This window comes from Puntigrus tetrazona, chromosome 16, assembly GCF_018831695.1.
Source record: "Puntigrus tetrazona isolate hp1 chromosome 16, ASM1883169v1, whole genome shotgun sequence".
Lineage (NCBI taxonomy): Eukaryota > Metazoa > Chordata > Actinopteri > Cypriniformes > Cyprinidae > Puntigrus > Puntigrus tetrazona.
In genome coordinates this window covers 23,742,914-23,886,122 of record NC_056714.1, presented here as the reverse complement: position 1 = coordinate 23,886,122, position 143,209 = coordinate 23,742,914, and the positions used below count along the sequence as shown (strand labels likewise).

Below are 143,209 nucleotides of genomic sequence, written 5' to 3'. Positions count from 1 at the left end.
CCACAGCGTGCGAATTAACTTTGTGGAAAATCAGCCAGCCTACTTCTGTCATTTTTTTTTCTACGCCAAATCGTCAACTATCCTATCATAAATACGTTTTAAAATATTAAAAAGTTTTTGTGATATATTTGTGACTTGTAAATGAAGCGATAAACAGAGAGCTAGCTGTTGCTATGGTAACATCTGTGAACGAAATTCGCTAGCGTAGCCTACAAATATCGCGAATTCTTTATCATCATCATTATTACTATTATTATTATTATTATTATTATTATTATTATTATTATTATTATTATTATTATCATATTATTATTACAGAAACATTGTATAAAACCCTGTTGTAAACTGTGCTTTGGAAAGTAAATACGATACACCAACCTTTTGTTTTGATTTCTTTTAGGGAATTGAGCTTTAATTAGAAGTTCTTTCAAACTCCCCGTAACTCAGACCGGAAATGAAAACAAAATTGTATTGAATTCAATGCTATAGAACACGTGCCGGTTGGTTTTACAAATGACATTTGTAACAATTATTTATATTTTATACTAACTATCAACACAATATTAACGCTTCATTTTACGCACATACACGTAATAAAACCGCAGGTTTTCCAAATAGCTGGAGTCTATTGTATTGCTCTTTTTATTTAAATGTGTACGACTGATTACAGATCGTGAATTAAGCAGCAGTGTCATTCTGCCTCCTTCTGCTCCAGATCAGCTCTCCTACCGTCTCGCTTGCCTAAAGTGATTTTCTCAATAATGTATTAAAGTGCTTGTTTATTATTTACTGTTTACACAAGCTGTGGTGGAGTGACAAGCTCAGGCTGTATGAGCGCGGAGAGGCTACACGCTCCAGCGAAGCCAAAGCTGCTGGACTGCAACATGAAAGACATCTCGCTTCATACGAGCTGTTCTACACGCACCCCTAGGTTGTCAAAGGGAATAAAATGGGGGTAAACATGGGGGGGTTGAATATTGGTATTAATATTAATGGATAGGATAAAAAGTGACCATTGAGTCTCTTATTGTATTCTTTTGATGTCCTTTTAAGTTATAGGCTGTACTGTATTGCAAACGTTTAAGAAGAAAGTTTCCTAGATGCACTGCATCAGGACTCCCTTGACAGATATTGAGATGTTGTTTCAAACAGAGCAACAGTTCAAATTTTGGAGCGGACTATTTCTATTGATACAGGATGACATTGTAGGGCAGTAACTACAAGGACAATAACGATTTGCATATTAATTTCCCTGGATTTAGGCTACGGGCTGTTTAATGCTGCATTTATAACATGAACGCTTTAAAAACAAATGAAGGAAAATGTGAAATTCTAAATATGTTGTTATACGAATGCGTAAAATAAAGTTTAAGGTTGCTCTGATGATGCATCGACGCTGAATCATACAGGCATCAGAGCGACCTTGTATGCTAAGCTGTTGTATTTTAGTTTGCATTTCGTGCAGAGTTGTGTCTTCGGAGTCTTGCGCTAATGATTGAAAAAGTGTGTTTCATTGGCGTATCAAAGATAAATCAGTCATTCTTAATAATAACATGCAATCCTCTTTTGTTACCTATCATGTTTCTACAAATGTGATTAAGAAAAGAAAAACGCACTCTATAGCTCAGTGCATAAGAGTATGAGAAATTATCTCAATGTATGTTTTAAAAGCTCGTTATTATCTTGTGTGTTGCTCTAGTTTCATAGAAACTCCAAATGAACACGCAAACAACGAAACACTAAATAAAACACACACACACACACACACACACACACACTCACAAACAAACATGCAATTTTCCAAACTATAAAACGAGGGACATCAAATGCAGCTATTTGTTTGAGGCCTGTTGTCGGGGGAATAGGCTACACGACTGCCTGGCTTCATTAGAATTCCTTTCAAGTTGTGGAGTGCGGCCTCCCTGTGTTCATCTCTCTATATCCCCTGACCCTGACGATGCATCTCCATGGGGCTAAAGAAAGGGCGGGGCACACACAAACACACACACGCGCACACACACACACACACACACATTTTCCTCCTTCCAAACACTGTCGCCCCATCGCATCACCCTCCCAGGGAACGAGAGAGAGTTCCACCTTCACTCATAGTCTGGGGAATGTGGGATTGTGAAGTGAAACTGGCAGAGGAAGACATGTACACAGGTACTGTGGTTGCCTGCTTTGCAATACAGAATATGAAGAGGATGCTGATAATCAGGCTCTGATGATCACATGATTAACAGCTCAATTGTTTTAAGACCCTTCTGAAGTAATTTAAAGTAAAAAGGCAGATACCTACTAAGATTTATTTTAATGCTTTCTGAATATCTCTTATAATCACAGAGGACACATTTATATGATATATATATATATATATATATATATATATATATATATATATATATATATATATATATATATATATATATATATATATATATATATATATATGCATAAAGCTGGTTAAAAGCTGAACTGGTTCTAAATCAATGTTTGAAACAGTTATGATTTTTAGATTAATTAAATGTTTAAATAAACAGTAACATATAAATCCTCTGTAATATAAATGTTTTTTGTTACTTCAGTTGCAAATTAAAAGTATAAATTCTTTTACAAAATCTTATTGACCCCATAATTTAACCATTAGTGTATAAATTATGCACAGTATTAGTATTGTAACTTATCTTATTTAGGAGTAAAAAGTAGCCTTTGAGATACATTTTGATCCACTTAATGTGTTTAAATGTTGTACCGTTATTCTATCACAGTCACCAATAAATACTAAAAGGAGTGGGCAAAGTAGCAATGCTTATATTCCTCATTAATATTTAGATGTTCACTTATAAGTCACCTGTTATCACAGACTCTAAAATGACTGATATTTGTAATTGAAAAACGTAGCTCTGCTAAAAATGTGAGAGATCTACGACCATAGTTGGTAAAAGTTAGATAAATCATCCCCATTCTCTTCTTATTGTCAGTTTCTTGTAACTCATATCTCCAAAATCAGTGTATGGATAAAATCTAGGATAATAAATAATAAGTCTTTCCTCACAACCTTATATAACATTATAACATAATCCAAGGTGAAAATTAAAGGTTATTTTGTTTGGTTTGTTGTAAATCTCTGAAAGACATGAAATTAATAGCTTCCAGGTAAATAAATGGTAAATTACCCTCATGATCTCCAAAGCAATTGTTCAGTGGTAAAGAATAGGAGGCCACGGTTGTTCAGGATATTTTAGGAGGGGGTTTGTGGAAGGTACCCTTTGGCAGGAATCGCCGGATGGTCAGTGGTGGGTGCCAGGCCACGTGGGGTGAGGAGGATAAAGAAGAGGAGGGGGTTGAGGAAGGAGCCTGGGCCGCCCGTCACACCCCAATGCCTGTCTGACGGGCCAGGGGCCAGACTGACACCCATAGAGAGAGGGAGGGGGAGAGAGAAAGTGAAAGGGAGAGTAAAAATCTCAGTGCCCGACATTGCACACGGTGCCAAAGTGGCCCGAGGGCAGCTGCTCAGTGGGTGTGTTAGCAGTACGGCAACCCTTGTGCAACATAACCAAAAGAAGAAATTAAAATAGACCAAAAACAAGTTTGATATGCAAAAAAACCTAATTAAGCTGTAACAACCTACAGATTCAAACATAATCAGTTTGCTTAATGATTCCAACAGGTGAAGCTAGCGGTTTGCATTGAAAAGCACCTGAGTTTTAGTGGTGGCTTTTAAAAATTTACTTAAACTTAATTTTAATTAATTTATTCATTTAAAAATGTATCAAATAATTAAATAATTTGTTAAATAAAGTAGATTTAATTTAATTATTTTTCAATTATTATTTACTCACCGTCATGCTATTCCAAGCTTGTATTATTTTCTTTGTTCTGCAGAAAACAAAACAGGACATTTAGTGTAATGTTTGCAGCAAAAAGTATGTATAAAAATAGATTACGTATTCCATATTATGAGTCTTCTGGAGCCATTTTATTGCTATGTTTGAGGGAAAAATAAATATCGAAAAATATTAAGTCATTAAAGTTGCACTTATGTGCTTATGATTTTGGAAGACTGAGAGTAGCACAAGTTGTATGAATCACTTTTATCACATTTTCATTTGAATTTGTATTTATGAAAAGTGACAGCTCCTTGTTACCTTTCACTTTTATTGTATGGAAAATGACACAACATAATGTCTAACAGACATTCATTTGAAGAAAAAAGTTAACTTGACAGAATTTAAGGTGACAATTTAAAGATCGCAATTTCGCGCGCTAAAACAAGATGCTGATTTTGATCCACAAACGTGATGAGCGAAGTCATTTCCCAAACATCTTTTCCATTGTAAACTGCCGTCTAACGCGATGGCTTTGATTCACAACCGATTTACAAAGTTCAAAAGGAAAAGTCGCAAATGATGTGTGCATGCACACCTTTATGTGTGTATCATGCAGAAAAAGGTAAATAAAAGGCTGCCAGCCGGGGGGCATATCCGTGACAGTGAGAAATGTGTTTGCATCTGTGTATTAGTGTGCTGACATAATGCCTTTCAGGGTATTTGGGTGCCAATGTAAACATGACACCCTCACAGAAAAACACTTATCTAGTGACAGCGGCGGCCGTGTCGAGTCAAACTCTCTCTCCGTCTGTCTCACTCACACAAAAGTCAGTCTGTGTGAGCCATTAAGTCATTAATGTGAGTTGTGGCTATACTATGTGTCGCGTGGTTATGTTGCTGTACATGTAAGGGTAAGTTTGTTTATTTACAGAACTGAAGTGTATATTACGTTTTATATATATATATGTGTGTGTGTGTGTGTGTGGGTACAAGAGGTTGGGGGCCTCAGGGGCCCTCGCTAATGAGCTATCTGTGTGTATTTCTAACAAGAACGCACTGCGGTGCTCACAGCACTGTCATCAGGGGCCGTGGCTGACCTTGCTCTGCTGCTAGGCTCTGTCATTTGCTATATTTATGGCACCGGCACCTATTTTGTGTGTGTGTATGTGTGTGTGTGTCTTTATAAGAGTGGGGAGGGAAAGAAGGAGCCCCGTTCAGGAAGCAAATACTGTGTATATCAGCATAATGAATCAAGTGCCTGAGCGGGGTAGAGAAAGAGAGAGAAAAAAGAAAAAGAGTGGGAGGAAAGGAGATCCATTTTTCTCACTGCTTTTTCCCCCCTTTCCAGTCGCAAACCCCTGCGGTTAGTCTTCCTTCAGTTAGTCATTTGGTCTCTCTGTTTTATTTTTCTCTCGCTGGTTGGAACGAATGCTAATTTTGTCCCTCTTCTTATCACAGGCTCTCCCATGCGTTCTGCGATCGCTCACCGAGGGAAGATCCTCGCACATATCACTCACTTGACGGCAGGTTGTCTCGGCCTGATAGCGATTTGCTCTCCAAACCCTCGTGAAACATCTCTGCGATGTTTACTTGGCATTTTTGCCATGATAACAGCCAAATCCAAGGTTTTTTTTTCCTTTTTGGACGGGAAACGTGCGTGTGTATTTGCGTTTATGTGCCTGTCAGTATGCAAAGCATCCCAAGATGTCAGCGCTGAATACTCATTCAACGTTGGCTCAACGTCTTTTTTTCTAGCGACGCCAAGAGGCACGTGCTACGCGAGTGGATCCAACCGCTAGAGATAAGAGAAAAAGAAACAGGCCTGGCCAAAGGTAAAAGTTTCTAAGTCTGTACTCCAAGGCAAACGCTCGCTCATCCCTCTATCCTTGCATCCCGAAGAAGCCTCTCCGTCGGAAATCTATTCAAATCGCATTTTCGCAGGGATTTTATTGCATTTCACGTCATCCCATCACCACATGACAAATCACCTGTAAGGCTGGAGAGACTCGGTTTCTCGAGTTCCGGATCCATGTACTCTGTTTACGTCCTTCAGCACCCAAACAGATAAAACCGGGAAATTCAGAGCCTCACCGCAAAGACCCGTCGTCTGCCTGAAAGTTTTTAAGAAGTGAAGAGATAAGACAGAAAGGGTGCCAACAACTCCACACCTGACGGAGTCTCACGAAAGCAGTCACCCACACACTTTTACAAGATCCTCGTCTCCTAATAAAGCCTGGCGATGAGAGTGTCGGAGAGGATAATTAGTTTATCCCGACACATGACAGCGGCACTGGCTGAATTGTTATTATTTCCCCTCTCCCGTTGCTGTGACACCGGCGACGCTTCTGCGCCCCAGCCACCTCTCCCCACATCCAGCTCGGCGCCACTTGATATATTCCTAATGTTCCTTAATATTTTCATTTTGATGTAATTTGTGGCCCCGGTTTTTTAAATATCCGCTCTGTAATAATGTTTAATTTCAAGGGTCAGTCTGCCAAGGAGTATATTAAAGCAGATAAAACTCATTTTCCAAAGCTCCAATATCGCGCCCAGATCAGGTTAGGAGGCCAGCCGCCGCGAATATTTCATCTTTTATCATGCCGATAATGGGCCGATGACAGAGGCGCGTTATTACAATGAGAGAATTGCTCATTTTCCAGGAAAGGGACGGGCTGTGGGAAGCTGGGGGGTCCGGGAGTGCGCGTGTATGCGTGTGTGTGTGCGTATGCGAGAGCGGGAGTGCGTGCCGACTCACTCAATAAAAGGCAATTCTTCCAAAGAGGAGAGGAAAGAGCGGAGAGGAGAGATGCGGGATGAAGGGGGTGCGGGGGAAAAAAGCAGCTTGCTCCAGCCCGCCTTTGCTCTTATTTGATTGGGATGAATAATAAATGCGGGCTGGGTGCGGCGGTCAGGAGGCTGAAGAGGGGAAGGTGATGAGAGCTGATTTGAGGAGGGCCGTCTCGGAATTAACCTCTTTAATTGAACCATTAGGAAGAAACAAAAGATGATGAGAAAGGTGCGGAAGCGAGAAAAGCGAAGGAGAAACGAGGAGGCGGAGGGGGGGGCAGAGCTCATCAGGACTCCAGGAATTGGAGCTGAAAGTGGAATGACTATGCAAGCCATCCCCGGGTCCTCTAGCCCATAATAAATAGAGCCAATCAGGGGGGTCCTGGGGGCCAGCTGGGTCCTGTACAGGTCAGACCCATTAGAGTCAGATTAGCCTGCTGACAGACCCATCACATCAGTCAGTCTAAGCCACTGTCATCATCTTAACCCAATTCTGCTCCATTTATAGCCCGCACCCTGCCGACGGGGCTGTATCTGCGAGGATGTGTAACCCGGCGTGTGACCCAGATCATTTAACTCAGGTGAGGAGCCTGTGACACTTCTAGTTTGGCTTGTCTTGAATTCAACACTCGGAAAATATTTTGGAAAACAAATTAGTGCAAGCATCTGTACTGCTGCTCATACTCAGATTCAGACATCTGAACAAACTGTTTAATTTTAGTTCTAAAATTCAGGAGCCTAATAATCACCCAGAAGACCATAGCAGCGTGAAGGGGGGGGCGAAACACAGATCACATTAACAATCACCTGGCAATGACCTAACAACTAACAATTTTTAATTGTCTTCAGTAACTGTAAAAAACTAGTGTTACTTTTTGTTATTATGAAAACGATATATAAGCCAAATTTTAATTAACGCAAAAAAATAAATAAAACAGACATCTGAAGAGATTGTTTCATTTTAGTTCTAAAATTCAGCAGCCTAATGATCTAAGCCTAACAAGCTAGAAAGACAAACTGTAAAAGTTGAAAAGACAAAAAATCTAAATTATATCACAAATTAAAAAGCATTCATAACACCCTATCAGCCACCTAACAATGACCTACCAGCTGGAAGGCTGCTTTATCATCGTACATGAAAATGAGAATAAAACGAAACAAAACATTTTTGTTAACTGAAATAAAGTGAAACTGAAAAAAATAAAATAAAACCCATTTTCATGACTAAAATAAAATGAAAACAGCCTGAAATTACTATTATTTTTTAACTGATACGCAGCACGTTGTAAAATAATCTAGATAAAATAACAATGACTGTGTTGAGAAACGTAATGCTTTTGAACATTTCAATATTTAAATGATAACTAACCATAACAACTTCAGAGGTCTTAAAAAAATCAAAAAAAAACTTTATAACTAAAAGACAGAACGAATACTATAGCATAAACATAATTTTAAAGAAAAGGTATTACAAATAAATAAACAAGTGTAGTTTTTAGGAAACACAAAGAACCAACTAGTATGCATTCAGAACACCCTAGCAACAAAGGCCTAACAACATCCTCACAACCATTCAGAACATTCTAGCATTTCTGCCTTTTGCAGGTAAGCAGCACTTACTATTTCTTTAGAAAAAGTATGAATCTGTGACTGTGTATGCACATACAAGGTGTCAGTACACACAAGAAGAAGTTATTTAGTTAAGTGTAAAGAGCATTGTCTCAAAAGGAGTCTGAACACAGTTAAAGTTGTTAAAGGTGTAGGTAAGTTTAGATTAGAACAGCAGACTGAATTGATTGTATTAGAAGGACTCGGGTTGCCCCAGGTGGTAATGTTCAGCTCTCATACCAGCCTTTAACAGCAGGGGATACAAGAACTACACTCATCAAATCATCCCTCCCTCCCTTTCTCTCTCTCTCTCTGAAGTAATCAATGTACCGGCATTGTGCAACAGCACCAGGATAGTCTATCAACCCCCTCCCGTGCTCATGCAAATATTAGCGGCTCTTCTAAGTTTTATGAACAGTTTTGTGTGTGTGAAAGGTGTGTGACGTCACTAATAGCACTTTCAGCACACTTTCAATCCAATCCTTAGGGCAACGGCATGAGCAGGTATGGATAAAGATGTAAATACGTGCTCGCTTTATCGAGCTGCCACTTACACTTGAGGCCAAACATTATTTAAAAAAAGAAAAAGAAAAAGACTTGGCTTTACCTCAAACCTCAATGTGCAGTATCACACATGCACTTGGTTGCCACATGGTTTCAAACCCAAAGCACATCATACATAAATCCACAGGTAGGCATGTCTATGAATAAAAGAAAGTTAGAGGCAACTGTGTGAGCTCGGTGTTAAACGATATAGCAGTCATGATTCATTCATTCCTCAAGTAAATGCATTGAACAGTATTCATCTGGTCGTGTGATTCAAAATGTATGCCCCCTATATGCAACCCACACTCGATGTAAAATACAAACGCTTACTGATAGAAGTCTTCAGCTTATATGTACTCTTTATTTCTTTATCTGTAAAACTTTTTAATGAGGAAAAGTGCACCTTTGAGGTGTGCAACAGATTAGAAGGAGGAAAAGGGCAGGGGAGCTAGGGAAAAGTCTCGTCTATAGAGTTAACCATGAAAGGGGTGCCAAGTTGGTCCCCAAAACCCCCAGGCCAGGGTGGAGAGAGGGGGAGGGATGGGCCAGCAGGCTGGGGGCACCTTGGGGAGTTGAGGAGGAAGTGGCATGCACCATGTCTCTTGCTCCTGTTGTTCCCTCATTTGATTTTGATGAATAATGCATGGGGAGGGGGGCCCAGCCTTAAAGGGGCACCGCTGCCACAGTGGGAGTCATTACTGAGCACAACGCACTGATGAGGAGAAAGAAAGAAAGAAAAGAGGGAGAAAGAGAGAGAGAGAGTAGGAGGCAGGGGGTGGGGGAAAAGGCAAAAACAAACATGAAAATGAGAGAAGTAAAACAGTTTTTTGAATCTTCTTCAAACACCCCAGATGAGCTTCATTTCACATTTGCTGCTTTACCCTGTCTGATTTAATCAGAAATATTTTGTTTTGGTTATGTTTTACTTTTTTTATTATTAAAATGTATCCGATTATAAACAAAAGGTTGTTAGTTTGTGTATTTGTGGAGGTGTTTTTTCTGTGACAGGTTACTTTGTTATACATGCAGTGTGTTCATGAGTGAGTCACTGAATCAGCCATTTCAATGATTGTTTAAACACTCATTCAATCAGGAAGTAAACAATTCTTTAGGAGTGATTCATTGAATCTTTCATTGAAATGGTCAATCTGAAAACAGTGGTCACAGCATAACCCGTGCACATTCAAAACGATTCCTCTGATGAATTTTATGCAGTAGAGATAGCATCCTTCACCGCTTATGATATCCCACAATCCTGTGCATTCCATTATGTCACAGTTCAGCTAAAAAAAAGAAATAAAGATTTGAAAGTTGTGGTTGGTGGTCAGATTGTGTGTAAATGTATATTTTGATCAACTTTTTATTTTTGGCTGAAGTGAGGCATTTCTTCTGTAGTACTTATAAGACCTATATTCTCTCACTTAAAAGCAAAACTTGCTCTGTTTTGATGTAGATCATTGAACTATTATGCTGTCTCAAGTTGGACCAAAATAAGTGTCAGGACATCACTAAACACTGCCTGCAAAGTCGTTGCCTGATATAGCAGTAAAGCAACATGTCAGCTGCCTGCAAAATGAAAAAAGAGTCATTGAATCATTCACTTAACCGATTTGTTCAAAAACAAGTCATTTGGAATTGAACAAGTGGTTCACTGAATCATTCATTCAAATGATTCTTTCAGAAACATTTATTTAGAAAGTCTTTTTGAGTGTATCATTAAATCCTTCACTCAAGCTATTTGTTCAAAAACATAGATTCTTTAAGTACGAAACACACACATTTAATTCAGCCTTGGTCTACAAAATACAAAATACCGTGTTGTGCTGTGTTCAAAATATAGGTTAATTAATATTAGCCTATCTTCTCCCTCAAAACCAAATTAAAACCTAGCAGAACATGCTTTGCGTCACAGATTCTTGGCAGACGGCCATCCCCCTTTAGACATTAGTCGGGTCACAATACAGTCACAGAAATACACATAACCAGTGATACACAGCATTTCTGAAAAGAGATGACTTTCGGTTTCAGCACGTAAGCCGCATTTATAGAGCAGAGTTGCTGACTCACGTGAGCAAAATGCATTTCCACTTGGGACCCGACACACTGACTTCCTAGAGCACATTCAAAAAGTATGGTGTTCAAGCAGGAACTGGATGCAGAGGAAGAGCAGGGTAATGCTACAGAAGGGGATGCGGCAGGCACAGCGCAAGGTGTCATCACTCATTTTGATTGGGTATTACAGCATGACGGATGGGACCCCGCGGGCCACTGCGCGTCTCCTCCGTGCTTATTACGGCTGTTCTTAAGTGGGAGTTGATTTAGCTTAAATAGGTTGTTTCATAAGGAGAAGACACCGGCGCTGTCACCGCATCTCTGTTCCTTCGCACTGTATCCCGCCACTTTAATTGAATAATGCCTCCTCTACATACCTATTAGTGCGCTTAGCTACATACCATGCCCCTATAATTGCTTATACAACCCAGCTAATTCCACCACTCCCCTCCTTTCCTTTCTTTTCATGTGATATTTCACGCGGTTAATATAGAGAGCACGCCGGCGAGGATAAAGACGGCTTGTTTAAAGGGTTATCAGGTCCGTGCAGCACCGTGTTGTCTTTTATCCGCCCTCCGTAATTATTCGTGTAATCATTAAGCTGCAGTTTATCAGGTTTTACGGCTTTTATTAATTAGAACGCTCGAGCGATTTCACGCCACGTTTTTTACGCACGTTATTAAGGTCACGTTATTCACGAGTCATTGTCACGCTGTCTGTAAAAGAGAGATGAACAAGGTTTTCGCAATTGCGTGTGACATTATTACAAAGATTTATCTGAGATGGTACTGCTTCGATATTATTAAATTATAGACATCATGCACGTGTCACGTGACGCAAACTGCTTTATATTATATAGCTGGTTCTCTCGGGTCCTCTTAACACTGGTGAATGTACCAATAAGATGAATGCGCTTCATGATTTTAATCTACATTATAAGTTTCCTGGAATCCTAAGTCTGCAGTTTAATAATGAATTTGTTAGGTCCGTATTCTAGCTGAGATATCCGGCTCAGTCATTTGGCCAACAGCAGTGTATTTGGCCCCAAGATTTATTTGTGGATGTAGCAGTGTTTTTGGCTTTCCAGAGCTGTCCAGTCAGCACCATCAACAGATCCCACTGACATCAGCACCACAGACAGCTCCAAATAACCATCCCGACAGGGCCTGGAGAACATTTGGACATCACATAGTCATTTTTTTGCCATACAATAAGTGTTATTAACTTATAACTGGTTGCGTCAAGCTACAAAAGACATTATAAAAGTAGCCCACACAACCTGTGTGCTATTTCAAGCTTTCTGCAGCAGCCATACAAACACTTTGTGAGATGAACAGATGATTTTAAGTGATTATCCAAAAATAATATTCACTCCCATGGCAGCTCTGAAATTAAATATGCCAATGAGGTCATGATGTTTGTTCACTAATGAATTATTTGATTTAATTACATACAACTTGTGCAATGGACACCGTTTTATTTTAGAGCATCCCTTTGAAGAAAAAAAAAATTGCAAAATAATAAACACTAAATTCCAAAATTCCTACATAATAATACAATATACTGTGTTTACTTATAAAACAAGGTTCAATTAGGTACTAGCACTAAAAAATTTTATGCGGCATTTATTTATATAAGTTTTAATACTAATTTATAGTAATACTATTTAAAACAGTATTGTTTACTGATAATTCTTGTTTTTTTTTCTTATGATAAATCAATTGAACAAAAGTGTACAGGAAAAGAAAAAAAAATGCTTGTAAAGTATACAAATAACTACAGATAAATAACACATAGAAATAATCACAAACTTTAAAAGTAAAAAGAAAGTATTTTTTTTGCACAACATTTTATATAGTGTATATTTTGTAAACGCTGAAATACTGACAATTGCACTTTATATAGTAATGTTAACAAACAGCATTACAGGAAAGTGTTGCTTGCTTGTCTTAAAGCTGTGATGGACTGCAAAGATTATGTTTCTGTTTGCTGGCACTAATTCAGTGATGCACTTTTGTTGTTTATTCTATTGGCTTCCATCAGTTTACTAGTCAAAGGTCACAATGCTGATGAAGCTGCAGGATGTAAAAACTCAGCAAAAGTAGAACTCCGAGATCCTGTTTACAACACAGACTTGAATTAACTGCTGATGCAGTGACGCACTGATGCGATGACACATTGGTACTGGAGCTATGATGGGTTTTAAGGAAAGTCAGTTCACACACATTAACGACAAGCCAAGATGGAGCTCCGCCAAAGACAATACGTGCGACAAACATGGGCAATGCCAAATACGCTGCCAGTCTTGCCCCACAAACCTAAACATTCATATTTGTCATCAAACCCCTCAAATGCACACACACATATCTGTCCCACCCTACACAACGCCAGCACCGGCTGCCTGAGGTGCCCGCTGGTTCCGCATGATTGATGATGCCGATTGAGAGGCAGATCATTTGGGTGCCCCTCGCTACCAAGGACGTAAATCACATCAGCCCACTCTAATGATTTCTCCCAGACCCATTTGGCAGAATCCACAATAACCTATCGAGCCTTGCACGGGGACAAAAAAAACATCAATAAAGTCAAATAATGATTTTATTTAAGCACTTTATCAAGGATTGACAAGCATTTTTCCAAGGTTGCACGAGGGAGAGGAGCTGCTGGAAACCGTCAAGGTGTCTCGCTATGTTAAAAAAAGCAAGGGTCAACGCTTACAACGGTATACACTAAATTTGTCCATTTCAGCCTGGCAGAATTAGTTGTTTCACGGAGTAAAGATGTCTGGGGTGTGCTACAGTGATAAATGACGACCGGGAGAGCAGATTTGGACACTCGCTGCCCTGAGGGGCGACCCATTTCAACTTTTCATTAAAATGTCCAGCCCTGGCCAAACCATGATTTGCTCCTAATTGATGAGGCCATTATGATCTAATTAAGCACACATTTTCAAAGCCACTCTTATTTTGGTTTCTTCATAGCAGTGAAAAGTTCACTGGCACCAGATATTCATATACTTTACAAATGGAGAGGGATGAAAATCACACAAAGTTTCATAAAATCTACAATTAAAAAATACAAAATGACATTAAATATGATTTTGCATACAGTTTGGCTTCCACTTTGTGTTGTATTAATATAAATACATTTATAGCAACATGTAGTTGATATCTAATTTCAAGTAAATGCCGACCAGGTCTGGCATAATAACCACCTCTTAAATAATGTTACTAAAGGTTAAAAGTTGAGGGATTTGGTTGACAGAACTTTCTGTTCGCAAGTCAGAGTGATTAATATTTTAATTTAGTTAATAATAATTAGTGAACCACAATTCAAATAACAGGCCAACAAGAGTGCCTTTATCTAGATGTTTTTTTGTTTTTTAATTGACACAATTTTGGTGTGAATAAGTTTGATTGATTGATTGATTGCAATAAAATGATACGATTGCATTGATTGCAAGGATGCATTAAATTGATTAAAAGTGACAATAAAGAAATGAATGATCTTATGAAAGAATTCTATTTACAGTTAAAATGATTGTTTTTCTTTTTAACTTTATGTTTATATAAAAGTACAAAATGTACAAAAATATGCATAACTGCTCAATATTTTTGTGAAAATGATTTATAACAACTGTGCAGTACAACGATTTCTTAAAGACAGTGTGACACTAGGGCTATCGAAAATTAAAGCCATCACAGGAAGGTAAAATAAAATAGAAAGCTGTTTTTATTACAATAGTATTTCACTATATTAGAGTTTTTACTGTATTAAAGAAGTGATGGTGAGCATAAGTGACTTTAAATAAAAAAGAATATTAAATAATCCTGCTGACCCTATATGCTTTTGAATGGCGCTTCTTCAGGGTTATTTTCAAATTGTGACAGAACTGGCATCCTGTTGTATTGGCTGTTTACAGGAATATTTCACACACAAAAAGAATATTCCGTTATTATTTACTCTCGTGTAACTTGAAACACTTTTAGGTCATTGCTCATAGTAAATATAGAAAAACATATTTAAATGAACAGAGTTATCATGTCGTTTAAAGCATCATCCAAATGCATACACGTAAAAGTTTTGATAATACCACAACCTTACTTCATATTCATTATCATCTCGGCCTGACTTGAACCGTTCACTGTGAAGAGAACGGTCTGATCCAGTGAGAGGCACCCTTGCATGAAAGTCAATCCAGTGAAAGTGTATGAGCACCTCCTTATTAGTAACACAAAGCTGGATAGGGACATTTAAAGCTCTGTTCAAATAAGCTTGCTGTCCCCAGGCCAGGTTTTACGTGTGAGAGGGCTGGGAAAGAACGAGAAGAAATGGCTGAATGGTTGGATGGAGAACTTTCTTTTAATTTGAGGTCTTCAGGAAATGTGCGTATACAATTACAGCACATACGAGTGGAGCTTGGGAACGGCACTAAAGAGGAAACAGAACAATGAAATAAGATGATCTGGGCCGTTATCATCTCTTTCCTATTCCTGTCATCTTCTACACAGTCTGTCATGCAGGAAATGATAAATGTAAGTAATGCCACTGTAATCCATTACTAAGAAGTGACAGTTAGCATGAATAGGGCTGTGAAGTTGTGAGGGAGGGGACGGGGGTCCATCATCAAACTCAATTATCATCTTATTACGGGCACTAAGTGGCCTCATATTAGGGTCACTGCCCTTAATTTCAGGGGGAAAATAATTGGTAACCCCCGTAATAGCAATACACAGACACCATTTAGCAAACCCTAGGGGGACCCTGTGGGCTAATCAATGGAAAGTCTGGTAACGCAATACGACCGTCGTCTGATAAGCGCCCGTCTCTGTTTTTCTATGGTGCTAATTGAACTTAACGATGACTTAAAGTGATGATTATGTAAATATAGCTCAAATAAGGCATTATTTAAATGGATTGTCCACCTGAAAATGAAAATCCGGTCATCATTATTTCACCCTTATGTTGTTCCAAACCATGATCTTCTGTGCGTCACACAAAAGTCACAGCATTTATATATGAGCGGTCAAATGAATTAATAGTGATTAATCACATCCAAAAGAAACATTTTTGTTTACATAATATGTGTGTTTACGGTGTATGTTTATTATGTATATGTAAATACAAATACATAATACAACATTTCTATGTTTATATATTAAATATATGCATATATAACACAAAATATAAGTATATAAATATATATATTTACATACATTTTTTCATCTTGAAGTTAAAACATATTAAAACTGGAACAAACAGCTAGCTTTTCACTTCACAAGTCATTCATTTTTGAGTAGAGTCGTAGATTATTCTAATCCTTTAATAAGTTGTTTGGACTCTTATTCTGGCACCCATTCACTTCAGAGGTGAGAGATGTAATGCTAAACCGTTCCAAATCTGTTGCGATGAAGTTTGCAATCAAGTGATTTGTTTCAGGTCTGATCTGATTCTAGATGGTTTTTTTTGTTTTGTTTTTTTTTTTTTAGCCTCTTTAGATTTTTGAGCACCTTCAGATATGATATGTCCCGCAACCCAGACCCCATGTGGTGCCCTTAACCATCGCATTTAATTTAGAAGCAAATTCTATCCCCATGAGCCAAGCAGAGTGAAAAGCTTCTGAGAGGCATATATGGGGAAATAATCTCTCTAAAGTGATATTGATATCAGATTTGACCAAACACACATTCACAGCCCTATTTTTCATTCCACCCGAAATATGCGGCTGAAGTCTCAGGAGGGACCAGTCAGAGATGAAATAATCCATCTGTATTGTAAAAGTAGTTTTCTTATTCAAAGAGCAGCCCCTCCGGTCCTCTGTTTTGTAGATTGAGAGTGACACTGCCCATAGGGCTCCACACTCTGAATGCTTTTAGAGACGCCCTCTAAGTGAGTTACCCGATTCTGTGGACACCGCAGATTCAATAAAACACTTGCCTGTCTGTTCTGTTTTTCCGTCCGCATACTTTCACTGCAGCTTTTTCTTCTCACCTCCACTCCTCTTCCTGTTCTGTCGCTGCTCTGTTAACTTGACTAGTAAAAGTGGAAAAACACAACAGGTCAGATTAAGAACTATGTATTAAAATGAATAAGACCATTTCATGTGTTAACAAAAGAGGAACATTTTAATTCAGGGGCAACATGTAACAATTTTTATTTATTTAGTCATTATTTAATTTTTAAGAGAAGCCCGTTTCCAAAAAAGCAACCTCATTATTTGTAATTCCAACTATATCTCACTTTATTCACACAATCTGGCTTAATTTTGTTGATTTGAATCTGCATCTTACAATTACTTGCTTGTGTTTTCACTCGGAGGGGAAACGTGATTTCAAAAATGCAAATAAATTTGACAGGCAACGATCATGCATGATTAAACAATACAATAATCATCAACTTTGTCATAACATATGCATTTCAATTGCATTTAAATTCCACTTGGTTTGGCACAAAAAATGAGTGGGACATGCTTCGGGAAGCTGTGCCATAACTAAACAAGCAATTTTAAATAAAAGTCGCAAAAAATTCACAGGTTGCATCATGGTAAATTAAACTGCATTTAAAAGTGAGGTCCATGAAACAAGGAAGGAGAGCGTATATGCAAAAAAAAAAAAAAAAAAATGTCTGCCTCCTTCCACTGAGAAGATTCGGAGCTTCTTAACAATATCCCAATTGGGTTTCCTCTAACCACATTCTCTCCTTTATTTCCCAGGAGTGGGAGATGCTCGGTGCCTGCAGCTACATGACACCACCGTGCAAAACAATTAAATCAATAAAAAACTCTTTTGGGACCTTTTATAAATCTGTATTTTGCTGCTCTCTGGCTCACCTGTCCTCTCCATCCCATAGATTACTAAGGCTTGCAATGCCATTTTACCAAACAATCCTTAAAAATAACTGCTGTGAAATCATTACAGTTAATCAGGTGTCTCTTCATACCCATAGGATAAAATATGAATATTCTAAACATGAATGCACAATATTAATAATCTTCATTTTAGCTGACCAAAATATGACATTATCACATATTAAAACTATGAATATGACTTGATTCATCTTTAATTATCTTCCTTTAGACTACTATGTATGCTTAATATGTTATACAATGTACAAAACTTTAAACTTATTCATAAAACACTGTCCCTAAACATAAATGTCTGTAAAATAACAATGTTTGAAACAAAATGTACCTCCATAGGGGATTTGTTTTCTTTGACAAATATTTCTTCTAGAGGATGTAAAAATTCAGATGCCAGCAAAACCCAAAGGTGGTCATTTTGTCTGCATGAAGAAAGGCTGATTTCAAATATATTGCTGGATACCGCTAAAAAAATAAATCTAAATAAAAGGAACCTCGAAAAAAAACAAACAAGCAAAATCATTCAAGTTTAAAACAAAACTGCATCCAAAATATATTCAAAAGGAAAAGCCTTTCATGAAATGGAATTGCTGGCACAATTGCCAATGCATCTTTCTCAGCCCACCACAACCAATTTATATTTTCCATACAAGTCTTTAAACGGTGAAGAGAAGTCATAGTGCGCTCTTCCATCCTGTGCCGGTCCCCCCCAGGAGACGAGGCTGGTCAGAAGTCAAGATCATTTCAATTCCTCTCGTCTCTGTTTCCAAGGCAGCGCCGCAAAACAACTCGCTCTTCCTCCAGTGCCATACTGGGGAAACTTTTCTGCTCTCTGAGGGAGATGCTAAACTATTTTAAAAGGCAATTACGACAGTTTTGGGGGCCCCACTGAGGGGAGGCGGGAATAGAGAGAGAGAAAGAGAGTGGACTGAAAACAGGAAAAAGTGAAAATATGTTAATGGAAGTCAAGAAGTTTCATGGAGCAGGGCTGGTGTGTGTGTGTGTGTGTGTGTGTGTGTGTGTGTGTGTGTATGGGTGATCTAATGTGGTGACCTGACCTGCGGGGTGCGTGTTTTTGGCAATAAGGGCTGGAGATGAGGTGGAGGGTGCAGTGACAGTTCAGTAGTTGTAATTATTTTCAGGTTAGGTCACTCTCCCTGAGAGGGCACAGGTGAGGAAGGCTGGAGAGGGAGGGAGGGAAGGGTTAGGAGGTCACGGTGTGGTTAGCAGTACAGTTCTTCTTCGTCTTTCTCTCTCTCTTCCTCACACACGGATACAGCTCTGTCCAGCCTCTGCTCGCAGACTTGAGAGGAAACTTTAGTGATGCTTCACAGTACAATAGTGCTATAGAAAAGATTGCATTTACAAGTGATACTTGGATGACACTTCATAATACAAAAGATGTTAACATAAATATAAAAACTAACATGAAAAACATAACATTTTATTTTAAAGATTATTTCTCACTATTAACTAGTTTCTTATTAGCACGCATATAATTATATTACTAAAATATATATATCCTTAATCCTACCCAATATCTAAATTTAATAACTACCTTACTAATAACTAATAATAGCAAACTAGTAGCATTTAGAAGCAAAGGTCACAGTTAATAGTTATTTAACAGCAATAATTGGTTCAGCAATAATACATTATATTTATATATGTTTATATTAATATAAATCTACATGAATCATTTCCATAAAAATTGCCGTCAACAATTTTAATTTTGAGTAAAGTTTCTTTTTATTATTTTTTTTTTCGTTTTTCAAGCTTTCGATTTCGTGCAACTCACACGAAGATTCCAACACCACATCTCTCCAACTCACGACGGTGTAAACTCATCCAACCGCCGCTCTACAGTTATTAGACACTGTTTCAGCCTGCGAACGTGTCGGGTTGCAAAAGAGGTTATTTTCATTTACAAGATGAGCCCAGGCCATTGACACAATCCCCCCGGCTCGCCGCTGTGGTCCTTTCCTTTTCTTTCTCTCCTTCCAAAAACACCCCACTCTTTATCACTGCAATTACCGCACAAACAGATCCATCACAGCCCCAACTGTCCTCTCGAATCGCCTCTCTTTCCACAGGCAACCTAATTAGTCCTAAAGAGAGAAAACTGAAGCCGGAATAGAAAAAGAGGGAGAATGGACCTATCATGTCCTTCTGTACGCATTTGCAATTGTGACCGTGTTTATCCTTTTCTCCCTTGCTTTCTTTTTTTTGTTGTCCCATTCTTTTTCTCTTTATCAGCGAAGAGAAAGCCTTCAAAGGAACGATTGTGCGGCAGAGGGCTGAAGTGGCCTGTTGGTAGCGGCAACAGTGAAGGCGGACAACACAACATAACAAACATGGTTGCATCTAATCAGGGGCCTCGGTTAATGTAAACAATGTCATTTTTTGGCCTTAATGAGCCAATTTTCCCCGGACACGAGAGGCTAACAATTGGGGCAGTGCCTTTGATGTTCTTCATTTGAAGGTTTGTTTGTGATTGCCGGCACTTTTGTTGGAAGCCCCGTGCCGTGCGTCTTTCATCTCGCTGAAAAGGGAGAGTCACGGCTCACTTGGACGCAAAACAAGGAGAAGCGAGAGAGAACGAGAGACATAGGAAGAGTGAAAGAAAGATGACATACTCCCCATTTACTATAAACAATCCATCATCAGCTGATCTTCCCCAAAACCTCCTCCTCTTTTTCACCAACCTCTTCTTCTTCAGAAAGCGCGCAAACACGGACACATCAAGACATAAAACAAGCACATTGGTTTGGTGTCTATAACTATCAAATGGCAGGCTCATTAAAAGGCACCCCGGTGAGGGTGCATGTGTGTGCGTGTGTTTGTCGTTGACGGGGCTTAATTAACATGAGCCTGACAAAAGGTGACGCAGACCAAAGAGGCAGCCGGTGAGCCAGGTGTGTGTGTGCGCGGTGCCTTTCAACATCACACTGTGCAGACATCCCACGCTGACCAATATCGGCCATGTTGCGCGGCGAGAGAGGGAGAGAGAGAGAGAGAGAGAAACAGAGCGTCAAAGCAAAGATCAAGATAATTAAGCATCTACTTTCCATAGATATGAATTAAACTATTTATAATGTGTCAACTCCCATGTGTTGGGGAAACGGTTAATTCTACTTTTAGGAGCGCGTAAAACGTACACAAGAGAGTTGGCGCAACAAAGAGAACAATGGAGGAAACTTTTTGTGTTTCTCCCCCGGGCGTAGCACACGTGTCAGCGAGATAAACTGCAAATTAGGGAAAAAAACTGCAGGGAAAAAGTTTGTTTAAAGGACAAAAGCATCGTGGATAAAAATCACAACTAATATGTCGAGGCTTTTATCTATCAGTCAAGCAAACACACACACACACACACACACACACACAGGCTGTGTGAGTCAGGGGCCTCTGGGGCCTTGTCACCGCACCTGCTGGGCCCTGCGGAAGCCAGCTGTCAGCTCACATGTGCACCGGACTCTATATGTAAGTGTGTGTGTTTCTCTAGAGGTGAGGGGTGATGATGTCCAGGGGAGAGAGGGACGGAAAGATAGAGAAAGAGAAAATGCAAATAAGAGCAGATTCTCTTGAAAGTTACATGACTCAGTTGTAGGAAAAGTAGAAGAAGCAGAAGCAGAAACTGCTTTAGACTATGTGCGAAGATTTCTGGTTTGGATTGATTTCTGGTTTGAAAGCACTAATAGCAAGAAACGATAAACATGAGGGTATGGAGGAGGACAGACAGATATGTATGTGTCTGTATACTGTGCAATTTTAAGCTTAAAGGGATTGATCATTCTAAAAATGTCATTTTTGTCAAGTATTACCCTAATGTCATTTCATGCTAGTTCATCTTTAGAACACAAATTAAGAATTTTTGATGAAATCCAATGCAACTCACACGTTCAAGGACCAGTATGGTAGTTACGAGAATACTTTTTGTGAACATTTTTTTTTTAATTCTTCTCTTCTGTGTTAGTCTTTAACTTGCATTCACACAATAAGAGAAAACATTAACTACAGAAATTGTTTAATAAAGACATTATTTTTGTTTTCTTAATGTCACACAAACTATTTTAACGATATCTTGACTACCTTTCTGGGCCTTGAACGTGTCAGTTGCATTGCTGTCTATGCAGGGTTTCATAAAAAATATCTTAATTTGTTTTACAAAAATTAATGAGAGAATTTACATTTTTGGGTGAACTATCATTTAAACGAGTATTACACAATTAGCTCAGCAAAATGGTAACACCAAACTCCGGTCTCTTTTGCTAAGTGTTGATTGTGTACTGTCCAAGATGTCCAAGAGTCCATGAGAGTTTGGATGCTGTCTTAAAGGCACCTTCCTGTGCGCATTTTTGGAACAGAGCTAATTCCTAATCCCTACTTGTATCAAATTTAATTTCATGCCTAAGAAATACGACCTGGTGAAATGTTAAAACAGTATAAAAGTATAAACAGTCGATTTTTCTCCATTGTGTTTATCCTAGTGAAGGGAAAATGGAGATAATCATACAATGGACAGGTGTTCTCTACATCTGACAGCAGAAAACAACAGATGCGTAACCTGCTGTGGAAGAGAGAGAGGGAAATAGAAAGAGACACAACAAAGGCAGAAGGGAAAAAATTGCCCGTTTTGGAAAAATCAATAATGTTCACTGATATGAATCATTTCCCAGCAGGACTATCTCTGCTGTGCAATCCGGTTTTGTTCCCCTGAGGTCAAGTGTGCATGTGTGTGTGTGTGTGTGTGTGTGTGTTTATAAGCCTTAGAGACCTCTTTCCAGGCTGGAGTAGTGCTGGAATGTATTAGAGCAGTCCATGTCAAAGCAGGCTAAAGCACGCGTGGCACTGGATAAATTCCACTGGGCTATTCTCTCCACAAACCGGACCTCTGCAGAACACCCTCTAGAGAGGCCACGGATACCTGTATGCCCTCGCGTAGGTGCAACAGGTCAGAGTTCGTCTAGCTGTTTTTCTTTTATCTGAATTGATGTGCGTATATGAACTGCTCCGCGGTGATGTCAGAACACATAATGCTCCACTAAGACAGACATTCAAGTCATTTACAATCGCAGACCATTATTTTCAGAATTATTTTAAATAGTGGAGGAGCCTTATTATTCTAAATAGTGACATTACAAAATGTTGAACGTGTTAAAAAGGGAAAATATGATTTTGTACTTTTTATTAAGCATTTTTAACAGTATTTCAGATACACAGTAGATCCAGTTTTCAAATTTGAGTCTATTTTTTTTAGCTTTGTGTGATATTCCTTTTTTGTCCAATTAATTACAATGGACTGATAATTTAAAGTCAAAATAAATAAAATTTTAAAACAGCAACAAAAAGATGTGTGTGTGTGCGTATATATATATACACTAGTACACTAGTACACTATTTTTTTTTTATATCAATATATATTGTTTTTGCTTTGCATTGTACAAATCCGAATTCAGTTCCACATTTTTTATATCTATATGCTTTTGATGACAATTGCTCCATGCAAAACTGATGATTTTAATAAAAAAAACACACTCAAAACTAATGCAATAAAACAGCCTGGAAGGAAAGAAGGAAATGGAAAGAAAGGAGGAAAAAACATCTGAACGACATCTATCACATCGACATGAATATGAAACAGTATTAATGTCTGTAATGAAAGCTTGTTTAAGTCTCTCTCGCTTTGTACAATTACAGAGATTAGCGGTAAGATGAAGGCTAAATAATTGCACAATAATAGCCAATAATGAGACCGAATAAAGAGAGACTCTGAGAGACAAATCAGTCAAAAGAGGGGAAGCGGCATCAGACAGCTGGCTAATTTCCACTGACCCTTCCCTTTCACACAAACTCTTCTTTTTCTGTTGTCTTTGCTTCTTTCTTCTCTCGCTCTCAGCCCCCCCCCTCCCCTGAGAAGAAGCGAGTGTTTTGCATAACGGCCGCGTCGTGTTTGGACCGGGAGGAGGAGGAGGTGGGTCGAGTCGGGGCTGGCACTGAGGTAAGCTTTCTCTTTTTCCATCCTGACCAAAGCGCCTCCTCTCTTCCCAACACGCCAGCCCAGCGCGAGCCTCCTCCACCTCCTCCTCGCTCCCCTCTCCACGTCACCCCTACACACTGGCTGTCCCCATCTCTCCAGGAGGCAGTTGTCAATCATCAGCGTCTCTCAGAATCCCGCTGGAGCTCATTGTGCCCGCGGTCGCCGGCGGAGGCAAGCGCTCGGAGGCAGCGGCGGGCCGCAGATGGAGAGTGCGCTGTCAATCATTGTCACTAATTATTAATTTCTGTCACTCAGCCCCGTGGCAACCACGCTCTCTGGCTCCCCCTCCCTCGTTTTCTCTCTTTCTCCCTCTCTCGCTGTGGCTTCTCTCTCCCAGGGTGAGTTGATTTGGTATGCCATCTCTGCGACGGAGGGTTCAACCTTTCATTATGTGTCACACACACACAGTACTCTCACCTAGGTCACTCCCCTTGACTCCATGCTTGGTTTTAATTGTATTTTACCTTCCACCCCCTACTAAACCCTTTGCACCCTTTGACCTTCGTCCTATACCTCCCCCCACCGCTCATCTTCACTGTTCCTCTGTCCTATACCTCCATCACTTTAACAGAGGTGAGGTGAGACGGACAGCGTGTTTGCATCATTAATAACATCTAATTTGATTAGGCCAAGAGTTTTGTCAGGAGGTAGCAAAACATTTGGATTTTGCAGGGCAGTTCTCAACACTACCCTAAGGTTGTGGCCTTTAGTTGAGAAGCTGACCGTGGTTAACTAACGTACAAAATAATATGTACATTTTATTACCATAAAGTCCTGCTTAAATATTGAATGTTAAGTCCAAATTACTTGCGTTATTAGTGTAATTTTTATAGATTTTAATGTGAACTGTAATTTTAACAATAATGTTTTTATTTTATTTTAGAATATTTTTAAAATGTATGTAATGTAAATTTTGTACACTTTTCTAATTTAAATTACACTTTTGTACACTTTTATTAGCTGTAATTTTATTATTATTAGAATCATTATTATTGTCATTAAATCGTTTTATTATTTATAACATTCATTCAATTATAATAGTATTTAATTCTGTGTATATTATAAACATTTTTTTTTATTTTAACTGTTTTATTAATAAAAAATATAATATACAGACCATTATTTTTATTAAGCATTCTTTATAACAGTAAACTATTATTTGATATAACTGATCTACTAAATAGTACTTAGCTGATGATTTGCCAGAGGAAGAAATTTTGCAATATAATATTTTCTAAAGATGACAGGGGACAAGATAGACAGACAGACAGACAGACAGACAGACAGACAGACAGACAGACAGACAGACAGACAGACAGATAGATAGATAGATAGATAGATAGATAGATAGATAGATAGATAGATAGATAGATAGATAGATAGATAGATAGAGCTGACAAAATATATTTTATATACTCTTTTCTCTTTTTTAGTTGTAATTGAATCTTTCCCAATTAAGAAGAACTTAACTGATATAAATCATCATTCACTCTTTTGTTAAGTTCAGGCAGAAAATGAGTGTCAGATCATTGATTTTCTGACTGAATTAAACTTTTTTTGTTCCACATTCATCAAAATTGTATTTTATGTTTTTTTAACATACCTTCCTTATGGCTGCTGTCTCTCCACTCAGCTCCCCCCCATCGCCTTCCTCCGCTCCTCTTCCTCCTCATTCCCTGCTTGTCTCCGTCCATTCGCTCTGCTCTGCATCTTTTTTACCTCTTTCTCCTTCTGCTCTCAAAAAAAGGTTTAACACAAATGATCAGAACCCTTCAACACATCCTCAGTTGATTCTTTGAGTCTTTGAGTTATGAAGACAGGATCTTTCCTGACATCAACCGCTCACGTTTTCTCCGAGATCCACCGAGATGCCTCCCAACCAGGCCGTCCGTGGACAAATTAGACAGCCCAGCAAAACAAGCAACATAGCATTTCTTCAAAAACAGCTGTCAGGCGCACAAGGAACAGGAAACAGCATTTAACCGTCTGGTATATAAGAAAGCATTCTATAGTCTGTAATAAACACAACTTAAATATATATCAAAGTCTGGTGGAGTTGAGAACGGAAATAGCAAACTATGTCTGTTATAATACACTCATCCAAAACACAAAATAAAACACATGCAAGGTGGCAGCACAGTTTTTAAGTGTACACATCATGTACCAGGCTGTCTTAAAAGCCCATCATATCCAGCAATAAGCATATAATGAATTTCATTTTGTGTTCCCCTCTTTCTGACATTGTGACTTGAAGAGTAATGGATGTAATTGCGAGAGGAACTAAAAAGCAAATTGCACACCTATTACAGCTTACTTGTGGCAAGGAAAAAAAAAATCATAGGCCTATCTGTAGTTTTAAAACGCATTACTGAGAGGAAGAGAGTGAAATGTTCTCATGGATGTCTTGTGTCGTTTACCAAAGATTTAACCACTTATGTTTCAAACTAAATCAGAAATTTGGTTTCAGATATTGACTGAACAACAGGTAACCCGAAGTAAAAACTGATGGGATGTCAAGTAATAATACTAACATTAAACTCCTTCCTTCTGATCACTGCAAATAAACCACACTTAACAATTCACCTTTACACCGAAAAAAAAAAAAATCATTTAAAAGTTACTCCAAAAAGAAATTAATTCATTATTAATTTATAATTGGTAATTATTTATAATTACGTATGCTAATTAAGCAACATTTTAAACTGAAAGCAACACATTAAGCATCTCACATTTGCATAAAAAGGGCGTAAAAAGGAGTGTGTTGTTCTCCGAAGGCAAATGTACAGTTAAATTTCACACTGCAAAAGCAGGACGGATATCATTTCCGAATGCCAAAAAAATACATTTGAATTAATTTAACGAACCACAGCTTTCATGCAGCGCAAACATTTAAGCGGCAGTGTTCATCTAAGAAAAACATCTTTAAAACATAACTGAGGTACGGTAGTGTACATATATAAATAAGATTTTATTTCCAAAAAGTAATTTGATTAAATAACGCTCGTTACTTAAACGTAAAAGTATTTTAACCTAAAAAAAAAAAAAAATAAGTGAAATAAAAAATGAATTACAGGAACATCCACAGTCCAGTGATGTTCTTTACCTGAGGGGAAAAATGTACTTTTTAACTTCCCGACACGAAGAACAAAACACACTGAATCTCACACAGCTAAAGAAAAACTTTGAATATCAATTTATTTCAGAAATAGTACTCCCTGACACTAAGGAATAAGCGAGATACAAAGAGAAAAGAGAGAGAGAGAAAGTGAAAAATGAGGCCATAGGATTAAAAGCTAATAGCCAGGGGTGCTTGTCCTGTTTGATTTGTTCTTAGTACAAAATGTTTTCACACAGTAAAACCGCCCCATCACCACAGGTGTTGGCACAATGCTGTGATTGCCCTTGACAAGAGAAAACAGCGGAAAGGCTCCAAAACCAGGAAACTTTGAAAGACAAGGTCACAACTTTGCTTGACATCAAAGGTTAATCCAAGAAGTTTTTTTAATCATAGAAATAAAAGGGAAAAAAAAAAACAATAAACCAGCAAGTTTATTCAGCATCCTTGAGACATCACCTTCACCCAAAGAGAATAATGGCTCTTTTGTGTTTTAGATTTTTCAGTTCATGTTTCTTGGACAATGGTGAAGATTTAAATGAGAATTGCTGCGAGGAAATCTACTGGTATAGATCCAAAGCTCAAATAACGAACTTACAGAGAAAGAGAAAGAGAGTGTGCGATCGAAACTGCAGAAAACAGCACAAAAAGTTCCCAAAAAGCATGTGATGTAACTATAATGCTGTCTAGCAAGAAATGCATTCACCGTTTGTGCCAAATTATGGCTTGGTGCGGCCTGATGCATCCCGTGAACTTCTGCTTTGGACTCACACGGTCTTCTCCAACACACGCTCCTTATATACGTACTTTCATCCTCACGGCATATCTTGTTTGCATCGCTCGTTCTCCGTGATGTATATTTCATTTGTGCAGTCAGTCTTTGCTGTAATTCTCTCCGTCTTTGGTCTTGCTTAGTTTGCAGCTTCACTGCTATGTAAGCACTCTCAAACGCACACTGTGCCCACAGCAGCAGGTCTCCAACTGTCACTTCTCTTGCTCCACAGTCGTTCACACTCTCTATCCGTCATCCGGCGAAGGTCTTAAGCCTGACAGTTGCAGCAAACACCATCTCGCACAAAAAAAAAAAAAAAAAAAAAAAAAGAAACGAGGGAGTCATCACTTTTAAATCCAGCAAAAAGAACATCAATGAAAACGGTATGTTTGCCAGAGATCTGACATGCACTTGCACAACTGGCTGCTCAATTATAACCTTTGGGCTGATACTGAAAATTCTGCTGATGGACTGGCTGGGGCAAGAGTGTTACATATGGTAAAGTAACAACAAAAAAAAAGAGCTGGTTTTGACATGTTGAGCTGTGCTGGTATTGAAAAGAAAAAAAAAAACTCTGGAAGTGAACCAATCCATAAATGTTAAAGTTAAGACTTTATTTTGATGGTCCCTTTTGAGCGTTCTGTTGACAATTAGTACCACTGCACCTATATATCGACGAACTCTCATTAGAGTGTTAGTAGACTAATATCTGCTGTGATGATCTCCCAACAGATATACTACTGACTATAAGTAACTGTGCAAGTAGATGTCAACTTATTCTAACCATAACCCTACCAGCCTACTAATACTAATGAGAGTTAGTTGATATGTAGGTGCAACATTACTTATAGTCAACAGAATGTGTTGTTAAAGGGACCATCAAAATAAAGTGAAACCATGTTAAAACACTCACTATCATAATATAAAATAATGTTTTGTAGAAATTTAAGCAATGCTTTTAATTTCTACAAAACAAAACAAATTAGCTAAATTTTTAAGTGCCTTGCAGGCAACCTTTTTTAAGCTGAGTGAGTTTAGCTTGTTTGAACCCCAAAAAATTTTCTTCATCTCTGTGGAATACCTAACTCTATTTACTCAATATATCTAATTGCAGAATTACCAATAATCTGCATAGTCTTATATCACATATACTAGTATACTAGCTACACGCATTTATATATTCTCATATATTCTCACGCAAGGCTCAGAAATTGTGAGAAATGCGTTGATTTAAATAAACAGTCTGTCTAATATGTATCACAGTACTATGGTACTGAAGGCCAGGGAAAAGACAGAGCATTTAAGGTAGGCTGAGAGCAGAAGCATTGTGCTGTGCCACCTGGAGCTGCCTGAGTAGGCCACATTTATCAGGGAATCAGCCGAGTGCTATGGCAGTGACCGTGCTGTTCCTGACTGTCTGAGAGGTGTTACAGCCTGAGATGTGGTTTCAGTGGGATTTATTACCACAATAGTGAGTTGTCCTCAACTTTCCCACTGCAGTAAAATGCAACTTGCATTCTCCACCACTCTACACCTTAAACCTGAACCAAAGAGGCCTATAAAACCTGGATAAAGCAAACTGTTAGCATTTCCATTCAACTCAAAAACAGTTGCGAGGCTGCTGCAGGACTCCACAGACATACACCACCCGCCTGAGCGCTTGCCAGCTTTGCACAAGTGCACTCAGTTCTGGACACAGAACTGTCAAAAAAGTCAACCACATGACCGGTGAATATCACAACTTTGAACTGCTAAAACGACAAAGGTGATCCTTTATTTTAAAGTCCAATACCATATGACTTTTACAGTACCTCAATAACCTCTTAATATTTCTGCTCACTTATAGTTAGCGACGTAGTTGTTAAATTTAGGTATTGAGTAGGATGTAGAATATGCACTTTATACATACTAATAAACAGCCAACTTGTGACCCTGGACCATAAAACAGTCATAAGGGTATTCTATTAAGCTTTACACATCATCTGAAAGCTACAATAATATATATGGTTTGCTGGGATATGACAGTGTTTGGCCAAGATACACACATACACACACACACACACAAAAGGTCAATTTTACACTTACTATGTATGTGAAAATTAGTTTGTTTGTCATAAACACAGTATTTATAAGAGGAATACTAAAATCTTTAGTGTCACATGATCCTTCAGAAATCATTCTGATATGCTGATTTGGTGATAATTTCTTGTAATTACAAAAATAAGAACAGTAAGAACAGTTACAGTTGTGTTGCTGGTAACATTTAATTTCAGGGACAGTTTTTATTATTAACTTTTTACTATATTATTGGCATAATGGGTGTTTATTAGCACATATTATGCCTTGCTCTGCATGATCATATTCTAGATGTCCTTATCTTACCCCATACCTAAACCAAAAACTACCTTAGTAACTATTAATAAGCAGCAAATTAGGAGTTTATTGAGGCAGTTTATTGAAAATTCATAATAGTGAGAATTGTTCCCAAAATGAAAGTGTGGCTGTGATGTTCAATCTTTTTGAAAAAGGAGGAATTCTATGATGGATGCATAACATATAAATATATAAATAGATAAATATATGAATAGATAGATAAAATAGTTTTCTGTAACATTAGAAATGTCTTTGTCACTTTTGATCAATTTAATGCATCATTGCTGATAAAAAATATTAACATCTATTTTATCTTTGAAATTAGTTTTTCATCAAATGATACATGCTCGGATAACTTGATTTTAGACAAAGAAAACCTGGGCACTTACAAAGCATCTACTCTAATATTATAGAAAATATCATCAATATATGTTGTTTACAAAAAAAAAAGAAGAAATAATGGAGAAATAAGCATAAAAGTGACATCAACCGGCAGCAGCCAAGAAACCATGCTAACCAGCCAAACCTTGACCCGCTGGTCTCAACAACTGTAAGAGAATGTATAGGAGTTGGACTACCTATCATTGTAGCTATAAAAGATGTATAAGAATGCAAGATCTTAGCACTCATCTTGTCGGTTTGTATGTCCATGATCTGTCACCATCATCAGTAGCGTGTCGTATGGGCTGCCAACACACTACTGCAGGAGTGCCAAACTGAACGGAGGACAGGAGAGAGAAAGGGGACTCTTGGGTGAAGGACTGGAGGACGAGAGATTTCAGGAGTCTTTGATTAGTCCAGCAGTGTCAGGATAAACCTACAAGACACCAAAAGAGACAAGAGAAAGAAGGAAGACAGAGACAGGCGGTCGGAGAGGCAGGCAGACTCGGGAACAGCATGGTCACTTCATCTGCCACTGCCTATGGAGGAAGAGGAAGTCAAGGGAGAAAAAAGGCAAGAGGAACTGCATTCAAATGCATATGCCTGTTCTCCCCCTTTCTGGTTAGTCTCGGAAGCTTCACGTCTGACTGGAGACTCCAGCAAATGACTTGATGGGTGCCAATCCACTGTCAACAGCCATATAGCTGTCCCACATCGCTGCACCAAAGCGAGCGCGGATCACATTTGTTATACCCCCCAAAAATGTTGCCTAATGACTGCTTCTCGCAGCCTGGGTCGCACGCTCTCCAACCCTCCGCCGGAACATCCCTGGCGATGCGAGAAGAACATGTTTTAAACCCGAGGCTGATGAGGGCGGAAGGCCGGCAATATGTTTTTCATGATGCCTGTGAATAGGCAATGAGGAACAGGCGAGTTGAGCGACATGTCTCATGTGTGTGTGTGTGTGTGTGTGTGTGTGTGTGTGTGCGTGCAACCTCGGACAGGCGAGAAGAGGAACAGGCCATCCTAGAGCCAGCGATTACCCGATCCATCGTGTTCCATTAAGTTTAAACAAGCGCTCACACGCAACTTCGGCACTGGGCTGAGCTGTCCGGGACGTCGTATCTGCACAAGGCTGAGATAATGGCATCTGTCGCTGTTCCTTTAGTCACAGTCGACCCAGCGCTGCCCATTAGCCGGCTGCTGGCTGACTGCCCCGGCTCGACACGCTCTGATGGCCCAACACAAAAAAATACAGGATCCGACCGGCGCTCCTGTCTCGCTCCTTACTTCCCCTTTTTCCCTCCCCCCCCGTTCTTACTGTCATGACTAGAGGCTGTCTGGTGTTGGATTTTGTTGGCAAAGCAGCGCTCTAATAAAAGAGGGCCCTGACAGTGCTGAGGTATGACTACTGCTTCCCTCTGATCCATACCAGAGTAGGACAGGCCAGCGGATCAGGTCCCTAATTCACAATCAGAGCGCTGCTCCTGTAAGACAGATCTCTCCTCACAGGACATCTCGCTCGGATCGTGGAGCTGCCAGACAGCGCTGTCTTGATGTAAAAAATAACCAGCACCTGGCGAAATGGCAACCGGAGCGGTTTCCTCAAATCACGTCGCTTTGTTTAGCAAGAGCCGAGCCTCGTTTCATCTGCTTCAGGCCTTCAGCATGCACACCTACGGTGAAAAGAGATGAAAGCGAACGCGCAGCTGACAAATGTCTATCAGTCTCCACTCCAGTGCAGCACTTTCTAAACTTAGCATAACATCAGACCTAGCCATCAGAAAAGTTCCAGACATTTTGGTGCTAGGACTGCAGCACGGTCACGTCAACGTTGCGGTTGGGAAGAGGTGTGGAGCGGTAAGCGTTCCCAATTATTAGCCAAGTTTGGTCATTAACGTCGGAGAGCGGAGGGGGGTGAGCGGCAGCGTCAGTTTTGATAAAGCAAAGCAATTTCAGCCGCTGCTATTCAGCCAAATTACAGTTGTACATCATGCTGGTTTCTCCCTCATTGTACAAGTGCGTGATGTTAACATTTCATTAGCATGTTGGTCGCCACTGAAAGGGTGTGTGAGAGAGAGAGAGAGAGAGAGAGAGAGAGAGAGAGAGAGAGAGAGAGAGAGAGAGAGAGAGAGAGAGAGAGAGAGAGAGAGAGAGAGAGAGAGAGAGAGAGAGAGAGAGAGAGAGAGAGAGAGAGAGAGAGAGAGAGAGAGAGAGAAGACAAACAATAACTAGGCAGAGAGAGAGAGAGAGAGAGAGAGACAGTCATTCTGACTTAATTCATAAACATTGGCGACATCTAGTGGACTGAAAACGACATTACCGAGTAATGTGTTTCAAACGCTCGTTTGTAAATAGGCAACTTTTTAGGTTGTGAACTATTATAGCGCCATGCTTTATCGCTTTTATGCTTTATTTATTGCTTATTTAACATTTCTCTGTTTTATGGAAAAATGTAGGCCTATACAACTCTATACAAAAAAATGTACAATGTACAAGTTAATTACAATAGCTATTGTTGGAACAGCTGCTAACTTTGTACAATGGAACAAAAAAACAAAAAAAAAAAAAAACATCTGATCAATTCTGAACACCTATGTCAATATATCATGGCATTACCCTAATAACAAAAATTATAATGACTTTATACAACAGAGCTGTATGAAAATAATACATTATGATATAATTTTAAATTATTATTATATACAGTGAGAAAACTTTTAAAACTAATTAGGTCAGAAAACAGTTTCTGACCTAATTAGCCAATCCAGACATTAAGATTATTATAAGTAAATACACTTAAATATAATTATATAATGCATAGGTTATTGTGCTCATGCAGTATTTCAGAACAATTGCGCGTGTGATTGCTTTAACAAAATCGTAAACTGTAATGCAATTATGCCTAATTGGCCTTTGGGGGGGAATTGTGGCTACCATTGAAAATGAACAATTTTGCCTTACTGTTAATGTTTGCTTTCTTTAAACGCTGGATACACTTCTTTCTTTCTTTCTTTCTTATCCTTCCTTTTTTTATTTATTTATTGATACTCTAAAATTCCTTTTACTTAATTAACCAAAATCGTTTAATCGTTTACCCACAAGTTGCATGACGAGTTTCTTGTTTTGACCAAAAAAACCTACAGTGCGCCAGGCTAGTAGCCATTTAAAGGATTAATGCAAAATTTTTACAAGAAATTAGAAGCTTAATGAAGTGGACAGAAATGCTGTCAGTGTTTTATTGCCAGTAAATTGCGTAGATGTGGGGATCTCGTAATGAGTCGTGACAGTAGCTGCGAGGCGTATCTGCTTTTATTGGCTTCTTGTGATATTACTGCGTTATTCAAGCTCGTATTTAACAAGACTGCTCGAGTAATGGTGCTCTAGCCAATGGTGTTAGGCATCTCATAAAACTGAATTTGAAGCTTCAACTCAGAAAAATAGAAAGAACGTCTAAATTATTGTTAGTCTTCTATTTACGTTGTTGGCATATATTTTTTAATGAGGCTTTTTAGTGGGATCATAAATGAAGGATATCAAAATATAAAGGATGTTTGTGTGAGTGGAGTGGTAGAATTGATATTGAATTGATTCCAATTCGGTCCATGCATTTTTGTTGGGACGATTTAATTACAGTACTCTGGCGCCCCCAACTGTCAAAAAAGTGGAAATGTTCAAAAATCTGCATAGAACGCGTTCTGTAATAACTCACTCAAACGATGTAATATATCATGAGTATAATATATAATATATCATTCTCTAAAATCGATGGTGTTTAGTAATGACCACTGAACTAAAGGGATCGTTTCGATAAAAATCAACAGCCATCATGTACTCACCCTTATGTTGCGCAATGTAGTATAGACCTACAAAAATATTAGAAAAAGTAGAGCAGCAGCAGTGTACTCTACAAGCGGATCATTCCGATTCGCAAATGATTCATTCGCACTGATTCTAAGAACTAAAAAAGATTTGGTTAAAAAACGATTATGACTCGAATGTCATTTCGTATATCTTATCATGAAATCGGTGGGCGGATGTGAATGTTAAATACTTCAGTTTCCATCTTCCGTGCGGCTAGGAATATTTAACATAGTCATTTCGACTATTTTTATGCTGCTTCTATAGCGTTTTCTTTATTTTATGTTACTCCAAAAAGGTTAATTATTTCAATGTTCATTTTGGAACTAAATGTTTCCGAAAGGTCCCAAAATGTAAGTATTAGGCTGTGCTTCTCTACCTCGAATGTGGGACCAAACCAATGACAGCACATGAATACTGTTTCTGGTGTGTGTACATGTTTTATTTCTTGTGAATAATAACACCTTTGGCAAAACGCAAGACAAGCATAATTTGTGTCCTATAACGCAGTCCGAGAAACAAGAATCACAAGCAAGCTTGAAGTTTTTGTGTGTGTGTGTGTGTGTGTATTTTTCATATTTCATTTAGTTTCCATTAAATGAAATTAGAAAAGACCGAGCTGATTGCAAGACAGTATGAAGCATCTCTACAGACATGCTTGGAATGAATTTTAACTGATTCAAATGCCCTGTCACTTAAGTTATCCTTCATTTCTGTTTACAGCAGATTCCCCCCCGAATCAAAAACAACGTGCTGATTGGTGATCGGAAGAGTGAAAGCAAAGATTAGTGAGTTTTAAATCTGAGCAAAACTGCATTGGCACCTCAGAACTGGAATGTAAGTAATTGAAGTTCATCCTACAATGTCCTTGATTGCATGAGCTACACGCCAAGGATGCCGTAACATAACTGGAGGGTAACAGTACAGCATAGCAGTTTGAATTTTGTTAGTTAGGATCCCTGACATCCTCTGAGGTAAGTGCAATCACAGTGTCCCAGAGGTCAAATGAAACGGTACAGCTCTTTCTCAGTCTTCGAAGGTCGCAAACGCTCTCCCATGTGACTTCATAACATCTCTGGGCCCAGAACCGGTGCTTATGCAACACCCACCCACCCTCTCCACTGGATACATACATGTGTGCGCGCACACACACACAAACGTACACACACACACACACTCGGGACAAATTCAAAAGCACATTTCAATCCCTTTACTAACCTCTCATACACAATACATGGGCTGTTTAGGTGACCAAGTGTGCATGTGTGCACTAGGGGCTTGCGTCAGACAGGCCTCCTCTACATAAGGCTTCAGAAGTGTACACTCAAATTTTGTGCACCACAAATTTTCACAGAAGTCTGCCACATTCACGTGTTGAGGAGTAAACCGGGTATACGTTTAAACTTGGCTACCGTGTTAAGTGACCAGCAGCGTATCATACAGCATTCATCCATGTTGTCAGGAGGTAAGTCCTGACAGGGTGAGAGGTTTCTTGCTGTGCTTATGGGTTTTTTTTTTTTTTCCTAAGTGACTTGCACTGTTACTTGTTCGCGGTCTTTTCAACAGTTTGTTAATGCCGTTTAGTCACAAAAAAGAAAAATGTTCCGCATTCTTTTGTACCTCTTCCCTTCCATCCATCCATCTGCAGCTTTGCAAGCTTTCCCACGTTACGTTTCTGCCCCGCCCACTGCAGCAAGTTTATTTTAGTGACTTTCAAACTCTTTTGCTTATAAAAGCGTTTGGGAGCAGTAATGATGGTCGGCACACTCAGAATGCGGCCAATCACGTAGTCTCTCTTTTGTTACCCTTTCCATCGTCTCCACACTTTTCATCATTGTCTTTATCGCTATCTTTCTACACAGTGCTCCTGGGGGTTCCGTTTAAGGCAACAGTCTTCATGAGAGGGGTCCCAGCTGGCTGGCTGCTTGTCCTTGAGGTAGAAACGCCCACCTCAAACACCTCATGAATGGCTTTCCGGAAACAGTGGAAATTGTAGTCTATTAATCCTGTGGCACAAAAAGGAGAATTAGAAATAACCGAAGAGTTAGTGCGAAAGGGACCGATAGAACTATTGCTGTCGTGTACCTTTGCGCTCAAAGCTCTCTTCTCTCAGGATGCAGACCAGGGCGAGGAACTTGGTGACCTCTTTTAGGTAGAGCACTGTGGTGTTGTTGAGTTTGATGATGGCCATTGACTCCTTATCATATGCACTGCCACTGCCATCCTCCTTTAATCTGTGTGATCAAAACATACTTGGAATGCAGAACTGACAAAAAGTATACTAAATAAATTTGAATACAGTTGAGGTAAAAAGCTTACACTGCCCTTTTAGAATGTAATTTTACCAAAATAAGGATAATGCAAAATGCATGTTGTAGTAGTACATTTAGCACTGACCCGATTACTCAAAAAAGATGTCTACACGTACAGCTGTGTTTTTTGTGTAGTGATAGTTGTTCAAAAAACATATTTGTGTATTTGAACCCTTTCCAACAATGATTGTATGATTTTGAGATCATTGTTCTCAAACTGAGGACAACTGAGGGACTCATATGCAACTATTACAGAAGGGTTAAACACCCACTGATGCTCCAGAAGGAAAGACCATGCATGAAGAGCCGGGGATGAAAACTTTTGAACAGAATGGAAAGGGGTGCATTTTTCTTACTTTGGATATATGGATATAGACGGATTGTGTTTGTTATGTACTGTGCATGTACGCCAATATGCGAGTAGAAATAATATACAAGGCTCACCCGTAAATACAGGAGACGTCAATGACCACATCGATCATGTCACAGCAAAGCTCATAGGACTGCATGTCCACCGGTGAACTGTCGGTGGCGATGTAAATCTTACTGACGACATCAAACAGGAAGGCCTTCTCAATCCCTGAATTCTATAAGCAGAGAAACACACATACACACAAACGTTGCATAATGCCCTGCAGGGTCTGATACGGGATCTTACAGCATTGAGAGGATAATAAAACATGCATGAGCATGACTGCATCAGAGACGGAAAGTGAATAAGCCATTTCCACCGCAGCTGCAACAACAACACTATATATTCTTCATAATGACAATTATGGAGTGACCAAAAAGGGAACTTTATTAAGATCCAACCGTCATTAGGATAGCATAACCCATTTAGAAGCATGGAGACTAGAAGCAGAGACACATACAGATATAAAGATGTTGAGAAGGTTCTCCAGCGTTGGAAGCTGAGGGATAAGCTTCTGGACAACTTTACTGAAGGCCTCAAAGATGGAGTGGTCATATATACTAGTCAAATAGAAACTGTAGAAAACAAGGGAAAAAGGGAATGCGATTAGACCGAATGTCATACAAAATATTTAACAGCTCATACACCGAATTCTAATTAGACCAGTTATTATCATGGTGTTGCAAACCCTGCGTAATACTTTTCTTAGTTCCGTTGCTTTGGTGTCATTATGGCCACATTTGCACAGCGAACAAATTACGTTTTTTTCCCCTCAATTACCTGACACAAATCAGACCTTATGCACGTTTAAACAATTGCAGGGCGGCTAAAGTAACATTTTTCAGGGCTGAACATTACTGCAATATCACATGGATGTGTGAGTGGCAAACGGTTAAATGCGCTTCTCGATCAAAACACTAATAGAAAAATAGTGACTACACATTTGGGAGACAAACATTGCAGCGTAAATAGATCTATTGCCAAGTGAACAGAAATGTTACCAAAAACAAAGGACACCAGGATCTGGCAGAAAAGAGTGGTATCAAAGCTCTGTCATGTTTGAAGGCAACTATTAACATAATCTGAAATCACAATGGTCTAATGTGCAAAATGAATTAGCAACTTGTAAGAAATGACAGGAGGTGCCAATTATGAAAGGTAACAAAACTGAAAAACTGCCGTGAGAGTAATACTAATATTCACATTAATTTGAGGATTATATTATTAAAGTTAAATGAGGCAGCAGCATGCATTATTCTGTCCTGCTAAAAAACACATTCATATTATCAGGGTTGTGGTAGCTATTAAGACCACAGAGAAATCTCACACTGCCGATCACAGTATGCAGAACATGCCAGGTATTCTTGAAATTCACCCTTGTCTGTTATTCACAAGACACTGACCACTCAAGCCTCTTTGAACCGTACGGTCATGTTGTTGTACCGAACAGAGCTGAAGGAAAACAAACTTTCCTAAATGATACATGACGATACACCATTAAGCAGACATTTTTAGTAGATCAGAGAGTTGAGAGATGCATATTCGGTAAAAACTACGAGGAGATTCTAAAGCATTAGTGAAGACAACAGAAAAACACGATCAGATTCTGCCATAAGTAGCATTCTATTAAAAATGTCATAAAATTCATTTTGCAAATGTCTATAATCGCTTAGATTTAAAATTTAAAAACTACCGAAACATCGCCGTTTTCTTAGGAGGGCTGCTTTTCAACATCAGTCCATTATTATGTCAACACCAGAGCTCTGACATAACAGTTTCTTCACTTTTAGATGTACAAAAATAAATAAATAAAAATCAACAGATTTCAGAAATGACTTGTCCTCGTATTCAAAATTAATAAGCTGTTCTAGTACAAAAAAAAAAAAAAATAGTGTAGGATATCTGTTCCATTTTGTAAGATCACACAAATAGTGGCACATATTATGGTTCAAGACTTATTTCAATTAATAAACAGAATTATAAATAAAACTGCAAACGCTTACCTGAGATGTAATTTCTCTAAACTGGCATCTGCCAGATCATCGTTAGCCCTCTGGTGTATATCCCGCTGGGTCTCAATCTTATGGTCATCAGACAGACCGTCCACTTTATGGATAAACACTTCAAAGTTGATCTCTGGGTTGACCCTGTAGGCCCGTGATACGGTTAGGTGAAGTCGACTAAGAGCCTCCACATAGTCATCCTGTGATAAAGAGGAAGTATACAAGATGGTATAAGCTGATAATGCAGAGAATGGCCAGGTTTAGAGAAAAACTACAGAAAAATCACCAAACAAATTGTTCATATTTATACAACAAGAACTACATATAGATGCAGAACTACAAAAGTGATGTAAGAGTGTTTCTTAAAAATAGCAGAACTTTCTGATAAAATCTTTTTGATAAAACATCTTTTTGAGTGATATCACGCACTGCTGTAGTTGAGACTTTGACTAGTAAAAAGTTTTAATCGACCTTATACTTTAAAGCAAGACTGAAGGGCTGGGAGAAAACAGCACAGACTTCTCCATATCAGCAGAAACACAAAGTCAATCTTGTACCTATTTTTACCTTTAGCCAATGTGATCCAATGAGCTAAGCCTCAATGACAAACAACATTCAATTAAATGAAACCAGAATGTCTGGACTCAATGCCAAGATTTAAATAAGCCAACTATTTAGAACCATTAAAGGTATAGTTCACCAGAAATAGGTGAAGGCAAACAAACGCAGGTAAACAAACCCATTAGTGTTTTTTCCATAGCCAGCCATGATTTGGAATTATAACATTTCACAAAAAAAATTCAACCATCTCCAATCTCCAATTACTGACAGAACTACATCACTTTGTCGTTTGGGTGTGCACAGTAATTAGCGTCAAGGCTTTGAATTTCTTGTTTCACCTGTGCATCAATGACAAATATCAAGGCCCCGGTTCCTCTGAAAATCATCTCGTAGTCAAAGGTCGGATCGAAAAAGTCCACTTGTCCAGGGAAGTCCCAGATCTGAAAGTTGACAAATGAGCTGCTGGAGATGTCATCTTTATAGATCTTGTTGGTGCTCTCGAGAAACAGGGTCTCATTGGGGGACATCTTATGAAACACAACCTAATAAGTCAAAGAGATATTGAACATTAAAGCATTCTTCCAATGGGAGAGTATTCAAGTCAGGCAGTTGTGAAATCAAACTAAAAGCTCTGTCACATGCTTCAAGGACTTTGAGGAGCTTACTGGTGGCAAGACTTAATTCTCAAGGGCTTCAAATTTTACATTCTTAAATCATACGGTCATGGTAAAAACAGCCTTTTACACTCGGTAAGTAACCACAGCATGTTGCTTACACAATTTTCAATGTGATCAAGTGGTAGACTAATTCATTTTTATTATTGTCCACATGCATGCTTATGAGTTCTCTCATTGCGGCATTTGTGTGTTTCACAGTATGGCAGTTATGACTGTCATGTGTTCATGTCCAGTGCTTGATGATGCAGCACTTATCTTCTACCGGTGGCGTGGAAACTGTGGCTACCGTGACTACTGACGCTAAGAGGAATAGCTTGTTTGTATGGTGTTTGCTGTTATACTGGCAAGTAATTTTATATGCATGCTTCTATTAAACTCTAAATAAGACAAACTTAATATTACTATTGTAATTATCATTAGTAGCATTTCAAATCATTCACATGAGACAGCTTTTTTTTACCAAAAAAAAAAACAAAACAATAACTGCTTTTTCTAGGAAACTTCTGTGTAGAGTTTCATTCCAAATGATTTTTTTCTAGATTTCTGTACATGTAAAAAGCGCTGTTTACTACTTTGTGTGCTATTTTTAATGAGCTACAATTACTGAGTGCATCTCTAATGGCTTTATTTCCTAATAGCCTACATGAGAAGTGCACTTAGTGTCTAACACAGTTCAGGCCATACGAAATGAATACCCTTTGTTTAAGATGCACAAAAGACAGCAGAATGTCCTCAAGAATTAACTACTTCTAAAAGTAAAAAAAAAAAAAAAAAAAAAAAAAAAAAAAAAAAAAGTGTTTTCTAGTCAGTCTACATAATCTGTGTTGAGAGGGTGTAAATATAAGAATATGAAAATCAAGTGCAGAGTGAGTTACCACAACATTAACATGGCACGCATATGCTACATCTTTCTTAGCCAACTGAACGAGCATGATGCATTTAGGCCTGTATGTCTCCAACTTCGTACATCCACCAGTGCATAAGAAATAGGTTGGCTGTAAAGGCTCTGGGTGGTGATCTTGCCCGTGCTCAGTGACAGCTAGGCAGCCCGGAGCGGCTCTGACCCGGTTCTAACTCGCTGAGTTAAGAAGTCAGCAGGGGAGGACAACCAACGTTACACGGTCTAAATATCATCTCTTTCTCCTACCTTCTGGATAGAGGACTTTCCGCTCCTCCTCAATCCCATCAGGAGGATTCGCGGTTTGCTGTCGGAGGGAGTCGGACTGTCCTCAATGTCTCCTTCTTCTTCTCCATATCCGAAATCTTTGGGAAACGAGTCCGCCACCCCGTAGCTGTCCGCCAGCGGTGCCTCGTACTGGATCGACATGTTAACCCCCTCCCCAACCCCTTTAAAATATAACCTGGCCGATTATTATTAATCCAACCAGCACGAAATTTATGCTCAGTGAACAACCATAAAACCTCCTTATCGTACAAATAGATGAGAGCAAACTTATTACGGATTCTCCTTTAAATCTTCAGTCTCTTGTGTTTCCCTTCTCGATGAAACGCCCACTTAAGAACGACACTCAAGTATGATTGGATGGCTGCCGGGTAACTCGCACGCTGATTGGATAAATAAAGTGTCACTATACTAAGCTATTGAAATGCGGGTGGATCGTTCCAAGTCATGTGCCTGATGGTCACCTGACACACAGATTTGTGTGAATGGGTGTTTTTTCCGACCTTTCACCTGAAACGGTGTTTCTTACCTTTAAATGCTGATAAAGATTTGTTGATGAATGTTAAATGCTGTTTAGAAATGTACGTTTAATCCACCTATCTCTAACAGAGATGTAATTTAATATAGATTAGTGATTTAATCCCATTTTCCAAGAAAGGATTGTATATATATATATATGAAACAAACTGAACGGTATGCCCTTTCTTTAAATAAATAAATAAATTACAGTAACTACTGGGAAAACTAGGATGTTAAAATTGTTCATCTCATATACCAAATAGAGAGTTGCAAATAATACAATTGATTGGTTTAATTCTATGTATTATTTATTATTTATTTAATAATTATTTATTAATTAACTTTATTTTTAATACATTGGTTATTACCATTTTTACATTTGGCCATACATTCCAAATATGGTAGTTGTACATGTAGCCTATTCCGATATATTTTGTGGCATAACACAGACATAATCTTTCAGAAGGGGAAACTGGCATTAACATCTTTGGTCATGTTTTATGCTCTTTTCATCCATTTACCATGTAAACATGTTCAAATGACATTAAGACAGCAATTTAATTTGGACTATTTTTTGACATCAAAAAATACTTTAAATAGTCTAATGTAATAATGAAAATTATGCCACACATAACTCATATGTGTACCATAAATGACAGACTGATTAAAGGTTAGGCCTCCAGACAGTAACAACATTGACTGACCAGTGTGTCACATGGCAGAATAAAGCCAGTGTTGTTATTGTTCCGTTTTACTACAGTATATGCCAAGTTTTACTGAATAATCTGATTACAAAACTGTTGCCCTTTAGTTTTTAGCATAGACTGGTTTTTGGCAGCAGAATTCAACTGAATTAAAAGAATATATGTAAATATAAAACATACATTTAGTTGGGAATGTTGGAAACACCATATTTTTGTGGTTTGGACACCACCAAAGAAAGTATAAAAGAATGGATCTCAGTTCTGCATTTAATTGCTAATATTTCAAGTCAGAAAATAAAGTATTTTTGTATGAGGACTCAAAATATATATCTATAGACTTTAGTCCAGTAGATGGTGCTGTGAGCATTTAAAATATTCCAGGTTTAAGCTGTATTATTAACACACTGTACTGTGTATTAATAGCAATTTTCAAATGACTGTTGTCTTTTAATGTGAAGTAACAGCTTCCTTTTTCTCTGTGATTCTTCTCTTCATAAACAAGTGTAAGAACAAGTACAAGAATAAGAATAGTTTCCTGAAGATACTTTCTTTAGTGCAATAGAATGACATGAAGAGACGACAATGACAAGTTAAAAATAGCTCCAGCTCTTCCAGGGGAACACCAAGGCGCTCCCAGGTCAGCCAAGAGACATAGTCTTCCCTGGGGCCTCCTTCCGGTGGGACATGCCCAGAACACCTTGATTGGGAGGCATCCAGGGGGCATTCGGAACAGATGCCTGATCCACCTCAGCTGGCCTCTCTCGATGTAGAGGAGCAGCGGGTTTACTCCAAGCTCCTCACCTTAGCTCTAAGGGGGTGCCAGCCACCCTACGAAACTCATTTCGGCCACTTGTATGCAGGATCTCATCCTTTCGTTCATGAATCAAAGCTCATGACCATAGGTGAGAGTAGGAACATAGATCAACCAGTAAACCGAGAGCTTCCCTCACTCGTGAACAAGACCCCAAGATACTTAAACTCCCCTATTTGAGGCAGGAACACCAACCTGAAGGGGACAAGCCACCCTTGTCCGACTGAGAACCATGGCCTCAGACTTGGAGGTGCTCATTGTCATCCTGGACGCTTCACACTCAGCTGCAAACCGCCCCAGTGCTTGCTGTAGGACCTGGCTGTAGGACCCCACAAGGGACAAGGTCGAATGCCTTTGCAAATGTGGACTGATTGGGCATTTTATTAATATTTTATTCTATGTCCTTTGTGAAGGACACTAGGACTGAGTTTATTCAACTGTTGTGAATAATCTCTCTCAAAATGCATTTTAAATATACCTTTAGTCCTGGTGTCCTCTATAGTGGGGTAACAGGAACGGGAAATCATATTTGGATTCCATAACATTTTCCTGAGATGTTGCTTTATGACAAACAATTTCAAAGTTATTTAAATGACAATTACAAAATATAATTATATTTCATAAGGATGTATAATTTTTCACTAAATGAATTTTAGCCATTTTAGACCTTAGATTTTGAGACTTAAATAAAGATTCAATATCTGGTTTAATTGCATTGTGAATCAGACCAGTTTATTATATAAATATGACATATGCACACAAAACTTTTCCACAACATTATATTTTTATTTAGTTTTAATTAGTATTTTTTTTTTACCATTACATCATTTTGACTTCTGATGCAGGAAGCACTCAAAAAGAGAAATGTCCAGATAAGAAAAAGGCATAAATAATCATACATGTAGTCATACTACTGTTAATGAAATATACTGGCTAAATTGATATGTAAAAACAGAACACAAACAAAGCATTAAGGAGTGCAGCAACTATAGAGTTGAGTGTAGATGTTGACATAGATGTTCGTTTTACATAGATTGTAAAAATTACATGGCTACCATCTTTTATATTGACTTTTTCTCATATCTGCAGGTCTGTAGGAGCTGCTCTTCTGCTACTTGAACTGCTGGCTAGCGAGGCACGATGACTCGGTGACGCTCGTGGACTATGTCGTGATTCAGAGCTGGATTCTTCTATTGAATCAGGAGAGGTGGGCCTGCTCATTTTGGAATCAGACCTTGATGAAGTACGAGCTCGCACAGCAGTGTAGGGACAGCGGGCCTTAGCGCCTTCCAAGGAATCCGTGTCTGAGCCATTACCTTCCACGACCGTTGAGCAGTTCCAGGGTGCGCTGACCTTCCATGGCTTCTTTCCCACGCCGGATGACGTGTGAGAAGACTCCCTGGGGTGGCTCGATACGTCTGAACTCTTAGACTCCTGGCCTTTCTTGAGCAGAGGTGGAGGGTGGATAGCATCTTCTCCTTCATCGTGCTTTGGCGGAGTGACAGAGTTGCAAGGCGGTGAGCGCGTATCGCTGCTGGTGTTGTTGGAATTACTGTTGTGCTCCGTGGGACTGTTCTGTGAGTACTTAGGTGCATCAGAACCGTTTTTGGCTTGCATATCGCTCTGAACGGGCAAGAAAGCAGAGGACGGGTTGATCAAAGGTGGGTAGGCACTTCCATCAGGTGGTCTCTCGAGAAGAAGGTTGTATCCACTCGGTGCTGAAGCAATTGTGGCCTTCCGGCCCGTGGAGGTGCCAATGCATGTCTGATGCACCACAGAATCTTTCTTCAACTTGTTAGAATAGTAGCTGTCATCGAGATCGTCCCTCAGCTGGGGGTAGTAGTTCAAAATTATCTTTTTAAGCTTCTTGTAGCCCAGGTGCATGATCTCCAGGATGTTGAGAAACAATGAGATGGCAGCTATGCATTGCATGAACACCATGAAGACGCTTTTTTCAGTGGGTCGAGATACAAAGCAATCCACTGCGTTCGGGCAGGGCTCCCGCTCACATTTGTAGAGCGGGTTTAGTTGAAACCCATACAGAACATATTGTCCGGTCATGAAACCCACCTCCACGGCAGAGCGAGTGACTATGTGTGCCACGTAGGTGCGTAAAAGAGACCCTCTCAGGGGAGCTTTGTTTAGCTTCCCTTGGTCGATCTGCCGAAGCTCACGCTCTATTTTGCGTCGCACCTCGGCCATCTCTATGTCCACGGCTTCCAGTTCACGTCTCAGCGCCAGTTTTTTCCGCTGCCGTTCTTTTTCCAGGGCTCGGAGACGGTAGAGAGCATGGCCCATGTATACCAGCGAGGGGGATGAAACAAAAATGACCTGAAGCACCCAGTATCGGATGAGGGAAATGGGGAAGGCTTTGTCATAGCACACGTTGCGGCAACCAGGCTGCTCGGTGTTGCAGATGAAGTCAGCCTGTTCGTCGTTCCACACATCCTCCGCCGCTACACCAAGCACCAGCATGCGGAAGATGAAGAGGATGGTCAGCCAGATCTTCCCCACCATGGTGGAGTGGATATGCACCTCCTCTAAAATCCCACCAAGAAAGTTCCAGTCTCCCATCTTTACTCTGGCATTTTTGTGTCTGTAAAGAGAGGAAACAGGGAGCAAGAATCGTGAAAACGGACTGCAGGGATCAGTTCACATATTTTGCAGCGATCCTTGGCCTCGACATCCTAGTATGTCCTAAACATTGACTAAACTAGCTATATCCAGACACCAAGAAATATTCTTACATGTTGCACTGATAAAACAAATGGAATCATTTTACTCATCTTGAAAGACAAGTCAAAGCTTTCAATAAACCTAATCTGCTAACAACACACAGCAATATGCAAAAATACAATCTATAAGATCTGAAACTGAAACCAATTCTTGTTCCCTATTCTTATTATACTTAAAAACCTGATACCTCATTGCACTGTTACATACTATAACAAACCCTGAAATAGAAACATGTTTGCGATCTAATGTAATGTCTCTTTTTTGACAGATAGTTCTTAAGATTTCTTAATTTTGTATTTGGTAGCTTTCTTTTCATTTTATCTAAAAACCTTAAGAAAGAGAATGTCAAAAGAATGAAATAGACTAGTGGTTTCATTTTAATATTAAAATTCATTAAAATAAAATCAAATTGATTTATATGATTTATAGTAAGTAATAAAATAAAGATACACAAAATACATTGCCGGACTAAAGCTACAGATGAAAGATCTCAACTGCAAGCTTTAAAGCATTGCAGGTTCATGTTATAAACAGTAAACACCCTCCAACAAAATTCAGATTAATGTAATTAATCCCAAATATGGTAGCCAGTTCAGGTGTGTGTATATATAACACCTTTAAAGTTGTCCAAATTAAGTTCTTTCAAAATGCCTATTACTAATCAAAATTATTTACAAAATATTTTAACCTCTTAACTGTCACACACAGACATTACGGTGCACACCTTACTTACAAAAACATTTTGTAATATGATTTTGATGTACAATGACCATTTCTCATGATTTCTAAAGCGTGATAGGGAACTAAGACTTTCTGTGACAAAGGTCTAAACTCCTGTTATGATGTATATTTTTGTTAGGTGCAATATGTGTCATAAATGAATCTATATGAAATCTATTTTCCTTCATAATTATTTAACAAAAAAGGGCTTAGACCTTTTCAACAATATATATTTTGTCATGATTACATTCAATATAGTGAAGTAAACTTCCCGGTGAGGGGACGGGGGGACAGTTCAGGAGATAATAGAACATGATCTTTACTTTATATGATTTTGGCATAAAAGAAACATTTATAATTTATTAATGTATTTTTGGCTATTAATACAAAAAAACGGTGCTACTTAAGACTAAGGTTTTGTGGTCCAGGGTCTCATAATGTAAAAAAAAAAATTGTCCAGGGCAAAACATAGTATCAGTATAAATGAAGCTCGCTTAACTGTCGTCACTAAAAACTTGCTAAATAATTTGCAAAACATACAATGCATGCTATTGTTTTGTTGATGGTCTTTAAGCATCCAATTGTTAAAAGTAAACACAGATAAAACATCAACATACCTTAAACAAATAAGGAGAAAATGAAGTAAATCCTCATGGTAACTCAAAAGCTAGTCCAACCTACGCATCGTTAAGTGCTAAAAGACTCATGCCATCCTTATCAACGTTAAAGGTCTCGGCTAAACACAAAACAAGCAGGTCTTCTTGCTGCCAACTTATAGTCATGCAGGAGAAATCAATGCGCTAGCCGATGCCATTTACCTTACAGCAGTATGGACAGACTGCCGGTGCTTTAGATCCCCGCGGGTCATACAAGCGCAACGAGGCTGCCAAAATATAAAAAAATCGTTGGTGACCTGCACATCTGACGCAGCACATCACCTGAACTTTTGTGACCCCTTCTTTCCTCTCTGCTGGCACCACAAGAGGGTTTCCGAATGCGCAGGGGTCTTTTGGCAAGCGCTGCTTCTGTGTGTCAGTCCGTCAATAATCAGTACTCCACTATGAATATGATGAAGGGAACACTGAATTGATTCAGTTTGCCAGTGTATGCCATGCGTAAATAAAACATTGCGGAATTATAACCCCCCCACTGTACGAATTTAAGGCTCGGATACACTTGGTGGCCTCTTCCTGCTCTTAATCGGTCTTGCACATTTGATTGCTAGTTAACACCCATTACATAATGATTTTTCTGCTGAAATAGCCCGAGTGTGATGAACCAGATGCACATGTAGAACTCGACTGGTGGATTTCCAAGTTGAGAGTAACTTGTTTTATTCTTATAATATGGAATAAAACAGCAAAAGGCTGAGAGTGATTGTTTATTCTTTTCCAGGAAAGCGTTCGCAGCTAAACGCCGCGCTTTCTAATGCCATTTGGCCACATGTTTGCACTATACTTTCAGCAGTCAATACCCTGAGAAGCAATCAATCGGTCATGTCCGATTTCATACTCTGCTGGGTCCAGCCCAATGTAATTAAGTTGTCTCTGCTAGTTGTGGTGATATTTTATTCCATTTAAAAGAAATCAATGGTGCAACCCCATTACGCTCACTAACTATGCAGTTGGTTGCTTTCATCCGAGGCCTGCAACATCTATTTAGGGGTATATCAGGCAAGCCCTAATTAATGTAGTGAGTGAGCCTCTTCATTACACAATATGATTCAGACCAGACATTACTTTAATGAGTAACTAAATTAAACCTTTGGTATTTTTTTAAAAGGTTAGCTTGAATGCATTTTATGCTCCCTGATGAGAGTTTAATTATTCCGCGGATATATTCATAAAAAAGAGCATTTATATATTTAAGCACCCTAACCCGCTCCTAAACCTAAATAATTTTTTATGATAACCTAAATCTGAGCTCAATTCAGTATTTACATTCTAGACGTATCTAATTTATACATCATTATGTCAACACGTCCATTGTAGATGGGGTCAGGGAGAACAAAATTACACAAAAGCTAAAAGCTAAAAACTTAGCCATTCTAAAAACTTAAAAATGTATTTAATATTATTTTTAAATTATTAAAATATAATTTCAATTAATATTTTATAGTGGTTAATGTATACAATTTTTTTTTTAATCATGACATTCTTATAAAAATAATGTAAATGTAATTTATTGCTGTGGTGGCAAAACTGATTTTTAAGCAGCCATTACTCAGCATTACTTGGTGGTCAAGAAACATTTCTTGCTGTATTATCAGTGATGAAGACAGCTGTGCTGCTATGTTTTTGTGGAAGACCTATTTTTTTCGTTATTATAAAAAGTAGTTCAAAAGAATAGCATTATTTGTTTGTAAAGTCATAGCCATGACAGGGTAGTGTGTGTGTGTGTCTGTGTATATGCATCTAACAATAGATTGGTATGAAGTATGGTTGTGGTAAACACGGGTAGCAGGAGAATGTGGAGACAGTGACGACTAATCACATTTCTGTGTTACTCGGGGACAAAGAGCTGAACATTCAGTTGAAAACACAGACACAGACAGTCAATTAAGGTCTAAAATTAGCCCAGAATTAGATTAATACATATTATTCCAGGGGGTGGAGCCTCACACATTGATTTGATACACAACACAAATTCTGGATTGTACAGGAAAGTTCTGCTACAGTCATGAATTTGCCTCGCATCAAAAGCCCCTCTTTGCATCCTTAAATGCCCTTTGAGGACTTACAGGTCATTTTAGAACCATTCTTAACATCACACGGATACTCAGTTTTATTGTGTAGCAATGGTCAGGACTACTATTAGTATATAATAAGATCACTTTATGATATCATGCTTGAAAGCTCAATGAATTATTTTGTGCCACGTGGCTGGAGTTTGTTTGTTAAATTAAGAATAACAAACTAAATAGGGGATTGTACGTTATTTTAACAAGCTTTCCCTGCAGCCAACGCTCTGTATAATTACAAAGGACCTCAGTTAACACTGAAGTGCCATAAATATCATAGTAACTCACATGTTTGTAATAAAAACAGTTCCAAATGATTTTTTCGTGAACTGAAAATACCTTGAATGTTCTGTTTAGACTGACAAGAACACTGTATCCATACTGGCCAGCAATCGATCATCTGTTTGGGAGAACTACCATCCGCTAATTAGAACAGAGGGAACAGAGGACAGCAGTTGTTGTGGGATGCTTTCCGAAGTAAACTCACTTCACCTTGCTTTAGCACAGCATTTATTTCACACCCGAATTAATCAAGGAGCTATATTAAAAACACAAAAAAGCATAGATAAATGAAATAGAGCCATACGGACACACTGGTTTTAAAATGCTTGTACAGTATTTTTTATATAAATGACAACTTAACAGCACATGTCCAAACTTCAACGCATTTCTGAATCTTAATGAATTGATAATCAAGGATAAATATCCAAGGTAACCGTAGATGCATATCATTCATATGGATTTGACACAATTTTATATTGATTAAAGGTCTACAACTTACGCAATACCGCAATTAAACTACGTTAGCGTGACCTCAGGTTGAGGTCTGTCTACATATTGATCAGTGTTGCCCTCTACTGGTATTGTGATGACATCAATATTCAAACCAAAAAAATTAGACATTTAGGTAGCTTTTATAAAATTACAGCAAGTTGTAGACTACTCTCAAAAGGGCTCAGTAATTTGTGAATATAAAATAAATGGCCCCACCAAATATGTACAAAAAAATTAATATTAAGCTTGTCTTTGTTCCTGAGAAACTACATTATCTTGGATATAAATTACAGAATAGTATAAGTCTGTCTTTATGTGTGTAGTGCATTAGCATATGAGTCTTTAAAAACCAAAAGGATTTTCTGACATTGACCTGAGACCCGCTCCTTTTAAAAAGCTATGATTGTCCGTTGTAAACTGATGCGTGACTTCCTCCTCACGCAGGTGCCGGGGACAAGAAGATGTTGAAAATGACAGCAAAAAAGAAGAAGGCGATGTATCCCACAATGCACAACCAGAAGCGTGGGTCCTTCAGAAGCTCTTTACTGTAGTTGGTGAAAAACACATAACCGACGGTCATGCCTGCTACCCCACCGGCAATATGGGCCACAAAGGAGACCTAACCAAAAATAAAAAGCCAAATATGAAGTATCTTTCTAGTATATTAACAAGACTATTACCTGACAGCTAGGTGCACGGATATAAATGCCTGTTCAATATATGGTCTCACCAATATAAGGTTCAAAAGCATCTCACCTTCATACCAGCCTCGTGGGTAATGAATCTTCTATAAATAGCAAATCCAACATCTGTTCCAACTGTTAAAAAAAAACCAATAATAATAATAAAAATGACTATTTTATTTGCCAGTACAAAGGTCTAGACATAGTGTTTAGTTTTGTCTATTAAAAGCAGACCACAAAAGAAAAAGATGCCAGATGTCATGAATGGACAATGGAAACGGGCTCACCAATCAGAACAATCACTAAGATGCGAAACACTCCCAGAAGTGGCATCATCTCCCTGAAATTCTAGAAGAAAATGGTCAATTTGGTACTTTATATTTATATTATATTAATTGCATTTTATGATATCCCATCAAATATTACAGGAAATCTACTCACCACCACAGCATTCATGAAGTAACCTCCTATGAGTGCATAAACACCACCAGAAGCTCCCACAAGAGCACTGTAAGGATCAAAAATGGAGCTGGCGAGAGAGCCTGAAAGAGGATTCATACACATGCATTCAATGAGAATATGAAGAGAAGCTCAGGCTAAAAAAATAAAGTGAATGAAGTCAAATATGTAATATATAACTCAGATGTGACAGTTAGGACATCAGAAAGATTTATATTTCTTTTAAATAAATGCTATGAACTTTCTATTCAAAGTATTCTGAATTATTAAAACACTGTTTGCAATATTGATGAGCGTCAAATTCTAGAATGATTTCTGAAGGACCATGCAACACCGAAAACCAAAGAAATAATCTTTATTTATATAAAATTACAGTTTGAACTGTATTTTTAAACTAAGAAATGCAGCATCGGGGAACACAGTAGACATCTTTCTAACATATTTTGAAAATCGTCAACTGAATGAGAATGTGATATTATATACCATATCCTTTATAGTCAATTTCTAATATAAACTACTGAAACGCAGACCCACCTGCAAGGACCCCAGACATATAGACCATGCCGACTTCAAATCCCTTGTGCACCAGCTCCAAAGGAATGCCCAGAAAAAGCTGCATTATCAGGTTTCCCAAGATATGCTCCACACTAAACCAAGAAAGATGGTCAGATGCATGTTAAAAAAAGTTACCAATACGGAAACGACTTGGATGTCAGATCCAGCTGATTTGTCAATCTACAGTTTAACAGGAGTTTAATTATGTCACCGCAAGGCGCTAAAAGAGTTTATTGAGCATGTTTGTGTACAGTTTGTGTATACTGAAGATAGACAGTCTGAACTGAAGAAAGGCAGCACAATCCCCTTACCCGGCATGTACAAACATGTAGGATAAAAACCGCCAAGCCTCCTCCCGCTGTTCAGGCTTATAGGTAAGAGGACTCTCCCAGATCCCTACTCCCAGCGTTACCCACTGCTTTTGAGGCTTCCATACTGCATAGTAGATAAACACTCCCAACTGTCAATTGAAAACAGACACAAGTTTGTGACCGCTTTATTCCAGTTGCCACAAAGCACTAACCAAAACCTGGTCTCAGCATCTCAAAAGTCATTCGTTTCTACAAAAGCAGTTGGCTCGGCACGTCATGTTAGTGGAAAATAAGTAAAATTAGTGATTTGTAAAAGTATAACAAATATGATTTTGGTTTCATTTTGGTTTTTTTAATGGCTTTCCAGCAGAAGGTCTCATAAGTTTCTTCATTTTTCAGGTCTATTTTGAGGAATGTCCATGGAAACAAGGATGAATCCGGCTTTTGAAACACTGTGGCTAGGACTGGCCAAACAGAAACGGAAAAGTGGAAAGCTGGGCTCAAAAGAATCTCAGTTTTTTCCATAGTGAGGCATCTCAACGAAAACATTAGCAAATTATGGAAATGTACTGGTGCTGCAAACTGATTTTGTTTTACTATGAACAAACATATTGTATATAACAACATTTACATTAACATTTTGAACAACAAAAAAACAGCTTAAAGAAGTCTAAAATAGTTTGCCAGCCATACAGTCTCTGACTCTGATCCCTTGGTTGGTTTTAAAGGGGTTTTCAGCTTGTTTAAGCTGTTGAGGCTTAAAAGACAGTAACTGTGGTGCCAGTAGAAACAGTTTAATTCATCAGTTAAGCAGAAAGACAGTTTTTGCAGCAAACAATCGATCGTACCTCCACTAAACTGATGAGGATGATGAAGATTGGCGGCGGGCAGCAGTTGGCTCGCTCCAAATACGTCTCCCGCAGCTCCTCGGGAAGCATCCATCTAGAAACATGCTTCTGAAACTTCTCGACCCTCCGACCTCTTCTCTTGGGATCACCCCGATTATCACCTTCTTCATCGCTCTGCGCGCGAAAAGCGTCTTGCTCTTCGATGTCATTATCGCCCATTTCTTATTAATATGGAGAGAAAAAAAAAGACGTCTGCATTCACGGACAAGAATCGACTTGAAAAGAAACCTAAAATACAGTCCAAAGATTTCGGCTTCACGGTTTTTTTCACTCTCTCTTCCGGAGCTGTTGGCTCTTCCTGCATAAACAAACTCATCCTGTATGAATTTTTTACGATTCAGTGCTTTTTGTGAGCCGAAATGAACAAGTTATTTTCATGTTGTAGACCACGAGCACGTGCTTTCTACGGATGTTTAAAATGTGTTACATGGAGCTAAATTTAGTGTCTTATGTCCGAAACTGTTTAGCATACGTGTAGACACTTTTAAAACAACACTTCAGGCAACTCACCCCTTTTCTTCTGATCCACCGCCTCTCAACCGAGTAACTTACAGATTTCTGCGAGAGCGCGCGCAAATCAGGGTTCATTAATGTTATAGGTTTCAAAAACAAAAACAAAAGAATATATAGTTTTAAATATCCCGAAAAAGCAAAAGGTCGTTGTGTGACCACTACGGACGGAAAGACGCACTTCTTGGACGTTAATTACAGGCTTTATCCAGCTTTTCCGGTTCCAGTCTTCCTTCCTGTTGTTTCAAACTGGAGAGTGTGTAGAATCGTTTTATGTTTACTTACGTTCAACGAAAAAAAGACACCTATGACCCGCCAAAGTTTAGTAGTCTTTACCTGCCCTTCCTCAAACCGCCACACCTGAAGTCACGTGACCCAGGCATTCACACATTTTAAGCATTTCTTCCAAACGAAACTTAACGATAAAAGCGACATGTTTCAATCACAACTAAACAAAACTATGCTAAAGTACAGTGTTAAAAAAAAAAAAAAAAAAAAAAAAAGTCAAGGTGCAGCCTAACCCCATAATGAGGGTTAGAACTCTTTATAATCATTAGAGGTCGCTATTGCAAGTACAATTAATATTTGAGTTTCTTAGGTACTTGATTTTTGTTTGACGTTATTTATTCGCTAATGTCTTTTATGCACAAGAATTTAGTCAAAAATAATGACGTGTTTGTGTTTCATTTTAACAACTTCAGTGCACTATTAAATACACAGAAAATACCAAACAAGATAGGATATTTCAAAGGCTTTTTAACAAAAAACCAGTCAGATGTTTTATAAGAACATATGACAACAATATATATTTGTGTTTTAAACCAAATTTAAATTGACATTCAAACATACGAACCTATACACAATTTATTACAGAAAATATTTGCAAGAAATCGAATCGGTACAATTCCTGACTTATCACAGATTTTTTATTTGTCAAAAAAGAAAAAAAAAAAAAAAAAAATTGGAGAGTTAAAAACAGACTGAAGGATAGAGGAAGAGTCTGGTATATCTGCTGCAGGTCAGTCACATTACATTATACAGAGATGATCGCATCAGCCAAGCTTTTTACAGCGGTAGTTTGACATCTTTTCCCACAATTTCTTAAGATTAAACTTCCTTAGAATGCATCTAGATATGCACGTTTGGTGTTGGGCCATCAGTAACAGTTCAGCAAAAAAAATGGAGTTAAATGTGGATAGACCATGGCACCCAAGCATTTTAAAGGGGGGAGGAAAAAAAAAAAAAAAAAAAGAATCAAAAGTATGAGGAAATTTCAAGTGAAACGAAGTTGGCTGGTTCTACAGCAACCAGCTGCTGAAGGGTGGCTAGTACCATCTATAATGTTCTTCAAGACACATCTGAAAATAAAGAAACGACAATAATCAGAATTTGGGCAAACAGGTTACAACTAAAATCAGTGAAACAGTTGCAATACTGAAACGAATACAATGACAAAAATGTAAATAGATGTCTAACAGAGGAACTTAATATACTCACAGCTTGCAGGCCTGGCGCCATATCTTCGCATAATCTGATCCTGTGTGAATTTCACAAAGGACTCATATTGTTCTTGAGGTTAAAAAAAAAAAAAAAAAAAAAAAAAAAAAAAAAAAAAAAAAAAAAGGGGGAAGAAAAACAGCACATTAAGAACACAATTCAGTCATGAACTGATAAAACCAGAGAATGAATGAATAAATAAGAAATGCACGTGAAATCTAATATACAACTGTGTGGAATCTGCAATGTTGTACCTGCAAGCTTTGTGTTCAGTATCTGTTCGTATTCTTCACGCATCTTTTCCTCGTGATCTTTGATAAGGCGCTCACACAAATAGCCAACCTGCCTCAGTGTGAACAGTGGCTGATCCTTCTTCAATGATGAGGCACCTAAAAACAGAAATAGAAATCTTAATATCCGTCCTTGATCACGTGACTTTGCAAAATGACAAAATACCTACACTACTGTTCAACAGATGTGTCTTTGTAAGAAGTCTCGTGCTCTAAAGCAGTGTGTATATATACTTTGATCACTTTTATTTTCAGTTGTAGTCAATGTAATTGTTTAAAAAGTTTAAAAGCGACTCATTTTTCCAAATGCCAAGTTCTACAAATACGCTTTACACTCGACAACTTCAATCTGGATGATAGTCATGAGTAGAGAACGCCACAACTCGTATCTCTCGCATTTCTGCATATTCAAACATGCAAGAGTCAACAGCATTCGACTTAAACTCTGCACTCTCTTCACACTGCACATTACAACTTCCTGCAAAGCGCAGCTACAGCCCTAAACAAATGCAACTGAATTGCTCTTAGTACTGCTGTAAAATGGGTTCATAAAAAAATAAAAATAATAATAAAACTACACTATAAATGAAAACACCTCTTTTAAATGTATAGCACAGTAATGGAGGCAGCAATATATGATAGGACATATAAATGGCTATTCTTTCATTATGCAAAACTATTATAACACAAAAGGCAAAATATAGCGCTACAAACAGCTTATGCACATAATGACGCACTAGAAGCATTAAGAGAACAGACACCGATGTGTAGTGTATCCGTGCGATTTATCAAGCCTTATATTTTAACAATTTTAAACTTTAGTTACCGCGCGCTTTGAGAATTTCATTGTCTTGACTGCTGTAAGCGAACACGCCATGCAGTTTGAACGCTGAATGGAGGATGACAGACAGCCGCAGCAAAGAGAGGAGTTGGAATTTATTGACTTAATCTGTACATTAAACTATAACTCCTCTATGGTGCTTTTTATTTATTTTTTCCCTTTTGTGGGGCTTACTGAGAATTGGATGAGTGCATTCCTAATAGCTATAGACTGGTGTAAAGTTGGAACTCTACTACAAAACTGCACACCTGGTATAAAGAAAAATGCTGATAAGTAGTTTAAGCACCTTTATGCAATGATTTTAGCCATTTCCTTGGAGCTCCCTAACAATGCGCATTTTGCCGGTCTCTTTAATCAAACATACCTGATCCAGTCATAAGCTCCTTTGGTTCATGGGTGTGTCAGACAAAAGGAGAAATTCCAAATGTGCAGTGGTGGGGGTGGGAGGGCTTCAGGGACAAGGCTGAAACCACTGGACATTGTGTTTTGAGTGGACTGACCTGTGGGAGAGCTGGGGGAGGTGAGGGCGGGACTGGAGCTCTGGATATCAGTGGAGCTGCAGGGATCAGTCTGGTTGAAGGCCCCTTCCAACTGCCGTCGCCTCTGATAGCGACTGTACTCCTGACGAATGTTCTGGAAGATCTGCTCTGTGGGGGTCAAAGATAGACATTCAAGAGTTAACAGCAATTCTAACTTGGCTTAAATTAAAGAGGGGGAAAAAAAAAACCCTCAATCGAGTAATAAGTATTTCTGGAAATCCAATCTTTTCCAAGAAATAAACTTCCTTGCGTTTAATCATCTACAATAAAGTGGTGAGGAAGAGCAGTACTCACTGGCATTACTTCAAGCTCATACAATGTAGATAGGATATCCTGCTTTCACATTACGTCCCATGACGAAAATAAGGTATGAAGAAATGAGTTTCACTTCAGTTTTATAATTCAGCCACATTGGTGCACTGACATCACCACTAACAAACAATTAAATATCAGGGGAGAAAAAAAAAAAAAATGGGATGAAGGTTAGTTTCATTCAGCTTTGAGGTGGCTCAGACTTATTTCTGGAAACCAAATCTGGGTGACAGGACTGCAGTGCGGAGGGGAACAATGAAACCAGGAACATCCTAGAATCTCTTTTTTTTTTTTGAAAAACTGGGTTAAGTTTGGTCCCCTGTCTTGACTTTCAACACCGGTGACTGACTCAAAACTGGGAATTAGAAATCAGCACGATTTCCATGAGCTAAACTAACATTCTGCCCGTCTTAATTTATCACAAAAGGAGAGTATTTGGAGGGCGAGTTTCTTAACTTCCTCAATGTAGGTCATTTAAAGCTTCAAGGGAGGGCATCTATCCGAGGACACTTGCATCACTTATCTTGGGTGGGGAGCTCAGAGCTTCCCCTTCTATTTGCATCGGCCTTCAAGTAGAGGACGAAAAGAGGGGAAACTCGAGGGGTGCCAGCTTCTCTAGCTTGATGATAATGCATTCCAGCCAAGCAGGCAGTGTGGCTACAAACTAACAAAAGCACCACACTGCAGAAGAGACTTCCTGTGTTTACAATGTAGCTCTCATCTGATAGGCTTTTATTTGTTTAAACACAGGAAGGCTTTGCACTCCCAATAAAGAGGTGTTGTGGAGGCTAAGCGCAACTTTACGCCAGTGTATTTCAGACAGCGTATTTTAAAACAAGCGACTCACTAATGAAGTGTAGATAATCTTATAATGAGGGTTCTTCCACACAATAGAGGTGCTACTTGTTGACAACAGCGTTGCTAAATGTAGACTGAATTGTGTGTTTTGGACCGAAACCAAACAAATAAGAATATATTCACCCCAAAATTAACACTCATTCCAAACAGTATGACTCCCTTCCGTGGAACAAAAAGGAATGAGATTTTGAAAAGTCTTTTTGGGGGTTAGTGGCATCCAGTGATGTTTGCATGGTGAAAAACAGATTAAGACAACTAAACAATAAAAAAAAAAAATCAATAATAAAGAACAAATGTGATTATCGTTTTAATTGCATCTATCTGCTTTCCTTAATGCATAACTTCAATCTTATGATTGCATTCTTATTTGTAAATACTAGAAAGTCACTTAAAGGGTTAGTTGACCCAAAAATTAAAATTCTGTCATTAATTACTCCCTCTCATGTCGACCCAAACCCATGAAGTCTTTACTCGACTTTGGAATATTTTAGGAGTGTAATATTTTGGAGTGTATTCCGACCCTCCATGGACAGCAACATAACTGAAGTGTTCCCAGACCCAGAAACATAATAAGGACACAAGTAATACAGTGCATGTGACATCAGTGGTTCAATTATAATTTTACAAATCTGTTAGAGCACATTTTGGGCACAATGGAAACAAAAATAAGAACTTTATTCAACAATGCACATTTCTCGTAGCTTCATGGGGAAAAAAAAAAAAAAAAATTAAGGGCATGAGAAATGAAAGAAACTACAGTGAGTAATGGGCTCATTCTTTAGTAAAGGAGCACCAGGCGTGCATGTGTCAAACAGATAAAGCAGGAGACAAACAGAGATTATCAAAAAAATCATTAGTTGCAACTTCTTATTATAGTCCAAAGGTTAAGGTTTTGGATGCCATGAAGGAAAAGAAAAAAAAACTAAGATAAATGGAAAAAATTGTTTTAGCTGATTACAGTTATGCAAATCAGTCACTGCCAATGGGCAACACCAGCCCTCTTGAATGACAGGTGAGCCCCTCCGCCTATATCAAATGCTGCCAAATGCTGAGACCAGGTCCAACAGGTTACTTAGCAACTGTAACCTTATATGGTCAAACCAAGCAATCAATCACAGTGGCTTCCTGAGTGAGGATGGGGAACGATTCAAGGCCCAAAAGCACAGAACAGGGATAATACAACCACAATGGAGGTGTGGGATGAACTGGACTGGGGGGAGGGGAGTGCAAGTGAGTGTAGAGTTGAGGCGTCTTATTCACTGCACTGCCGAAGCTTTGAGAAGGGAATTTAAAAACCCCAAACTGGCAGGAAGGGCCCTCGAGCTAAGGGGCTCAAGCCCAGGGTGTGCTCCTGCAGGGAGCTTAGATTCGGCGTGTTGTAGACGATCACGTGAGTTAGTTATTAAAGCTTTCGTGTTTGAATCCTAGATGTTAGAACAGCACAAAGATGAAGTAATCTCAGACACGGCTCAAAATAAAGATATTGGCTCATAGAGAATCTGTGAGCTGCTGATGGAGGCCATAAACGATGCCATTTAAATTTGCCCGTCTAGAGACATAAACCTAAATGAGGATGTTAATTAGGGGTGTTCAATGAAAACAATACGGGGCATTTGATTTCACAAAGACAAGACTATCAAACACCAAAGTGGGCTCAAAGGGCGGATACGTTCATTGTCATTTCAATCAGGCACTGATGGGCAGGCTTGGAACAGAATAAGCCCTCTTAAAAAAAAAAAAAGTTTCACAATGTTTGTCTAGCCAGTGTCATGCAAGATACTATCCCTGCTAGGACACCAAAGCCATTGCATTGACTGAAGGAACGCAAAATGGGTACTCTTTATGGCACCCAAACAGAAAGCCTATGATGCATCACGTTTAACTTTGTAAAAACAACTACCAATTTAACAATCATGTGTTACAAATCACATTATGAAGACAAAACTGAAAGAACAAGTAATTCATTGTGAGCCAACAGAAAAACAGAACAGCGTAACTGATTCTTCGTGTCACTAACAAATTATTTTGCCATCTCATAATACCAATAACAGATTCTCCAGCTAACCTACAAGCCTTTAGCCTGCTTAATGTATTCACACAGGTTCCTTCAATACCATTTTAATAATCTTAAAAAATAAAATTCTCACGTTTGGGAAAAAAAAAAGGAAATAAGCAGCTGAATTTAGATTTTCACATTTGATTTGTACATCCATGACCACTAAAAGAAGCTTCATCTTACATATAAATACAGCGGTTGCCCCAGTAAACAAACTTGTTTTTTAATGAACTAGGTCACAAAGAAGAAAGCCAAACAATTTCAGTTTCTGACATGCTACCCAGGGCCGTTTACATCCGTGGAAACTGCATCAATGTCACAATCAGGTCAAAACTGAATTTGAAGTTGCCAGGTGGTATGGTGGTCAAGTGGCACAAGTAGAAACTGCCAGAAAACAGTAGGCCTAATTGTCATAATTATGAGTTCTACAAATACGTGCATGTGATTTTTTGTTGTTGTTGGAACCTCACCATTAAGACGGTTGTAAATGCACACAGTTCTGCTCAGGTCATGTAACAAAAAGTGAAGATTTTCTTTCAAATGTGATAGAAAAGAATTCCTCTCTGTGTGTGTTCGTCCAAAACATTTGTGACCGTGGACCACAAAACCAGGAATAAGTGCCAACATATCAAACCGTGTAGTCCGAATGAAGTCCATATTCCTAATCAAAAAAGTTACATTGAGAAATTCACAAAACATATTGAACATGATCTTTACTTAATATCGTCATGATTTTTGAAATCAATAATTTTGAACCATAAAATGTATTTTTGGTTACTGCTATAAACAGCACCTTATGATCTTTTTAGTATGAAGGCAGATTTGTTTTGGTGTGAACAGGCCTTAAATCAGAAAGACACACTGAATCACAAATGATTACTGTTATCCTGTTCAGCTCAAAATACTTTAATTCTTTTAGCAAATATCTCCTTCAACATACTAGAACAATTGCTAATGGAATAGGAATCTGAAAAATCCGAACCTAAATCCCTACTGACGCGAGAGCCGAACCTACATTTCAGAAGTGATCGATTACAGTGAGTGCAAGAGCAAAGAGCAAGTGTTTTCCTCTTTAGCAGTGCTGTTCGTTTCACCCATACTTTACTCATTTATTCATTGAGGCGTCTTTTTAAGCGTGATAAAAGCTGTGACTGTTTTACAAGCGCTAAGCAGAAGGATTTGGGCGGGTTCGCCGAGGGGTCCATAAATTTCGCACAAAGCAGTACAAGTTTTCCAGTCTATGATAAGAAAAAAAAATACGACGTTAAAGAAATGAGCGATATTAAACAGCGAGTTATTAGTCTGCGTACATTGGCCTGGCTTCTCTTACACACAAAACGAACACTTCATTCGGTTAAAAACAATACTGTTCAGTCGAAACGAAATAACGCTATTGCACCCTCGCGCACATACCCACCTTTCCTCTTTGTTTGGACATACTGGTTCAATCCTGCTGATAAACTAACTGGATGAACGCAGAGGTAAACGTTAACCATCCAGGCCAGAGCTGGGCGTTTGTTTAAAAAAAGGAAAAAAGAAAAAAAAAGACTTTGTCGTGTGTATTGTTTTCGGTGGTAATGGTCGATGACTGTGCGTGCGTGCGTTCACACTAAGCCACGGGAGTTAAATGAAGCTCTGTGTCAGCTAGTCTGTATTAGCGGCCGCTTTCAGCCTAGCTAGCCGAGCTCAAAACAGCGTTTCATCCAAACTGCATAATTAACTACAGCCCAAACCCACTACTATACCATCCGTCGAGAGACACCCTTACGCGTTCAAATCGTCACGCGTAACATCTGAAGGGGGAACGGAATTAACGGGCTGTCGAAATTCAAATACCTACTAGCTGGTTAGCTGAGATTAAACAACCCCCCATTCCCCTCCTCCATGTCAAACAAACCGACGTTAAATGGCGAGAATCGGGCGTTTTTCTCACCTGGAGTTAGCCTGTGTTCTCCACCCATAGACTGGGGCGACATCGAGTGTGCCGGGCTCTCTGTTGACGGGCGAAGACTGCACCTCTGCGGGGAAGGAGTAGTCGGAGTCCCCGGTAGAGGATTGCACCTCCTCCGCTTGGGGGACTGCGGGCTGAGAAGGGCCTCAAACTCCATAGATCGCTTCAACGTCGCGCCACAAGCCATGATCGCTGATTTAATAAGACAATAAACAAAACCAACGGTAAAACAACACCTTTTCGATATTAAAACACGTCGAATTCTCCTTCTAAATCGCCTTTTTCGGGGTTTTTATTGAGCTTCACACGATCTCGGTGGCTCCCCCTCTGATCGCACACCGGTTTAAACACCAAGTGCCAGATTTGTAGCAAAAAATGCTAAAACTGCACAGCAGAGGACCGTACCATTCGCAGAGAGGGGGTTCGTATTATCTGCAGTTTTGTTTTTTTTCCACCCAGTAATATTAAAACATATTTGATTTGTTATTAACCAACAAACAATAGGTATGCAGAGCAAAGATTTTAAGATATATGCTTAAAAATTTTTACATTATTAGTAAATCTACTACAGTAATAATGGTCCCAACCTGTGATTACAGGTCCTTACTGTTGCCCTCTTTTTAACATAGTTTCCAGAGTGGTGTTGGTCCAAATCACAACGGTTATGAATAATGAAAGTGATAGTTATACTTACTCAGGTTGATGCTTGCCATTGTTTCACTTTTCCTGTATAAACGGACCTCTTTCACCGACGTTTATGTGCAGGCTATCTGAATATAAAATACTTTTGCTAAAAAATAACATCCTGTATAATAACATTTATTTACAGTCATCATTCCATCTTAAGTGTATCTATGAAATAGATAAGTATACCATATGAATGAATTATCTATAATAAATGTCTATTTTGTTTTAATATTATAAACATCATATATATTTTTCTCATTTAAACAGTACATCTTTACATGCACACTAAACTCTTTCAATTTACCTAAAGTCCTCATACATCAGTATTTCAGAACTCTAAGAAACAATACTTTTAATCTGAGAAGCTTTGGTCTCAGATGCCCACTCCTCCAACAGCTTAATCCTGATTGGTGTTTTACAGTCATATGACTCTGATCAACATTTATTGAGTGCAATAGTTTATTTGGCCAGTGGCCATTTCTCTGTATTTGCATGTTGGTGTCTGTTTGTGTTAGCTTTTAAAGCAGTCTTTATTGTTTAAACCACCTACGTTTTGTAGAAATGCACACCGTGAGGCTATTTCACACTCCATATTAATATCAGATGTTTTTCTGATACTTCTAAAATTTGTCATTTCTAAACCAATCCAATGAAAATAACATGCAGTAATATATATATATATATATATATATATATATATATATATATATATATATATATATATATATATATATATATATATATATATACACACACACACACACACAATTTTCATAAATGTACCTAAAATGTATAGAGCTCCTCAAGCAATTCTGTTTAAATAACTTAAGACTGATATCCAGAAAATGTGTTTTTATTGATAACAATGTAGTAGTATATTTTTATGGTTATGACATACAGTATAGTAATTGCTTTAACATACAACACATACAATAGTGCAGCAGAACTCTTCAAAATGAATACAAGATAACAAGTTAATATAAAAACAATTACATAGCATTTTGCATTCATAGCGCTCTTTCCAACATATAAGCATATACTTAGTGTATCGTAACAGTTATTCTTCGTAATATAGTGCAACATACAGCAAAATGTACAATCTATCCAAAAGGTGAAGCAAAATCTTTGCTAGCAGTCATCAATAAAGCTTAGGATATTTTGTTTCACAGTGTAATCTATATATATTTTGGCGTCTTTTACGCTTGGGTCAAAATGTAGGCGAGTTAGCTGTTCTGGGTGTGTTTATTATAGGTCTTATTTCACTGCTGTAAAAAGATGCTTAGAGAAACAGCACTATACATGACTAGCTGATCACAATAGCCACCTTTTCACATTTGACCTATTGAATGTTCCTAAAAAAAATCATAATTTTAGACTGTTTACAAGCTAACAAACTAATAGCTAATGTCTTTCTTATAACGTTTAAAATGAAGACTTCTCCTCTTATTCTAACATGTATGTGTGTGTGTTTGTGTTGAAGTTCATGTTAGTATACACACTGTCTTCATGTAATAACCTATTTTCATATTTCTCACATTTTATACTGCTATTTATTTGATATGCTGTTTTTTTTATGCCATATGGAAACCTACTAATAAAATCTTTACACCATAGTAGCCTATTCATACAATGAACACTAACCTAAATATAATAAATATTTAACATGGATTAAAAGCTGTCAAATTGTTAATATGACTTTAAATACTATTTATGTACCGTTTCACTGCTTGTCTACGCTTTCAGAAATAGTATCTGGGTTACTATCCCTAACAGCCCGATCTTTGCTGTTTTTGCAAACGCCGGAACCATATTCATTTCTTTGGCCCTGAGCTTTTCCCAAATTACGTTCCCTGCATGCTTTGCAACATGCTAACAATCCTAACAATGCGCACCCTTCTCTCCTCAGCTCTTTGCAGCGCAGGGCGTATAGAAGCGGGTTTACGCACGAGTTGACCAGGCAGAGTGTGCTACAAAAAGCGAACATTCGCTGTTGTTTGTTCGTAAGGGTCACTGTGACATCCACCATCATAAAGGACAGGACAGGCAGCCAACAAACAGCAAGGATTAGGAGGATCAGGCTGAAGGTGCGCGCGAGCTGAATGTCCATTCGCATTCGAGCCTGTCCTTTCACGCTCTGCTTCCCCGACTTTGGTCCACCCATAGCTGCTTCATGCCGATTCGCTTTCCACAGGATAAGAAAGTAAGCCACTATGATAAGAAAGAGCACTACAAGTTGTAGGACCGTCCAGAAGGCCAGGTAGTGATGATCCACATGAGGGAAGAGGTAGGAGCAAGGGGGATCAAATCTGGTCGTGCACCTCCAACCCATCAGAGGCAGAAATGAAATTATAATCGTCACACACCATAATAATACAATAGCCAGCTTGGCTCTAGTGCCTGTCAGTAGCGTCTTGTAATGGGAAGCCTGGTAAATGCAGAGATAACGGTCCAGCGCTGTCAGCAACAGGCTTCCCACAGAGCCCGTGAACGCCATTGTGACTCCACCGAGCTTGAACAGATACGTGTTAGGGCCGTCGCTCTGACTGAAAAGATGGAAATCTAGAAAACTGACGGTGAAGAAACAGCTGGCAAAGGTGTCTGCCAGCGCCAAGCTGCTGATGAACAGGTACGACGGTCGTCTGCGCAGAGCGGCGGAGCTCGCAATGACCAGCAGGACCAAAACGTTCTCCAGGAACGTCACAGGGCCGGCTAGCAAGCAGATCGTGCCAATAGCTTTCTTCTCTGGTGCGGTCAGGACCATGTAACACTGTAGGCCGTTGCACAAGTTTGCATCTGTAACAGTGCAGGACCACCAATTCAAAATAATCAATGTAATCAATCTTTGGGATGAACAGTTAATATCATTTCTAATGATTTTATTAATATTCGTGTAAGATTTGTGTTTGGGTGTGTACTGTGTATCTATTTCGAATGTATATAAATAGACACACACATGCATGTATATATTAATTATGTGTATACTTTATTATAAATGTAGAAATATATTTAAGAAAAATGTTTTTATATAAAATATTTATATTTATTTAATATAAATATAAACATAGTGCAAACACATCTATTTTGTAAAAAAACATTTGGATGTGATTAATCACTAATTACTAATTAATTATTCAATTAAATATTGTTCAAAAGATTGGAGTCAGTAAGTTTTTAATGTTTTCGAAAGCTCATAAAAACTGCATTTAAATTCTCAAAAAAAAGTAATAATATTGTGAAATATTATGGTAATTTAAAATAATTTCAATTAATTGTTTTGTAATTCTTTGAAGAAACAGCTTTTATTTTAAATAGATATTTTTTGTAAAAATAAAAGTTTTTACTTTCACTTTTGATTATAGTTGCTAAATAAAAGAATTAATGTAGTTTTAAATAAATCTTACTGACCCAAACTTTTCAATAGTAGTGATTTTCTTCTTTTTTCTTCAACGTTTTTCAACGTTTAATATTTAACAGTAAAATCATTACAACAAAACCTGAAAAGGCATGTCATGGTTGCAGACAGGCCATAGAAAATCTTTATGAGAAATAATACCTGTGGTTGTAATGTTTGGTGTACTTTCATTTAAATATAGCGCAGTGGTAGCTTCATGGTCTTGTTCCAATTCTGTCGTCATTTTCCCTCAGAAATGGTCTGTTAAAAATAAATGACAAATTGTTAAAAAAAACAAAAAAACAGCAGCACAATTATTCATCTGTCTCATGTGACTACTGCCAGAAGAAACATGAAGGAGAAAAAAACAGTTCTGAATATGACATGATTTAGAGTGATAAACCACACTCACAAAACTCATTTAAAGTCAAACATGTCTCCAAGCAACCTTTTATTAGGCTAATGCACTCTATAAATAAAACTGCATTATTCAGACTGCATGGCTTAGATTAGGAAGATATGTGATGTTAATAATCAGTTTGTCTCACTGGTCTATTCTAGTCATTTTTGATTATAAACTACTCGTCACTGACCTAAAGCTGTTGAATAGATTAGACAAAGTTAGATAATGCCCCCTGCTGGGCAAAAGACGACACAAGATTATTGCAAGAGCAAGACAAGTAGTTTTTTATTTTTCCTAATATCCACTAGAGAGAGAAACACACACACACACACACACACACACACACACACACACACATAATATATATATATATATATATATATATATATATATTTTTTTTTTTTTGTGTTACAAGCAAACACACTCTTTTATCTAGTATAAAAATAATATTTTCTTTACAGGTTTTTTTTTTTTTTACAGCTTTTATCCCCTTGCCTATCCTATTAGCTCCATGCTATCTCCATGTATCTCAGTGTTGTTAAAACATCAGTAAATACTTGAAATGTTTTGGTTAAAGCCACTTCTCTAACAGAGCTTTCCTCTCAGAGTCTTAGTTCCTCCAAATATTCCTTCCTCAAGTATTTTTGCTAACCATTTTCACCTTTTGCGGCTCACTGAGGGTAAAAGAGCGTCACAGAACAATGTGTTTTGTGAAACATGCCAGATGATACGAACTGAACATAATAAGACAAGCCACTGTACGAGAATCGGAATACTTCATCAAATTGTATGCAATAAACTGTAAAATTCACAAAAGTGTCCTCAGGTTAAAGCTCTTTTATACTCACAAGTAAAATATAAGAAGTTTATATTTGACAATTAACGCACTATATATGTCTTACAAATACGGCAAGAAAAACCTAGAGCTGTTTCAGTTCACACAGGATTTATACACAGTTTATATATTAATCAAATGAACTGGTTCTTACCTTCGTTTTTTTGCTGTTGGTAAAACTGTCTGCTGTTGGCAGATAATATCTTTCACAAATCTCAAGCCTCTAATTTCAACACGAGAGCATACACCACACCCCCGTGAGAGAAAGAGAGAACCAAATTTTCAATATTACACTGTTATAGCACAAACTGTGCTGTATTCTTTTTTTAATGAGCAGAGAGGCAGGTGATTAAAGGGACCGAAGTAATGAGGACACATTATTGGGAAAAGAGAAGCAACAGATGAAAAGTACCAAGGCTGTTTTTCTCCGAGATGAAAACTCACACCCAAAGAAGAACCTTCCCGTGTCTCATCTCCACAAGACGACATACACGTAATAAATGCTGAAATATTTCTCTTTACCACAGTTTCCTCACAATGTTCTTCCCTCTGCCACGATCATTTTATTAAACCTTTCCTTAAAAGATATTCATTCCAAAGTGTATTTTCCCTGTTCCACTTTTTTATGTCTGTAAATGTCTCAATACCACATTTTAGTGTAAAAAAAACAAAAATGCTGAAATAATTCCCTTTACCACATCTTCCTCATCTCGTTGCTGACCTATTTCGCAAATTTACTCTTGTTATGGAGAGCAGATGGTGGAGGGAAATATCGGTTACCTCTCACTGCAGCTGTCCCCAATTTTTAATACATTTTCATCCCTGTAATTGCTTATTCTCTGAAAGGGTTTGAGAAGGAATTGTAAAAAACAAGGTTTTTGAGCTCGCTCTCAGTAACATACATCCATAAGTAATGAATATATGAATATATATAAATGTAACCAAACAATATTTATACATACTGAAAAAAAATCTTTGTTATCAATATCCAGACCTACGGAAAGATTAAAATACGTCCGTAATAACTTAATAAAATGATCAATTATCAAACTCTAGTGCTATTTTTAAGCAACAGGTGGCGCTTGTGGAATACTTTAAATTGGTTCAAGTCTGGGAAAGTGTAGAAAGCTTGCGTCTGTTTATCTAAGCTTATCTATCTATGTATTATGTAGTATATTTCTTCATTTATAAATACATTGACATGGCATAATATAGCTGTTTAACATATAGATATATCCATTGTCTTTTGGGTGTAACAAAATCATAACAGCATGTTTTGCTTCTTGTGTACATGTAGAACATTGTCAGATTTGGTCCTTTGACCTCTTCTCAAATCGTGTGTGACCAACAAGAGCCTCCCACCTAACCTAGTTTCCAAACATAGGTTACAAACTTAGGCCAAGCCCCCCTTGGAAGGCTCTAAACCCAAGGCTGCATCCAGAGGGTGTGCACTTCCGCACCCAAATATGGATTTTGATTAAACAGGCAAACAAACACTACATTATGCAACAGGTTTGCTTAAGGGATAAGCAGGAGTAGGCCTATTTAATCTACGGCTAAGGGAAACTTAAAAGAGAAAGCAATCATAAGTAGTAATTATAACATTGAAACGTTTCAAACATTTAAAACAGTACGTTTTTAGAAATTACAAAACTTGTAGCTCATTTTTTGAATTGACATTGTCTGTGTGAATTGTCATAACAGTGTTTTGGGCAACACAAGTCTGGATAATGTAGTGACTAACCTAAAATATTTAATTTGTGCTTCAAAGCCTAGTTTGTGTCATAGTAATACACAAATAAAATGTTAAAATGTGTGTCTAACAGATGTCTAACATAAGTTAAATATAAATATATATATTTCTAAATAAGTTGGAGCGGTTTAGATAAAACAAGGTTGGAAACAGGTTTAAATGTGGTCTGATAAATGGAACATTTATCTGTCTTTTAACAGCTGTTTAACTTAAACCTTTCTCAGGGTTAACAATCTAAGCACACATTTTGCTTCAAGAACACCAAATGGCCAATATGCCTCCTCTAAGCCCATTCACTGATTTATGATTACACCCCCAAAATAACACCTTTATCTTTAGCTTTTCAAACACTTTTCCTCCCATTGTCATTGGCAGTAGATACCACTTCACAGGTTTTTATCTACACGTTGTAACATGCCAGCAGGTGGTGTGTGATACTACTTAAATGATGTGTCACGTTTCTTTTTGGTTTTCGAGACTAGGCCTATTTCCTGTATCTCACTCACACCTTTCACCTGATTGGGATAATGTCTGCGAAGTATCTACCGTTTTTATAGGTTATTACTGTACAAGACGGACTTAACATCACTTTACTCATAATTTAGTTATTTATGTTTCTTTGAAGATCGATCACTGATTAGTTTTTTTAAATAATATGTCTGAAACATATGTCTGAAAGTTTACACAAGTAGAGTCCTTGTTGCTTTCCTGAAAACTCTTCTTGTATAAGCAAACTGGACATATAAAGTATTCAAAACTGTTTCACTGTTAACAGAATTTTACATAAGACATGTAGACTTGTACCATTACTGCGCCCTTCGACGATATGCCGTGGACATTCATTAGTAGGTTAATGTTTAAGTGTTTGCGTTTGGGCTTAACCCAACCGGAAGAAACCACATGATCGTTTTTATGCCTTCGAGTTATTACAGTAACGCGGAAAAACCAAAATTCCCCACACAAACACGTATAACGTTCAGTGACGCAGGAAGGATGGCAACAGGCGTGTTCATCGCTCCTATTGGTCAAACGTCGGCAGTGCTGCTCTCCGATTGGTCAGCACACCACAAGCCCGAACTACTTAGGCTTTGTTGAGGATCCATTTTGTTGTTAGACGGAGACAAACTGGAGAAGGAGAATAATACCATTCCGCTGTAGACTCGGATTTGAACAAAGATTCGCATATCGGGAAATATTTTCTCCATAAACAGCTACAGCTGACATACTAGACCAAGGGAAGACGAAGGGCTTATTCCATCGAAGCCTAAGGAAGTCGGTAAGTTGTTTTCTACTGAGTTAAAGACATAGGGAGTCGTCGACGGATTGACGCCATGTTGAGTAAGAGAGTCTTTGTTTTGGTAAGGGGCCAGAAAACATGACCTAATACCCTTGATTTTATCGTTTAAAACCCCAACTTTATTAGTAAAACATTATAGGAATGACCTACAATTCCGAACTAACCGAAAATGTACTTTTTAATGGACAACGACCGCGAAAACATAGAGCACAATGGAGGAAGACTAGATGTTGTTTATGTAATCTTGTATTTACAAAAAAATAAATAAATAAATCGTACTGTCGGGCGTTTAAATATATTATTGCTTAAACGACAAATTAATGTGCAACTTTTATATTATCGTTTGACCTTAACTTACTATTCACTTTTGCTATTCCCGCTTATTGTTTTACACTTACAGTTAATGTTAGTTTAGTTAGTGACGCAATACTGGTAAAAAAAGTGTTACCACGTTTTTTTAACGAAAGTATTAAGGATATAACGATGATATAATTTTCTTTTGTTAGATTCACGGCTTCTAGAGCACCGTGCGCCGAGGTGAATTCATGTTCAGCTCGGTTACACGACAAAACAACGCTCATTGGCACATGAAAACTTCAGATCTTGCTGGACATAGATGTGCAGCGAGAAGTAGATCAACTACTTCGAGGACCTGGAGCCCGATTGGTGAAGAGAAATTAAAAAGTGAAGAGAACCACGCACTCAACTTTTCTACAACAGAGAGGTAAGCGGAGGAAGCGAGTGGGGGATGGGCGGGACTGGCTGGCTCGCTCTGCACGTAGTCCTTTGTTATTGTAAGCCCACAACACGGGCGACTTTAATTATTTTAAGGCCTGTTTTTAAACCAGTTTGCGCCCTTTGGCAGTTGTAATTTAAACGTGTACCCATTTCTCTTTGTCTTCTGATAGGTGACATCCAATCAAAGCAGTATGGGAGGTGGCGAGAGATACAACATTCCAGATCGCCCGGCGCCCAAGAAGAGCCACCAGATCAGCAGGGGCAAGCAGAGAAGTCGAGACCAGAATGGAGTGGTGCATTCCGCCTCCTCAGGAGCCTTAGGGGTGCCCCATCACCACAGCCATCGCAGGGGTGAGAAGGGCACCAGCTATTCTTGGTCTCCTGAGGCGCGGCAGGCCGCGTCTGTAGACAAGAAAAATGCCTCAGTTCGTTTTGCCACACCTTATGATCAGAATTGGGAGGGTACCGTGTCCCAACTGAACAAACTTTTGTCAGCTCAGTGTGGTCAGAACTATGCTGGAGCCAAGTTTAGTGAGCCCCCATCCCCAAGTGTGCTACCCAAGCCCCCGAGCCACTGGGTGTCTCTTCCCATTGGCGCTTGCGATCATCGTGAGATGATGACCTTTCAGTTAAAGAGCCTCCTGAAGGTTCAGGCCTAAGAAGGTCACTCACTGCTGCTCTCTTAAGCCAATATATGAACGAAGGCTCCGCTTGGGCGTCTTGCCCTCCTCTTGAATGCTCCAGCTGCGTAATATATTTTACAGCTATTTTTAGATTTGCGTCTTAATAAGGTGATGACCATTAGGCAGGCAGATGTTTCTTCTGATGTTCACCACCTAACTTTTTTTAAAAAACAACTCATGGTTATTACGTTGCTGTAGCCTTGAAGAGCGGTCGAGAAGTTTTAGCGGAGCCGTATGCCATGACAAATGATGAACTGGATGTCCTCCTTAATAACTCATTGCTCTGTTATGCTCTTGTTTTGTTTTGTTCTTTTTTTGATGGCTGTTTGTGACGGTCAGTGTGTTTTTTCTTCTCAACTAGGCCTAGGAGTAGACAAAATCCACAGTTTCCTTGCATTGTTTTTCGCTTGCTGAGGTTTGCTGCATACTCTCGGCTTGAGTTTTAATCATGCAGGGAGTGTCAGAAACCTCTTGGTGCTAAGCACAGCAGCATTTGTAGCGTTATAGTGCATACTGCATTTCCAGGTATCTATTTTTATTTTGCTTTTTGGGAAGTAAAAGCCACTCGACTTCGTTCTGCAGGGAGACCCAAGCGAACAGAATACGAAGGGGAACAAGCTTAAGTGAACATAGGTCATTTGACTAACCTCAAGCCTAATGAGGTGGCACAACGGACCTTGTGCTTTCAACACCTGTACTTTTTTTTCCCCTTCCTTTTTTTTTAAATGGCGCTGTGCGCATTGCACTATAGGTGTTGAAATTCTCTAAGGTTCACAAGCTCTATTGCAGCGTTAAACTTTCTTTTTTGCATCCCTTGTTTTAGCTTAGAAAACTAAGTGTGATTTTAATGTTTACCAAAGCTAAGAAATCATCAATTTTCAGTTGAAACCCCCTTGCTTGACCAGATCTGGTTACAAGTGCCATAAATCATCGGGTAAGGCATTAGCGTATATCAAGGTTTTGGTTGACAAATCATTTTTGGAATTTTTTTTTTTCTTCTTTCAACTTGGCTGTACTTTTGAAATGATCACAGAGCAAATATGCGGAGGAGGGTTATGATGTGAGAACATAGATATTTTCTGTGATCTCATCTCGTAGCCTTGTTTGCTATGTGATTGTTTTGATACAGGTGTTATGTTATGAAATGTGTGTATTATGGCACGGGGGAACTGAGAAATAGGGCGCAAGTCCGGTAAGGACATGTTTACATTATTGTTTTTATTAGAAGGCAGGCAGCCGACATTATACACACACACACTGCCCTTTCTCACTTGTTGTTATTCTTGCACTGCTGTTCATTTGTGTTCAGACGTTTCAGACAATGTTGCTCTTTCAACTGTGGATATGTGATGAAGCACCCCTTCCCACTTAGTAATGAGTGTGGTGGAAACTACCTCTCTCGCAGAACGTGATGTTAATAGCTATCTTAAAGATGACAAAACAAAGCTGATGAGTTTTGATATGTGTAATAGAGCCATGTAAATAATGAAATGTATAAAATGTTGTAGCATATTGTACATTTGTGCGGGATTGTTTGAAACCTGCAGATAAAGTATTTTTAGTAATAACACTGAATGTAAAAGCCACGCTAAGGACGTGGCTTGTTTTAAAAATGCTGAAGAATATTTTGTTTAAAAAAAAAAAAAAAGAAAATTTTGCATATAGTGCGTCAAAACCCCTGCACTGTGTGATTTGTTGCCAGTGATCTTGCACATAATATTTTTTTGTATAATGCACCATGTAGGGGCAAAGCGAGCTTTAAGTGCAAGTTAAAAAAAAAACATTTTGAAATCGAAAGGGACTTTTATACATTTTGTTTTTGAGTTGCCTATGCAAATAGATTTTTAATTTTTTTTTTTTGCATTGATATAACCCTCATTATTTTGCCCTTTTTCCAGAGTACATAAAGCAGTGTTGCATTCGCCCCAAGTCATTGGTCTTTCCTCCTTCGTCCAATGCTTGAAGCCAGCAAAGCTGCATTTTACCTCCAGAATGCCAGAAAGAATTTTAACCTTTTAAAGTAATAAGTAAAAAATTTTTTTAATAGAATGTGTAAAAGTCCTTTTCCTAAATTTGGTTATCTTGAACAATTGGCTGTGAATTTATCCCAACCTTTAAAATGTCACTTGAAATGGAAACTGAAAGCCCTTTTGGTAAGAATTGAACTAAAATTGTACTCAAAGACTGTTTAATTTGGTTGTCTAAAAAAAAAAGAATAAAATCCTTTCCCTTCCCCCCAGTACTGTCTTTGTGTCTGCTGTTTTTAATATTTGAGAGTTTTAGCTTTTAGAAATGGATGGATGTCTTTATTACAAGTACGTGAGTTATTATAATGGTGTACAAATACTTGTTTTTGCCAATAATCTTAAACGCTACTACTGCCAGTTCGAGCAGCACAGCACGTAGAACAACTTGACACTGTGTATTGGACTTCGGCCCAGAGTTTTGAAACCATTTGCTGTGTGGCCCATGAAACCGATTATCTATTTAGTCGAGAACTCCTGTTAACGTGGACGGCAGCACCCACTGGATGTTTTATAACTGGTTTATTGTGACATGCCATTAACACAATTTTTAAGAATTGTACAAAATGTTAGTTCTTTGGGAAGATTAGAATATGCTTAGGTACTTACATAAACATTTATATTGCATTAAGTTATAGATATTTAGAGATTTGTGAAATATCTGTGTATACAGACTAAAGTCAGACCAAAAAGGAGATGGAAAAATTACAACGCAAATTTAAGGCAGGAAATGAAAGGTTGGTGTTTAGCCGGAAACGTGAAGAAGTGATCTTTGCTGTAGAGGACAAGCTTGGAAAAACCATGATCGTTTGAAGCCAGGTTTATTACAAATAAAATTCAGGTTTGTATCATGAACGTCTTGTACTAGTTCGCAATGTGAACTTAACTAATGTAGATTACAAATGCCTCTAATGACATTTTCAGTTTACATTCTGTGGTTAGCCTGCAGTATTTGATTTACCCTGTCGGCAACAGGATAAAATGGGTAAATAAAAGTTATAACTGCTGAAAAGAAAACAAATATAAAAATAATTCGGGGACAATATTACGTAATCTCTATAGCAAATTCAATTAATCCCTGACTCTAAACCTGTGGTTATTTAAAACAACGTCTAAATCACGTATTTTAATATTCGCTTAACGTCTCTGGAAATGAAAGTGCGCAACGTCGAATGCAGTGGTTTCTGTTTTGTTCGACAGCACCATCAGCTGGCAGCAATTTACAGCAGATATAACAAGAATAAACAACCTTTCAATATTTTACGCTGAATTCAAACCACTTAATACAGCCTGAATAGTGAGACCTTTTTGTCGCTAAAAGAAACGTTAGTAGACATTACAAACTCTAGTTCTCTAGTACTCTAAATACTTTTTTTGTATTTTAAAATGCACGTCTGCTGTATGATGGCGTATAGTTTACATTCTAGAACAAAAACCCTTTCAGTCTCTTTTCTTCTCTGCGGATCATATTTTACTAAAACTGAAAGTCGACAGTAAAAAAAAAACGATTTCCGGGGTTTGCGTACAAAGCGACTCCAGCGCAAGAAGGGAACTTTTATTATGAAAGAGTGACGTATTTTTATTTAATTTTTTTGTGGGGTTTAAACAGGAACTGCTGGCGCATGCGTAGAACGAAGCGTTTCACCTGTCAAAGACTTTAATCAAAAATGGTTTCATCCGCAGAGTGTCAGCGCTACCTGGACTGATGTCAGCATTAACGCTGATGTATAACAAATGGCTTTCCTAAAAGCAGATATGTGATCTCGCCAGAGGCATCCGGGAAAGCTTTTCTTGCTGTTGGTATACCCACCACCGACGTCGCATCTGACCGTGCATCGTTCACAACCTATCCATTCAACCATTCACTCATCTATCCATCCATACACCCATCTACCCACAAGATTAACAAAAACAGCCAGCCCCTCACAGCTGAGACCTTCTCAAAAAAAATCGCCGTCCGACTGACAAACGGTAAGCAGCAGCAGCTCACACAAGTGGATCCGCTAACGTTACTCTATAGCGAGCCTACAGTAGCTTAGCAATTAGCGCGTTCATGATATTCGATCGTGTTTGGTCGGTTATTCTGTCCGTGTGTGGGGCATGTCGTACCGAGTGTAAAGATTTGGAGATATGTTTACCATAAACCACTCATTGGTCATTGTGACAGTGGCAAATTGTTTAGTAAGACCTCACATGGGCCTTCTCATCACATAATGGTCCCTTGTTCCTTATCAGCTGATCATGGGAATTGACAACAAGCCTGCCGAATGGATCGACACCATGTATAATTTGTTTGATTTTTGCATTTAGTTCAATTCAGTCGAGAAAATGTGGAAGATTAATAAAATGGCTTAAGATTAATGTTTACGATCTTGTTTTGATTTTGGCTATAGTAAAACCTGTGGGCTGTTATGGTGCATCTTAAAGGGACAGTACGTCCTCGAACAGAAAATCTTTTACACCCTCATGTTTTCTAAACCTGTATCACTTTTTCTTCAGTAGAACACAATAGGAGAATTTGGAGCAGAACGACAGCCTCGGTCACCATTGATTTCTATTGTGTAGAAAATGACAGTGAATGATGACTGAGATTGCTATTTCTATTGTTTGAAACAATATGAGGGTGAGGAAATGATGGTTTTGGGATGAACTGTCGATGTATTCGACAGTGTGTGCTGTTTTCATTTATATTGTAGTTTTTTGAAAGAATGAGATGGGAAACAACAACGGCAGATTACAGTGCAGTAAGATATGGAAGTACAGATTCTTTTTTTTTTTCCTAGTCAGTGCTTTATTGTTATTGTTATTCTTTGCCCTTTATAGCTTTTAAAGTGTCTCACTTCCAACTGAGTCACACCTGTTAATAATTCAACAGCCTCTCACAGCGTCTCCACCAGTGACGGTGAGCTCTTCTGAACACTAAATGGCTCGTTGAGTGTAAAACTATTCCACACAGTGAAGCTTAAAAGGATAGCTTACCTAAAAAAAGAAAAGAAAAGGAAATTCTGACATCATTTACACCCTCAAGGTGTTCTAGACCTGTATGAATTTCTTCTTTGAGCAAAAAGAAAGCTAAAGGAAGATGATAACACTGACTTCTGTAGTACAGCCAATGTATTATTGAAGTCTGTGATAAATATTATTAAAAATAACTGTATTTCAAAAACAAGTAAATGATGACAATGTTAATTGTTGGGCGAATAATCATTTTAATCTTGAGTGTGATGGAATCTAGGAGCTCACACCTTGTTTTTAAATTATCAAGCATGTGATCTACACTGAGTATTACTCACTCCTTTTGATTGATTTTAACCTTTGTGCTTTTTTTTTTCTTTGTTCTTTTACACTGAAGGTGTGATGTTCGTACATGACCTTGGAATTGGCTTTTAGTCCCACTGTGTAGGACGATGAATGCAGAGGAGTTGGAACTCCTCGGTGACTCGAAATACAGAAACTATGTGGCAGCGGTAGATAAGGCCCTTAAAAACTTTGAGTACTCCAGCGAATGGGCCGATCTGATCTCAGCGCTGGGGAAGCTCAACAAGGTCCTTTTCTACACCCCTTTGATCACATTTAGAAGCTCCCCCCAAAATTGGGCAGTTGCTTTACTGATCTTACTTTTTGGTATTTTGTCGACAGGTCTTGCAAAACAATGGCAAGTATCAAGTTGTGCCTAAGAAATTGACTATTGGAAAGCGTCTGGCTCAATGCCTCCACCCGGCGCTGCCCAGCGGGGTTCACCGCAAGGCCCTGGAGACCTACGAAATCATCTTCAAGATCATTGGACCAAAGCGCCTGGCGAAGGATCTTTTCCTTTATAGGTAGAGATTGTCCAAGATTGATTTTTCTGCTACAGTGACTTTTAGTGCCTAATATGTTCCTTTTCCCCCTCCTCGTCAGTTCTGGACTCTTCCCTTTACTATCCAATGCTGCTATGTCTGTGAAGCCAGTATTACTTGGGTTATATGAGACCTACTACCTGCCCTTGGGAAAGACTCTTAAACCAGGCCTGCAGGGACTTCTGACTGGTGTGCTGCCTGGTCTGGAGGAGGGCTCAGAGTATTATGACAGGTAAAATAAAAGATTTGTAAATTATCTTCTTTTAAGTCTTTTTTTTTTTTTATTTCAGTCTGCATTTGTTTGAACAAAACTACAGTAAAAACAGTAATATAGTAAATATTATTATAGTTAAAAAAATAGCTGCTTTCTCTGTTAATATATTTTATAACTTATTGCAACTTATTCTTGTTACAGCAAAGCTGAATTTTCTGCAGCCATTAGTATCCATTAGCTTTAAGTGTCATGTGATTCTTCATAAACCATTTTAATATGCTTATTTAGTGATTGTAGATAGTTGTGCTATGTAATATTTTTTTACACAGGGTAAATTTAATGCATCATTGCTAAATAACCATTTCAAGATATTAATTTAATTTCAAGATAATAATTGTAAGATATTAATAGGGTAAAGGAGCATGTGACCTAATATAGATAAGCAAAAACCATTTCTAATGTCAACTGACAACTTATGTTTTGTGATATTTTGTGCATCTCTAATCTTAATCTTATTTCATCTGTTGTCCAAAGGACCAATACCCTGCTAGAAAAGGTGGCAGCAGCTGTGGAGCAGCCAGCCTTCTACAGTGCCCTGTGGGGCAGCATCCTAACCAGCCCTGCTGTGCGCTTACCTGGAGTGTCCTTTGTCTTACTGCATCTTAACAGAAAACTATCCATGGAGGACCAGCTGTATATCATCGGCAGCGACATCGAACTGATGGTACATTGATCAATAGACATAATGCAAGCAAAACATTAATAATGAATGATTCAAACTTTAGAAATTGTTCGGTTTGCTGCCACTGATTTTTTTTTCATATTTATGTCATTGTGTTTACTAGGTGGAAGCAGTCAGCACATCTGTACAGGATTCTAGTGTGCTAGTGCAGAGGAGCACCTTGGATCTTATCCTGTTTTGCTTTCCCTTCCACATGAGTCAGGTGAAAATACTGATTCATTTAAGTCTTCTTTATTTGTCCAAATGCAAAGTTCTCTCTGAGATCCATTTTTGTTGCTTCTCAGGTGGCATATTATCGCCTTTAATACAGATATTTTTAGATCTGAATTACGAGTTATTCACTGGTCGCTAAAAAGAAATGTGAGCTTGAAGTAGAAAAAAGAAATAAAACGTTAACGTTGCGCTGTTACTTGTGTGGTTCATTTCAGGCTACGCGTCCAGACATGATCAGAATTCTGTCTGCAGCACTTCATGTTGTTCTAAGAAGAGACATGTCTCTGAACCGTAGACTGTATGCTTGGCTGCTGGGTGAGATATTGACACTTCACGCACAAACTGTATGCCATCCATACTTTTAATTTTTGTCCCTGCTTTAAATTATATGGCGCTCTTTAGCCATGTTTTGCTTGTTTTTGCATATCAGGCAGTTACACAACCAAAAGTTATAACGAGTTACTGATTTATAGAATATTTTAATATATTTTAAAATTGTTTATTCCTGTGATGAGAACAATGTTTAAGCAGTCGTTATTCCATTCTTCACTTCCATGTGATTCTTTAGAAATCATTCTAATGTGCTGATTTGGTGCTCGAGTCACATTTCTTTTGTTATGTTGTAAATGTTTTTAATGTTTCATCAATTTAATGCGTCCTTGCTAAATAAAAATATGATTGTCTTTAAAAATGAACTTGCTGACCCCTAACTTTTGAATAATCAAGTCCATTAGTGCTACAAACAAACAAATATCTTTGAAAAACGTGCACAGAAGCTACAGTTACATTTATTAGTTGCAATGCATGAAAATTTGCCGATTTTTCTTTTTTGGTTGACCTTATTTTGTCTCTTGCTTGCTGTCAATATGCTGTGGATTAATATTGTGGTAAGTTTATATGTTTACAAATAGCCTGTTATCATTTATGTCCTTGTATCTCTGTAAGCAAGCAAAAATGATTCTAAAAATTGAACATCTTTGTACTCATGTCAGTGTGCTTGGTGGTGTTTTTAGGCTTCGACAACAACGGTGTGAAAGCAGGCCCTCGCAGCACCCGACTCAGTAATCCAGAAGAGCATGTCACACACTACTTTAACACTTACTCCAAGGACATGCTTGTTCAGGTAAGGTGAAAAAGCAAAGTACAAAGCAGAATATAAAGTCCAAACAGTGAGAGTTTCACGTATTTATTTATTTCTGTTAATGTAGCATTTGGGGTGCGATCCAAATTTTCGTCTTAAATTAAGAAGGGTTGATGTGGCTCATTTTGTTGTTTTGGGCTCTGAGCATCAATGGGACATCAGAAATCCCTGGTGATCACAGTACTCTAAACAAATATTTCCAGACACAGAGCAATCAAAAGCAGTGGAGATGCTTCAAAAGTTCTCTCTCTTGTTTGAGTTTCCTTTTTGTTGCAAGATCAAATGGTTTTTGTTACATCTGCAGTGGCACACAGGTGCGTGCACGCATTTTGTCAATAAGCCACAATGTGAGTCTTGAATTCTCTCCATGTGGTTTGCATGCATGGTTTGGCTTGCAGTGAGACACCGGTCCCAGTGCAGGCACAGACAGAGCTGTTCAGCGCCATGCGTTTAAACCGCCCTGCTGCCCCTGGGGTTGAGTTTGGAGCTTCAGCAGGGGGAGTTTTGTTTTTGGCATTTTCCTCTCTTGTTTTATTGGAGGGGGAATTGTTTGATTGTGTGCCATCTGGTTTGGGCCACTTGTTGGATCTCGCTTGTTTGGGAAGTAGGTTATTGCAGGGACCGTCTGTTCCTCTGTCTGTGCAGCCATGCGTTAGACCAAGTGTGAGATCCCTAAAGAGCTGAAACGCACACACTTGTAAAGGAATTGCACAGTATTATTGAGAACTTTTTTTCTAAAGGGTACTGGAGGGGAATTTATCTTTGGTACTTTGTTAGATTTAGATTGCATTTGATGACACTTGATGTTCACTTGAAGTTTATTTTTAAAGTCAGCATGAAATGAAATTATACGGTGGTTGCAAAAAATATTAGAACACTAGTATTTTCACCAGCTACGAAGCTATGTGAATACGTTTTGTGCGCAAAGAAAAGAAAAAGATAACATTATTTATTACACGGCTTTGTGGAATACTTGATTCTGATTGGTCTCTCTCCACATTCCAAGGTTTGTTATTCCCAGATAACAACTGGTAAATAAATTAATTGCGCAGGCAATTCACTGTCGCTGACAGTTTGGCGCCATCTTGGGGCATAAAATGCATAAAGAGTTAAAATGTATGACTTTAACATGTACGGAAACAACTAAAGTTTTCAGCAGTAGACTCGAATGACTCCCAATGTTTTGTGTTATTTACTTTTATGGCAAGAAGCTGTGTAATAAGCGGGATAATGTACATCCAGCAGGTTATCACAGAATAAAGCCCTTCAGTCTTATACAACAGCTCCCCGCTTTGTGTCGGCCTGCTGATAAGCCTGTCAGGCTTTATTCTGCGATAACAACCTGCTGGATTTACATTAAACCTTACTTATTCAACAATTCTTCTTCCTGCACTATATCTTCTGCCATTTTGAAGAGTCCCTCAAAAATAATCAGCGTAATTAGCATAGTTTATTTTCAGCATGCGCTTCGGTTTATTTCAACTTTAAGGACTAAATAATTTACTTATTAACACTGCTTAAATTAATCTTTTACTGTACATTTTATTGTTACTGTCCAGGATTTTATTGGCAGTGCATTCCTAAATTTGTCTATCTGTGTGTTTGTAGGCCATGGTGGGGATCTTGCAGGGGAAGGCTAGAGGAGGGGAGGAGGAGAGCGTCCTGATGCACGACTTGAAGCCGTTTCGCATTCTCATCAGCCTACTTGACAAACCTGAGCTGGGTAGAGCCATTACTAGTCTGTTGTAGAGAAACGCTTAGACTCACAGAAAGATTGCTTGCCTTAATGCCTTTTTGTCTACTTTATTTAGGCCCAGCAATCTTAGAGGATGTTCTGATTGAAGTGTTTCGCACCCTGCACACTCAGTGCCGGGCTGAGTTGGATCTTCAGAACCAAAACCCTTTCTGCAAAGACCAAACTCAGCTTAGCAGGTCCGCATGAATGGTTTTTACAGTTTGCAGTTGTATTGCAATATTTTCAGTGTAAATGTATCTTTTGTGGTGGTGTTTTTCAGCAAACTCAGAGAGAACAAGAAAACGGCAGAGCTCATTAAAACCGCCAACCTTTTGTTTAACTCCTTTGAGCCCTACTACATGTGGGACTATATTGCACGCTGGTTTGAGGATTGCTGCAGGTGTGTGTGGGGGATATTTGGGAGAAAAATATAGTGCATTTTTTATCCATTCTTACTTACTAACCTATTTATTCTTACTTAACCTTTTTGTAGGTGGACTCAGAGCAGTCATAACCCTGGAAAGACTATGGCCTCTGAGACGTCAGCCCGCTCGTTGGTTGAGTTCTGTGAGCTGGTGGACTTCTTGTTGGACATTGTATCTTTGGTTGGTAAACTTTAGGAAAGCTATTATTTTAGCAATTGAAATATTTAGGTTTCTAGTTATCAAAAATTGGATAATGTGGAATAATAAAGCAGTAATTGTAAAAACATGCTGAGATTTACATGTTCTAATCCCTATTCTTGTTTCTTTATGTTAGTTATAGGTAACTAAACTACATTTTAGTGACACTTGTACTCTTAGAGTCGTAGAAAATGTCTAAGCTACAATATGTACTTTTTTTTTTTTTTTTATTTATTTTTTTTATGTGTGTTTATGTCCTTGTGAAAGTATGAAGATCATCTTGGTCTTAGTTTCTCTAACACTGGTTGCGAATGGACCAATCAGGGTTTCTGAAGTGTGTTTTCTGGCCTCTGCTCTGCTCGCTTCTGTCTGTCTGAAAATCTCTGCTCTCTTTTTCTTCCCTCAAAGCCTACTAGAAGCATGAGGGTTATCTGCCAGGTACGGTACTGCTCTTACTTGCCTCTTCACCTCACCTTCACTTCACTCTAATTGTTTGGCTACCTTCCCAGAAACATCCATATTAAAACACCTATAAAAAGGTTTTCCATTTCCTTCTCCCTGCTTGCTTAAAAAAAAACCCACTTTTGATAAATAAATGCCACTTCAGCTTCATACTGCTTACATACTCTGATCTGAAATGCCTTGAATACAGATAGGCGGAGTGATACAACAATGGAGATGTCTCTGTGCTGTTATATTAAATTACATATCATAACATTTTAAATATAATAACCTCAAAGGATTTGCTCATTTTATCTATGGATGTTGTGGAAGGTAGAACCATAAACTTGCATGTGCTCACCAAATAAAAAGCTTGTTACTCCTTTTTACTCAACACATTAAGCCTAAATTGTTATTATTTGCTGTTGCAGTTTTGTTAACCATCACTCGTAATGTATAGTACTGACTGTAATGCAAGAATTGGCTTTCAGCTGCCTTAATATTAATGAAGAACTGAACTTCACTCCACTGTCTTCTTTTGTGTGTGTGTTTGTCTAGGAAACGTACATTGAAATCCAGACAGAACACCTACCTCAGTTGCTGCTTCGCATGGTTTCTGCTCTTACCGCACACCTGCAGGCCCTGGGCCTCAGAGAGCTCACCCACTGTCTGCGCCTCTGCTCGAAGATTCTCAGCAAAGTCCAGCCCCCTCTGGTGTCACCCCTTGCACTGCCCTCTGGTCCATCCTCTGCAGCAACTACTCCTTCAGCTAGAGACAAAGATGAAAAAAGGGTGAGAGATTGTACAGTGAATACATACCCCAAGCAAATTCACATATATAATTGACTTTCTGTATAAATGACATCTTTCTCAGTACACTATAAAAGAATACTATATGCAAAGTTACGCAGCCATGCAAAAACTGGGGACAAACCTGGAAAAGTCATAAAGGTTTCAACAGAATTTTATTGTTTTCTATTTTCTAGCAGCTCTAAAATCTTTAATTATCTTGAATTTTTTTAAAATGTGCCATCTTAAAAAAATTTTTATTTATCTGTATCCATTAATTATCAGAGATCCTATAGTCACGGAAAACCTAGAAATATATATGGGGAATTTTATGGAAATATGGGAAAATTGTGTTTTCCAGTCCTGAAAAATGCAAACAAAATACTAAACTAAATTAAAAAAAAAAAGGAATGAAAAAAATGAAAGTTGTTTTAAAATAAAAGCATAAAAAAAAGCTGTGTCCAGAAATTAAACCTGCAGGTGATTGAAAGATGGCCCTCCTTTATTTCTGTCATTTCTTTAAACTTTTATTGTGAGTATTGAGAGGTTTCAGTAAACATTTCATTAGTTATTTATTAGTGTTTTTAACATATAAATGTCAGCTATTTATGCCTCCCTTTATAACTAAATAAATAAATGTAAAAGAAAGGAATATTTGATTTTGGTTGCTTTTATTTAAACCCAACTAGGGAAATACATTGGCACCAGTGCACAGAGTGTGACGCTCGACGGAAACACAAAACTTTCATCTATGTCCTTTGCTTACTGTGCAATTTGTTTAGGCTTTCCTCACAGGGAATATGTGGTGTAGATTAAACAGTAGCTTGAGTTAAAGGAGTAGTTCACCCAAAAATTAAAATTGTGTAATCAATTACTCACCCTCGAGTAGTTCCAAATTTGTATGAATTTCTTTGTTCTACCGAGCACAAAGGAAGATATTTTGAAGAAGGTTTGTAACCAGGCTGTTTTGGGTCACCACTGAACAAAGAAATTCATACAGATTTGGAACCACTGGAGAGTAAATGATGACACAGTTTTCAGTTTTGGGTGAACTTTTTTTTTTTTAATTGTTCAGAGTTCAGTGCTGAAATGTTCTGACTTTGTACATCACAGTACTTTATCTAACTGCCAGTATCAACAGTACTCCATCAACTTAGAATGTCTCTAATTGTTTTAAAGTCTTTGAAATGGTCTCTACAGCATTAGTCTGTTAAAGACAAGCCAATATGGCCTGTTTGCTTTACAAGCACTGGCCTGGAAACAACCATCCTTTTGCCTGATGGTGTGTCTCTTCCACTGTCTCCCTGCTAAGGGGCCAATAGACAGGATGGTCCTCCCTCATGACATAAGTTTGTTAGGGTGTGTGTGTGCCGTGACCTGTTTGCTACCTTACTAGGACTATGTGTCTCTATCTTAAGTGAAGCTTTATTGAAATTATGCCAGACTCCCTGGATGGTGCCAGCATGCAGGGAGAGAAAGCAAGGGAATAGCGATGAGACGTTCATGCACAGCTGAGTTCCCCTCTATTGAGAGCCAAGTCTAGCCTCTGAGGCCCAAGAGTCTGTCATTTCCACTCAGGTGAAAATGGCCTCCAACCTCTCAAGCTCTCGCCTTTTCCTCCTCTGGGGCTCATGCAGCACACTGTTTGCCACCTGAGTCTAGCTCTGTGCTGCTACACGGTTCTGTGATTGGAACCACTTAGTTGTGGATGTCTGAATGTTTTATAGCCACCCCATAGTGTGATGGGAAGGGCTTCATGTAAAAGTGTAGAGATGTGTGAGAGACGTGTACTGGGCAAGAAAAGGGCCTCTGATTTGACTTGCATAGAAATTCTTTCAGCAGTATATACTGTCTCTATAAGTATATAATAATATCATATTTTCGATTAGGATTTATGATTTAAATTGCTAATTGCAAAACAGTTTTACATCTTACTTGACCGAATGTGTACACAAACACAAATAGCAGTCTTAAAATCAAACTTAAAATGTCTTGCTTTGACATTCTTAAAATAGTCTCAGGATGCATACCTGCAAAGTTTTCGTTTTTATAAACGCTGCGTAAATATCTTAATTTAACTAAGGCCTACATTGACTGTTTAATTGTTTAATTTTTGCACTGTGGTGTCTTGCTGGAGAGCAATGCATATGAACATGTTTATTCCCTATCTATATCAGACTTTACCCATCGCCCTTGAAGTCTCTGGGAGCACTGATGTATTTGATGATGGCGAGAATGCTTCTAGCAGCCGGTTGTCAGAAAGTGGATTCACTGACTTCATCCAGTACCAGGCAGAACATGGGGAACAACCTGAAAACATGCAGCATCCCGAAGATGATGCATCCAGCCCTGAAGATGTACCTATTCAACCCAAACCTAAACCCAAATCTGGGCTTAGTAGTTCAGCCCACATCAAACCCCAGGACAAGCCAGTGATGCAGTGCTGCCTTGAGCATTTCCAACAGTTCCTTTCTTGCCTAGTGAGGCTTTACATTACCACAGGTGGTCAGACAGAGGCAGGGAAGTGCTGCATTGCCGAAATGGACACTCTAACTGTGGTGGCTGATAAAGGAGGCACAAGTGGGATTGAAGAGCAGATGTCTTCTGAGCAGATGGAGTGTCTGGCTGCATTTACTGCTGCCTGCCAACTCTTCCTGGAGTGCTCTAGTTTTCCAGTCTACATTGCTGAGGGCAACCTAAAGTCATCACCCACTAGAGAGGAGCATGCAGGTAAAAATGACTTTCTGTTGCCATTTCTTAACTTTAACCACTTTGCCAAGGTGTGACAAGGACATTGTTTTACTTGACTGCCACCCTGAAATGTTACTAAAGAACAAAAGTGTTGGTTTTGTGTTTTTTCACATGGATTGATGCAAAGGGATTCTGGGGCAGTTAAAATCATTATATAAATATATTCAAAATTATATTTAAAATACTTTCATTGTGCTAATGCTTGCCCGACAGGTGACAGTGTTCAGCCAGCATTGTGGCTTCAGACCCTGATGGATGCATGCTGTTCAGCTGCTGATTTCAGTATTCAAGCAGTGGCTATCTCCCTTGTAATGGACCTTGTCGGACTCACACAGTCTGTAGCTATGGTGACAGCTGAGCGTGTGGCGAGTCCAGACTCGGGCCAGCCAATGAGTCCGAGCCAGGGCCGTGTTGCAGTGGTGATTCGACCGCCACTCACACCGGGTATCTTGAAATACATCGCAGAGAAAACAAATTTCTTTAAGGTGTGCATTATTTCCTTACTCATGTGCGTACTTTTGTAGTTTCTCCTTCTATGTTGTTTACCTTCTCAATTATTTCCTGTAGAGTGTAGCCCTTATCTTATGGAATCAGCTGGGAGAGGAAACCCCCCAGCACCACAAGCGCAGTGTGGAGCTCTTTTACCAGCTTCACAATTTGGCTCCTTCACCCAGCATTTGTGAAGATGTCATAAGCCAGCAGCTCATGCATCGTGACAGGGTCAGTCATACACGCACCCCACAGACACCCTACTAATAATTGGCATAGAGTTGCACAGATATACATGCACAGATTTGTTGTCACATCTATTACCAAATTTCATTTTAGAGAATACGTCTGGAAGCTCATGTAAAATTCTCGGTTCTTTGGCACTTAACCAGAGACTTGAATATCACCAAGTCCTCCCCTTTCAATCGGACCTTTGACAGGTAATAGCACCTCTAGTGCAGATAAAGTTTAAATGTACAAAAACAACTGTTTAGTCACCTCATCATTCTCTTTCTTTTGTAGGTCTCTGTTTATCATGTTAGATAGCCTCAGTTATTGGGATGGCTCTGCAAGTGCTGTTGGCAGGGCCTGGCTGAACCAGGTTTTGCAGAGACATGACATAGCTCGTGTTCTTGAACCTCTACTGCTTTTGCTGCTGCACCCTAAAACCCACCGTGTATCCATACAACGAGTTCAAGCACAGCGTCACTGGACCCAGGTCTTTCCCAGCCCACCGGAACAAGAGTCCTCTGAACCTATCTATATGAGGGACATGGGCTGTACTGAAAGTAAAAAGTTTTTCTAACAATTTAAATAACATTAACATAGATGCTAAATCTAACAAATACACATTTGTCTCTTCTGCAGATTATAACCAGATATCAGGGGATGGCCACAGGGGTGTCCAAGTGTGTAACAGATGCCTCCCATTGGATGATATGGAACCCTTTAGTCTCACAGTTAACCCTTTGAGTGACAGTATTTCTCTCTTGAGCCTCAGCAGTGAGAATCTGCAGCTCTGTGGTGAATATCAACCTCCTGATCAGCAGGGGGATCCCCAGAGCTCAGATTCGAGTGGCTCTCATTCATCCACCATAGACAATGGCAGCTTTGATGAACTGGAGGGAGGTGGTAGCACTATTAATATATCTGATCCTGTACTTTGTCAGTCTGTTTCATTAGAGGAGGAATCCTTGCACAAAGCAGTGTCTGCTGTGCTTTTTGAGATAGTGGACAGGGTTGTGCAAATGGTGGAGAAAGAGTGCTCTGAGACGCCATCTCCTGATGGCTGGCCTCAGACAGACTCTGACAGTTCCAACTCATCCACCGATATGTCCAATGGCCCGTGCATCACCCTTGCTCCCTTCTCCAACACCCAACCTAGAACGCTCCCAGAACTGGTTGCAGGGGGAACCTTGGAGTTCCTGGCTGTGGCTTCAATCGATGCTTCCGGGGAAGAAGAACATCGAGAAGGCATTGCTCGCCATAGCTCCTCTCCTTCGATCATTACACTGCCCGATGGTGGTGTCAGTGCTGCCACCGAACAGAGCCTCCAGGTTGATGACCCTCACCGCAAGCGCAGCCACAGCAGCACCCAGCTCAGCCTAAAGGGCAAGATTATGGAGCGTCTGGTTGACAAATCCCCGGGAGCCAAGCCCAAAATTAAAAAGGTCAAGAGGAAAGATGATGAGAGACGCAAGGCCAACCAGACTGAGAAGAGCCGGCCACCCAGCATCTTCTTCGGTGATAGTTTAGACTTGGAAAACTGGTACAGCTGTGGGGAAGGGGAGGTGTCAGAGATTGAGAGTGACATAGGCTCTCCCAGTGGTGGGGCTTCTGGTGGGGCGGGAGGATCTCGTACTTCTGGGTCACCTCCTCGTTTTAACATCCATCCCCTATACCAGCATGTGCTGCTTTACCTTCAGCTTTATGATTCCTCTCGGACTCTGCATGCACTCTCTGCCATTGCAGCCATGCTTCGTGCTTCACCAGCAGGATTTGTGAGCGCCATCTCCACCACCAGCATAAACAACACATATACACCACAGCTCTCTCTTCTGCAGAACCTGCTAGCACGCCATCGCGTCTCTGTCATGGGCAAAGACTTCTACTGCCCCATCCCGCAGGACTCCCACTCCCACTCCTTCCGAAGTGCCATGTTCCTGGAGATCATCATCTCCCTTTGCCTCTATTTTCTGCGCAGCTATTACTCGGCCCATGTTGTCGCCACATCACAGGACCTGGCAGGCAACCATGCCATGCAACTAACCAGTGTGGAGGTGTTGACTTTGCTCTTCAGTGAGCTCGTCAAAGTCACTGGAGGCTCAGCCAAGGGCTTTGCAAGCTTTATTTGTGATGTACTGTCCAAATGCAAAGTGCAGAAAGTAGTGCTACATTGTTTGCTTTCCACCATCTTTAGTGTTCAGAAATGGCATGAACACAGTGTCCGTGGCACTAACGTGGCCTCGGTTGAGGAGGGCCTTTCAGAAGACAGCGTCATTAATCTGTCAGAGGACCAGTTGGACAACTGCAGCGCTATACAGTCACAACTCCTACGTCTGCTGCAAAGCCTGGTGGTGTTGGAGCATCGTGTGATGATCCCAGTGGAAGAGGGTAGTGAGGGAGGTCCGGGTTCGACTGGGTCAAGTGGAGGGCCTAATGGCCCCGGGGCTGGGTTTGAACTGATTGGAGGCGAGGTAGAGCATGTCAACCCGCAACAACCTATGACTTCCTTGCAGTACCTGCATGGACAACCCATCACAGCTCAGGGCATGTTTCTGTGTGCTGTGATCCGAGCCCTTCATCAGCATCATGCTTGCAAGATGCATCCACAATGGATTGGCCTTATTACAGCCACTCTGCCATACATGGGAAAAGTCCTTCGGCGAGTAGTTGCATCTGTTACTCTTCAGTTGTGCAAAAACCTCGACAACCTAATCCAGCAATACCGCTATGAGACGGGCCTCACGGATGTCAGGTACTTGTGCACTTCAGTTATGTAGCAGAGAACCAGATTATTGTAGCAAAATATGTTATTATTTAAAATGTTAATAAAGAGTTTTGTCACAAACAATTTTTTTTTTTTCTTTTGACTTGAAGTCATGTAGTAGTACATTTATATCCACAAGGGGGCAATGTTCACCGTCAGTTATTTCCCTAACAATGGCAAGGCTTAAAAGGGCATGTCAAATACTTGCACTTTGGAAATAATGCTTTGTTTATGAAAAGAAATCCAATTTGTGTTTTTGTGTATTTTTAGACCCCAATGGATGGCACTATGTATCCCTCCTGACCTGATTCTAACTGTACTAGAAGGAATGACAGCCATAATCCATTATTGTCTGCTGGACCCAACATCACAATATCACCAGGTGAGGGAGCTCTCTAGCCATGTTTGGGTTTCATGGCCCCTAAATTCTTAAGTGCTAAATGTAGTGGACAAAAATAACTGAATGAATGATAAAGATATATATATATATATATATATATATATATATATATATATATATATATATATATATATATATATATATATATATATATATATATATATATAAAGATTAGATAATAAGGAGTGTAGCAGTTAATTTGTGCTTGGGTGTTGGCTTTGAGTTTTTTGTTTTTTTTTATCTTTATGTGCATGTATTTCTCAGCTACAGGCAAATGTAGATCAGAAACACCTTGCGGAGGCCCGTGCAGGAATTCTCTCCATCTTGCACACTATTATGTCCTCGGTAACCCTACTGTGGGGCATTCTCTATCTGGCTGACAGTTCTGATAGGCCAGCTGCAGCTTCTGCCTGCTCCACTTCCAATATCAACCTCGGATCTACTAAGGTACCCTGAGGAGACTAGACTGGAGACATGTGGTGATTGGATTTAAATGCTTCTTGTAGTCCTATTGTTGTGCCAACTGAAAGTGTTTTCATGGGTTGTTCTCAGAATCTCAGGCAGCAAATTTTAGAGCTGCTGGGTCCAATCTCAATGAATCACGGGGCTCACTTCATGGCTGCTATTGCCTATGTGTGGAATGAAAGGAAGCAGGCTAAAACTTCATCTAGAAACAAGGTATGAGCTACACTAGACGTCATGGCTAGTTGTGTACCCTGATACTACAAAACAAACATCTTTCATCTGTGTGCTTATGTTTTAGGTAATTCCCATAGCTAGTGAGGAACAGCTTCTCCTTGTGGAACTTGTTCGTTCAGTGAGTGCAATGCGAACTGAGACGGTAATACAGACAGTGAAGGAAGTCCTAAAGCAGCCCCCAGCCATCGCCAAAGAGAAGGTATAGTAACAAATATATCCTGGCTACTCTCTAAATTCCTCTCCAGACACTTTGTCCGATCACTCACCTTTATCTTTTTTTACAGAAGCATCTTTCCCTGGAAGTCTGCATGCTTCAGTTTTTCTATGCCTATGTGCAGAGGCAAGTGAATTATGCTAAGATAAGAATATGCCAAATGCATTCTTTAAATTACTCTGTCAGTGTCACTGCCTTTGTCTTTTCTTCTTTAGGATTCCAGTGTCTAGTCTGGTTGACAGCTGGCCATCACTCTTGGCATTGCTAAAGGACTCTGTCCAGCTTAGTCTGCCTGCTCCAGGACAGTTTCTTATATTAGGGTAAGTGCTTTCTCACTAGCACAGCCATACTTTTACATTTGAAGGTACATTAATATTTTTACTTGCAAGAGAATTGGTGGAAAATTAAATAATGAATGTGTCTAATGATGAATTATACTAAACACTGTTATAAATACAGTTCTTTTGTATTAAAAACAGTCCTGATCAAACTATGTATACAAAATGTAGATTTGGACACTCTAGGCTTAGACATATGTATTTATTAAAGGATGACCAGGTTGTGAATAACCAGTATGTGATTTTTGTAGGACTTTTTCATTGAAAATTAGTTGTTGTGTTTTCTTTAGTGTTTTGAATGAGTTTATTCTAAAGAATCCCACTCTGGAGAGCAAGAAGGACCAGCGAGAGCTACAGGTGAACTTTCATTCACTCTTTAACAAGTACAATAATTTTTGATTTTTTTTTACATGGTGCCTGCTGTGTCTTACATTTGTAATTGCTCAAATTAAATGATAAAAACCATGATTCCCCAGGATGTAACCCATAAGATTGTAGAGGCCATTGGCACGATTGCAGGCTCATCCCTAGAACAGACCACATGGTTGAGGCGAAACCTAGAGGTCAAGCCTTCCCCTCAGATCATGGTGGACGGGGCAAGTTTGGAGGCTGATGTAGAAGGTCAGTGACTGTGTGTCAGTGTTTATGTAAGGCATATCCCACGTATGTCAACTCATGTTAGCATGCACATCGGCATGAGTGTATGGGGAGTGTCTCACTAACACTATGTGCATTTCAGATCTAATGCTCACAGTGATGGAGGCCTCCAGCTTCACTCCATCAGTGTACAGCGTTCACGCCCTCACATTGTTGGCTGAGGTAAACACAAAATGTTATATTCAAGCTCATTTCCTTCTTAAATTAATCAGTAAAGCCAAAAAAACAGATAACATTTGTAGGGAAACTGGAATGTTGCATTGGTATCAAACACACCAGGAACATTCACAGGTCATCAGAGGATGTGCTCTGCCCTGCCCTGCCCTACTTGTATTCTTGCTTTGTTGTGTTAATTTGGTTTTCTGCAGATTGCATTAATGTGCTCATGTATGCATGGGTGTCTTTGCAGGTCTTGGCTCATTTATTAGATATGGTCTTCTACAGTGATGAGAAGGAGAGAGTGATTCCTCTTCTGGTCAACCTCATGCATTATGTTGTTCCCTATCTGCGCAACCATAGGTATTTAGTGTTTAAAATTCAAAACATGTAGACAAAGGATGAGAAATGACAGTTAATTGGACACAGAGTATATATATTATAGGAATCAAGGTGTTGTTGCTTTGTCCTCTTTTCCACCAGTGCTCACAATGCCCCTAGTTATCGTGCATGTATCCAGCTTTTGAGCAGCCTCAGTGGTTATCAGTACACCCGGAGAGCTTGGAAGAAAGAAGCCTTCGACCTGTTTATGGATCATACGTTTTTCCAGATGGACTCCTCTTGTGTCAGCCAGTGAGTACTGTACAGCACAACATGTCCTTTTTTCTTGTCAACTGTGGTTTTACTGCCACTCACAGGGCATTGTGACCTCTAGTTGACCACATCTCTCTTTATCAGCTGGAGAGCAATCATAGACCACCTGATGACTCATGACAAAACCACTTTCAGAGACCTGATGAGTGAGTCTTTCTACTAAATGGGCTATCCAGCTGCGCCCATCTTATTGCTTTATCGCCATTATCGAACTGATGATCGAACTTGCTAACATTTTGTATATGTGCAGCCCGAGTTGCCGTGGCTCAAAGCAGCTCTTTGAGTCTTTTCACCAATCGAGATGCAGAGCTTGAGCAGAGAGCCATGCTACTCAAACGACTGGCCTTCACCATCTACAGCAGCGAGGTGGACCAGTACCAGAAGTACTTGCCAGACATCCAAGGTACACACATCTATTGATTTCAATGGGAATGGTGAGATATGTGCTTTCAGGAAAAAAATATGCATTTTTTCGCATGATTTCAAACTAACTTTGCTCGTTCTATCAAAATCAAGGGATGTCATACGGATTTGCCTGTAAATCTCCAGGGCAGAATCCCTAGACACTTTGAGCACTTTGTTCTCTAGAAGTGCTGTGGCATTCTCTGATGAGATACGGGAATTCACTTTGCATGACGTTCATGGTGTATAGGTATTCTCAAGCGGAGACTGAGTGCACATTGGTCATACACTTATTACTGCAGTGCATTATGAGATTGAATAAGTGCATTTGTTAATGGTTTTGGACACTACTACAATTGGCTGCTCCCATAATTACTGCACTATAGATGTATAGGCAGCAGTTTTGGACACCATAATCCTAAAGATCTTAGTTTAGGTGTGTTATTTTGGATTGGACTTAAACTCTGCAGAGTAGTGGACCTCCAGGAGCAGGATTGAACACCCCTGTTCAAAATGGATCTTATTCATATATATCATTTGTCCCAAGTTTTCATGTGTGAAGACCCTAAAGTTGCACCAGGACCCTATCAAATCAAACAAGTAAGCTGTAAATAATGTGTTGATCTGATTTCAGAGCGTCTTGTGGAGAGCTTACGACTCCCTCAAGTGCCCATCCTCCATGCTCAGGTCTTCCTCTTCTTCAGAGTGCTGCTACTGCGCATGTCTCCCCAGCACCTGACCTCACTTTGGCCCACTATGATCACCGAGCTGGTAAGGATGTGACACACCTTGCACATTTACATATTATGTAGAATCATAAGCAGGCTGTAAGCTCTGATGCTTAAATAGCAGAAGTTCCCGGGGGCTAATCTAAAGAGTAAAGTGGTAGACTTTCTAGTCCGTTCCTTTAGAACACTTTAATGGTCTTGTTTGGTTTTTTTTTTTTTTCCTTCAGGTTCAGGTTTTCTTACTCATGGAACAGGAACTCACTGCAGATGAGGACATCACCAGGTACTCATTATTTAAATCTGCAGCAATCCTCAGTGTCTTAGCTGTTTTATCCTTTCCGTTTTACACTACACTCGTTAGTTTTCATTTTAAAATACATAACCTTTGTCACGGTTACACCTCTCGTTGACACTACTCCGGCATTTTTGAGGTTGAAAATGGAGACCTTTTCAAAATGCTGCAGACACTGTTTTAGTTTCAAAACTCAGGGTTTTTTTCAAAGCAAACCTTTTGAAAATGATGGCATGGCTGCCCACATTCTCTCTGCGTATCCTTGACAATTGCATAAACAATAACATCATGCTCATGTTGTACACATGGATAAGTGTTGATAGATTTGCCATTCGACTGTTCCAAACATGTAGACATGTCCACCATCTAAATAATTGATGTGACACCCTTACAGCCCCCTGGTGGGCAAAAGAAAGCCTTGTTCCACTGATCTCCAGTTATTTTTACGCAGTTTGCAGTAATAATAAAAAGTAATAATGTAGGAAAGCAATGATATTAAAAGGTGAAATTCAGAAAGCACCTTATTGATGTGTATTTTATACAGGCAAGCAGATAAAACCAGAATGTAAATGCAACGTGTAAAGTTTCATGTTAAGTGCTTTTGCACAGAAAACCACTATAAGGAACCATTAAGTGGATTGCGTTCATATTCCGCCCTCATCTGCTTTCCTATGTAAACTATGCATCACTAATACAAAGATTACTGAATTTGATATTTTAATATTACTTTTTTTTTTTTTAATGTATTAAAGCGCTTTAAGTGTCTTTACAACGTTTTGTCAGACTGTTTATTTATTGAAATATTGCTTAATATGGACTGCAAACTGCCAAAACTTGTACCTGCATGAAGGGTAATGTGACATGCATTTTAGGTTGTTTAGTGTAAACGGAGATTGTTTCGGGAACGCAGGGGAAACGGCAGTGTAAATGGGGATAATTTTCTTTCTAAAACACCATTTTAAAAAGAAAACGCACTTGTGTAAATGGGGCCTAAGACATTGTGGGTAATTCTGTTTGTTGGTTTCTGGCTTCTCTCCAGGACCTCAGGTCCCTCGGTTGCAGGGCTTGAGACAACATACTCAGGGGGCAATGGCTTCTCTACCTCCTACAACAGCCAGCGCTGGCTTAACCTCTACCTGTCTGCCTGCAAGCTGCTGGACCTGGCCCTCGCTCTGCCCTCTGAGAGTCTGCCTCAGTTCCAAATGTTGGTGCCCTTACACGTTTTTACACACTACATGTTTGAAATGTATTTTTGTACAAGGCATCAATGTTTCCTGTTAATTGAATAGCTGTTTCTTTTGTAGAGTACATTCTCAAGACTAGATCGTTCCAGCACTCTTTTTCTTAATGCATAAAATTTATTACAAATATTGAGCATATTTAAAGTGAAAGATAATAATTCTATATACCACAGGTATCGTTGGGCTTTTGTCCCTGAATCCTCGGATGACTCTGGTTTGGAGGTCCGCAGGCAGGGGACCCATCAGAGAGAGTTCAAGCCCTATGTTGTCAGACTGGCCAAGCTGTTGAGAAAAAGGGCCAAGGTAATACTACCATACAAAATCGAAGCCTTATTGTTTTAAGAAATATCCAGTACACATCATTAGCATAGGGCCTATAATATATTTGCTAATGCTTTTAAGCCATTAACTTTCATGGGAATGCCTCCATTAATTTTAGAAAAATCCAGAGGAAGACTGTTCCACACGCACTCTGTCCTGGGAGCCCGGACAGCTCCTGCTCACCCTTTATGTGATCCGCAGCATGGAGCAGCTTCTCCCTTTCTTCAACCTTCTCAGTCAGGTCTTCAGCAGTAAAGGTAACAGCCGGTCAGGACCGTATCACAGCCCCACTCCCAGGGATGGCCCATTCCCTGGCAAGGATGGCAAGCTGGAGAGCCAGAAAGTCTTCTGGAGCAGGGCCAGACAGAACATTGAGGAAATGGTTGAGAAAGACTTTCTTGAGGGACTCATCAAAACGTGACCTGAATGAAACAAAAAGTGAAAACTACTGAGCTATGGCAAAAACACTAACACCTCACATTTTAAAAATGGAAGAGAACAAATCAACAACAAAAAAAGAAGTTTGTACATTTTTGCTTTTCTAATTAATGTATTTTTTCCCAAAAGCTATACTATTTAATTTAAAGTCTTTTACATGTAAATATGGCCCTGTTGTGATTATTTCTTTTCATTTGTTTGAGCCCATAGGATAGTATGATGATACTGTGCCATTCCATATTGTGGTGACTTGCCTAATAAAGAGACATATCATGTGAATTTAAAACATTTTTGAACTCCCTCATCCACAAAAAGGCTTGTAGCAGACCTCATGTCCATAACTAATCAAACTTGCACTATTGTTTATTTCCTTTTGGATTAGTTTTCAATGGTGTCAGCAAAAACCTTTTGTCTAAAAAAAAAATAATAATAATAAATATATATACGTGGACAGTTAAAAGTCATGTTGCTTTGAAATGATCAAAGCCATAATGAAAATATATATTGTTGCATATCAGAGTAAGTGGGAGAGGAAATAAAACAGAAATGTTTCACTTGCGCCACAGCTGTTTTTTTTTCTTCTTTAAACTGTGATCTAATTGAAAAAAACGTAATAAAACAAGCGTTTAGTACTTAAGGTAAGCAAACTGCTAATTGTAATGTGCCAGGTCGGTTTGTGAACTACACACCTAGAACAATTTATAAACTTCAAAGATTCGAATTAGTTCAGCGTTTCAGTAATTGGGCTTCAAAGAATTCGGTTAATCAAATCATGTTAGAGTCTGAATGAGGCATTTAGTTTGTGAATGATCGGAATTAACTGATGTGTTTGTCTGAACTGAACAAACCAAAAGAAAAATTTGTGAATAGGTGGTGAATTATGAATGCCCTAAATGAGATGGTGGACTATTGAAATTACCTAAGTTATGGGCAGTTTAATATTTCTTTTTTTTTTTTTAAATCTAAAAGTATTCAATCATTCTTGAGAATGGGGACAAAACACTGCAAAATTGATCAAATAAAACATTGTACTAAGCTACTGAGTTACAAAAACCTGACTATATAATCTATAAAATACATTAAATCAACTTATGTGTTAAAACAAACTGTTATTGTTTATAAAGCTTTTATTCAAGGGTCACATTTAAGTATATTTATATATCTTTGGAGCACAAAATGTGGTGATGTCTGACGGCGTTGACAAATTTGCCATTTCTTTCATAAAACAAATAGTTCATGTAGTAGCCATTTTGTTTCTGTTGATGCTAGTTGCTAACAGAACCTGCCTCAGGAGAACAAAATGAGTAAAATAAAAGTAGGCACGCAACTTAAGAAACATGCATGTCACTGAAAAACAACCTTGCTTTGATATGAGATATTATTAAGCGTTGCTTTTCATAAAACAAAGTTGTTTTTCATTACTATTTTTTTTTACTTTAAAGCATGTGAATGATTGAACCCTTCTCTGTGGACACACTGTTTGGATGTTGTGAGAGGACAATATGAGTTATCTAGTGAGAAAGTTTAATTGAAAGGGACAATTGTGTTAAATACATTCTATTATTTATCCCTCATGACATTATTTATAACGATATATAATAATATAACAATATTTTTATTTTTACATTTAATTTTACGTGAACTGCTAGTGATTTGACTTATTCATGACGTTTTGTAGTCGTTCTATATAGCTTAATAAAAGTCGCACCAAGCAGATGACAAACTTGATAAGGAAATTCACGATCTCTGACAGAAACTTACCTATTGAACGAGTCCGTGAACTGACTGAAAGGATTCGAGGTTCAAGATGAATCAAACTTCCCACCATATAGCCACAAACAGCACACTTGCAGCGGGCGCAGATAGTAAAACGCAATCTGGGTTTTTAATGACGTGCGACCTGACTCATGCGTGGGGGCGGAGTGATAGCGCAAATAAATAAATATTGAGTCCAGCAGGGACCGCGGCTGCCCGTTATCGCTGCGTTTCATCCTAGTTCTTCAGCAATTGTCCGAAACCGGACATAGCCACGGGGTGAAGGAAAAGGAAGGCGAGCGGTTTTTTTTAGAGATGAGGAGAACAACGCAAGCCGTTTGAAGGTTTGGGTGACTGCACATCCAGCGGGGTTTGTGAGGAAGATTAATCCTTGATCTGGAGGAGGAGAGAAGGACGACTGGTCGAGCCGAGCATCATCGTAACATCCTCTTCCAATACGACGCGCAAATAACGAGGATTATCTTTTAAGACTTTATAAAAAATTGTCTTTTATAACCCTAACGCTCACCTTTTACTCTTTGTAAATTACTATTTGCGGTTGAAATACTCGTTACGCATCTCTTGTGTGCTCCCGCATCCCCACGAGGCGAATACACGGCGCAGGCGTTGACCTGAAATTTATATGATATTATAGTAAACACAGAGTCTCTCTTTGTATGTTTTAGTATTGCCTTAAATATGCCCGTTGCTCGTTATCCATGATAAAGTCTTCGTCTCGGCTTGGTCTTGATAACAATTGCATCAAATTGATATCGCAAATTGAGCTCGAGAATCCATTTTAAAGGGCCTCATCCTTGTGGACGCTTTGGAACAACTCGACGCGTCTCTTCGCACGGGAATAAGGGCGTTTGAAACCGCGAGAGAAGGAAGATGTCGGGTCAGACTTTGACGGACCGCATCGCCGCGGCGCAGTACAGCCTCACGGGATCCGAAGTGGCTCGTGCGGTGTGTAAAGCGACCACGCATGAGGTGATGGGACCTAAAAAGAAACATCTCGAATGTAAGTGGGTTCAGGTTCAGATTACACCTTTCTTTGCCTTGCTGATGCCTATCAAATATACTCGCACCGTGAATCTGGTCACCAATGCACATATTGTTGGTTTATCTGCCCATCATGTTCGTGCAACGCCTCTTCAAAGGTCACCAGATACCACTAAATTGGTTTGAAAGGCCTTTGGTGCCGTTTTGGTGGCAGGGATGTTGTGGAATGGGGGTAAGGAATTTCTCTGTGACTAATGGGCCCTCATTTCACAGTGTGTCTGTCACTAAGCAGAGAGACACCAGAATGAACAGAGAACATGGCTTCCGTCCACTGCATGGCCTGGAAAGAATACAGTCTATTGGTCTCACTCTTCCAAGTCGTTTGTTTGGCAAGTCGTTTATTTGCTGTGAGTGCATTTTCATATGTATTCATACCACAGATTATATCTATCTATCTATCTATCTATCTATCTGACTTTCTTTCGGACTTTCTCTCTTTCTCTCTGACTTTATCCCGTAAGTGATATATACATATTACATCTATCTATCTATGCATGTATCTGTCATGTACAATATAGGGAGGAATTCATACTTTGAATGCAAAGGTATCTAACAATATCCTCTAGAACCATTTGTCTCCTAACTGTAAGTTTACTGTAAGTGTACTCAGCATTGATGGCATGATAGGAAGTGCAGTCAAAGGCTAAAGCAATCAACCTCCAGCAGCAGGTGGCCTGAAATGGTTTCAGCAGCCCCTGTGCGCGTGCACTGCCTCTCAGATTCACCCCTGCTGAATTATACATTTCTCATTCGGGTCAAAGGTGAGGATGTCACCAAGAACATTAAGTGGAGCATCTGATACTGTCGCTCGACCCCTTTGAAATTTGACTTCGAAGTGTAAAATTTAGTCTTTCAACAAGAGTTGCGTATTAAGGTGCACGTGATATTTAAAGTAAACATAACACAAAGGTTTTAAAATGTTGAAATTTGAGCACTTTCTCTTTGAAATGTGACGCATTGTGTTAAATCAATGGCTTTCAAAAAGTCCTGATCAGCATCACAAAAGATCTCTGTTTGTGGCAGGTGTCCCAGGCACCCAAGCACTGTGACACACCCACATGTGTCTCAGAGGAGCATGGGTAATTAGAACCCATCAATTAAACCAGAGATAAGCAATTGAACTGCATGGATCAGGACAAAATCACATGGTTGAAATGTGTCTTTTTTGTTTTTTTATTCATGTGATCTTCCCGTGCTGAATATTTATTCAGTTTATTTACAGTATAAAACATTTCAGTATTATTTTGTATACACCATTCAGCATTCAGTTAGTGCGCCAGCAATCTCTTTAATGTGCTGACTCATTAGTCCCATTTTGTAATGTACATTCATTCCAGTACCATAGATTTTTTCAATTTTGTGTGTACTCTGTGTGATTTTCTAGTGTTTTTAAGCATACAAGTGATATATATATATATATAAATGAAGAACATTGCATTTTGCCTGAATGAAGTAAGGCATGGAGGGCCACACCTGCTGGATAAATTGTGCTGCTGAATCAGTTCGAATTTTTTGATTCACCTTGTTTCTGGGGTTTCCTAACTCTCCCTGGGATGTTTAGGCAGTTAGCCTTATGTTGAGTGACAGGGGAAGCTGCACATATGTTTATTTCAACATATCTTGGGATACTAAAAGCTTCATTATATCAAGTGTTTGGAACTTTCTGCCTCATTAAAGGACACCAGAAGCAGCAGTAGCATGAAACAGTATGTGACTGACACTAAAATGTCTTAGTATCTTAAATATCAAACCTACTAGCATCTACAAAGAGATTTTAGTAGATATATGAAGTAGTTTTCCCTCAAGGTCTCAAGTAACCACAGGTGTAGTTCATTACATTAACTACGGACATGTTCTATAAAGTTCAGTCATTTGAATAGGAACCCATGCAAATGAGAATTTCATGCAAGGATGAAAAGTTGGCAGCAAAATTTCTCTAAAGTGAGACAACTTTAGCCTAACAAGCAAATGTCCTAATATTTGTGAACAACTGTTTCAGAGAATTACTTGATAAATAAGCATAATTTTGTTAAATAAACAAGTAGTTAGTACAGACTTACTTCCAGTACTGGTATTTTCTTTATGTTTTTTGCATCAGTGTCAACAAAAATGGTTTCAAAGGAAGCCCAGAAAAAACTTGTATGTTGTATAACATAGTAAAGATGTTTCGTTTTTCAATCATTGTTTGTGAACAGTTCAGTTAAGTGAATCATTCAAAGACTCAAAAAGACAACCACTTGTTTCCTTCTTGAATAATTTAGTGTTTTAAATGAATCAGTTAAATTAATGATTCACTCATAAAGACCATCACCTGTCACCACCTACTGGTTTATGGATGTAACCTGCAGAAATATTTACTAAAAAACACAGGATTGTGCAAGCTGTGGAGCACTACAAACCTTTGGGTTATATAAGCATTTTATAGCCAAAATTTCTGCAAATATTAGCAATGTTAGGATAATTAATTATCTGAATTATATGAAAACCATGTTTGGACTGGCTGCTGCTGACTAGCTATTTTGCTTAATTGTATGCATTTTTGCGGTACTATGCATATTTAGCGAAGAGTCGGCCAATCAAGTAATGAAAAATATTCATAGCCATCTGGTTAATTCATGTTGATACTATTTGTGGAAACTAAACGTATAATGGTGCTATTGGGCCAAGCAAACTGTGCAGGGTGTCAGCTGAAATTTATACTTTGAGTTTCAAACATTATCTGTATAAGAATGAAAAAGATTCATTTTATCTAAGCACCGTAAGGAGATATATTACTGACTCTCTGCTAGACAAGAGGGACTGAAGGAGAAGGAAATCATTAGTCTGGGTTTCACAAGAAAAATGTAGAGACTATTCAGGCCATCAGGTTGTCATTTCAACCGTAGCGCTGGTTTAAAGAGAATCTCTTAAAGCACAATCAGTGTAAAATTACGTTAGCTTACGAAATACATTAAACTCACCGCATTACTCAAGGGAGAATAATGCATCCTGGCTGAGATAAATTTTTCAGTGTGTCTCTGCGAATCAGTCTCACTCTGCACTGCTCTTTGTCTTTCTCCTTATCTCTTCCTGTTTGTGTCGCTCTAGCTTGCTCTTTCTGTCCATGTCTTTCAGCAACTGCAAATCAAATGGTGCAACGTTGGCAATACTCTCTCTGCAGTGTGTGAAAGTAAAAAAGTGAAAGCTGGTGCTGCACTGAAGTCACTCAGCAAGAGAAAGCAGCAGTGCTGTGATGTCACAATATTAAAATGCGGCTTTCAGCCAATCACAACAAAGCATAGTAGAGTGCTTTCAGCACCGTGGACAGGGGCACCAAACTAACACCTCCTTCTATTCTTGTATTCTGCCAAGTCCCATTTTTCCTGCACCCTTCCCCCCACACAGCCGACTTAGAGGTCAGTGTGTCCTTGGAGCATTATTCATTGTGTGTTAGTCATTGTGCATGGTAATTTAAAACTCCAAAATGAGTCATTTATGATTTTGTCCAAGCACGTGCACATAGTTGCACTCGAGTGTAGAGGAGAGATGCTCTTCTGTCCATTCATCGCGCAGATGTTTGCAGTGCTGCCTGCTTGGTGGTGAAAGTGCTAAATTTGTCGCCTGGTTAATCAGGCTAAAATCACACTGGCAGTCGTGTACATGGCATCAATTTGTGCTGTTAGTACACCGCTGTTCCATGAATAATGCAAAACGAGATGTGTTTCCTGTGTAATCTGACTGCCGGGCCCCCAGGAGTCTTTAAGAGACAGAGCGGGGTGCGAGGATCTTGACCGTGAGATTAGGCCATTAGAGATTAGGCCACATAGAATGGTACTCATTCGCACATTGAAGGAGATGTCAAACTGACTGAGATGTCACGTGTCGTGCTGGAGATAGGGAAGGGGGTTAGAATGGGTCAAAGAAATGCAGATTATTCTGGGGAGGTGAAATAGAGCACTGTGATTATAATAGTGTGTTTATGTTTATCTGATGTCAGATGCTCAGTCAATATGAAATGTGTTTGCAACCCATTTTGCTACCATAGAATGACTCATTGCAGAGTAACACTCGTTTTAGTATTACACACATTGAAAATCTATGATGTACCATATCAGTTATAGGCTGCTATTAGAGATATTTTAATTTATTTTGTTTTATTTCCTTTATTTTTACATTTAGATTACATTTGCTATCATCTAATAAAAAGTATCTTTAAAATCAAATTTCAAATTAAAAATGCAATTCTATTCTGCACATTATAATACTGTGACTTGTAGCATTTAAATTATAGATTACTAATGTAGACAAAATACATTGTCAGCCATAACATAAAATTGGCCAGTTTCTAATCAAATTGGTGCATTTCTAAATATAGGTTCGAAACGTATATAAGCAAAATTAAAACCTGATTTTGAACCTAGAAATGGCTTTTATCATTTTGATTAAAAAAACTTTAAGTCACAGATCAGTCTGATAACATCTTTTGGATAGGAGATTAATAATACTTTTTGGTAGCAAAAGTGGCATTGTAATTTCATTTTAATCTGTTATAGAAAAAATGTAGGGCTAAACTTTAATTCATCCATTAAGAGCAATAAATGGGTTTCATTTCAATTTCATATTGATTTTACAGCAAATACCTTTTAATTGAATTGCACTTAAAAACATTAAGCAAAGTGTTTTAGTAAACTATTGGGATGTGTACTCTAAATGTATTTGAGCATTAGACTGTTTTTCAATATAATTATCAAATTGCCATGCTGGAAGTTAAGGGTGATTTGCTTAAATATTTTTACAATGTTAAAATATTTCCTTGAGCTATAATAAAATTGTCAGATTGCTAGGTTTTCTTACTAATTACTTTAATCATGCTTATATATGATTAAAGCGTGATACACATACTCACATCTGCACTAGAGGAAGGAAGATATTCTCCTCTGGAGACTGGTTTACTCTGGTTTCTTCTTCGATGCTACGTCGCCACGCTGATTGCCAGTGAGGGCACACATGGGATGGCACACATCTCTCAGTTGTTTTGCTTCAGGGAGAGGCCTATAAATAAATAGAGCTTTTCAGGCTTCATTCATGTGCAGCGGAATATGGCTGTTTTTGTTCTCAAAACACACATATTCATCTCCCATTTTACTTAAACACTCTACCTTAAACCCAGTGTTCATTCCGGCATGCTCGTAAGTTTGCATAGCTCTGCAGAATGGACATGGAAACCTGCAATTTCAGTAGAAACAGCAAACATTTTTAAACTTTTTTAGACGATATGATAATTAAATTATAGCAAGGTTATACAAGGTCTGACATATTAAGACGAGACCACTATAATACAAGCATAATGTAACTTGGCATGCTAAAACTAGCATAAAATTTATATTTGAGTTCTTCTCAGTCAATTTGCAGGTTTAAAATTTTAAAAGCATTCTGTCATGCTGAAAATAATTTAAAAAAATATATATTTCATAACAATACACTGGGAATGGCACTTCTGGGAGTAGACATCTCAACAATGGTTAATCAATAATATGCAATATTACACACAATTCAGTCACTTTAACTTACAAATAATATACCTACTCGGCCATTTCACATAATACAATCTTTGTGAATAATTGGACTCTAGTAACTGTTGCAGCGTTATCTGATTGGGAATTCAGTTATTAATTATTTCAATTAAACGTTTAATTATTAATTATGAGACCTGAATCTATTTCTCTTGAGAATATTAGTATACCGTTTTTTGTGTCTTTATTGTATTCTCATGTCTTTTTTTAAAAAAATTTCACAGCTTGTGATTGGTCTCTGTCTTGGTTCAGCTGTCTTGTCAAGTTTACTCTTGTGTATTTTTAGTTTGCACATTTCCCTGGTCCTGTGTCACATTAGTATTTGTGACCAGTATTGGTCGAATTAAATATTATTGGTTAAATGAATAATAAAAGCTTAAGTCTAAAGAAACAAGCCGGAGAAAAATCAAGGTGAAATTCATGAACACAACAATAAACACAGGAAACTAGGTGGATAATGAGGCCTTGCATCTACTATAGGACACAGTGTCGGAAATTCACTAAAACAAATGAACAATGCTCAGAATGCTACCACATTGTCATATTAGGATTTGTAATTCACTGAAATGGCTGAGCAGTACTTAAAATACTAGTGCAAAATGATGTACATGATATAATATCTAATATATAATCTTTTAATGATTAAATGTAAACCACCGATTGATTGGTTTGCCCTTCAAACATCCGAGTGTTTTAATCAAGCTAAAGAGCATTTGTTCATAATGTCGTGTGTTGAGTCACAACCCAGATGTGTACGCATGTTGATCAAGTGGTAGTGACCGTGGGTTTTCTTTTACAGTCTTTAGCTATTCTATTAGAGGAACACTCACTGTTAACTGGCTTTTAACTGGCCTCTTGACTCGCTCCATGGCTGTGTACATTGCTTAATTAAATGTTGCCGTGTCTTAATATTCAACAAAGGAGACCTGGCTTCGCGACACCCAGACTAAGTGCTGCGGTTGCCAGGGAAACAGGCGTTTTAAGCATGTCTGTCTCCCCTCCTACTCATGTCTTTAAAAGAGTGAAAATTACTGGCTCTGCGATGGACCGCTCTGCGCATTTTAACACATGGCATGATACCTACGTATTGCTAGTGCCTAGTTTGTAAAAGCTATCTCAGCGTACGTAAATGCATGATGCAATTACTCCACAATGGCCTTTACAGTCTGGGTGAAAATGCTTGTGTAATGACACCTCTGAAGGTTAATTGGCTGTCTGTAGTGCATGTTCTAGCTTTCACTCACGGTCTCCAGTGCAATTGTTTACTTTATTTTGCAACATAGAAGTACATCTTTGAATGTGTGATACTTTCAGTTCATTAGTCACTAACAAAGTGCTGTAAAATGTCTATTTGCACTATGAACCAACAAATTTATGAATATGATAATAAATAAAAAAACAAACAAATACCATTTCTCAATGTAAAGCATTATAATGCTGTTTATACAGGTAAAATAACTGGAAGCAGCGACAACGGAAGCCTCATGTTTAAAAATAAGATGTGAACTATGAATGCATAGATTGAGCGGTTATGAATTTGTAATTTTATTTGCTTTGAGTTGGAAGTTTTGAGTTGGAAGGTTGAAATGTAAACCACCTGTATTTTATAAAACAGTGACAAAAAGTCATATTTTAAAAAGTGCTGTGTTGATGTGTATATCATTCCTGATTAGTTTGTAAAGTTAATGACTAAGTGTTTCCATCAGGCTTTTTCTAATGTATGCATCTTTTTGTTCTTGTCTCGTATGAGTGGATACATAAATATTTAATATGTACATGGGTGTCAGGTTTGGCCTAAACTAGTAATCAAATGGGAAAAATTTTTCAAGAGAGTACAAATAAAATGCCTTAAATCTATTTAAAAATAAATTACAATCAGTTCTAATTTAAATATTAAAATGGACAACCAGCTAACAATATATGCATTGCATTTATTATACATTGGAGAAAACCTAAACCTCCGAAACATACTTTTTTTTTTTTTTTTTTTTTTTTTTTTTTTTTTTGTGAGTGCATTTTTTTTATTTCGTTTCTCCTGATAATTGAGATGTAGTCACAGCAAAGAATAATTTATGGTAAGAAAAAACATTTCACAATCTTTAAATATAAAATATATGACACACACACATAAACATTTTAGCCTAAGTAGGATAGGTTTCGAATATTGACTTTGACACCAGTTACAAAGGTCAAAAGGTTTAGAAAATATCTTAAGCCGGTATAAAACAACAGAAGTCTTTACAGTCCTGCCATGGTAGAAAAACAAAAGTGTGTGTGTGGCCAATAGATCTGCCACTGATCCTGTAATTTGCCTCTCTTATTGAACAGGGAAAGTGGCCTGTGGGCCAAGTTGATGGTCGATAATAGTTGGGGAGCTCAGAGGGTAGTTTTTCAGTCTGCTATATGAGCTGGCAGTGCCTGTACAGCGTGACTCGTCTGCAGCACTTCGGTTTAGCAAGGTTTGCCTGTTGTTGTTTTTTTTTTTTAGGATTTTGGTAAAGTGTAAGCATTCCTGCCATGTGCAAAGCACTGCTGAAGCACCCAACTTCTTTATTTCTTTTTGTAAATAATTTAGGGAGTGAAGGTGAAATCAGAGATACTACGTCCTTTGAAACGCTGCTGCACAAAACTCAAAGTTTTATTACAGTATGACTCACGCAAGATTGTAATTTGTTTTAAGGCTTTCTAATTCCCTAGTGTAATTTTTAAGATATTATTTAATATCTCTTATGCTAACAAAGGCTGCATTTAATTGGTCAAAAATAATAAAACGTGCCGTTAATGCTAATACAGTAAATATTGTCACACCACTTTAAATGCAATATTCCTGTGATGCAAAGCTGAATTTTCATCAGCAATTACCAGTGTTAACACATTACAAGTAATGCTATTTACATAATAAGATAAATTTTTTCAAGTAAAGTATCGCATTTTTTAATTTAAAAGAAAGAAACACCAGTTACTTTGTTTCCCCATTTATTGACTGACAGATCTCCTGCCCCCATGCTGCGCTGTGGAAATACAGTGTTCTAGACTAAATGTGAATTAATTCATCACACTTGCAAAAAATAGCTTTAGTATTCACTGAATTGAATTAAAACGATGAAATGCAAAAAATTACACAAGCCTGCAACAATTAAATTTATTTACTCAAATATCAAATTTTATTAAGCAATGTCAATGTGTCAATGAACATGCACGAAGGCACAGATGAAGATAAACAGTGTTTAATAAACCCACACAAGTGAAGGCTGGCGACAAACATAACATTGATTGAGACCCGACAAACTCAAACTGAACAGACAGGAACTAAACGCACTGACCAAACGAAGATAATTAACAAGACACAGCTGAACATAATCAAATCAATAACCATTACAATCAACAGACCAGGGGAAAAAGTGCAAGCTGAAAGTCCAAAACAGTGTGCCACGTGACAGTAATACTATGAGTTCAGGTGACATATGAAGGTGGTTCTGACCTCCAGTTTAGTCTCTTTAGGCTGTATTTTAAGGTGCCAAACCAGGGTGATGTCAAATTTTTAAGCCTTTTAGAGAATAGGCTATTATTGTGGTCTCTGTGATTATGTAATCTCATCTTGTGCATGAATGTGTACGTACCCTTCCTCTTTCAGTCAAGGTGACTGCGTCCCACAGCCCCCAGGTGTTTTTCTACCCTATTTCGTTTTTTTATTAATATATTATTTCCTGTGTGACGAGACGAGTTGTTGCAAGTTGTTCCGTTGTGACATACATCATAGTCTCTTAATTAGATCATAATAATGTTAAACAGATTTATTATTAGAATTACTGGGACTCTGTTACAGCGCTTGTCAGTATGTGAAAAGAATGTCTGAGTCCAGACACTGCTGTGATTTCAGGATGTGTTGTGATGTGTAGTTCATGATGAAGGATGAATGGCGGATGTGTGGTTTGTAGGAGGAAAGCAGGCTGCTTTGTTATGATCTCCTTAGAGACAGAGACTGATAGAAATCTGTGTGTGTGTGTGTGTGTGTGCATGTCCTCCTGTAGTGAAGGTGTGATAGAAAGAAAAAGAGAAGGACTGAGGAATGAAAAATCTGCTTAACTGTGTCTAAGTATTGTGACGAGTCGGCTGCCCCTCCCCTTTATTGTCATCATCACCCCATCCTTTATTCGCCGCCCTTCACCAGGCTCCCGACGGGAGTGGGCGTGTCCGAGAGGAGGGGCTTGGTATTGGACAGGTCTGGCGGCGTGTGACGAGGCACACCTGAAGTGTATCGAACCTCGTCACCACCGCCGTTAAATACAGAGCGCGCATCTCCTTGAGAGACTGGTCTCTTCCTCGTGGGTCCAGGAAGGGTGCGTTAAGGAACTCGCCACACCGCCAGAGAAGCGCATTGTCGGACACCGTAGTCCAGGCGATGACTGCACGCGTGTACCGCTGACGGGCCAGGATGCCGGGCTGTTTATCCCTTCAAATCTGCCGACCAGAGGAAGAAGTGACGGAGATGCCGCGGAAGAAGCCGCCGCCCCTCGCGCCCCGGACCGCCGGACTCCGCCCCTTACCTGGACCCTTCCCCCTGGAGCACTACCTGACCTGCACTTCCCCTGCAGCACGACAAGGACACCAGTTCCCCCTTTTATTTGGACACTCTTCCCCCTGGACACTTTATTTTGTATTTTTTCTGTTAATAAAAAGCCTCTCCGAGGCCTGACGCCACGCCCACCGTCTGTCTTTGGCTTTTCTCGCCACACTATCTCTTTAACAATGTATCTAACTATAGGTCTATGTCTGTCTATCGATCATATTTTTTAACATTGTTCTTCTGGCTGTCTTATCATTCTCCTTTTTGGTCTTTCTATCTGTTTCCTGGCCGATTTGTCTACTATATCTGTCTGTCCAACTTTTTAATTATCTATCTGAAAATCCTTCTCTCTGTTTAAAAATATATGTATATCTGTTTAACTGCCTGTCTGTTTAACTGTCTATACCTGTTTGTGTATGTCTAACACTGACTACCAAACTATCTGCACGAATAATATTCTCTCTGACTACTGCTTTGTTATCTAATCAATTATCTTTCTGTCTCACAGCCTTAACTATTTATTGGTCTGTCTAACTATCTAACCTTCTGCTATGTCTGTGTTGATATAACTAACTATCAGACTACTGGTCTATCCATCTCTCCATCTGTCTATCTAGATGTTTGTTTTTATCTATTTATTCTACTTCACTTTTCAACCCATCCTACCTGTCTCTTTATTGCTCCCCTTTAACATATTTTGCTGCATTGTCAGATGTCACATTGAATGTCAAAATGAGCCATTTTGTCATGCACTGGTGCACCACAGAGTTCCCATCAGACTGCATTATTCAATGTTATGACAGCGCTGTAATATTAATAACCTGTTCTGTTCCTTTCATATCTGCATTATCGAGCCAAGGCTGCTCTTTGTGGATGTTATATATCATAACTACATTAAGAATTTAAATGATAATGACTTGTTGTAAACACTCATGATTTGGACTTTTGATTTGTAATGTCTTTTAATAGTATGTTTGATATAATAGCTTGCTAAGCACACATTTCAGACACAAGGCTGAAACTGAATGCAGGAAAACACTGACTAGCACTGGTTCCTATGTGTTACTCTAAAGGTCTTTGGACATTGAGTCCCAAATTCTCATCTGAAATTTTCGCACATTGAAAAATACATATGACCTCGTGCTGCTTCCAAAATATTTGCCCGTCTTAAAAAACTCGAAAATTCGATTTTCTGCATAACCTCATCTGTAGCAAGCATTCTAATACAAAAAATATGAAGAATATTAAAAAAAAGCATACGAAAATTGTTTTTACCCAGAATGCCATAATAACATGTGTTAAAGCTTTATAGATCTAGATGAGCTCTGATTTTTCTATTCTATATTCCCTCACAGACTTGATCCAGGCAACCCAGGAGTCCAATGTCAATATTCCTCAGATGGCTGATACCCTGTTTGAGAGAGCAGGAAATGCCAGCTGGATTGTGGTTTTCAAGGCTTTGGTCACCACTCACCACCTGATGGTTCATGGCAACGAGGTGAGAAGCAAGCAATTGATTTCTATAATATTATTAATCTGATACTACTGAGGTAAACAATACTTAAGGACATGCTTCTTATAAAGAAATTACTATAAATTATAAAGACAAAATATCATGTTTGTTGTGCATATGTCAGGACTCTCTAGTAGTACTTTTATCATTCAAATGTTCTTGTTTGAATAGTTCAAAAAAAATTAGGAGCAACAATTCTAATTTATTGTAAAATCAACCTCGGTGAGCAAGAAATTTGAGTAACACTTTGCAACAAGGTTCCATTTGTTCAATGCAGTCACTTTTGTTGTTCGTGAAAATTACTGTACTGTCCTGGTACATAATTCACATTTTAGCTTAGAATGTATTAAATGGCTCAATAATGCAATTTAAAATGTTTTTTCTAATTGATCCTGGCTTGGGTAGCAGATGTCTGCATTACTGAAAGACGTTAATGCAGGGTATGCATAATATTTAACCTATATCAACAGTGTTGTCTAAACCTAACCGTGCAACAAACATTTATGAAGTCTTGCTTATAATTTTAACCATTTTCTCCACGGCTGACCACATATTATCCGTAAAGCCCTCTCGCTTCCTCTTATCACCGTTATCACACCCATCAGACTCACAATAGGAGCAGAGACAGACAGGCAGGCAGATGCTCTCTCTCTTTTTGAATGTGCACTTTACTCTTTCAATCAAGGCTGGCGCTGTGCAGTGACAGAGACATCGGAGAGTGAAAAGGCAGATGGCAGTGGAAGGCAGAATGAGATAAAGAGCGAGAAGAATGGATGATAAAGTGAGGCAGGGGGAAGGAACTGGGAGCTTGAGAGGAACTGATAGAATTCAGAGATGGAGAGGTGCAGCTTCAAGGGATAATTGAATAAATATGAAGCTACGTGTATGTGTGTTATAAATAGGGTCAGGGACACTTATACAGGTGTGCACAAGGACATGCTGCTTATGACATCATGGAATGATAAAGGCGTTGCTCGTGAATATGAATTCTTGGCCAACTAATTGATCAACCTTATATTTTATATTTATGCTATAATTCAAAAGGTTATGGGACAGTAAGATTTTTTTTAATGTTTTTGATGATGTCTCATGTTTATGAAGGCTGCATTTATTTAATCAAATATTTATTAAAAGCAGTAATAATGTGATATGTGTGGGTGTGGATATATATATATATATATATATATATATATATATATATATATATATATATAGACACACACACATTGTTTTAATATCTTTCTTTTTTATGATAATTGTTTATATTATAGCAAAACTGAATTTTCAGCAGCCATTACTCCAGCCATTGTAGTCAAGTTTTTTTAATGTTTTTAACAGGGTAGAAGTCTTTATTGTCACTTTGGATCGATTTAATACATCTTTGTTAAATAAAAGTATTCATTTCTTTCAAAATTATTAAATGAACTTAAACAGAGAGTGACTAGTTTGTTCATCTTGTGATGTTTTGTTTTGAGTAAGACATTATGAATGTGATATTATGAAAAATACAATGCTGATTACTCCTAAAAGCATTGCCTTCTATTCTGCTGAACATGCAATAAGGGAAAATGCCATAACAACAATATATATAGTACATGAGCTCACTTTCCAATATTCTAATTAAGGAGAGCTATTCAATTATGAATGTGACCTGCCAGGCTGCTTTGTCTGAGGGGACAGAAATGCTGCTTGATAATCCTTCTCCTAATGTTTAATTCGTTATCGTGGATATGAAGTGAGGATATTAAAACATCAGGCTATGTGCCTCTACAGGTCACAGACACAAGGGAAGTATTGACTGACATATCCCTGACATATGGATATTTGAAATGGTTAGTAGTCTGACCTAGATGATTAAAAGTGCTAGGTACATTATACATAGCTTCATCTCCCCACAAGACTCTGTATTGATCAGCTGACACATCAGTTGAACTCTGAAAGGCAGAACTGAAAAGGCACAGCACATAGTGCTTTTCATACTTTATCCTTTTATTTTCTTCATACCAGAATTCATGAACCAAAAATGTATGTTTTATTTTAGTTATTTCATTTACGATTAAATCAATTTCATTTAGTAGTTATGAGATATTCAGATTTTTTTTTTCTGTTGAACATAAATCTAACATCATTCTCAAGTAAATTTACCATGTTTTAAAGATTTTTATTGGAAAACAAGACAAAGACAGTACTTTATATTGTACAGCATCTTCTGTCCAATTACCTTTAGTTAATATTTTCAGTACATTTCCTTTTCGTTACTTATTTCTGTTTTTCCTCGTCTTGTTTGTCTACAGTTTTTTTATTAAATGTGTTAAGCTGCATAAACCTGTTTGCAAATTCAGGCTATATTCACTGCTTAAAATCAGTGAGCGTTCTGGTTTTTCTAGATAAAACCTCTGCTATTATTTCCATATTTGCATTCACTCCCACTCAGAGCTTTAATGTGACTTCTGAGTGATTAGTCATTAGATGTGATATTGGTTTTGTAGAAATGATTTTTTTTCTTCACTGAAGTGCAGTTTTCACGCACAGCTCTGCATTTCTTATGCTTTTCTTCTTATCTTTTTACCTCTGTCAATTGCCATTGCCCATTTTTTATTTATTTATCTTATATTTATTTACTAAGGGCAGTAGTGAAATGATAGAAGTTATAGCCTTGCATTTGATTTATTCCGTATTCCAAATTATAATAATTAATGCACATAAAAACCGTTTTTTTCCTCAGAGGTTCATCCAGTACCTGGCCTCCAGGAACACTCTATTCAATCTTAGTAATTTTTTGGACAAAACCGGCTCTCATGGTAAGTGTTATTGCACGCAGTGAATTTAGTTGCTTAGTCATCCTGTTTGACATAAAATCACTATGCAAAATTATGCAAACTATAATTAAATGCACACTTCTTAAATTAGTAGAGAATTCTAATTTTGTCGATTTTGTTTGTCGTTTGAATTTGTCTATGAAGTAAAATATTATCAGTCTGGTGTATTTCTAAATGCTTGCACTTTCAGGTTACGACATGTCAACGTTTATCAGACGCTACAGCAGGTATCTGAACGAGAAGGCTTTTGCCTACAGACAGATGGCTTTTGACTTTGGCCGAGTGAAGAAAGGGTAAATGAGTCCTCTGCTACATGGCTATACCATGAGTTAACAACTGTGGCTAGTGCATTGGAAGGCTACTGAGCAATAACAGATTTGAGTGGGATGCTGGGAAATCAAGGACGACTTCTAGTCCCTGAAAAGAGCCTTGTGTTGCTGCTGTAGAAAAGCAGTTATATTCATCAAGTTTCGTGCTCCCTCGGTAATACTGTGTGCAAGACCTTTGTTAAGTAAAATGGGCCATTACTCACAGGCCTCCTTCTGTTTGTTTGCGACCAAGGTCTCATTTCAGGCACAATGAAGGAGCTACAACACATACTTTTAATTGGCTGATTAAGCTTGCTTAGACACCCTGAACATGACAGTTCATGGCTAACAACTCAAACAAGATCGGAAAGTGACAATTCTGTAAATGATGACAGAATTTTCTTTTTTGGTCATTCTATTTCTTTAAGATATTTTCATTGGATTAACGTTAAAGTCTGTGTAAAGTCAATATTAAATGTGTGTTCTCACACACGTGTTGTCACGCCACAGAAAAATATGATATTAACCACCCAGCCAAATTTGAATGCTAAAAAAAGTTAGCATAACGTGACAAAGGCATAGCTAGATGGCTAACTGTTGGCTGTAGTACCTAATGGTAATGAGAGTAACTCAATATTAAACAAGCGATCCACTGATGCTTATACGCTCTAGTTATTATTGGATCTCTGTGACGCAATGGAGCCATTGAGCAAAACTATTAGAGCTGTGCAGCACTGCATTGTGCAGAACGATCGGTTTATTCACATCAAAGTACCGCGAGAGCGATTTAAAGCATAATGAACATCTGTTATCTATAGCTCTCACTGTACTGCTGTCACACAGCGATGGGTCTGTGGAGTCCGTGCTGCTTCAAGTACAACACAGGTCTAATAGTTTTGCTCGGTGGCTCCATTGCGTCACCGAGATCCAATTTACACCTGCTTAATAAATCCTGATCAGGAAAATGCTATTCATGGTATAACTCCACCATATTATTATTATTATTATACAGTTTACAGCCTTTGTAACACGTTTCAACAATGCATTTCTAACATTTACATTGTGTTTACAAACATTTCTCAAAATTGACTTTACACAGACTTTACTACAAGAATATTTTAAAAATAACAACTTTACACAACTATTTATTCAACAATTAGTCTCCGCCATTTTGGAGAGTGTCACACATGTAAAAGTTTTTTTGCATTCAAAGCCCAAACAATGTGCACTTTATTTCAGCTTTCTGTGTGTGTTAATACGCATGATTGTGACATTATGTTAGATAAATACTTCTTTGGATTTTGGTTCACTTATATTATTTAAATGAATGTCATGTAATTGTGTGTCTTACTCAGTGCCGATGGTGTGATGAGAACAATGTCTACAGACAAGCTCTTGAAAGGCATGCCCACGCTGCAGAGTCAGATCGATGCTCTGCTGGAGTTTGATGTGAGTCTGCTTCTTGTTGCTATCTCAGGCTCTGTTAACACCTGATGCTTTCATACAGGGTTCAAACTTGACAAGCATCATGACTAGTTAGAATACACTCTTGCAAGATGCAAATCTGTCACATGGTGACATTTAAACGATGTTTTCAGAAGTTCGTGAATTTGCACTTCATGTTCAGTAAAGCTTTTGTGCTGTAAGGTAGCTAGTTAAATTTGACAGTTGGTGAATAAATATTTTTACAGCTCATCAAAACATTAGTTTCTTTGATATGCCTCTCAATTTCTTGCTTTGTTGTCGCAGGTTCATCCAAAAGATCTTGTCAATGGGGTGATCAACGCCGCCTTCCTGTTGCTTTTCAAGGATCTGATCAAGTTGTACGCCTGCTACAATGATGGCATCATTAATCTCTTAGGCAAGTCTCGGAAAGTTTTGAAATTTTAAAGATGTGGTTTGACATCTGCAAGATTTGGCACAACTATATGATTTGCTTTCATTTTTAGAGAAATTCTTCCAGATGAAGAAAGGACAATGCAAAGACGCGTTGGAAATCTATAAAAGGTTCTTGACACGAATGACCAGAGTCTCAGAGTTCCTCAAAATTGCTGAGGTAAACGATGTGTGTTATATGTTTTTTTAATGATTTATTTAGTTATTTAGTTATCTCATACATCCTTACCTTGTCCTTCAACAGCAAGTGGGAATTGACAAAAATGATATTCCTGAACTTACGCAGGTAAGGCTCTTTATAAAGAGCGTTTTCCACATTTTTTTCATTCATCATGATTCCAACACTCTCCACGTCAGTACTAACAGTGCATGTCTGTATTGTGGAGTTGTTTTAATATGTGTTGCATGTGTCGTAGCCCTCTAATCCCAGCTGTTTATCAAAATTGAGAGGTTGTTACCTTTCCCTGGCCAATGGGCCAGTCACAGACATCCATGTGCTACATATAGGTCATTTATCTCTCATGATGGGGCATTTGTCAGATGGGACGTGTTCCATGGATCCATTCTGTCCCGTCCCCTGAGGCTGATTGACAGATTCTGTACCTGTCTTCTTATTTCAGCGGTGCAGATTGATCACACAGGCTGAGAGTGTGAGTAGCGTGTGGAGCTTTCCACTTTGGAGATTCCCGCAGCTCAGGAGAGAGCAAAAGTCAATCCTCATTAGCGCTCATCAAATAAACTGCACACAAAATATCATTTTAGAGTGAACTTGGATGCAACTGAAGGGTCATGATTGGAGTAGCAGAGATGCTTGCTGCCTGAGACGAAAACTCAAGCTGCAGTAACATTTGCATCTTAGAAATGCTGAAGAATCACCAAGAATAGAGTTTCCACAATCATTAAGACCTCTGTAATATGTTAAATAAACAAATTTGCATAGAAACTATTTAAAGACGTCTGTCAGTTTTGAAAATTTAAGTACATTTCTCTGTAATGGAGTATTAAACTGAGTGACATTTAAGAGTGGTGGCTGCATTTTAGATGAGCAAAATGGGAAAATAACACACATTCCATGAATATGGAGCACTTTGATGTTCTCTGACTTTTTAATAAAAGTGTTATAGGCACAAAGTGCATGTTTTACCTTTAAGTGCTATTATGACTTTTTTTAATTTTGGCATTTTGTGCATAAACATTATTTTCACCATATTACAAAAAATGTCATTTGTAAATTTGAAAAGCGTTTTTTATTTTTATAGTAATTTATTCCTTTTTTGTTCAGATACAGATTAAATTTGTCTCCCAAGAGGCAATGTTTGGGATCCTTTTTTTTATAGCAAATTTACAAATACAGATTTTTCTTTTTTTACAATGTATTTATATATTGTATATTTTTTATTTTACAAATGCAGATCTGCCTCTGTCAAGCTTTCAAAACTGTAACCTAAAAATATTATTTTATAACTGACAGGATATACACATTTAAATTAGATAATAATTATCAATTTAATATATCCATAATTGTTTTGACCACCAGTTATTAAAAATGATTTCTTTGTTGCTTTTTTTTTTTTTTAATAGTTTCAATTTCCTGTTTTGCACCCTATTCATGGAAAAAAAAACAATGTGAAGCTATTCAGGCTCTATAAAACAGAACGTTTGAATGGTTTTATGATTGTGGAAGCTCTGTTATGAGATTAGGAGGGTTTTCATGCTGGCAGAAATGGGCGAGGCTTGCTCTGAAAGCATGCTGTGTGTAATGTTAGGGCAGGATTGTTGCCTTCAGATATCTGGATCAATGGCAGAGTTCAGGACATGCTGGAAGGAAACGTGCATGACAGCCTGGGTTCTGGATTTAGCAGCAGTTTAATTGGGTTTTGGCCTGGGATTCACAGCTATGCAGCTAAAGAAACTTCATGAATTTTTACAAGGTGTAAAAAATGAATGGTCACGCACAATTTAGATATTCCCTTAACCCCTATTTAAAAGGAATCCATTGATTGCTGCGTTTTCCAAAGTTTGATGGATCATAGCTTCTTACACGATCAGTCGCGCATGCAATCACGATCTGCGTAACCAAACAGAATTTTAATTTGTAGACCATTAGTTTTCGTCGGTGTGAAGATGTATGAATTTAGGAAAAGTCTCCCAGTGTTAAAAATGTTTTAACGCTCATGCATTATTCAGTTAAGCATTTGTTTCACAAGAAAAAATCTCTTAAAAGAGCTGAAGAGACACAGCACTTTCTAGGTTCTCAACTGCGCACATTTGTGCTTAACACGCTGTTTAAAGTTCACTATTATCAGAGCACAGGGTAATTAATATGCAAATGAATCTTCATTAAACCTTTGTTAATGTGTATGACAGTGCGTAACCGTGTGCGTATGAAAGATGGGTCTGAGTGATATTGAGGGTATGCCTGAGGTTAGAGGACTGGTGTTTTTGACCAACACTTCAGCTCAGTCCTCAGAGGTGCTTCTCAAATAGCTAATCTGTCTGCTGGAGCGCCAGTATAATTGTCTGAGAGTGCTCCCCTGAAGGACTGGTTTAGCTGCCGCTGCTGGTATTCCTGCATGAAATATCATACATTGTTTTCATAGGTCATATATTAATTATTCTTTGGAATACTATATTCTGATGACGAACACGCCACCTTACTCAGAATTGGTTTCACATTCTGCACTTATTCTATTGTTGTTTATATTCTAGACTGCATTATTTACGCTAACTGCAATAGACATATAGCAAGGTTATCAAATTCGACAAGGCACTGCACTCTATCTGTATGTAATAGGTCGCTGATTTTATGATATTAATAATGATATTACTACAGACCTGATCAAACTGTATTTTATTTTCAGAATTGTAAAGGTTTCTGGCATCAGATATCATGCATGTTAGAATTGTTTATTTTGACTAGACCTAAACGATCAATAAATGCTCTTTATATCACGGATTATAGCTCATCGTATCGTATGGCTCAAGGTCAAAAGCTTTTCTTTAGCTGTTATTCATTTAACCACAAAAATGGTCAATTTTTTTATGTATTATTTTAAATTACGTGAATTGTTTGGCCTATTTAGCTGTAACTGCATGACATTTTTACCCATGAGATACACCCACCTGCGATTATGTGGCATGTCTAACAAATAATGTGCTCTGAATCTTTTTGTTGGGCCTGAATGCATGATTGAGCATGCTGCAGTGCATTGTGGGCCCCACTGGGGCTGCGAACTAAAGCATTGTGCTCTGCATCCAAACCAATGTAATTCTTACCTAAAAAGACTATATATCTATTGCTTGTATACAATTAAAGTCTTAAAAAGTGTTATAGTAATTTTCTACTACATTTTGTCATTTACTTGTCCTCGTTTAGTGTTAGCAGCTTGACTTTTTTTGCTTTGCAAACACGTGTCCTTAGTGGTAGGTCACTTTAAACTATGCATTGTTTTGTGGCTTTGTAGGCCCCCGAGAGTCTTCTGGAATCTCTGGAGACACATCTCAACACGCTTGAAGGGAAGAAAGTGTAAGTGCTTTAATTCCTGAAGTACTAAAATAAACGAGTCTCTGCTTTATCTCAACAAACATTTCACTACTTTTATTACAAAAAGTAATACTATTCCTCCTTTCCTTGTGTTAACAGTGATGAGTAAGTATTTCTACAGAATTAACTTCTGTGTAGACATGATTATATTTTCGTACTGTAATGGTGATGTTGTCATCATTGTGGTGTTCAGAGTTCTATAGACTGATGGTTGAACTTTAATTTTACATTTCAGCATTTAAAATGCTGAAGTTCCCTCTCTCTATAGAATGAATTCGTTTTTGGTCTAGCTTTATGATTAAGCCCAGAATTGATCGATTTCTCAGTATGAATTGATCGATTTTTCAGTATGAATTGATTGATTTCCCAATATGAATTCAGTGTCATGTGCATATTTGTATTGTAACTGAATATTCCATGTTCTCCAATGCATGTCTGGAGGTGGGGGGTGTTTTGAAATGTTTATATTTTCTACAAAATAAAATAAAAATGAGCAGAGTAATACATTTTATTTTTATTGATAATGCCTTGTCGACCTGCCTGCTGTTTGAAAATAATTTTTCATGTCATGAATTTAATCATTTAACCTTTCGAGTATAACTTTTTTGAAAAAGTTACTTTTTTTTTTTTTTCACTAGGTCACCAACTAAGGTGAGTAATAAATAAAACTACATATTTTTAAATGCAATGATGCAGTATAACAGTATAGATCAGAAGTTTGGGGTTGGTAAGATTTTATTAGGTCTTTAAAGTACAAATAATATAAATGTAATATACATTTTAAAATGTGATTTATTCCTGTGTGATAAAGGTTTTCAACAGCCCTTCATTTTAATAGTTAATTTATTTCTCAATGTAAAAAACTAAAATATGATTCATATTTTTTTGTGGAAAACATGATGCTTTTTTTATACAATATAATGTAACATAATAGGATATTTAATGCATCCTTTCTGAATAAAAATGTTCAATTCACATAATATTCTTACTGACCTCCAACTTTCGAATAGTATATTACAATATTATACAATAGTCTTATTTTGTATTAAATTTAATGTATGGTAAACCCAATACACAACATAGAAGGGATCTCCAACAAATAATGGAACGCCTGCTGGTACCCCTGCAAAAAGCGCAGAGCCCACCTCTGCAGCAGCTGCCATTACTGAGACCACCACAGCAGAGCCTGCAAAAGCAGCACCAGCTACAACCACCATCAAGTAAGATAAAATACATGCATAAAAAAGTCTCATCACACATAAAACACAAGAATCCGTGAAATATTTGATGCATCGCCCTCTCTTGTCTTTTTCTGTCTTCAGCAGCGGCTTTAATGATCTCGTGGATTTTGATCTGTTGGCTCCAACTGCAGGGGCTTCAGCAGCTCCCACAGCATCATGGGGAGGTGAGCTGGTGTCATTTATTATGTTCTGTAGAATGTTCTTGGTTTATTTAATTACATTATTTATTACTGTTTTATCTGCTCAGGTCAAGTGATCGCAATTCAGGTTGAAAGTGTGTAAAAAATCCCACCATTCATTGCTATAGCTACTAAAAAGCTGGTGTTTTAGAATCATATCACCATTATATACTAGTTGAACCATTGAGCTAAAATGCGGATAACATTTTCTACCCAAATTAGGCCAATTAGGGGATATATTGAGTGGGCACTCTGGGTTATAATGACAGACTAATGGGAAATGTTCCTCCTCTTTGCTTTTCTGCCCAAGTTTGTCAAGTCCAAGTTTTAAGCTTGCTGCTTCTTTAAAAAGAAAAAATCCAAGTACTTTAGAAATCAGCTGATCCAAGATCAGATCAAGCATCTGTTTTTATCTAACATTCTCTTCTTCTTCTTTTTTTTTCTCACTCCTGTTTTTTGGTTGGCTTTGGTTCAGATCTGCTTGGTGAGGGTGAGTAAAAATGATTATCAGGTTGCAAATACATCCAGGTTCTGCCCAAAACATTTTTAACCTGCAAAAATATAAATATTTATTCTATTTTTTACAAAAAAAATAATTTGAAAAACTTAATGGGCACGATACTGTTGCATCTTATCCACAAGGAATTTTCTGAAAAAACTATTCATTGTCCAAATCTTCATTCTTCTGATCTAGCTGTTGCTTTATAAAATCATTTTGCTAAAATCTCTCCACAAAAAAAACTCTGAGCTTTCCTTCATCCTGTCTACACCTCTTTCTTGTCTCTCTCTCTCTCTCTCTCTCTCTCTCTCTCTCTCTCTCTCTCTCTCTCTCTCTCTCTCTTTCTCTATCTCTTCCTCTATCTTTGTGAATGCTGCGGTTTGGTTGTGGCTTGGCTGTGGTGGGGTTGCAGACTCTCTGGCTGCTCCTGCCGCTGCTGCCGCTAGCTCTGAAGCGCCCCTCTCTGAGGCTGACTCTGCCGCCGCAGCCTCTGCTACCGAACCAGCAGCTGACGCCATCGCTGCCCCGGCCGCTGCCTCGCTGCCAGTGCCTGCCCCCGCTGCCACCATGTCAGACATGGATCTTTTCGGAGGTCAGTCAGGTCATCTCCAGGCTTAACTTTCAGGAAAGAATGAGAGGTCACGGTTGTTTCAAAGTCAGTTTTGTTGGTTTGTTTAAATACATTCATAATCATACTATTTGAAATCACTTGGCTGATGTATTATGGTACTTTGTCAGGTACAGTAACTTGTGAATTTATAGTAAATGACCAAGCTTAAATTAAAGTCTTGAAATTGAAGTCTTTCAAGGCTTCTCCAATATGTGGCCTGACATCATTTTAATGTAGGTAAAAGCTAATAAGTTCCGTTGACTATTGCATATTTAATCATTTAACAACTTTTGACAACAGTATAAGCAGAAAGGTTTAAGCTAAAAGAGAAAAGACCTGACTTATTATTATTATTATTAATCCTTCCATACAGCTGATACTTTTTTATGAAGCAAACTACCAATAAAGATAAGTATTAGACATTTCAGCTTTAATTATACATGCACACTGAGCATGGAATAAACTTTTTACATAGATTTTTAAATTTTAATTTGAAACTAGATACTAATGTAATATGATTTTTTCCCCTACATTTTACATTCCAAGTAAAAAAAAAAACGGTTATTTTAGTACAGGAAGTTAAACTACCTGAAAATGCTGTATATTTTATTTTGCTTAAAATGAAATATACATAAAAATGGGAAATGTTGAAAAGAGTTTAACATTTTAATATATTTTATTTTAGCAAATATATTTCTTATTTAATTTTAATAAGTCTGCTGCTAACGTCTATACAATAATCATTTCACACAACATTACGGACACAGATCACTGAATAAATCATCCACAATTTATTTTCCATTCAAATCTATCATTTTTAACCTTGACACTTGAATGCGAAACTGCTTGGGTAAGAAGCTAAATTACATGCAAAAGTATTATGCAGAATTAATGCATTTCTGATAAATGCAGAACAATTCTGTGTCATAGGATGTTGGCTCGTTTCGTACAAAGCTACGTAGTCTGCTGGTTGATTTAATTAGAGGAATCTTAAATCAACAGTTAAACAACCCCAAGCTGTTTTTTCTCTCAGCTAATAAATGAATTAATTCATACCTGGATATGCAGGTCTCCAAGGGGTTTGTAATATTATATGCTACTATGTTCATCACTGCCTCAGCTTTAACAGAAACCATGCTGTCAAAGCCAAACGCTTTTTTTTACTCACTTGTTGGTCCTGACAGGATGTTTCACACAGCTTGACTCATTTCCCTCAGTGTGTGTGTGTGTGTGCGGACACACTGAATTCAACTGTATACAGCCCACACTGGTATATTTTACCACCATTTGGGTCGTATAGAGTGTTTCTGTTCACTTTAATCTCTCTCTCTCTCTATCGCCTCTTCATCCCCGTTTCTTTTTCTCTATTGGGTTTTGTTGGTCTGGTTCTGGCCAGATGCGTTTGCGCCCTCCCCAGGCGATGGTCCGAGCGAGGGTGTGACCCCAGCAGCTGCTGCAGATGCATGTGCCGGATCTGGTGGGTGCTCATCCATACACAAGATCCACCCTGCTTTTTATTTGCGTGCGCCTGTGTATCTATGGACGGATATGGTTTGTGTGTATGGGTGCGTGCTCGAATGGAAACAAGAAATCCAGCAACCGCTATGGTCAGCAATCTGTGTGTGTGTGTGTGTGTGTGAGAGAGAGCATGCAATTTTCTTCGCACTGCTTGAGTTATTAAACCCTGCTTTTGCCCACACGTTTCAGCAAAATCATTTTGTCCATGAGCTGCCTAGGCACAAACACTGTTCTTTACAGGAACTACTGATAATTTCTTTCCTCACATTGCAAAAATCATTTTTATTCACTGTTTCTGTCAGATGTATACATCCTTAAAACATTAAAAAACAACATTGTTGATTGTAGGACTTTCAGAGAATCTATCTTGTTTGTTTTTCTTACCTTGTAGCATGTAGTTTTGTCTTTTTGTTTTAAGCATAACCCTCAGATTTGAAATAATAATATTTTATGAAGATGTATTTCAAGTTGCTTCTCAGTTTATGTAGTTTTAAGGATGCTTAGATTCTTTATCTGAAAACAGGACAAAATATTTTCAAGAAAATGATTTTTGCCTTTACTTTTTGCTATGTTAATCCTACTAATAATTCAGCTGCACACATTAATTCTATAATTTCCCTTCCAGTGTTTATTATCAGTGATTCATTCTAACAACCCTAACTTTTATTTTTATGAAGTCTGAGAGCAGAAACTTAGTGGTTGTATTTACATAATGCAGTTACTGTGTTACAGAACATCAAAAGACTTACTTTTACATTTATATGGGCTTTTATCGTAACATTAACTTAGCTCTGCTTCCACATTATCGCTAGGACTTAAACATCCGCAACTATGGAATCCAGTCTGCATTTTCTTATTTTATGATTAATAGTTTATCTATAGACAGCAAGCATCTTGAGGTATGTATAATTATACAAAAGAGAATGAAAACTAAATTGGGTTTTTTTTCCTAGGATGTTTATTTAAAGTGTTTTTAATGGTGGTTGCAGTACTAAGGTTAATGGTGTCTTAAAGTGTGGTAAAATCCACCCTCTCTTTCTGTTAGGAGCTTTTCTTTTTTTGTTTGCAGTTTTTGTTATTTAACAAACCTTCCCCATTCCATTTTCACCTCCCGACCTTTCCCAATAAAGACCCCTGGGCTCCATCCGAGGGGAGTGCAAGCATTGCCCCAGAGCTGGACCTCTTTGCCATGAAGCCGGTAGAGAGTGTCGCTACCGCAGCGTCTCCTACCAGTGCCGAGCCGAGCATCTCGCCAACAGCGACCCCAGATACCCCTTCTCCTCCCACCACTACTGCCACCATCACCGCAACCGCCACCACTACCACAACCACATCCGCTACAACTGAGTCCGCGGCCCCGCCAACACTAGACCTCTTTAGTGGTAATGTCTCTGCTGCATTTCTGCCTCTGTCTTGCTTTACTCTGCATTATGACAATATTAACTTGCTAGGCTAGTTCCCCAACATTATTAAGATTCTCTTTTGTTTGATTCTTCTCATTTAGATTTATATTTTATGTTTTGGTCATTCTAGTTGTGAATCAAGGCTTTAACCACCTTTTCAGTGTTGAAGTTGAATGTTTTGAAATTGATATTCATCAAGAAACCTTGAAATTGATCAGTAGTGATAATAAAGTTGCACAATGTAAGAAATTCTAAATTATTATTTCCTAAGCACTGAAATCGTTATTTTACAATAATTTCTGAAGGATCGTGTGACACTAAAGACTGATGAAATGGGTGCAAAAAAAAAGAGTGATTCGACATGAAAACAATAAATAATTTTAATATTTTATATTTTTTAATTAAATATATATAAGAGTTTATTTGCAAAAACTAAACTCGTTTTTTAACAATTTTCAGAAATCTACATAAGTATACAAAAATATACATATTTTGAAACGGTACTGTACATATTTAAAATATATTTAACAATGTAAACAAATACTGTATTTGCAAATAAAGAAGGGTGGTCAATGTCACTGATTCACATTTAGCCTCTAATATTGCACTGCAATCTGTCAAAATCCAGGATTTGCAGTGACCACATTTGTCCTGCAATCATTTTCTGGTGTTTTTGACCAAATCTGAATGCTGTGGTTTGCACTGACATTTGTAGACTTGTTACTTGCTAGATATGGCTATGGAAAAAAGCAAGCAAAACGAAATGTTTTCAAATCTAAATGATGTTTCCTCTCTCTCACTTGAAGCTGTCTTGATACGCACTGACTGAAAGCATAACGCATATGTGTGTCCTTGTTTATAGATATGTTTGATTCTATGCCTGAGCAAAGCTCCTCCACAGAGCCCAAAGCAACCACTCCTAGTGTAGACCTTTTTGGTGCAGGTACAGGAGTTGATTCCCGTAGTTCTGTTGAACGTCTCGTCTTTTCTAGTCTCATCTTTCTTCTTTTTCATCTGTTTTTTGGCCCACTCCGTCTTGGTTTGTCCTCATAGTGGAGCGTGGACTTGTGCATGTTTGCGCCCTCAAAAGCACTACTCTGTGTCCTGTGTTCTATGCTTGTGCTACTTATTGATTTTTCTTCTCTTACTCCTCCACTTCCTCTTCCTCATTTGCTTTGATGTAAAAGATCTTCCCGCTGTCTCACGCGGGCCCTCACCTTTACCTGAGGCCAGTGTGACTGGTGACCTCTTGTCTGGTGAGTGCGCTTGTCTCTCTAAATGAAACATGTTTTTTTACCATCAAATATCATATTATCATTAATAATGAAATAAAAATAATACAATTATTATTAAGCTAAATATATCACATTACTAAATAATAATAATAATTTTCTCTTAATATTTATTTTTCATTTTTGTTAAATTTTCAGCAACTTTTCACCCTTACTGTTATGCTAATAATTAAGCTATTAATATCAGCTATTTATATATTGCTCAGTACGCACTATGAATTACTATAATTATGATAAGGAATAGTTGTCAAAAATATTAATATTTTGTAATTTACCCTGATATTGTTTAAAACCATATTATTTATTTTCTTCAATATAACACAAAAGGAAAAAATGTGTAGACTATTTTCTATGATTTTTACAGCAGATAGATTAAAATTTTACAGTTAATGAGTTATAAAAGTCATTTTTATGAGAGTTTTATTGTGTTTTTTTTCTTCTGGTTGGCATTTTTGCAGAAGACAGCTAGTCATGCGTGCTTGAGTGAACCATCGCTTTAATTATTTAGTATTGTATTTTTCTTTACGTTCCTCCAGTGCGCTTTTACTACCAAACTGCTAGTATTAGCTGCATTTTATTTACTTTGCCATTCTCTCTTGCCCATTTAGACTCATTTGTTGCTCCAGCTGTTGCTCCGGTGGCTCCTACACCTGCTGCTCCAGCTGCTCCTGTCTCTCCTCCTAAGGCTGAACCTGCACCTGTGCTGGACCTCCTTGGTATGTCTAAACACGCTCATACAAAACACCAATCCTGAAGACCGATATACAGATATTATGTCATATCCCAAGGTTTCCACTGTGGTGTAACCCAGGTTTTCAAATATTTGAGTTTGATGGGCTTGTTTATCTGTGCTGAGCTTCATTTTCTTAGCGTAGACATTTCAATTTATGAACTGGTAAGTATACACCAGCTGCTTAAAAGTCCAGGTTTTTTAATTATAGTGACTGATAGGTTTCTGCAGCTTGTTTTGTCTGTTAAGTGGGCAGACGATGATGGGAAGTCGGGAAGTGATTTGTTTGGTGTGTGTTTGAGTTTACTGTATATGCATGCTGTGCTGTCATGTGTACATTGTAAGTGTGGGAAGACAAAGATCGCATATCCACGTGTCAGTGTTTGTTGCGATGTGGGAGTGTGTTGCCTGTTGTATGATCTCGGCTCACTCTCTCCATCTGCCCCTCTCTCAGTGTGTATGCAGCTTTAAGGCTGACTAATGCTTCTCCTCCTTCATGCTGCGCTGCGGGACGTCTGTCTCTGGAACAGACACATTTGGTGACACTACCGGGGAGACTCAGTCCACTGCTTCCGGAGCAGCATCAGGTGACCTGCTTGGAGGTATGGGTCACATTGCCTGGTTAGGAGAACGCTCTTTCTTGTTAATGATGAGATGACGTTAGACATGGCTCTAATAAAGAGCTGTTCAATGTATGTATTTACACTACATGGACGTTGAATGCTTGAATATGATTGGTTAAAGAACGTTCTAAGGTGTGCAATTATTTTCTGCACAACGAACGTTGTTCCTGGCAGCTATTTGACCGCATAACAGTTCCATATCAAATCGCCAAATAATGCTTACGACAGCAAAATAATCTATATAAAATATTAAATAAAATTGTCTGAAAAATACTTTTAAAAATAAATACGTTTTAGAGTTGAAGCACTACTAAAAATTAAAGAATTAACATAAATTAAAGCTATGTAAAAATACGTATTTTAAAATAAAAGTTAAAATTCTAAACTAAAAATAAATGACAGAAGCATAAAATAAAATAAAATAAAATAAAATAAAATAAAAACCCAAAGATCATTTAAAATATTAATAAAAACTATAATAGTATATAAATAATACCAGAGTTATTTGGACCTCACTGCTCACTATTGATAGCCTTAGCTAGAATTTATATAAAAATAAAAACTGTTTATGTGTAAACAGTAATTTACTTTAGAAATGCCATATTTTGAAATTGCTCTTATTCTGGACCATAATAGACTGTTTAGATATTTAAGAACTGTTAAGAATCTTATGTGATCTTATCTGTTGATGTCTGCAGGGTTGATTTCACCGGTCGCCCCGACGGTTACACCGACCCCAGCACCAGTGCCATCTTCGGCCCCGGCTGACCTGCTGGAGTCAGCTTTTGATGCCTTTGGCTCTGTGCCGGTCTCTGCCACACCAGCAGCAGCAGACATAACCCCTGCCACCGCAGCGCCCTCTGGTGGCTTCGATGCATCAGGTGAGAAATCAAACCAGGTGTTTTAAACAGATAATTATACTCTTAATAAACACGAGTACTTATCTATTTGACAAAACTGTTTTTAGTTTCTCTTGAACACAGCGAGGAATCTTTCAGGCTCGCTTGCTTCTCAGCACACTTTTGCCTTGCATGAGCACTTCCACATCTGCTGACCTTGTTAAATTATACAGTGAGGATGTGGCAGCGCTTATAAAATGCATTCTCTCTGTGCTTTTTCTCCTTTTTCATTTCTGTCCATTCTTGCTCTTTTACTCTAATACTGCTTTTCTCGACTTTATCATCTGTCCCATTCTCCTGTCATCTCTCTCTGCGCTTTGTTTCTGATAAATTTCTCACTGCGCACTGATCTGGCTTTTTGCTTGCTCCTGCTGTGCCATTGGTGAGTTGGCAAGAGAACTCAGGGTGTTGCAGCATGTATCGTTTTACCCAATCGTGCCTAAGAGTTTGGGTGGTGTGAATGTCCTAGCGCTGTTTGTTCTTTCAGTGCACATCTTTAGCCTTTAACCTCTGTGTGCATTTTTTCCCCGCTTGCCCATGTTACAGATCTTGTGCATTACTGCATCAGAATAAATTGCCCATTTTAGTGTTGTTGGTACTTCATACAGGCACCTGGTTGGCTTGGAAGGTTTTTGGAAAAGTGATAATGTAGGTCTATTTGACAATCTGCGTCTTTTTATTTTTTGTTCTAATTTCTGTATTTAGAAAAAAACACCTTTTGCATTTTGTTAATGTTTTCATTATGTGTTATTCATATGAAATTTATGTTAATAAATTATGTGAATAACACTCATATGTAAAATTACGAGAATATTTAACTTTTCCAATATTTAGATACTTTTCTTGTTTTTGTAGTGTGTGCATTTTTTAAAATTTGTAAAAAGGTTTTTTTCTTTATTTCTTTAAATGTAAAATTTGCATCTAAGTCTGAAAAAAAAAAAAAACAAACTTGGTCCACTTTTCACATTTTTGGTGACCCTAAATTTTGCTTTTATGGTTAAAAGCTGATCTCCTCATCCAGTACGAATGGTTTTTCAGTCAGAATATTTGTTGGTGCCTGACAGAGTTTGTCCAGCCATGTTGTAATGCAGTGAAAATCCTGTGTATAAAAATGTGTTTATGTGTGTTGCCAGTTTGCAACTTTTCAATGCATGTAGTAAAAACTCCTGGATGCAGTTTTGAATACCTCATGAATGTTTGGATGAGTCTGTGGGTCTGAATTTTATATATTTGATTACAGTACATTTCAAACGTTTAGGGTCAGTAAGTTTTTGATACATTTGTTTACAAAATATGCATTAAATTAATGACAAGTGAAAGGAAAAATTTTATTGCAAGATACATAAATAAAATACATAAATACATTAAAACTTTCTGTTCATCAAATAATCTCGTTTTCATCAACAATATTATAGAGCAGATGCTGTTTTCAGCATTGATAATAATAAGAAATGTTTCTTGAGCATCAAATCAACATATTACAATGATTTGTGAAGAATCTTGTGATACTAAAGACTGCATTAATGATGCTGAAAATTCAGTCTAGATCAAAATAGAAAATTATTTCACAATGTCACTGGTTTTAATCAATTTTTAGCATAAAAGAGCAAAAACATTCAAAAATCTTACCGACTCCAAACATTTGAAAGATGGTGTATATATGTTTTATGTTATTGTTCCTGTCTTATGTATTACTCCTGTTACATCTCACTGTGTATTATAGGATTGCTGACAGTTTTTACAGTAAATCCAAAACAAGCCTAGGCTAAAATGGTCTCAATCCATCCATGCTATATTAACCCACTCTTGTTTGTGCCAACCCCAGTGTTTGACGGATTAGGAGACCTTCTGATGCCAGCCATAACGCCTCAGAGCACAGGTGGGACCCCCATGGCTGCAGCGAGCCCGCCGTTGGCACCTGGGATTGTGCCCACCGCTGGACCAACAATGGCTCCGGCCATGGCTCCAACAATGGCCCCAACAATGGCACCCACAGCTGCCCAACCAATCAAACCTATCGGAGGAGACTTGGACTCTTCTCTCGCCAATTTAGTCGGAAGTACGCACTGAGTAAAGATGCACTGAGTTATTCACACACCATCATCAGCTACTCTGACTTATCTTGTATCTTCCTTTCTTGTAGACTTGGGGGTGGGAAGCCAAAAGAAGTAAGTTCAGTGCATCTCTGTGTCCCTGTTGTTTCAAGACACCTATTAATCTTGTCACTTATTCATAACATCTACTCACAGACATGAATTACTCAACCTGACCCGTATTGACTATTCATTTGGAGTGTTATGGCAGCTTGATTGATTCGCTCTCCCTTGGAGCACAATTTAATCATGTTCACTTTGTGTGGCCCTAGAGCTGTATTTATGAACCCGGGAAAAATGATTGCCTGACAGCTATTTGTTTTGTATAGGGACAACCAGTGGAATGAGAAGAAGCTGACAGGAGGAGCTAACTGGACCCCTCAGGTCGCCCCTACTAGCTGGGGCACACCTGGCGCTCAAATGGTAGTTCTTGCTTTATTTTTATTTTTATTTTTTATTATTTTTTGGCTTTTTCGCCTTTTTATTATAATAGGCTAGTTAAGCATTGACAGGAAGTGAAGGTGGAGATGGTGGAAAAGGTCTGCAAGCTGGGATCCAAATTCAGGACACCTGAAGTGCAATTGGGCTATATTTCGTTATGCAGCTCACAAGGCTTTTGGCGCCGACCTGCTTCAGTTTTTATATTTAATTCAATATGTAAATATCTACAGAAGATGATTAGGGAATTCTCTTCTGTAATTTTCAGAGTGAAAATGCATCCATTTTTTTGAGTACTCACCATTGTATATGTTTTTGTGAAATTTATTAGCAATTTCTGAGTGAAAATTAATTCTACACCAAATATTTTTGTGTATATTTAATTGTGGCCCTGTTCCAATTGTATTTAGTCTGGCTCCGCTCCTGGAGCCCCCGGAGCTGCTGCCCCACCTGGAGCAATGGGAGCACAGCCTGGCTTTGGCATGGTAAAAAAACATTTTTAAAATGTTAAAAGAGCTTTTTGTAATTTGCACTTAAAGTATTCGCTAACTTTATTTCTTATTGTTTACTCAGGCTCCAGCAGCAGGTGCTCCCATGATGCCCCAGCCTGTGATGATGGGACAGCCCATGGGTCAGCCCATGATGAGACCACCATTTACAGGGCCAGCAGCAACAGGAACACCCGGAGCACCAGTAATTACCATAATTATTAAAAAAAAAAAAAAATATATATATATATATATATATTTAGGTCATATATTTTTAAGATGTAATTCAGGTTGGCTTTAGTGTCACAACTAATATTCTTATTTAATGCATTCATTTAAAGCATCCTTGCTGAATAAAAAATAAAAGTATTTCTTTATTTAAAAGTTATACTGACCCCAAATATATATATATATATATATATATATATATATATATATATATATATATATATATATATATATATATATATTTTAATCAGTTTTCATTATCATTTCCTAAAGCACCTTTTACTTTCTCAGTTGTCTCCAGGGCCAGCTGCTCAGAGCCCCAAAAACCCTCCACCAAGGATCCCCTTGCAGATCTGAATATCAAGGACTTCTTATAATTTCCCAGGTACGGTTATCTTTCTAGAAGCTACTCAAATGAGGCACTAAATCACAAAGCACCGTGACATTTTCTCCGTGCTCTTTTTGCAGTATTTGTTTTCTCAAAGACTGAGCTCCAGTGAGAGAAGTCTGCTGTCTGTTTACACCCCCAGACGCCCGAGGAGCCTGCAGCTAGATATCCACTGACCCCGCCCACTCCGCCCCGCCCCGCCCCGCCCAGCCTTCCTGTGTCATGTTGTAGCACAAACTGTGAAGTGAATCATAGAGAAAACAAGCCGAAAAATGAAGATGTGCTTATTTCGATGTTATCCTTTGTTTTGAACGAAACAGAATAAAATTACTACGAAAAACACAAAAATGAAAACGAGCGATTCAAAAAAATATGCGTACGTATGTCTTTTCCAGTGTTTAAGTCTGAAATGAATGATGTGTGTATGTGGATCCCCTCAACTTCTCATTCCTCTAGGACTCCCTTTTTGGGGTCAGAGGTCCTAAACAGGTTGTTGAAGCGCTTTCTGTTGTATGTTCATTTTGGAGCAGTGTGCAATGTATCATGATTCGCAAGAAGGTAATCTGTGTATATTATCCTCATTGACCAAAAAAAGGTCTCTCCTCTGCTCAAATTTTTATCTGTGTACAACTTATTGATGTGAACCTGGTATTCGGATTATAAGACATGCTGTTTTCATCTCCCATCATTGATTGACATTTGTTTGTTTACAAATAATAAATATATGAATTCTAAATATATATATGAATTATGTATAAATTAATAACATATCCAGGCTCCTCTATCCTAGATAAACCTCTTGGTGTTTACATGTCATTTTTGTATTTTAACTGGTATTTATTTTTCTGATATATACATATATTTTTTGATTCTTTAGTTGAGACTTTGTTTTAATTTAAATGTCAGTTCGCGGTTTACATAGTTTCCCCATGAGAATAACCTCAAAATTTGACTTTAATTCACCAAATCTCAGTGCTACAAATCTCAGATGCTCTATAAGAAAGGCCTTTTGCGGTATCTTGACATAACAAATGTACAGTGACTTGTTAAACCGGTTACCCCCACCCACCCCAAAAAGGAGAAAATCCCCCTCCCCAAAAATTTCACAGTTGTAGTCAGTGGAATGCTGTGTTTGAGTCTCATAGTTACTTGTGCTTGTATGAAATCCAAATTGAAGTTGGTACATGTAGTGTTATTTTGTATAATTGTAGAAAAACCCATCCACATGTTCGGTTCTCAGTCTTTTCCAGTCATTACATTATAAACCCTGACCCTTGTTTGTTACACGTAACAGTTGCTTCCTCTGTTGGTGAGTGGTGGTATTGTAGTTTGCACAGCAAAATAAGATTGTGGAGAAGATATATTAGATGAAAATACATAGAAAACAGAGTGTAAGTTCATTAGCAGAGATAAACCCTTAGATCTGTACAAGTTTTCAGGAGGTCACTGTTAAACAGTGTTACAGAAAGATCTAATTGGCAGCCCTGTATAGCAAAGCCTCTGTAACTCACTTTCCCTGTTAGATCTCTCATGAAAATAACAAAGGCAGATCTTCGGATCTCTCTTTTGCAATTCTCTTGAAATAAAAACTATTTTGATTTATTGATTCATATCTGACACCCCTACATAGTGCATGTAAGCCCTCTGAGATGCAATAAACACTGATGGGAAGAATTGCCCACCTGCGTCCCTCTGTGTCTGTTTTCAGAAGGATAGTGTCAACACATGATAATTATTAAAGAGACTAATATTATTCAGACAGTATTAAGCTGCAAAGTTTAAGGTACTTGTTTTCAGTAAAAAAAAAAAAAAGTACAAATCTTGTAGGCTATATTTTGTATACAATGAATAAATAAAAATATATATATATATATATATATATATATATATATATATATATATATATATATATATATATATAATACAGAGTATAAAAAGTGGAATTGAAAAATTAACAGCAAATTAAAATTGGAAAATAAAGAAAACAATTGGAAGTTTATTGAAAAAGTGAACACACAATTTTGTCCTCATAGACCAATACATATCAATCTCACTTTAATTGGTCCTTAATAACAAACATTTAGAAAAAGTTGTATAAATTGAAAATGTATGCAATCTGTTTTTTCAAAACATCAACTTTATATAAAAATTTCAGTTTTTATTTCCAAACGATATTGCCTTTCTATTTATCATAATTACAGCGATATGTATCATTAACCATATCTAAATTTAAATAACCCTGTGTATTTTTAAAGAAGACATAATCATATGAAACTCATAATAAGAGTCTTACATTAAATATATACTTACAGTACTACAGTAGACTGTTACTCTGACAAGTCTGATGTTTTGTATTTTAAAATTAAAATAGCACCAAAAGTCAACAAGGGCATCTAAATCTGAAGGGTAAAAACCTTCAACTAAGTTCCTGCACTGTGAAACGAAAAGCAGAACTATTATAAATGGAAGCCCATGAAGACAGGTTACAGTTTATGTTATCAAAGGCACACAGTCATAACATTTAATAATGATAACAAGAACAAAAGAACACCAGCGCATTGATACTCAAATGTTCTTCAAGAAGAAAAAGGGAAGTAAAATCCACAAATAAATTTAAAAGCCTTTTCTCTCAGAAAAAAAAAAAAGTTTTAGCATCTAGCTTTCTACTTCAAGGTATCCAGACAGATTACCAGACAAAACAAATGCCTCCCATATCAAACAACACTGACTGAAGTACATTTTCTAATTCAAAACTACAGTTTAGGACAGAATTAGTTCTCGTTAGGACAACTGAATCTACAAATACATTCGCTCTAACTGATTCATAAAAAAATTTGTCTAATAAAATAAATTAAGATATCAAAATAGCTTGGAAAAGTTCAATGGTAGGTGTGTTATAGTCTGTAGTGTTGATGAATGCAGCAGTTTGTGTAGTGCACAAATGGGAGGCACAAGGGTTGCTGAGAGCCGGGACAGAGGCAGTCAGATGGGCTGCTGATGGAGTCTCTCAGGTGCCCCGACACTGACTGGAGTCCCCATGGACCCAGAGGCAGATTTGTGCATACTTAGGGGGTGTAATTCGCACGGCCACGTTGTAATCCTGCTGCATCCCATTAACATCCACCCACTGGTGACCCGAGAACACTCCAATGATCTTCCGCTTCCACTTCTTCTTGCCAGGCTCTTTGAGCCGAATGTAGACCCCCGAGCCGCTGGAGCCAGGCTTGGCGTCACAATACTGGTACAGCAGGTCGTTGGACTCCTCGGACACGGAGCAGAAGCGGTACACCAAGTTGTCTGGCCGGTCGTCATCGAATCCAGAGAAATGGATACGTCCTGCAGGCAGCTTCTTGATGGAGGGGATAACACCTAGATCCATGTACTTGGTCTTCTGTGCCCGTTTAAGCTCCAGGATGGCATAGTCATAATCGGCCACAATGTTCTCCGAGATCCCTTTAAACCAGCCCTTTGGCACCTGCATCTGTTTCACCCTGGTCCATCGGAATGAGGGCTGCTCAGAGGTGATGCTGCGGCGACTACGGTTTCTCCTGCCTTTGCCTTTTCTTTTACGTTCCTGCCTCTCTTCAAGCTCTATGTTTGCATTGATTTCCTCCTCCTCCTCCTCTTCGTTACGCTTCCTCTGGCCTTTCCCTTTACGTCCTTTTCCTTTCCGTCCCTTCCCTTTCCGACGGGAACGTTCTTTCAGCACTCCAACGCTGAGTCTCTGAACTCCATCCAGGTAGTCCGTACCGTTGTGGATGCAATGAGCCGCAGTCAGGACATGTCTGGGGGACACCAGCACTCCAGAACACCCCGTGGAGATCTTAACAGACGTAGAGAATGGAAACTTCAAAGAGTACTGCTTGTCGGCGATGGTAAACCTTGTGTCCGTGCCATAGACTTCTCGTCTGCGCCGAGCACGTAACCCAGAACCTCCTGTATAGTCGTCGGTCACGTTTAGATCCTGTATTGTGACGGTGGTGAGCGTGCGGGTTCCGTTTTCGTGCAGGGTCTCGTAGGACAGTAGCTGCTCTAGATCGTCCAGGCTGGGCTCCGGGAAACCCCGTTGGCACTCAATGCCACATATTCCATGGATCTCAGTCTGCGGCTTGGCCAGAAACTCAGAACTTCCCAGGTGCACCGTTTGTTTTTCTTGTACCAGTGGTACTTTCCTCTGTGGCCAGGTGTAGTCATCATCACCTGTGGGATTGTCCACTGTTGCGGACACCAGCACAGCCAGTGCTGAGATGCAAAGCAGGAGCGTTAAGGGTAGCGGGCCCATTGCAGAGAGACCCCTAGACCACACACAAAGAAAAAAAGAAAATCAATATCACTTTATATATGTAACATATTATAATAAACATACTCAGCTTTTCTTACAAAAGCCCAGCATGTCTAGAGCCACAAATATGAAACACAATGTGCTGATATTATTTATTTTTGTACATTTGGATGAACTTTTCAATCATTTATTTCCAAAGGAACATTTTATGTATATATTTTTTGCACTAATTAGTTGTATCAGTAAAATACGGAGCGCGCGGGAAAAAAAAAATGTTGGCCTAATCGTGTGAATAATTTACAATTTCGTTCCCTCGATTTATGAATTGTGCACACGATTTACTAATTGGTTCCCTCGACTTTTAAATCGTGTGCACTATTTAGCAAATCGAGTAATTTATTTTGAAATGTTTTTCTTGTATGTCATGTGCGGGGCTCCGTACTAAAATCCCTGCGTGTAGTATACCATGCATGCAATCATACAACTTCATACAAATTAGTGGAGCTCATTCCTGGTCTCAGCACTGTGCATTTTGGATGTCTTAATCAATTAGCATTTTATTTCATCCACCTTTGCAAAACTAATATTAAGGGGATTGGAAGCATTAAAGTCAAGAACAGAGGGTCACGTTAATACACTCATGACCACTAGGGGGTGACAAATAACAAGACTTTGTAGCGCATTTCAAGACACTGTACAGTTCACCCTATCCCCCCATCATCACATTCCAATTATATTTAAATCAAATCCTAATGTACCTTAAGTCAACAAAATTATTCCCACACATTCCGAAAACAAAACTTTGAATCTGCTTATAAGATGCTCACAATAAAATTGCATTACTAAAGAAATAGTTCAAGTAGTTACTGAAAGCCAGATTTGCTGCATTAGCTATAGAGACTAAACAAATGAGTCAAATAGCATACAAAAATGCTCGCAGTTAAAAAGTAGTCCCTAAACGACACAGGCTAAGAGAAAATATCTGCCATTAGAGGAAAATGATGCTGCCTGTGGAGACTGGAGGTTTGTGGCGGGGACTGGATGAATATTGACCCTGTCGACACTGACTTGAGTATTTTGAGCCGGTGGTTTGGAAACGTTTCGTACTGTCTTGCTAAATGTTAGTATTAAGTATATACTGGGGTTCTGTGGATGGTAATGCAATTTACTGTTACCAGTAAACCAGAGTAGAAAATGATATGATAAAATAAATGCACTAAGCGGTCAGCAGCCTACTTCTGCCTTTATTTATGTGTCAGGTAGAGTTCTAACTGGAAAAAAAAACATTTAGATATGGTTGCATTTTATTTTTCCACCAGACCATCAGTTTGCAGTGTGATGAAAAGATGCTTGACTCTTCCATGCAGGTCACACATGGAACCACGCACCACATAAATCATGCACATAAATAATGGGAACAAAGCAGCGATTTTTAAAAAAGATACCAAGGTTCCAACTGCATTTCCATGACTTTTGCAGTTATTCAATACTTTTGCGTGATTGCAGGACAAGGATTTTAAAATGCATATAAAAGACACTGCACTGGCTTGGGCATAAATAGGAATAATGCATTTTCAAATCATTTATAAACATTATTACATTTCCATGAATTTCCATCTTTCAAGGCCATGATTAGGGTGACAGGTTTATTTTGCAATAATGACCAGCTTACTTCAGCTTAATACACTACTAACTAGTAAAGGTGGAAGTCTGAATTCCATTACATCATGAAAAACATGGCCTTGCAACTAAGTGCAACTGTGATCTATTCTGACGCTGGACGGTTGTAAAAAACATTTCACTGCATGTCGTACCATGTATGTATGTATATGTGACAAATAAAAATTTGAATTTGATTTGATTTGATATGATACATGAAAATAGTGCTAGTTTCAGTTACCTGGATGAGTGGACTGATACAGACTTGCAAGGATAATGTATTCCAGAGAGCTGTGTAATAAGTGCAAAGATAATTACATTTATATGTAAAGTAGATACTTGTTTAAAGCAAGTCAAGACAAAAATGCAAACATGCAACCAGTTATATCTTAAAGTAAGTGCAATATTAGCACTGTCATAATTAGTTTCAGAATCAGACTAGCATTATTAAACCCAAAGTTTTTTCCACCATGTGGAGAAAAAACCATTGAAAAAAAGTAATTGCGACTTTTTATCTAACAGTTCAGAATTTGTTCCTTGCAGTTCCCGAATTTCACTATTCTGAGCGTATATCTTTCAATTATGTTTTCAATTTAGCTGCAGCACAGAAATTAGAAACGAATTGCTACGTTTTAATATCTCAGATTCTCTTCAGAATTGCAGACTTGCAATGTTAAAATCGCAAGAAAAAACGTATGAATTGCAATACACAAAGTCGCAATTTCCTTTTTCCCATCACATGTCAAAAAAGCATCCATTATCAAAAACAGAGTTATAAATCTAAGTCCAAAAATTTCTATAGGCTTGTCTTTGTGTAAGCGCAACACAACAAAAACGATTATCCAGTCAAAGAAAAAAAAATGAAAAAACAATCAGAAAGGCAAACCGCAACGTCAAGTGTTTCACACCCACTACTCTCTCTCACATTCATCATATGTTAGATTGCTGATAACCCGAGAAAAACATTGACTGCAGCAAGATTTTCTAATCAGTAGTCAGTTGAGTTGTGCAGAGAGTGGGCTGGAATATAGATTGCTGCTGCATGCTTGCTTCAGTACTTTCCCTGAGGAGCTGAAACCCCTCTCCTCTCACCTCACACTTCACTTTGACATGCAGTCGATGTGGATCATCTACATCAGCAGCTCTGTCTGTGAGAATCAATCTGTAACGACGGCGCTGTGTGGCTTCACTGGAAAAGTGAGGGGGGGAATATGTGCAAGAATGTGTTCGGGGGAAGTTATGGATCCAGGCAATGACAAATCAGATGCATCCCCACTGGAGAGGACCGCGAGAAGCGAAACACTTACAAAAGTCCAAACAAATTCCAGTAAGACAATGATGTAAAATGTGCAGACAGTTCGAGCCTCAAAAAGTCTGAAAGACTGACAGACTCAGTCTGACATGAGGTCTGATCTCTCTATCAACAGCTCTCTTGTTAAAACGAACATCTGCAATCTGACGTTCCTCCATCATATCGCTATGACTTTTCCAATGACATTTCCAAAGGCTTTTCTGTAATAGATACATCTGCCTTGCTCAGAAAGATCTTAAGATGCTTAGATTAGTGGCGAAAAACTGGCCGTAGTGCTAGATGTTGAAAATCCCCCTCTGTGTCAGCATCATCCCATTTTTCCATTACAAGGCACAGAAATTTGCACATTTGCAAACTTTTCAAGCAGCTTCATCAACCAAACGGTGGCGCTAAAGGTCCCATTCAAAGTTGCCTAGTGCACGTCTTTCTCTCACTGTCAATCGTTTTTGGATACATGAATATTTGTATTGACAATTATAAGTAATATACATGGTTATCATCTTCTTTGCACAAAATTACTTTAGCAACTACACTTTACACCAAAAAAAAAAAAAAAAGTCGAGGCTTTTTTTTTTCTGTTGCTAGGCCTAATTTTAAAATATTTTTTTAAACGATAGGTCTTTAAAACTTTCTGTCATTAATTATCACTAACGAAGTGCAGATATATAAATATCATTTACAACATTTTCAACTTTCAAAACTTTCATGAAAAAACTTAAATACAGTCCATCTTTCATAGAAGCTTTATTCAGTCAATGAATTTAATTGAAAGGCTTCAAATTCATGATGACAAAGATCACGACACTTAATGAATGATGCATATTTTTTTAAATGAAGGTAAAAACGTTTATTATAAATAAATAAATAAATAAAATAAAATGAATAAATAGCAGCTGTGGTAACTCTCTCTGAATGTGAAATGCGCCATACCTGCTATCATTCGATTGATGGAGATGTTCAATCCGCAAACAGATGCTTGTTATTAAACAAGAACCGTCTAAAAGTTACTTCATCTCAGAGGGCTTTCTGCTGGATGGGCTGATAGTCCGTTTCTTCTCATGTCTGCTCCACCTTCAAGACAGGGAGAGCTCAGAGACGAAGCCCTTGGTATGAATTACACTTGACGTTTAAGGGAAAGGGAGGAAAAAAGTCCCAACAAGATTTTCACAAAGAGTTTCGTATAGGGGAGGGACCATCGCGCTCTGCGAAGATGGAACGGAGAAAGTGAAGTTGAGAGAGCGTTCGCCGCTTAATCTGAATGAATCGTGAGGTTTGAATAAATCTTTATTTGACGTTTCAAAGAGCCGCTTGTATCCAGAATTCAAAGAGGCTTTCCGCCGATTCGTTCCACCGAGCGCACAATAGCGCAGCGGCGGCTTTATTGTGGTTCGGTTCCGTTCCCACATCACTTGACACTTGTGTCGGTGTACATGATGTTGGGGGGGATCTGCCAGTCAAAAGAACGCCTTCAAAGCCGCACATGTGTGCAGACTCTTGTTTGGGTCGATGACGTCACGCTCTTTTTCTTTCTTTTTTTTGGCGGCATTCGATCAATCACAAAAAAATAGTCCTACATTCAAAAAGCGATTTTCTGTTCCGTTTCTTAAATTATTTTTTTTTATATATATATATATATATATATATATATATATATATATATATATATATATATATATATATATATATATATATATATATACAGACATAATGTAATATTACTAACGACTATTGAAAAAACTAATAGGCTAATATTTTAAAAAAACTTTTCTTTTTTTTTTTTTTTTAAAGTATTGCCAAATTAACGTGTAGGAAGCAGTTTTACAAGAGAACAGGAAATTGTGCACTCTCTTGACTGAGGGCTGTGGCTAGAAGGGATACAACTCAGACCAAAACTAACAATTAATTAAATTTTTGTTTTCTTGAGGTTTTATTGGCGTTTACCCTACCCCAACCCTAAACCTACTCCTTACAAAGATGTAAAAATATTCATTATTGTTGTACAGTGCGCATGTTCAGTAGCCATAGTTGTCTTCCTTCTAGCTTTAACCTTGACTGTGTCAATAAATTTGTAGAGTTAAAAATATATCTTTTCTTTTTATTTTTGTTCGGATCAAACGAAGTAGCCCTGTGAAAATGCTGCCATATTCGTGATTTTGTAAAGTTGATTTATCTTTTCATTTCTGCTCTGCGTCCTTGTCTGTCATGGACTCATGCAAATGTAAAAGTTTTGTGTTCATTCACCCTTCAGTGAATACGTGTTGTTGTCCACTGCCGTTTATTCATTACCTTAGTGTTCATTTTTCCTACTTAATAAGCTGCGGGAGCTCTGAGAATCTGAATGACTGTTTTTTTTTGTATCTTTTTCCCAAGAAATTAAGAGGCCACCAAACAATACTGTTGTGTGTAGACACTTCAGACAGAAATGCATAGAAATTCCTTTCTGTTGAAGTGACTGTTGGAAAAAGAAAAAGGCATTGAGATGCAAGAACTGACTTTAGATGCGATACGTCATATACATTCAGGTATTTTGCCCTTTTTTCTGTTTTCTTATTCCTGTTCAATATCACATCATGTTTTAAAATCACTTGCTCATTTTTGCCAGAGACTCAAGCAAAAGTCAGTCTTTTAAGTTCCACAATGTAGGCTCACATCAGCACCCTGTGAGCTTCTGTGTCAAGTCTGAACAGAGAAAGGTGATCTCACTGCTTTAGACTGCGGGCTCCACCCTCCAACTTAGAAAATATCCTCTACGATGATCATCATGTGCTCCATCTCAATAGAAGGTGTGAACATGTGACACAAAATGATGGAGGCAGAGAGCCGTTTGCACGTGCTCCAGCTGATCTGACATTGCTATGGCAAAAATGTATGACACATTTCATATCTAGCAGAACCCAGAAATTGTTAATGTTTGAACGAGTCACTCTGAAAGGAATGGCCTTGCATGATATTTATGCTCATGGTTATGTGATATACTGGTTCCATAGAGAGTCCTTTGTCAGGAGAATCAGCTCTTCGTGAACACCTATAGGGTTTTGTGCAAGCACATGCTGATCGTGTCACTGAATTTTGCTGTAGCGTTCGCTTTGAGTATTCGTTTCTCAAAAAATAGTCTTCATATAGCATATAGTCTTCACTACAAGCAAAACAACAGATTATTCTCTTCTCAAGGAGGTTTGCATTGGCCATGACTGGATTCCAGTTTGCTTAACAGCATGGGGTCAGATTTCGCTCAAGCTGCTAACAGCACCGTCCATGATTCCATTTATATGCTAAAGAAGACAATTTGCTTGAGTTTAAGGGAACGTGAGTGTTGTGTTGAGTGGCTGTTCAGGCACATCCTTAGAGAGGCGATGAAGGCTACGCACTGTAGATTAAAGAGTCAGGTGTTTATTTATGCAGGTCATGGTCATAAACTATCTCACCAGGCCTTCACCTTTCCATGGCTTATTACAGCTTCCTGCCAGACAGAGAGAGCCATTTACAGGGAGCTGCTTTCCTAACCGGCCCCCCCTCCGCCCTGTAAACTAGCTGGTAGATAACTTTAAGTAAGCTCTACAGATTTTGTTGACAGCAAATATTTAGACACATTCAAAAGTGTGAAAGGTCAGGCTGCAGTGTCATTATATAGCAAATACATACAAGCATTGCAGCAGACATGTGGAGGCATACTGTATGCACTACTGTTTCTAGGATTGGGCTCGGAAAGGTTTTTTAATGTTTTTGAAAGAAGTGTCTTATCTTCACCAAGGCTGCATTTATATGACCATAAAAACAGTAACATATTGAGAAATATTATTGCAATTTAAAATAACTGTTTTCTATTTTATATATTTTGAATAGTAATT

The 143,209-nt window shown here is 38.3% G+C and overlaps 9 protein-coding genes and 1 long non-coding RNA gene across 19 annotated transcripts; 3 read left to right on the top strand and 7 right to left on the bottom strand.

Annotated features, from left to right (window-relative positions):
• Positions 1 to 34,644: 34,644 nt before the first annotated feature.
• On the bottom strand, positions 34,645 to 41,698 carry rragca (Ras-related GTP binding Ca). The gene is made up of 7 exons (XM_043261629.1): positions 41,337 to 41,698; positions 39,851 to 40,054; positions 38,952 to 39,151; positions 37,409 to 37,523; positions 36,981 to 37,123; positions 36,310 to 36,458; positions 34,645 to 36,230 (listed from the first exon to the last, which is right to left on the bottom strand). Exons 1-7 carry the CDS (start codon positions 41,514 to 41,516, stop codon positions 36,079 to 36,081), a joined length of 1,143 nt encoding a protein of 380 aa, XP_043117564.1. The 5' UTR covers positions 41,517 to 41,698; the 3' UTR covers positions 34,645 to 36,078.
• Positions 41,699 to 44,245: 2,547 nt separating this feature from the next.
• On the bottom strand, positions 44,246 to 50,069 carry gja9a (gap junction protein alpha 9a). Its single transcript, XM_043262100.1, has 2 exons — positions 49,942 to 50,069; positions 44,246 to 46,002 (listed from the first exon to the last, which is right to left on the bottom strand). The coding sequence occupies exon 2, from the start codon at positions 45,978 to 45,980 to the stop codon at positions 44,484 to 44,486; it is 1,497 nt and encodes a 498-aa protein (XP_043118035.1). The 5' UTR covers positions 45,981 to 46,002; positions 49,942 to 50,069; the 3' UTR covers positions 44,246 to 44,483.
• Positions 50,070 to 50,199: 130 nt separating this feature from the next.
• On the bottom strand, positions 50,200 to 54,173 carry rhbdl2 (rhomboid, veinlet-like 2 (Drosophila)). Its single transcript, XM_043262101.1, has 8 exons — positions 53,803 to 54,173; positions 53,233 to 53,453; positions 52,385 to 52,533; positions 52,053 to 52,165; positions 51,501 to 51,601; positions 51,347 to 51,407; positions 51,133 to 51,194; positions 50,200 to 50,995 (listed from the first exon to the last, which is right to left on the bottom strand). The coding sequence occupies exons 2-8, from the start codon at positions 53,449 to 53,451 to the stop codon at positions 50,813 to 50,815; spliced, it is 888 nt and encodes a 295-aa protein (XP_043118036.1). The 5' UTR covers positions 53,452 to 53,453; positions 53,803 to 54,173; the 3' UTR covers positions 50,200 to 50,812.
• A 427-nt stretch (positions 54,174 to 54,600) lies between these two features.
• On the bottom strand, positions 54,601 to 62,435 carry akirin1 (akirin 1). The gene is made up of 5 exons (XM_043262086.1): positions 62,129 to 62,435; positions 56,931 to 57,077; positions 55,554 to 55,688; positions 55,300 to 55,371; positions 54,601 to 55,160 (listed from the first exon to the last, which is right to left on the bottom strand). Exons 1-5 carry the CDS (start codon positions 62,331 to 62,333, stop codon positions 55,150 to 55,152), a joined length of 570 nt encoding a protein of 189 aa, XP_043118021.1. The 5' UTR covers positions 62,334 to 62,435; the 3' UTR covers positions 54,601 to 55,149.
• A 1,241-nt stretch (positions 62,436 to 63,676) lies between these two features.
• Positions 63,677 to 70,199, bottom strand: cnr2 (cannabinoid receptor 2). The gene is made up of 3 exons (XM_043260778.1): positions 67,617 to 70,199; positions 66,387 to 66,485; positions 63,677 to 65,626 (listed from the first exon to the last, which is right to left on the bottom strand). Exons 2-3 carry the CDS (start codon positions 66,466 to 66,468, stop codon positions 64,554 to 64,556), a joined length of 1,155 nt encoding a protein of 384 aa, XP_043116713.1. The 5' UTR covers positions 66,469 to 66,485; positions 67,617 to 70,199; the 3' UTR covers positions 63,677 to 64,553.
• A 134-nt stretch (positions 70,200 to 70,333) lies between these two features.
• pnrc2 (proline-rich nuclear receptor coactivator 2) lies at positions 70,334 to 74,172 on the top strand. The gene is made up of 3 exons (XM_043260779.1): positions 70,334 to 70,491; positions 71,019 to 71,236; positions 71,421 to 74,172. The coding sequence occupies exon 3, from the start codon at positions 71,442 to 71,444 to the stop codon at positions 71,907 to 71,909; it is 468 nt and encodes a 155-aa protein (XP_043116714.1). The 5' UTR covers positions 70,334 to 70,491; positions 71,019 to 71,236; positions 71,421 to 71,441; the 3' UTR covers positions 71,910 to 74,172.
• Positions 74,173 to 74,447: 275 nt separating this feature from the next.
• On the top strand, positions 74,448 to 97,017 carry dop1a (DOP1 leucine zipper like protein A). 3 transcript variants are annotated; one of them, XM_043260767.1, is made up of 39 exons: positions 74,448 to 74,798; positions 75,641 to 75,928; positions 77,310 to 77,502; positions 77,597 to 77,778; positions 77,858 to 78,028; positions 78,545 to 78,734; positions 78,856 to 78,954; positions 79,181 to 79,280; positions 80,006 to 80,088; positions 81,715 to 81,829; positions 81,918 to 82,038; positions 82,122 to 82,241; positions 82,335 to 82,446; positions 82,873 to 82,902; positions 83,464 to 83,697; positions 85,872 to 86,424; positions 86,659 to 86,930; positions 87,013 to 87,165; positions 87,274 to 87,374; positions 87,457 to 87,722; positions 87,802 to 89,911; positions 90,194 to 90,305; positions 90,588 to 90,770; positions 90,876 to 91,001; positions 91,087 to 91,221; positions 91,307 to 91,362; positions 91,452 to 91,556; positions 91,865 to 91,931; positions 92,051 to 92,195; positions 92,314 to 92,393; positions 92,641 to 92,750; positions 92,871 to 93,020; positions 93,126 to 93,187; positions 93,292 to 93,444; positions 94,078 to 94,214; positions 94,399 to 94,454; positions 95,503 to 95,667; positions 95,878 to 96,007; positions 96,144 to 97,017. In XM_043260767.1, exons 3-39 carry the CDS (start codon positions 77,365 to 77,367, stop codon positions 96,444 to 96,446), a joined length of 7,425 nt encoding a protein of 2,474 aa, XP_043116702.1. In that variant the 5' UTR covers positions 74,448 to 74,798; positions 75,641 to 75,928; positions 77,310 to 77,364; the 3' UTR covers positions 96,447 to 97,017. The 3 variants fall into 3 exon arrangements, with proteins under 3 accessions (XP_043116702.1, XP_043116701.1, XP_043116703.1); XM_043260766.1 differs by having other exon boundaries at positions 79,979 to 80,088; XM_043260768.1 differs by lacking the exon at positions 82,873 to 82,902 and having other exon boundaries at positions 79,979 to 80,088.
• LOC122360295 lies at positions 83,539 to 98,368 on the bottom strand. The gene is made up of 4 exons (XR_006252798.1): positions 98,225 to 98,368; positions 96,209 to 96,447; positions 95,873 to 95,986; positions 83,539 to 83,674 (listed from the first exon to the last, which is right to left on the bottom strand). It is a non-coding gene; the product is annotated as an uncharacterized LOC122360295 (long non-coding RNA).
• A 52-nt stretch (positions 98,369 to 98,420) lies between these two features.
• On the top strand, positions 98,421 to 133,787 carry snap91a (synaptosome associated protein 91a). Of its 7 annotated transcripts, none has more exons than XM_043260773.1 (29): positions 98,423 to 99,239; positions 110,755 to 110,897; positions 113,638 to 113,713; positions 113,922 to 114,024; positions 115,395 to 115,488; positions 115,789 to 115,900; positions 115,989 to 116,095; positions 116,180 to 116,221; positions 119,400 to 119,461; positions 119,579 to 119,584; positions 120,118 to 120,130; positions 120,563 to 120,699; positions 120,802 to 120,884; positions 121,375 to 121,389; positions 121,811 to 121,990; positions 123,405 to 123,485; positions 124,657 to 124,908; positions 125,792 to 125,872; positions 126,117 to 126,185; positions 126,830 to 126,937; positions 127,482 to 127,553; positions 128,273 to 128,455; positions 130,314 to 130,532; positions 130,617 to 130,641; positions 130,896 to 130,989; positions 131,415 to 131,489; positions 131,578 to 131,697; positions 132,012 to 132,105; positions 132,189 to 133,787. In XM_043260773.1, exons 1-28 carry the CDS (start codon positions 99,110 to 99,112, stop codon positions 132,075 to 132,077), a joined length of 2,748 nt encoding a protein of 915 aa, XP_043116708.1. In that variant the 5' UTR covers positions 98,423 to 99,109; the 3' UTR covers positions 132,078 to 132,105; positions 132,189 to 133,787. The 7 variants fall into 7 exon arrangements, with proteins under 7 accessions (XP_043116712.1, XP_043116708.1, XP_043116706.1 ...); XM_043260771.1 differs by having other exon boundaries at positions 98,424 to 99,239; positions 120,805 to 120,884; positions 130,299 to 130,532; XM_043260769.1 differs by having other exon boundaries at positions 98,425 to 99,239; positions 130,299 to 130,532.
• Positions 133,788 to 134,086: 299 nt separating this feature from the next.
• Positions 134,087 to 140,593, bottom strand: prss35 (serine protease 35). Of its 2 annotated transcripts, XM_043260139.1 has the most exons (3): positions 140,292 to 140,593; positions 138,291 to 138,340; positions 134,087 to 136,403 (listed from the first exon to the last, which is right to left on the bottom strand). In XM_043260139.1, the coding sequence occupies exon 3, from the start codon at positions 136,388 to 136,390 to the stop codon at positions 135,116 to 135,118; it is 1,275 nt and encodes a 424-aa protein (XP_043116074.1). In that variant the 5' UTR covers positions 136,391 to 136,403; positions 138,291 to 138,340; positions 140,292 to 140,593; the 3' UTR covers positions 134,087 to 135,115. The 2 variants fall into 2 exon arrangements, with proteins under 2 accessions (XP_043116074.1, XP_043116073.1); XM_043260138.1 differs by lacking the exon at positions 138,291 to 138,340 and having other exon boundaries at positions 140,292 to 140,586.
• Positions 140,594 to 143,209: the final 2,616 nt, after the last annotated feature.

Excerpts from the sequence above, each read along its gene's own strand:
- rhbdl2 (XM_043262101.1), bottom strand. The coding sequence starts at position 53,451 with ATGGGCGATAATGACATCGAAGAGCAAGACGCTTTTCGCGCGCAGAGC. Across the intron at positions 52,534-53,232 it reads TCCTCATCAGTTTAGTGGAG|TTGGGAGTGTTTATCTACTA; the intron begins GTACGATCGATT and ends TTCAATTGACAG. Across the intron at positions 51,408-51,500 it reads ACTTCATGAATGCTGTGGTG|AATTTCAGGGAGATGATGCC; the intron begins GTGAGTAGATTT and ends ATTTTCTTCTAG.
- snap91a (XM_043260769.1), top strand. The coding sequence starts at position 99,110 with ATGTCGGGTCAGACTTTGACGGACCGCATCGCCGCGGCGCAGTACAGC. Across the intron at positions 114,025-115,394 it reads TTTGGCCGAGTGAAGAAAGG|TGCCGATGGTGTGATGAGAA; the intron begins GTAAATGAGTCC and ends TGTCTTACTCAG. Across the intron at positions 126,186-126,829 it reads GACTGGTGACCTCTTGTCTG|ACTCATTTGTTGCTCCAGCT; the intron begins GTGAGTGCGCTT and ends TTGCCCATTTAG.
- prss35 (XM_043260139.1), bottom strand. The coding sequence starts at position 136,390 with ATGGGCCCGCTACCCTTAACGCTCCTGCTTTGCATCTCAGCACTGGCT.
- akirin1 (XM_043262086.1), bottom strand. The coding sequence starts at position 62,333 with ATGGCTTGTGGCGCGACGTTGAAGCGATCTATGGAGTTTGAGGCCCTT. Across the intron at positions 55,689-56,930 it reads CTCCCCCAGCTCTCCCACAG|GTGCCTCATCATTGAAGAAG; the intron begins GTCAGTCCACTC and ends TTCTGTTTTTAG. Across the intron at positions 55,372-55,553 it reads ACTGAACACAAAGCTTGCAG|AACAATATGAGTCCTTTGTG; the intron begins GTACAACATTGC and ends TTTAACCTCAAG.
- rragca (XM_043261629.1), bottom strand. The coding sequence starts at position 41,516 with ATGTCGATCCAGTACGAGGCACCGCTGGCGGACAGCTACGGGGTGGCG. Across the intron at positions 36,459-36,980 it reads GACGTCTCCTGTATTTACGG|ATTAAAGGAGGATGGCAGTG; the intron begins GTGAGCCTTGTA and ends TTGATCACACAG. Across the intron at positions 36,231-36,309 it reads AGAGAGCTTTGAGCGCAAAG|GATTAATAGACTACAATTTC; the intron begins GTACACGACAGC and ends TTTGTGCCACAG.
- cnr2 (XM_043260778.1), bottom strand. The coding sequence starts at position 66,468 with ATGACGACAGAATTGGAACAAGACCATGAAGCTACCACTGCGCTATAT. Across the intron at positions 65,627-66,386 it reads ACCAAACATTACAACCACAG|ATGCAAACTTGTGCAACGGC; the intron begins GTATTATTTCTC and ends GCACTGTTACAG.
- pnrc2 (XM_043260779.1), top strand. The coding sequence starts at position 71,442 with ATGGGAGGTGGCGAGAGATACAACATTCCAGATCGCCCGGCGCCCAAG.
- dop1a (XM_043260766.1), top strand. The coding sequence starts at position 77,365 with ATGAATGCAGAGGAGTTGGAACTCCTCGGTGACTCGAAATACAGAAAC. Across the intron at positions 90,771-90,875 it reads TCAACCTCGGATCTACTAAG|AATCTCAGGCAGCAAATTTT; the intron begins GTACCCTGAGGA and ends GGTTGTTCTCAG. Across the intron at positions 96,008-96,143 it reads TGTTGAGAAAAAGGGCCAAG|AAAAATCCAGAGGAAGACTG; the intron begins GTAATACTACCA and ends CATTAATTTTAG.
- gja9a (XM_043262100.1), bottom strand. The coding sequence starts at position 45,980 with ATGGGAGACTGGAACTTTCTTGGTGGGATTTTAGAGGAGGTGCATATC.